Source organism: Coenobita brevimanus, chromosome 47 (genome assembly GCF_032717465.1).
Source record: "Coenobita brevimanus isolate Jiangsu-jjx chromosome 47, ASM3271746v2, whole genome shotgun sequence".
Classification (NCBI taxonomy): domain Eukaryota; kingdom Metazoa; phylum Arthropoda; class Malacostraca; order Decapoda; family Coenobitidae; genus Coenobita; species Coenobita brevimanus.
The window spans coordinates 25,441,949-25,572,416 of NC_137000.1; the positions used below are offsets into that span (position 1 = coordinate 25,441,949).

At 42.9% G+C, this 130,468-nt stretch overlaps 2 protein-coding genes across 2 annotated transcripts; both read right to left on the bottom strand.

Moving 5' to 3' along the window:
• Nucleotides 1-10,665: 10,665 nt before the first annotated feature.
• On the bottom strand, nt 10,666-14,943 carry LOC145399127 (uncharacterized). The gene is made up of 4 exons (XM_080271867.1): nt 14,795-14,943; nt 12,336-12,414; nt 11,323-11,446; nt 10,666-10,730 (listed from the first exon to the last, which is right to left on the bottom strand). Exons 1-4 carry the CDS (start codon nt 14,941-14,943, stop codon nt 10,666-10,668), a joined length of 417 nt encoding a protein of 138 aa, XP_080127993.1.
• A 15,525-nt stretch (nt 14,944-30,468) lies between these two features.
• Nucleotides 30,469-107,367, bottom strand: LOC145399064 (WD repeat-containing protein 46). Its single transcript, XM_080271811.1, has 10 exons — nt 107,185-107,367; nt 101,649-101,873; nt 84,957-85,065; nt 63,763-63,895; nt 59,122-59,401; nt 52,785-53,020; nt 51,956-52,112; nt 41,858-42,002; nt 33,028-33,167; nt 30,469-31,502 (listed from the first exon to the last, which is right to left on the bottom strand). Exons 2-10 carry the CDS (start codon nt 101,871-101,873, stop codon nt 31,209-31,211), a joined length of 1,719 nt encoding a protein of 572 aa, XP_080127937.1. The 5' UTR covers nt 107,185-107,367; the 3' UTR covers nt 30,469-31,208.
• Nucleotides 107,368-130,468: the final 23,101 nt, after the last annotated feature.

Here is a 130,468-nt window from a genome sequence, read left to right on the forward strand (position 1 = left end):
TAAATCACGTTAAGCTAGATTAGATTTAGCTATGCCAGGTTATGTAAGGTCAGGTTAGGTTAGGTTAGTAGGTTAAATTATATAAGGCTAAGATAAGTTCGGTTATATAAGGTTCGGTTATATTAGCGTATGTTAGGTTGGATTAGGTCAAGGTAGGTTAGGCTTCACACTCCAAGAGATCAATACGTTACACACCCACCAGACTATACACAAATTCCTCTCTTACTTGTTCCCTGACTCTTGCACATTCTCAGCGGAGTTGTCACGTGCTGGTTAAAATTACAGCCTTACGTTTCGCTCACTTTATTACCCAATTATAAGCCACGCAGCCTGTGGAATGCTTAGCCACAGTTTTTGCTACACATTCCACACTTTTTATCTAAGTAAGTTTGCACAAAGTAACAACAAAGACAGCAGAGATTGCCCAAGAGCAACATACAGCAAAAATTATGAGAAGAATACGCAGCTGATGACACATGAAATGTACTGTGGGTTGTTTTCGGGTTTCAAGGCCACTGCACACACACACACACACACACACACACACACACACACACACACATACACACACAAATAACAAAATCACTAACCAGTGCTGTAAGCAATGTATTAGAAAACCTTATAAGAAAAGCTTGGGTAAATCATCTAGAAGAACACAATATGATATCAGAAAGACAGTTTGGTTTCAGAAAAGGAAAATCATGTGTTACGAATCTGTTGAGCTACTATGACAGAGTAACAGACACATTACAAGAAAAAGAAGGATGGGTGGACAGTATCTATTTAGATTTCAAGAAAGCATTTGACAGTACCACACCAAAGACTTTTATGGAAACTGTACCATCAAGGAGGAATTCGAGGCAAACTGTATTGTTGGATGCAAGATTTTCTCATAAAAAGAGAAATGAGAACAGTACTAAGGGGAAATTACTCACCAATGGAAAGAAGTGACTAGTGGAGTACCACAGGGCTCAGTGCTGGCACCAATAATGTTTTTAGTGTATATAAATGATATAGACAGTAACACTGGAAATGAAAGCTATCTAAATATGTTTGCTGATGATGCAAAAATACAAAGGAGAATTATTAACACAGACTCTTGTAAAGAGCTACAAGAAGAATTAAATAAACTTCATGAATGGAGTAATACATGGCAAATCGAATTCAATGTGGACAAGTGTCATGTAATCAAGTTTGGTAAAAGTGGAAAAAGACCTGATTCGGATTATACGTTAGGAAATAAAACCCTACACACATCAGAAAGAGAGAAGGACCTAGGTGTGATTATCAATAACAGACTATCTCCGGCTGACCACATCAGTGAGAAGCTACGGAACATGTAGACACTGCTTCCAAATATGAGAATAGCGTTCACATACATAAATGAAGACATGCTAAGAAAGATAATAACATCATTCATCAGACCAACCCTGGAGTATGCATCAGTAGTCTGGAGTCCTCATCTCAAAAAACACATAGACAAGATTGAAAAAGTTCAAAGGGCCGCTACAAGATGGATACCAAGCTTAAGGGAACTAAGCTACGAAGAAAGACTAACTGAATCTACCAACACTACAGGACAGAAAGAAAAGAGGTGACATGATTATGCTATATAAATGCATATCAGGGAATGAGAAAATAGACATAAATGATTATTTAACCTATAGGGAAGCATCAGCAAGAGGACACTGCAAAAAACTGAATAAGAAGAGAGATGATAAAGACGTAAGGAAATTTAGTTTCCCAAATAGAGCAACTGATCAGTGGAATGCACTACCGAACGAAATAGTGTGTGCCAAAACAATTCACAAATTTAAGGATATGTACGATAAATACGGTTTAAGACAAGGGACAGTACAAGCTTGACTCATTCCTGTAAAGATACAATTAGGTACGGTAGGTAAGAACACACACACACACACACACACACACACACACACACACACACACACACACACACACACACACACACCAGTATCACTAACCAGTGTTGTAAGCAATGTATTAGAAAACCTTATAAGAAAAGCTTGGGTAAATCATCTAGAAGAACACAATATAACAGAAAGACAGTTTAGTTTCAGAAAAGGAAAATCATGTGTTACGAATCTGTTGAGCTACTATGACAGAGTAACAGACACACAGACACACGTTCTAGCTTGCCAACTGGTGGACGGGAGTTCGCGCCTCGCTCAGGTTGCGAAAAGTTTCACTGACGAAGTGGGCGGTTACTGTCCCCCTTGAGCAAGGGGACGGGTGTGTGTGTGTGTGAAGGTCACAGCCTTGCCCTTAGATCGGACTATATGAGCTCTCAGCTCCCTTCCGGGAGGGTAAAAAGCTGACGATCACGACCATCAAGTGATCCTGACCGACCCGGTGAATTACACACACACACACACGAACAGATAAAGATAGACAGATAGGTAGATAAGTAGGTAGGTAGGTAGACATATAGACAGATAGATATACTGTATATAAAACATAGGAAGGTGTTAAGGAGAGGCTTAGAGGACCCAGCAGTGGACCGGTATGTGGTGGTGGGCGACGGAAGGGTAATGTGGGCGTAGATGTGTGTTTGTGTTGGGTAGTCAATGTTACCTTCACAGAAGGGCTTCTCTTACGGTGTCAGGATAGTCGATGCAAGGTAGTCTGACTGCAGGTTAGTGATGCATGGCTGACTTCGGTCGCCGTTACGTGGACGATCGGCTGATGGCAACAGCGACGAGTAAAATGAGGGCTGATCCTTACACGATGTTGGACCCGTAGATGAGTCTGGACTTGTAAATGAATAAGGACAGAAGATTACTGTTGCTCCCTTCGTGCCTGATGGAAAACTTGTCAGGCCATCACCAAGCTGAGTCCGATTCCAAGGAATGTAGATTCAGGGAGATTGAGGAAGTCAGGACTGACGGTTATTGTTGGTACCTTAGTGCCAGGTGGGTCAACACCTGACAGTGAAATAGTGTTGCGGATTCCAAGATGCTGGGTGAGGCTCTCTGAAGAGCATACGTATTCTCATCCCAAAAGTCTCATACCCAACAATTTTTATTAGTTCAGCTTTCCCCTCAAACACGACTTACAATATAGCCTGTGTTACATCCGGTCCCCAGCTGGACTACTGGGTGAATAGGGACAAAAGTGAAACAAATTTTGTTCCAGTGTCTGATCTGCCCGGGCATCAAACTAGGGGTTTCTCCTGTACCAAGCTAGACGTGCTAACCTACACTCTACCGGCGCCTCGACACTTCCATGGTTTCCTCAGGACGTTCAAGGTTTGAGTGCGTACCCGAAGCGAGGTGACAGCTAGGAGTTTTTTTTTTTTTTTTTTATGCAAGGACGAAAGAACCAAAAACTAGAGGTCAGCAAATTTTTTACACCAAGAAAAAATAAAAAGATAATAGAGAGCCAATATTCAAGATCAGTTCATTTCGAGAAGCCTGGACACACTGCGTCTAAAAGACCGGAGGTCATACGTGTATATAGTACAGAATACAGACAAAGGATGACAGTTCCAGAGTCGATCTGTTGCATACATGAAGGACTTGGAGCAATGGTTAACTCTTGCGGAATCCTTGCCTTGGTGTCTGCCATTACGTACTCTGACTGCACCTTGGCGTTCTGCATCGTTACTTGGGTCGTCATTATCCGAAACCGATGCCGAGCCAGTGTACCTGTCACCTTCAGAGGCAGAGCAATCAAAACCATGTGGGACCACGACTTCTATTCTTGTCTTGCCTGTGGTCTCTCTCTCTCTCTCTCTCTCTCTCTCTCTCTCTCTCTCAACAAAAAAAAAAAGGACTTTGCTTAGTGGTGACAGAAAGGAGTTGTAGAATTTATTATTTTACGTCTATAAAAACTTTAGTAATTAAAACATACGACAAATCTGTGATATTCCATCCATCACCATTCATTACCAACGCCATCCCTCTCTCCATTACTCGTGATAAAAGAAGTAAAAACACGAGTAATGGAGATAGGGATGGCGTTGGTAATGAACAGTAATGGATAGAATATCTCAGATCTGTTGTATAATGATGATGTAGAGCTACCTGCCAATACTGGACAAAAGCTTGGCAGATTAGTGCAGTGTTTTGCTGATGTCTGTGAGCGTCGTGCCTTGAGAGTAAAAGTAGAAAAGAGTAAAGTGATGGTAATCGAGAGAGAAGGTGACTCCCAGTGTGATGTTACAGTGAATGGAGGGAGACTGGAATTGGTGAGAGAGGTCAAATACCTGGGTACAGTGACAGAAAAGAGAAGAAAATGTGCAAAAGAAGTGGAAAGTAGAGTGACACAAGGAAGGTAGCTGATGCTATGAAGGCCATGATAAGAAACAGAGGCTTGAGTGTTGCACCAGCACGAGGCTTACATGAAGGAGTGTTTGTGCCAACTTTAACATACTGACAAGTGCTCCTGAGCCCTTCGGGCCCCTCGCACTTGCTCCTGCGGAGGGCTCTCGCGCTGCTATAACATTTTAGTTATAGCTCTGGACAAACAAATCTACGGAGATCCTACGTCGGGCGCCTGGAGCGGAGTTTTTTTGGTCAAAATTTTATCGCAAATTAAATATGATAAAAGTTTTTCAATCGTGATGGGACCAAGTTTTTTCACATCAGCGAATTTTTTGCGATTTTTGTGCCAATTTTGGTGCGATTTGAATGTGTAGTTTCAGCTGCCCAAAATACACACACAACACACACACACACACACACACACACACACACACACACACACACACACACACACACGGCTAATGCTATAGTATATTAGATGTGAGACTATGATGTGGCATGAAAATGAAAAGTCAAGAATGAAAGCAGTGGAGATGGGACTGCTGAGGAATGTATGTGGAGTACAGAAAGTGGATAGGATACGAAATAGCGTGATTCGTGAAAGATGCGCAGTGACGAAGTCTGTGGACACCAGAATCGAAAAGAGTGTCCTGAGAGGGTATGGTCCTGTGGAGAGCATGGATAACAACAGAGTGGTGAAAAGGGAATATCTGAGCGAATTTGAAGAAGGGAGGAGGCAAGGTAGGCCAAGGAAAAGGTGGAGGGATATGGTGGATGCGTGTGTGAGGAAGAGAGGTATGGAAGTCGGTGAGGCTAGGGGACTGACAAGAGATCGAGCTGGCTGGATGAATTTTGTGAGAAGTGCATGATCAGGGATTTGGCACCCCTTCTTAACACTATCGGATTGACACTATCGCATACGTTTATGTGAAGCTACAGAATGTGGTGAAAGTTTTTGGCTTATCAGATACAGCCAGGATTCCGGGTGCTTGAATGATGAGTGAATGGAAATGTAGCCCATTAGAGTGGGCAAACTTGGGTTGTCTGGGCGTTGCTGTTCTTCATCCTGCCCTACGGTGGGAAAGGAGGTTCGGGTGATGATGATGATGATGATGATGATGATGATGATGATGATGATGAATTAAGACATACAAAAAATCATTCATACTTGCATTTTACCTTCAGTGGTACGGTACTGACATTTTATATGACTGTTTGAACAGCCAAATGATTTTACTTAGCCTAGACAAGAATTCTTGGTCTGAAAATGTTGGAAAATATTCATTAATCCCTGCAGTAAAATTATCTCTTACATTTTGTATTTGCTGATGCCACATGATTTTAATGAGAACGGATAAACTCCTTCACTACGATGACACCTTGTAATATTCTTCCAACTGTCGGATATTATTCAGCTTCGAAGAGACATCTCAAAGTGAAGAGCGCAGTGAAGGTACAACAGTTTCTAACCTATTCACAGCGACCTGTTTTCCATACGTTATCTAAAAATTGTACACAGAATGAAATGGACGTCCGCGCACTTAGGTTCGTTACTTCACTACCGTAGCACAGTTTATATTTTACTTTTGCAATCTACTAACGCTTGCACTGAACTCTAATTACCTTCTGACGACCTTTTGAGTTTCGTTGGGTGGTGGATAGCTGCAGTCTCCATTAGCTCCCAAGCATCTCATCTTTAGCTGCCAAATTTGGATACTACACCTCAACAATCTCCTGAATGTTATTTATATCGTTTTAATATCGAAATGGTTTATCAAGAACAGTCAGTAAACTATTAACGTACTCCATAAACATATATATATATGAAGGTAAGGGGACGTGCTAGGGACTCTTCTTAATCGGGCAGAATACGACCCTCAGCCTGCCATGCATGCAGGCGCACAAGGACGTTTCGGCACGCCAGCACGAATGTAGAAATAATCCGACACGCACACACGCACCAGACAACCCTGCCAATACACCAAAATAATTGTATTCCCTATTATTTTTCTCCGTTTACACTAAGTCCTCTTTGCAAGTCGAATTTTTATACAGCCATTTTTTTAATACCGTCCGAAATATAAACTGCAGAAATATTACCCATAAGAGTTCCATTCTTATAAGAATTGCCTGGTTTTTGCTGCAGTATATAAAAGAACCAAACTATTTAACCACACACGAAGTAATCCAACTAAACATGAGAGAGAGAGAGAGAGAGAGAGAGAGAGAGAGAGAGAGAGAGAGAGAGAGAGAGAGAGAGAGAGAGAGATTGTCTTACAGTTAAAAGCGATCAATATATTACCGACAAAATGAGCATGTTAACCCCTTCACTACGGTCGAAAACTTCGTATTTACTCAGACTACTAAAAGATGAGGCGCTTAGGGGAAGCCTACATGTGGTGGCGCTGCGAACCCTGGGTGGAGCATCTGCGGCGTCCATCCGGAAGACAATCCTTCCCATGTGTCCCTGCCCCTCGCCGTGGGAAGATCCTGGTCCGACCATGGTGAGGCATTGTCTACCATAAGGGGGTGTCGGTTCGCTACACAGTGTATGCACTGTAGTGTATCTGTAGAGCGGCCCCACAGAAGCAGTTGCTTGCTTGTGGTCGGCGGGTCTGCTCGGCCAGGCATATCGGGGTTAAACAACAATCAGAAGCCAATTTAACTAACTTAGAAAGGACGTCTAATTGTAATGGTATTAACTAAAGGTGCATCTAACCGCTCAAATCTGACAAGACTCTACTAAAGTGAATAAAGTCGCCTGGAGATAGCAATAACAAAATATACAGTAGAATACGTCGTCAAAGTGGAGTGGGTACGTGAACAGACACGCAGACAGACTGAATCACCCGATGGATTTATTGCCATTTCATAGATAGTCCAAAGCTTAAATTTTGAAAGTGGTGCAAAAATAGCGCTAGTTTTGCGGTGTTATCTGTTGCCGCTAAACCGAATATTGTAGGAAGAAACTGTATATTCATTCACAGATAATCCCTGAGCTGCAGATTTAGAAAGTGAGGCAAAAATATCCTCAGTTTTTCGGTGTGATATACAGGTGTGTGTCTGCTATGCCGATACAGTATATATATATATATATATATATATATATATATATATATATATATATATATAAATATATATATATATTACTTTTATTTTCTCCAAGTTCTTTTTTCTATTAAGTTTGCATTCAATTAAAGAAAAATTGTCTGCTGAATATCCCTTGCTAAGTATAAAACTGGTCTGTCATTGCTCACCAGTTTACAGAACCGGTTGTATGGGAAATGTATTTTGGAACACAACCCTGACCTACAACGGCGAGTGCCTGTATTAGAGGAGGAACGGAATTCGTAATGCCGGGTAAGACTCCCAGATGACCGTGATTATGTTAGTATTAATAGCAAGATCGCTCGGCCTTCAGACTTTAACCCAGCTCGGCCTCCCTGACCCAGCGAGTAGACTGGCAGGTATAAATATAAACGGGCATATTTTCCCGCTGGTTGCTCTATTCAAAGGCCAGCATTTCTATTTGGCCCAGGTGGCTGCCTGGCAAATATTTCTCACCATTTTTCCTTTCATTTTCTGCATACGGCACTATAATATCTTTTGCGAGCTATTTATGGAAACTAATACCTTAGCAGTTTTTCTTTTCTTTTTATATGGTATATCAACATTCTTTTGCAGGTTATTTATGGAAAACAAGTTGATATTTAAAAGTAATATATGCAATAAAACAATGGGGTGGCGCACGACAACAGATTTAGCAACCTCCATCACCAACATTCAGTCTCTCAAATTTATGTCGATCTATTTATCCAGTCCTTTATTACCCAATCAGGAGCGTAGAGGCCCGGGCTCAGAATGATTGATTAAATATATAAGGCACGAGTGACCAGCCGCATCATCCTAAGTGGCATTATGTGAGCAATAGAAAACCCCAACCATCCCTTAGATTAGATGGTTCTGGACCATATGCAGTTGGATCGCCTGAACCCACTAGACTAATAAACGTCCACTTGGTTACATGGCTGCCACCCAACGCAGTAAATGGTTTCCTGGACTACAAGAAACCATTTCGTTTGTCATATGGTGTGGAGTCACTTGGAGGGTAGCACTGTATCAAGCGAGTGGATGGTGAGCGCATCCTCCTACCACAAAGCAAATGTGGTGGCGATGAAAGAGAAAGAACAAGAAGCATGGAAAATTTCTACACACTCCTTTCTGTCCTTCTTGTATAGACAATCCTGGAGCAAAGAATTGATTTTAAGTCTGCTGGTGAATCTACGTTACTCATAATTAAAGCTCTGAGTCTTGGGCCCGTATTTTCGTCGTTCAAGGAGGCTCCCTAACATCTTTTCCTCAGAGATTTATTTTGACTATTGTATCTTACTGCTGCCCTGCGCATTGCTTATGTTTCTTTATTTCCCCAAAAGATTGCATGAGTATTCGTAATACAGATGGGATTATTAAGGATTTATATGCAGAAATAATAAGCTTGAGGAGGCTGGTTAATGATAAATCTGGTATAATTCCATGGATAAAGTGTATTATCATCCAATACAACAACGACTTTAAATTCAATTATATTCTTAGGCTACCATGCTACACGACAGATCACCGCAAACCTCTCATCAGCTTAACCCCTTCAGCCCCAGAACGCTCTAATTCTCTCCGACAAGGAGAGTATGTTTTCACCCCTGTTTGTTTGTGTGCTAGTTGGTCTGTTAGCAGGATTACCCGAACAATACAAGAGAAATTTGGATCAGATTTTGTGGGTAGATAGCCCATGTCCCAGGGAACAATCGATTAACTTTTAGGACCGATGTTTATCAGTTTGTTTGTCTGTTAGCAGGATTACTCAAAAGCTAAAAGAGATTTGTACCAAATTGGTGGATAGATAGCCCACGTACAAGGAAACAATCGATTAACTGTTGGGAATGATCCGAATCGTAATACAGATTCTGGATCCGGAAAACACTTTGCGAAACCCTAATCAGTGATGAGAAAATCTAACCCATTATGAAGAGTGGTTCGGAAATTACGTTGCCCTTGTCGGAGAGATGCGCTCCATTGAATGCCCCCATTGTTCTTGCTGCAACCACACGATTTCATTCAGATTATGAGCACACCCTAACGGTGATGGGGTTAATGAAGGCTGTATCTAACCCCTACAACTCCAAAAGTCTTAAGATGAACAGAATAGCCTGGAGAGAACAAGGATTAAAAAACACAAAACATCATTGAACTGAAAGAGTAAACCTACCATCATCCAGTCAAATCTCTCTCTCTCTCTCTCTCTCTCTCTCTCTCTCTCTCTCTCTCTCTCTCTCTCTCACACACACACACACACACACACACACACACACGCACACACACACACACACATCACGTTATGCAGCATGACTGGATATCATTTACCAAACATTAGACTGTCCGCTACCCCTCATTATGGTATTAGGACCGTGCATTATCCCTTTACCGCTCTTGTATTTGTCTCACGGATCCATCAGTACTTGAGTTGGAAGCATAAATGAGGCCAACGTAAATATTTAAATGAGGAAATACAAACGACGGCAAATGTAAACAGCTGAGTGCGGAAAAATAAGCCACTGCGAACGTAAATATCTGATTAAAAAAAATAAATTACTGAGAACGTAGCCTAAGTACTTGACCTGGAAAGCATGAACGACTGCAAACGTAAATACCTGGGTGAGGAAAAATAAACGACTGCGAACGTAAAAAATTGAGTGAGGAAAAATACAGGATCATGAACGAAAGAATTTGAGTGAGGAAAAATAAATGACAGAGAACGTAAAAATGTTAGTCAGGAGAAATAAACGACTGCGAACGTAAATGCGTGAGTTGGAAAGCATACAGTAAATGACTAAAAAAGTGAAAGGAAAAGGAATGGTACTGTAGAATGAAGAATGTGTGTGTGTGTGTGTGTGTGTGTGTGTGTGTGTGTGTGTGTGTGTGTGTGTGTGTGTGTGTGTGTGGTTTCACAGTGCTGTGAACTGTTCAACAAAATTAATGATACCCACAAACTGAGAACAGTGTTAATTATTTGGAAACAACAGCTTGAGTCTGACTTGAACCCAGACTAGTGTGTCCTGGCAATAATCACAGCTTTCATCATGTGCGTACCATATATCCTGTGACTGTATATGCTTGTGTATACTATTTAAGTGTGGGCGAGGGAGTTAGGGTGACTGAGGCAGGAATTGAGAGCGGGACAGGAAGTGAGGGTGAGGCAGGGATTGAGGGTTGTAGGAGGAAGTGAGAGCGGGACAGACAGTGAGGGTGAGACAGGGGGTGAGGGTGTGGTAGGGAGAGAGGGAGATGCTGATGTGAGTGGGGAGTCAGGGTATATAGGCAGATCTCAAGTGTAGGCGCCGTACCGTTCCAGCTGCAGGTAAGGCAGGGAGGACCGCCACCCGATGTAGCCTGGAGAAGGGCGAACAACAGAATCATGTTAACTGACGCGCACTCTTACCGTGCTATTAATCACGATATACTGACACGTACTTTAGTGTTTCCCTCTTCATATATTTTAATCCTTTTCACAATGTATTCATGAGAAATGGTATGATCCTGATCCTGATGATGCGGTTGATAATGGTTGACAGAAGTGACAGACCAACACAATATATTGCAGCTGCAATATCTAGAGTCAGTCTGAAAATGTGAAAGATCACAGCAAAATATTGCCGGAAGACTAACGGTAATAAAGTTACCTAAATATGAAGGCCTTAACACCCCATCAGGGGAGGTCAATTCCGTACCCTAGAACGCAGACCAGCCAGGTTTAAATAAGGTAAGGGTGGTACAGTATTCTAAGCAGCATGGGAGACTTCGTAGCATCTCTTCCTAGCCGGTGACTTCTGTTTATTGCACACCAAAAATTTCGTCTGTCATTTATATCGTTCTATCGATAACATACAAGAGGATAATGAGGTATAACATGCATACGAATTGCCAAGGAAGAGGTGTTACGAAATTTCCCGAGCCACTTGTGATACAAGCCTAAGCACTGTACCGTTGGAGGTGGTCGGAAGAGGCGGGCCAGGGGTGACGTGGAGAGGCAGGCGCTCCAGGCATTCCACGCCATCATCATCACCACCATCATCATTTTTAGAACCAGATGCTGATCCTGACGTCGACTGTACAGCAGAAATAACAGATAACACTTTAGGATTCATACAAATAACAGCTCTAGAGTTCTGTGCCATTTATTTATTTATTTATTATTATTATTATTATATTATTATTATTATTATTATTATTATTATTATTATTACCCGCCCCCGGCCAGGAGGAGCTCGGGGACGGGTATTCTTTTCACTCGGTTCGTCTGTATGTCTGTCTAGTGCGATTTTGACTGAAATTACAAGGATGATGGGCTATAACCTTCTGATCACCTGATTAAATTTTGGGGCCAAATTGGGCCAAGGCCCAGGCTGTAGGCTAAATAATGGAAAAAAAAAAAGGGGGGGGACCGGTTAAAAATCTTTTTTTTCCGCCGTAACTCCTTTCAAATTTGTCATATCGACATGAAACCAAAACCTAAAGGTGCATCTTTCAAATCTGCATCCTATAACATGCCTCATTACATCAGGGGGGTCCCCCCAGTTAGCAGCAGGGGGGTCAATGTCAGGTGGGTCGGGCCTAAAATTTCAAATGGGCATAAAATCGTCAATTATCACCCGATTTACTCCAAATTTGATATGTGACATCTCTGACTAAACATCCTGTTGTGTTTATCCGTCAGCACTAAAATGCCTGCCGGGGACGGGTTTGCTGTGCCTTGGCACCGTTTCTTGTCTTTTTTTTTTTTTTAAGGGTTGTCAACTGCCATTATTACAAGAATCAACCCCTGTTTGCGTGTGTGTGTGTGTGTGTGTGTGTGTGTGTGTGTGTGTGTGTGTGTGTGTGTGTATGCGTTTTCATATCAATTTAGACATGAGGAACACAGTAATTCTAGCAATGAGAGACATAAGTATAAGCAATATTACGCACGACTTAAACTGAGGAGTGATTGTACTATGTCACCTGGTAGAGGAGCTGAGCCGAAGCATAATCGTTTTTCCTTCGCTCTGCCGCCGTCGTCTCCCCACGCATTACCGACTTCCTGTAAGAGGGTTCGATATTTTCATTAAAGATTTATACGAAGGGTAGATAGATACTGCACCACTTCACTATAATGACACTTTTTTTCTTCTTTCTACCTATACTGATTTTAATAGATAGGAGAGACTTTTCGAATTCATGAGGTCAGACACAGTGTGCTTTAACTCCTTCCATAAGTGATGTCGTTCTTTAGTCTACTATAATAGTTTGGATATAGCAAAAAATAATTAGAAAAATTATGTAGTCAAAGAGTTTAAGTTAATAAGGTATGCCACTGTTACTCCTATGCACTGATTTTTTTTCTTTTTTTTCACTGTAAGCTGTTTATAAGCACGAGTATTTTGTTGACTATTTTCTATCATCTATGTGCATCTTTAACCCTTTCAGTCCGAGAAGTCTCCCCTAAACGGAATACAGTAATCAAAGGACGGCAATAGTAAAAAAAAAAAAAAAAAAAAAAAAAGTCCTGAAGTGATAAACAGAGGTAGTTTCGGACCCCTTCACCATCAATAATCTTTACAAAGCTGAGCAACAACGTCTGGGATTAGCAGATATGTGGCTTTCGATCGAGTCCGGCATAAATCTTTAATTTCCAAACTACCCTCTCACGGTTTCTATCCTTCTATCTGTGCCTTCATCTCTAGCTTCCTTTCTGGTCGTTCTATAGCCGCTGTTGTAGACGGCCATCGTTCTTTTCCTAGATCTTTCAACAGTGGTATTCCTCAGGGCTCTGTCCTATCACCAACTATCTTCCTTTTATTCATCAATGACCTTCTAAGCTGTACATCTAACCCTATCCACTCATACGCTGATGACTCCACCCTTCAACATTCCATTCCGTTCCCGCAACGCCCATCTCAACAGTTACTTCAACAAACAAGGGATGAGGCTATGGCACACCTAATGTCTGACTTGGCTCGTATTTCTGACTGGGGTAAAAATAATCTGGTTGGTTTTAATGCATCAAAGACTCAGTTTTTACACCTATCAACAAGACAAAATCTTCCACATGTAAACCAACTAATGTTTAATTTTCAGCTTAATCCTGCATCATCCTTGAACATGCTTGGGGTTTCATTTACTCGGGACTTATCTTGGAAAGATCATATTACATCTCTTGTAAAATCTGCTTCCAAGAGATTAGGTGTGCTAAGCCGACTCTGTTCCTTCTTTACCCCTGCACAATTGTTGACTCTATACACGGGTTTTATCCGCCCCTGTGTGGAGTACAGCTCTCACGTGAGGGGAGGCTCCCCACATACAGCTCTTCTCAATAGGGTGGAGTCAAAGGCTTTTCGTCTCTAACTCTCCTCCTCTTACTGACTCCCTTCAACCTCTGTCTCTTCGCCGCACTATTGTATCTTTATCTCTTTTCTATCGCTACTTCAATGGTCACTGCTCCTCTGAACTGTCTGCATGCATTCCTGCACCTCTACGACGGGCGCGTAGCATCCGTCTAGCAGCAAACTCTCATCCCTTTTTTGTCCAACTCTCTAATGCAAGAGTGAACCGTTACTCCCAGTCCTTCATTTATGCAACAGGTTAACTCTGGAACTGTCTCCCTCTGTTTGTATTTCCTGCTTCCTATAATCTCTAGTCTTTCAAACGCAGTGTGTCCAGGCATCTTGAAATGATCGGATCCTGAATTTGGCTATCTCTTGTATTGTATTTTGTTTTTCTCTTGGAAGGAACAATTATTGCGGGCTCACTGCCTTTGGTTCCTTCTTCCTCGCATTAAAAATATATATATATATATATATATATATATATATATATATATATATATATATATATATATATATATATATATATATAGATATATATATAGAATTCATACTATCATACTGAAGGCATTAATAAGAAAATTCAACTTGTCTCGCAAAGCAGGTGTGTGTGTGTGTGTGTGTGTGTGTGTGTAAAATTAACTAATAGGTGCCTGACAAATTGTGAGCAGTGTGTTAAGTAAATGCATCTTACATTTGGGATGGCTTATTTAAATCGAGATAGTCTCAGCCCTCGGACCTCGTTAAGTGTCCTAGTGATAAGCAAAACCGTCTGGCAGCGATATTAATACAGATAAATTTGAAATCGTCTCCTAAGGTTAAAGCTAAAACCCTTCAATGTGTGGCTGCCTTTTCCGTGTTATTTTTTGCCACCTCCACACAAGTATATTCGGCTTAAGGGAGACCTCTATCAGTACGATCATACTGCCCCCCCCCCTCTCTCTCTCTCTCTATCTATCTATCTATCTATCTATCTATATCTTTCTATCCCTCTTCAGTTCTTGCCACTACCTGACAATTTAAACAGATTGGAGGATATTTCTGGCGAAGAGGAGGTGAAGAAACGATTAAACGATTAAAACAAGTTAAGTGTGGTACCAGATAAGGTCGTCTTGGACTGGGTCGCGGGAGTAGCGGCAGTAGCGTGTCTTAGGCAGGGAAGGCGGCTTGGGCTTCTTCTTCCTCTCAGTCCGCGCCCACTGCAGCTGTAGCAGGTACTCCCCGATGTCAAACCTCCCACGCCTCATCCTGTATGCACATGAAAAGAAATTATGATGAAGATGATGATGATGATGATGGTTGTGATAGTAATGATGATGATGATGATGATAATGATGATATTCAAAAGCCGTTCGTTTCGAGGTGCCTTGACACATTGAGTTTCAATGACTGGAGTTCACACGCAGAAGAAATAAAGACTAAGGAAGATAGTTCCGAAGCTGACCTGTTACGTAAATAAATTACTGAGAGTATCGGTTTACTCTTACAGAGTTAGACAAAAATGGGATGAGAGTGCACTGCTAGACGAGTGCTACGCGTCCGCCACAATGGAGGGATGTAAGTAGACAGTTCAGAAAAACAGTGATCACTAAAGTAGCAACAGTAAAGAGATAAATATGCAACAGTGTGGCGAAGAGAAAGAAAGAGATTGAAAGGAGTCAGTATTGGGAGTTGATGAGACGAAAAGCCTTAGACTCAACCGTGTTGAGAAGAGCTGTGCGTGAGGAGCCGCCCCAGACATGCGAGAACAGATGACTTGATTCAGTTTATGGGAGAGTTACCCTTTAACTGCACTTAAGCAGTTTCTTACTACAGATCCTTCCTATAGGTCGAATAGTCACCTGGTGGAAAGGAGAAAAACGTCGTCGTCTGGAATGGGAAAATATCTTGTTACAGCTAAGCACACAAGATGGAAAAATGAGTTAAAGGAGACAAAGAACAACAGCCACCACGTGCAACCCAACACCGTAAAATGCGTGTAGTCATCAGCAGTATATCATGCAAATGGCGGGTGCAGGAGATGAAGTGCGTGTTGGGTGCTACCGTTCTGCCCACTCCACTGCCTGTCACGACACACACACACACACACACACACACACACACACAAACGGGGAGAGAGAGACAGAGAGAGTTTTCCCTATTGATACATATCGGAATCCCTCAGTACTTCTTTCTAAACCACTTCATGCCAGCTGACTAGCTAATGATAATGCAAAACAGACTCAGCATTTTCTCTGCACTCACACTGCACAGTAACTTCGACACAAGAGGCGCGTTGTCGGAGAAAACTTTGAAGTAAACTTTAGTCACATCCGCCTTCACAGGGGGACGCATTCTCTTTTGGCTAAGGATGTTTCGTTGCAGCCCTTTCCCAGCTATTTGTTTTTCATTCTATTCCTTAGTTCCTTCAATGAGATGACTTACTGTAGTGGTTTATTCTTGCTATCTCCAGACATTTTATTCATCTCGGGAGAGACCATTTGTGGTGCAGGGATCAGGGAAGGCTATAACTAGTCCGCCTAGTTCCTCCAGATACCAGGTTAAAACAAAAGCGCTGTTGGTATGGGATGCCCTCATAGATATAAATATACCTAGTTGCCGCATCGCCCATTCTTCAGCACAGCGCCGATGCGTCTGCATGGCCGCCATCTTGGATCGGTCCAGCGTGTAATAGTGGCGCTTGTTTTAGAGTGAATTCAGACTGTGAAAATGCATGTAACTTTGCCATTTGTTGTCCGATTTTATTAAACTTAGGCTTAAAGAAGAGAAAAATAAAATTTGTACATAATCTGATGTTCATAATAAAGAATACCGGTATGTTATAGCCGTATAGCTAGTGTTTAGAATACCAAATAGATCTAAGCCTCTGCAGGGCCATTATTTCTATCATGAAAGAACTGAAAAATTATGTTCTGCACTTGACCATGTGTATATTCTAAGTTTTCCTATCTTTAAAACTTAAAACCATTAGGACCTAGCTGGTAGCTGATAACAAATGATTTTCACACATGTTGAGCTTACCTGATATCACTTAGGTAAACTTTCACAAGTATACAAGAAACCACTGTCTTGTCATTCAGTGTAGAGCCATCTGTTCACAGAAGGAAGAGGAATGAAAGACAAGAGGAAGGAAGGAAAAATGGAAGGGCTTACAAGTCACAGGTTATAAAAAATATACATTTTAAGTTGTTGCAGTGTCACAATGCACAAGGGGAAAAAAAACATAATTCCATATGAATAGAAAATACAATACATAAAGGGAAAAAAATACACATTTAATTACACATCAATAGAAAATACAATGCATAAGGCAAAAAAAAAAAATGGATTACATATCAATAGAAAATACAATGCATAAGGTAAAATAATTACACATAGGATTACACATCAATGGAAAATACAATGCATAAGGCAAAATAATTACACACAGAATTACACATGCATATAAAATACAATGCATAAGGCAAAAAAATTACACACAGAACTACACATGCATAGAAAATACAATGCATAAGGCAAAATAATTACACAGAACTACACATGCATAGAAAATACAATGCATAAGGCAAAATAATTACACACAACTACACATGCATAGAAAATACAATGGTGTATCCCAAACTTTTATCAGCTCAGGATCTCTAGGAAACCTATTTAGATAAAAAGTAAGAAAAATTTGCATTAAGTTTAACTGCATACATTTTCTACAGTTGGTTTTTGTGGTAAAAGTATTACTCTGTTGGAATCTACTTCATGGGGGTAAATTTTTACAAATTGCCAATACACCCCCAAGGTTGTGCAATACCGGTATATTTTTCTGGACTTAATCTAATCTAACCTAACCTAACCTAACCTGCTGCAGCGGAATGCTTTCCTTAGAGTTAGGTATCATACTATGCGTTTATGGTATGGTGGTAATATCCCTGAACCACATATTGGCAACTTGTAAAATAATACCTTCATGGGGATAAATGAAACAGAATCATTGTGCTTGGCCTTGAATACATATTATAATATTAATACGGACACTGTGACAGCTGCACAACAATACATTTTGACAATATATCCGGCCATTTCTTGGAATGGACAGCCTCCAAACTCTTGACTTTCAAATGCTTATGCAGCTTTTTTCCCCCAGTCTTCCATGATACTTTATGCAGACGAAAATCAAGAAAGCAAATAATTTTGCATCAGGTTTAAGATTGTAAAGTAATAATTTCACCTGCCACTGGCCCTGGTACAGCGGACACATGGACATTACTGACATTGTCATCCAAGATTCACTACAAGCTGACGTCAAATTATCATACAAAAACTAGTCTTTAAATGAACTTAGCCTACTTGTGGAAAGTTATTCCCTGTTGTCTTGTTTCTATATTTTGACAGTTTTTACACCCAAAAGCAGCACAGTGTTGCGGCATTTCTAGGTAATCAGTGGTCAACTTTGCCCAATGTCTGGAACACATCGCCTGCCTCGACCGCTCCAAGATGGCGGCCGCGTAGACGTATCTTTGTATATTTATATCTATGGGATACCCTAACCTTACACTGACAGGGGAGGTGCCAATGTATGCACGCACCCTGGGATGCCTTTGTATCAGTGTGTCTCAGGTACTACCAACATACTCTGCACCAGGTCACTGCACTACCTTATTTATATCATTAGCATTAGCTTATCAAATTGCCTTACACACTTGAGCCATATTCCTTTACACATCTGAGTCAACTTCTCTTATTCATCTGAACTATTGATTCTCCCCACGCAGCAAAATCTATTAATCCTACCTACTAAAACTACTGAGCCTACCTACTAAACTACTACTCAGCTATTGAATCTACCTACTGGATTACATACCAACTGATCCTCTCCATTGACTTTACTGATTCTGCCTACTGAACTGCTGACCTACCCAACTGATCTACTGAATCTACTGTACCTTATGAACTATCTTTCAAACTACACAACCACCACAGTTTTGTATCAGAGAATAATAAGAAACTGATCTAAGGGCAGGCTGGACAAAAACCGACCACTTCGAATGTTGTTTTAGCGGTTGTGCCACTTCGACGCCAAAACGCGATCGACTTGTAACGCGTTTGTTCTGTGCTGGATACCTTACAATTTTCATGGTGTGTGTGTGTGTGTGTGTGTGTGTGTGTGTGTGTGTGTGTGTGTGTGTGTGTGTGTGTGTGTGTGTGTGTGTTCAAAAACTCACTGTTTGCAAATTCATGATTTTGCAAATATATGTGGACAGACAACTGCAGATATCAAGCTCCTCCCTTTTCTTCCGTTTCATATCTGTGGCATCGATTCTTTGTGCAAGTGTATGAAACATGATATTACCTCAGCCGGAGTTTTATCACTCACCTCATAACCTATCCTATCATTCTGACACCGATATATGGCATTCCACGGCGCTTTTCGGCTCTTCCATCTAGTCACACAAAAAAACAATAAATAAATAATAAAAGTAAGAAACCCCTGCAGCTTACATGGTTATTGTGTAATATTACAACTTGCCTACACACTAAAGGCTGCAATTGGACAAAATTATTCATTTTTATTAAGTAAAAAATTGTAAGCATTACTTAGAAGCTTCACCAGATATGTAATTCACCGGGTCGGTCAGGATCACTTCATGGTCGTGATCGTCAGCTTTTATCCTCCCCGAAGGGAGCTAAGAGTTCATGCAGTCCGATCTAAGGGCATGGCTGTGACCTTCATACACGCACACACCCATCCCCTTGCTCAAGGGGGGCCAGTAAATCATCCACTTCATCAGTGAAACTTTTCGCAACCTGAGCGAGGCGCGAACTCCCGTCTACCACATGGCAAGCAAGAACGTTATCAGTGAGCCAGCATATATATATATATATATATATATATATATATATATATATATATATATATATATATATATATATATATATATATATATATTATGTGTGTGTGTGTGTGTATTTTAGTAAATACGCACATATACAGATCATGAACACTGTTCTTGTGTAATAATAATAGTAATAATAATAATAATAATAATAATAATAATAATGATTATTTCCACACCAAAGGTGAACGGAACATGCTTAACGGAAATTCAATTATATATATATATATATATATATATATATATATATATATATATATATATATATATATAGATATATATATATATATATATATATAGATATATATATATATATATATATTTAGATATATATATATATATATATATATATATATATATATATATATATATATATATATATACCTAGGCTGCTTCCCCCAAGGTCAGGGAAGTAGCCGAGACAGGACGACACACTGCCAATTTACTCATCCACTCAAACACATTCATTCCCATCTTAGCCCCAAAGCGTAGAAGGGACAAATCCTCACCGCACCACACCGAGCGAGGGTCAACTGCGCAGTGCAGTCAGTGACATCCGCAGCAGGGCCCGACAGAAGAGCTGGTTTACCCCTGCTACATCATAATGGACACATTCCCTTACCCGCACCTGACCTGATCAGCTGATCAGACAAAATGCGGGCGAATATCCCCTCAGGGTTGCGTCATCATTTACTCATTCACAGTTTCTCTCCATTCATTTTTATCACGCACAGACACTCACCCTTGCTCAACAGACATCCCTTTCGCATCCAACTCTCTTTTCACACTGTCCATCCATCCTATTCGTGGTCTTCCTCTCAGCCTTACACCTCTCACATCAGATCTAGTTATCTTTTTCACCAATCGCTCATTATCCATTCTCTCCTTATGCCCAAACCATCGCAACATCCTCTGCTCAACTCGGTCAGCCATCTCCCGAACAATTCCAGTTCTCCTTCGCACTTCATCATTTTTCATCCGATCCATATGCGTCACTCCACACATACTCCCAAGACACCTCATCTCCATTACATTCAAACTTTTCCTCTCTGATACCCCCATATTCCATGTTCCAGCCCCATATAACGCGGTCGGTACCACAACACCCTTATACAGCCTTCTCTTTACATCCATTCTAAACGAACATCTAAACACTTTTTTCATTCCTCCCAGCACCTTTCCTAATATATATATATATATATATATATATATATATATATATATATATATATTGTATATAATCAATCACTAGAGCAGCTTAACTTAGAAGAAAAGTTTCATTAAAAAGATTGTCGAACGTAAAGAAGTGATCAGCGTGGCAAGTGCGGATGAGGGGGTAGGTGAGGACGGGAGCGCGGGCCTCACCTGTCACAAGCACGGCGCCTGGAGCCACACTGACTCTGGCACTGGCAGTGGCACAGTTCCACACCCACATACACCACCCTGCCGCAATGTTCCCTGCTTTCCCATTGCAATCACTCCAGTAACCGTCAAGGTCACATGTACACCTGTGATCGCGGTCTCCCATACTGCAGAGCAATATATTTCTTGTGCTTACAGTTCTGTCGAGTGAAATGCTTTGCTGACTGATTACTAACGTTCGGCAGTATATTCATAACAATTACTTGAATTACTTTTCGTGCTAACGGATTCCGGTCTAGACGCTCTTTATGTGGTACGAACCTGGAATGAAGGATGTTTTGATAGCAAACCAAAGCATGTCAGGATTCGTTTCGCTGCTGAGCTGCGAAGGTAGTTAGATAAAAGATTGGAAAGAGTAGTACTTAAGCTTTCCTTTTCACTTGCCTGTGTGTGTGTGTGTGTGTGTGTGTGTGTGTGTGTATGTGTGTTCTTACCTTACCTAATTGTTCTTACCTAATTGTATCTTTACAGGAATGAGTCAAGCTCGTACTGTCCCGTGTCTTAAACCATATTTATCGAACAAATCCTTAAATTTGTGAATTGTTTTGGCACACACTATTTCATTCGGTAGTGCATTCCATTGATCAATTGCTCTGTTTGGGAAACTGAATTTCCTTACGTCTTTTATCACCTCTCTTCTTATGCAGTTTTTTGCAGTGTCCTCTTGCTGACGCTTCTCCATATGTTAAGTAATCATTTATGTCTATTTTCTCCTTTCCTGATATGCATTTATATAGCATTATCATGTCACCTCTTTTCCTTCTCTCCTGTAGTGTTGGTAGATTCAGTTTATTTAGTCTTTCTTCGTAGCTTAGGTCCCTTAAGCTTGGTATCCATCTTGTAGCGGCCCCTTTGAACTTTTTCAATCTTGTCTATATGCTTTTTGAGATGAGGACTCCAAACTACTGATGCATATTCCATGGTTGGTCTAATGAATGCTGTTATTATCCTTCTTAGCATGTCTTCATTTATGTATGTGAATGCTATTCTCATATTTGCAAGCAGTGTATACATGTTCCGTACCTTCTCGCTGATGTGGTCAGCCGGAGATAGTCTGTTATTGATAATCACATCTAGGTCTTTCTCTCTTTCTGATGTGTACTGATAATCACACCTAGGTCTTTCTCTCTTTCTGATGTGTATAGGGTTTTATTTCCTAACTTACTGTATAATCCCAATCAGGTCTTTTTCCACTTTTACCAAACTTAATTACATGACACTTGTCCACATTGAATTCCATTTGCCATGTACTACTCCATTCATGAAGTTTATTTAATTCTTCTTGTAGCTCTTTACAAGAGTCTGTGTTAGTAATTCTCCTTTGTATTTTTGCATCATCTGCAAACATATTCAGATAGCTCTCATTTCCAGTGTTACTGTTTATATCATTTATATACACTAAAAACATGATTGGTGCCAGCACTGAACCCTGTGGTACTCCACTAGTCACTTCTTTCCATGATGAGTAGTTTCCTCTTAATACTGTCCTCATTTCTCTTTTAATGAGAAAGTCTTGCATCCAACAAAACAGTTTGCCTCGAATTCCTCCTTGATGGTATAGTTTCCATAAAAGTCTTTGGTGTGGTACTGTGTCAAAAGCTTTCTTGAAATCTAAATAGATACTGTCCACCCATCCTTCCCTTTCCTGTATTGTGTTTGTTACTCTGTCATAGTAGCTCAACAGATTAGTAACACATGATTTTCCTTTTCTGAAACCAAACTGTCTTTCTGTTATCATACTGTGTTCTTCTAGATGGTTTACCCAAGCTTTTCTTATAAGTTTTTCTAATACCTTGCTTACAACACTGGTCAGTGATACTGGTCGGTAGTTGAGTGGATTTTGTCTATTTCCTTTCTTGAATAAGGGGACAATATTTGCTTTTTTTCCAAATATCAGGTACTTTACCTTGACTCAAGGATTTCTTGAAAATTAAAAATAATGGTTTACTTAACTCCTTTGCACATTCTCGTAATACCCAACATGAAATTTCATCAGGACTACTTGCTTTTCCTCTCTCTAATCTACTTAACTCCTCCTGTATTACTTTTTCTGCTATTTGTATATCTGGTAGTATGTGTGGACATGCGTGTTCCACATAGTCCCTCTCAAAATTTTTTTCTTCTGTGTAAAAACTAATTGGAAATTCTTATTTAGTGCTTCACAAATATCTTTCTCTTGTGTATAAGTGATTCCCTCGTCCGTAATGGATTGTATTATATCTTTTACTTTAGTTTTGCTTCTGATATAGCTGTAAAACAGCTTTGGTTGATCACTACTTTTATTTATTATATCCTCCTCAAACTGTTTTTGGGCTTCCCTCCTTATTCTTGTATAGTCGTTTCTTGCCTGTTTGTAATCATTATACGCCCTTTCACTATTGTGTCTTCTGTATCTATTCCACAACAAATCTCTTCTTTCTTTTGATTTTTTACATTCTGTATTGAACCATTTCTGTATTTTCTTATCTGCTTCTTTGTACTGTGGGATGTACTTCTGGACTCCTATTTCATAAAATTCACAAAATTTTTTATATACAGCATTTAAATCTTGTCCTCTAAGCTCATTTTCCCAATCAACTTCAAAGAAATACTTCTTTAGGTCTTGATAATTTCCCTTTTTATAGTTTAGGCTCTTTTTGTAACTATCATTGCTGTTTACTATGTCATATGCTATCCTGAAGTTATAATTTAGTACTGCATGATCGCTTTTGCCGAGTGGAGGGTGATATATTAAACTGTCAATATCATTTTCTTGCCTTGTAAATATTAGATGTAGCACTGAAGGTACATCAAGTCCTCTTTTTCTGGTGGTTTCCCTCACATGTTGCGTTAAGAAAAACTCTTGTACAAGATCCAGGAGCTTTTGGTCCCAACAGCTTTCTTGGCTATTTATATCTAGAGTATTCCAATTTATATTTGTATTGAAGTCCCCACTTAGTATAATTCTTTCCGACTTCTCTTCCATTTTATGTAGCAATGATCTTACACTCTGAATTGTACGCTCTGCCAGGTCCTCATATTCGTCTCTTTCCCATGTGTTTGATCTGGGTGGCATGTACAAATTGGCTACAATTACTTTACCTTCAGATGTCTCGATCTCTACTGCAATCAGTTCTACTTGTGATGGTATATCTGGTTTTATTTCCTTGACTTTTAGATTTTTCTTAGTTAATATTATAATTCCTCCTCCTTTTTTTAAATATCTGTCTCTTCTCCATATATTGTATTCCTCTAAGTTTAGTATGTCATTTGATATCCTTGGTATTAATTTTGTTTCAGTTAGGCATATTATTTGTGGTTCATTTTCTCTGACATAATCATTCATCTCTAGTAATTTAGATATCATTCCATCCACATCTGAGTACATCAACTTTATCATCTTGTTTATATACTTGTCATGACATGGTTCTACTACCTTCCTCCTTTTTCTTCCATCCTGTTTGTGTACCACTTTCGTACCTGCAATCCTATTACTTTGTAAAAAAAATTTCTTCTCCTCTTCTGATCTTCCCTATTTTTTTTTTTTTTTTTTTTTCAGTAATTCCAGTTCCTCTTGTGTTAGGCATCTTTTTATCCATACATTTTTGAACTCCTCTTTTTCCTTAAGATTCTTTGCATTTTTTGGTATCTCTTCCACAGTGATTACACTCTGGAAAGTCACCTTTAGAGGTCTTGTCTTGCTTTTCTCGTATTTCCCTAACCTTTTGTGTTCCTCTATGTCTTTACTACAGATTTCCTCTGATACTTCTTTCAGTAAGCTCATTACATTTGCCATCTCCTTTTTGTCTCTTGTGATCTTGTTTTTAACTTCTTCCTCTTCTATACGAGTGATTACTATTGATTTGTTTATCTCTACTGAATCTCTGACTAACTTTGGATTGTTTTAGATTATTCTTTTCACCTTTTTAATGATTTTTTTTCCTCCACCCTTGTTTCTAAGTCTTTCTTTACTTTCACCATTTCAGCATACGTGGTTTCTACATCATTTTTGTAGCTTTGCACAGCTTCATTCACTTGTGTTATCTTCTCCTCAATATCACTGCTCAGGTCAATAAGACTGCTAACTTGCCTAATTGTCTCTGTGTCATTTTTGAACTTCCATAACACTCTCGTGATTGACTACTGTACTTGCCATTTCACTCATTTTCTTCCTAAGTGTACTCAATTCCACTGTTAGTTCACTGATGGTTGTGTCTTTCTTATTTGCCTCCCTTCCTAGTTTTTCTATTTCTTCCTTTTGCAAATGCATCTGCTTCTTTTTTTCATCAATTTCATTTTTGAAAGCCATTTCTAGTTTGTTTACACGTTCAACCAGTCTATTGTGAGTCTACTTCAACCAGTTCTTGGTAGAAATCATCATTTTGCTTTTTATCTTTATCCCTTTTCTTTTCCAAATTTGTTTTACTGTAGTATTTATCCATTTTGCAATACTTAAAGTGCAAAGCATGTACTTACAATCTCCGTGTTGTTATAGTCTAAACAAACCTCAGAGATGACTCAGCGTATTCTTTCGTCTTGGTTCTATTTCCAGTTTGAACAAGTCTTGTTTAAACTTTTTTTTTTTTTCCTTTTAATAATGAACAATCATTTAGTCTAACCTGGTACTGAGCTTGACTCATACAAAGATACTATTTAGGTAATGCCACTGGCCGTGATGATTTGGTACGGAGCGCCGGTGTCGCACGTCCGCCTAGATTGAATCCCTGTGTGTGTGTGTGTGTGTGTGCGCGCGCGCGCGCGCGTGTATGCAAGTGGGTGCGTGCGTGCATGCATGCACCCGCACAAACGCAACTATAAAACTATCCAAGTCTTTTACTTGAAGAGTGCACAGTTTCCCCAGGACAGGACCCCCTTGGGAAAAAAAAAAAAAAAAAAAAAAAGTCACATGGTGTCAGAGGCAGGAAAATGGAGTCTGTTTCTTCTGTGGTCTTCCAAAAGCTGCAGCATCAGCTGACATGTGAGCAGGTGCAATGTCATGGTGCAGCACCAAGTCACTGCTCTGTCATTTCTCAGGTTGCTTTTGTTGAATATTTTCAATTAAATGGCACAAAATTTAAATGGAGAATTTTTTTATCGTTTGTCCTGCCGGAACAAATTCAAAGCTCATTACAGTTCTGAAATGACACTGACTTGAGGCTGTCTCGGATATAAAACAGTTTGACTTGGACATTGTTGAATATCCCCTAAAATGACTTTGTGAACAATTTCCAACAGTAGTAACAACATTGAGTGGAGTTGTATCTGCAGGAGGGAACAACTCTGAAGGCAACTAGACTAAAATAAAAACTGTTAGTACGATGCGCTTCATGTACTAACATCAGTCCAGATACTGTATAGTACTTGTTGAACACACCTCGTACACTGCAGAGGACAAGAAGTTGTATGCTGCATTTACAGTCTTGGAGAAAGGCTTATGAAAAGGTGGACTGGTAAGGTTTGGGGAGTATGTTATGCATATCTGATGTCAGTGGGAAGATGCCAGGGAGAGAGAGGGAAAAAATGAGAAAGAAAAAAGCTTATGAGGGCAGTACCAAATTTGTCGATCCAGTGCCCTGTCAAATATGCATCTTGAAGTACCTGCCCTGACTATACTTTAGTTGACACTGACTTAAAATTATACATACCCATCATCATCACCTCATCTCTTTTCCCCCCAAAGATGGGGTGAGGTGGAGTCCAAAGAGCATGCATTTTAAAATACGCTCTTTCATCTCATCATGCTAAAAACTGTCTGTAGTGACAGTATCATGTCTATTTCAATCATCACACAAAAATAAGGGAATTTAATCGTATTATGATAAAATTATGAGGCTGACTCTATCGGATACATTTATATGAAGCTACAGAATGTGGTGAATGTTTTTGGCTATCAGATAGAGCCAGGATTCCAGGGGCTTAAATGATGAGTAAATGGAAGCATGGCCCACTGGACTGGGCAAACTTAGGCTGTCTGGACGTTGCTACTCCTCACCCTGCCCTAGGGTGGGAAAGGAGGTCTGGATGATGATGATATGTTAGCTTTATATTATTTGACATACCCATACTTCAATTTATAGTATTCACTTTCATATCAAGTGAGATGTACAAATAATAGTAATAGCAGACCCTCGCTGTAATGGATTAACTGGGGGAAAGCCAAGTCTGTTAAAGCTGACAGTCCATTATATCCAAGGGTCTCCTAACATGGTGGGATTTCAAGCACATTTGAAAATGAGTACAATGGAATATTCTTGTACTACAACTGTACACTATAAACATATTATAGTAACTTGGCCCATGATTTAGCACTTTTGCAGCTTAGTTCACATCCTTGTCATACAATGGAGTAAAAGAGCTAAGGAAACACATATTGCGACCCACTGCACCTCATTTAATGGACACTGTTCAATATGGTTGATGAAAGTCCAGTGGGCTTCGTGGCATCCAGTAAATCTGATATTCGTTATACTGGGGTCTGCTGTAGCGAAGGCCTACCTACAGCAGTTGCTGTAGTAGTAGTAGTAGTAGAAACCCTGGTCTGTCTGGCAAGCAGTTGCCCCTGCAGGGCCATCCCATGCAGTGAACTGATGTTCCCTTGCAGAAGAGACAGCACCTCACCACAGCAAGGTACAAGGAAAAGTGTGGAAGTTTGGTTCCTAGATGGACACTGCATTTGCATCTCTCCACCCAGTTAGCAGGGGCACCAATCAAGGCTCCACTTCACCACATTATTTGGTTAAATGGTTACCGCCTTGTATTATAAATGGTTTCCTATTTTACTGGAAATCATTAGGTTTGTCACACAGCGTAGTCACTTCAAGGCAGCACCACACTGAGAGTGAATGAAGGTCATCCTTAACTACCATTATCAAGAGAGTAAAATTTATAAAACTGATGTTTTCTGTGCACTTTCTTATAGGCAGGAAAATCCAGTGCCATAGTTTATGGATTAACATTAGGGGGCCTCCACTTCACACTAAATGAACTCTGTATGGTACATAATGTGAGAAGTGCAATGCTTTATGACAGCAAAATTTAGGAAGTACCTATAAAGACGGATGATCCCCATCGGTCTGAACAACTTAGATAAAGATGACTACATGATGGTGTAGTGCTTCCCTCAACAATGGAGATGCAAATGGCACCATTATGAATGAGCAGCTGAGAGGCTAGCTAGGAACAGAATTCACTGGTGATGTGATGAAAAGGAGGAAATCAAGGTGGTGTGAGTAAAGGGGCTAGCACACTAGCCCCTGGAATCAGACTTGCCTGGGAAAAGAGGATTGCTTCTCCAGTGCATGTTCTGCCAAGGTAAAGCCTGCCAGCATTGGGTGGGAACTGTTGGGATTCCTGCCTGATGAAACCAGGGATACTGTTTACACTGGAAAGCAATATGCTTTTACTTCTTTACAGAGTCTGATGAGATAAGCAAAAGCATATAGTTTATGCTGTTTTTTGGTATTTTAAAATACACTAATCCCATCCTGTAGTACTTTCCTGAGTTATCTATTTATGTAGTGGCATCTAAACCATGCAGTGCCTCACTGAGTAATATACAGTACTTGTTTGCTATATATATATATTTTTTTCCCCAGCTGTCTGATGTCCTTGATGGGAAAACCTATGCTTATATTACACGTTTAGATGGATTTGTACATCAGAATTTAGGAACAATGAATAACTGCTAGGCCAGTTTGTCCATGCTAGGCGACTACAAGGACAGAGGTAGTAAAGAATACCACACACACGCATGACATGGAGCATTATAGACAACCGTGGGACCAGGAAACTGGATCAAATTCAGCAGGAAGGAAGGAATAGACACACCTGCATCAAGCACTGGAGGTGCAAGGCACGGTTTCATTTTGTTTATAAAGGCTCCAACATGCTTGCATGCATCGAAAGGAGTAGGCTGTAGCATGGAGGGTGTAGGCTCTAGCACCAGCCGAACAGGATGGTACTCCCAAGGGGAATGGGAATGCAGGTAAATGGGGGAGCTAGAGCTCCTGTTTCACTAACTACAAGAATTGCTGACCTTTACAGTGACATTAACATGGAGAGCAGACCGGCATACTCTCACAAACACTTTCCTCTAACTGTCCCATGCACTTCCCTACATGTGCTCTACATATCACACAACGTACCCCACTACTATGTCACAGGAGCTGACGCCAGCAAGGGCATGCAACCAGAAAACTTTGCCCTCACCACCTAGTGGTAGACCTATTGAGGGGAGGTGTGACACGGGCTCTGCCAGCATAGTTTTGGGGGCAGGGATGGGATGGGGTCCATATCTGTGCTAGACGGTACAGGGTATTGGGGTTCCCAAGCTGCTGCTTTTGCCCAATAGCGAGAGGCCCAACCCCGGAAGCAGCGCCCCACAAAGCTGCCCTACCAGTGGGTGTATAATAGCTCAGTAGTTACAGTGCCAAGGCATGCTTGGAGGGAGTCTCTGTAGCTGTCTTGGCAGGGTGCCCCGAGGCCAGTGCCACAGCCACTGGTCATGGATCGTGGGCTATGGGTCCCAGGTCTCATGTCTGGGCTTAAGACTCTGTGGGTGGGTGGAGCCTGTGATCTGTCTCTCCCTCTATTTAATTTTAATGAATCTGTCACACTGTAGTGTGATGTCTGTTCCTGGTCCTAAGGAACTTAAACCTTGAATAATTCCAGCTGGAGAAACAAGGGACTTCTGTGATACCACCTTAAGTGGACAGAATGGAGGATGAAAACTGTGTGAAAAGACATACAGGTAGTAGATGGCACTACCATGAGAGTGAAATTTGGTTAGGAGCTCGATAATTTATCTGCCACACAACCACAGCTCTGAGTAGGAAACATTCAACCACAAGAACAGTCAGTTAAGCTTTCTTCCGAATGACTGCAAACAAAGTCAAAGTACAAGCTGAGACTTTTACAGTTACAAATCTTATCACCTAACTCAAATTTCTGTTTCCCTAACAGCTTCCAGCAATTGCTGGAAAGCACCGGTAACTGGTTCATTTTGGTACTTGGTTTGGCTTCTGTCCCACAGAAAATATCAGCTCTACAATGGCCAACTCCAACATGAAGATTCCTAAAGAGGATACATGACGTCATTTTTTCGTATGTATGTGTGCAAAGGGCAAAGGAGTTTCAACGTAGAGGGTAGAGAAACAAGAGATACACGTAAAAGGACATGGGTGGAGAACCAAGAGGTACACCTAAAAGGAAGTGAGATAATCTTGCAAATGACTTTGTTACAGGATGGAACACAGGTGCAGTCACGGATCGAGTACCTACACCGAGGAAAACCTCCATCAGGTGAACAAGGCTGACACATGCATGGATGTATAAAGCCTTTCAAAAGGAAATTAAACAAAATCAAGTTCCAAAACTTAATTTCAATGCAATAACTGGAGAGTGAGATTCTATGAAGAAACAAAAATTAATAAATGTATACTGTATGTCTGTGGGTGGTGAGACCAGAGGGGGGGAAAAAAAAAAAATGACTATGAATTGCATATGCCTACATGGCTGGTGAGAGTAGAGGGGATGGGGAACATAACACCTGATACAGTATGGGACCTAGAGGTGTTATGCTTTAGCACTATTGGAGAGGAGACCTGGAATGGAAAGGGTGGATGCAACTAAGCCAGAATACAATTGCATGGCTGCCTTTTATTCAACAGCCACCCCTTATTAAAGATGGCCAGTGGCACTACATGATGGATATGCCTGATAAATAAAGTATTGCTGCAAATATAAAATACTCTAACAATCTGCAAGAATGTATAATATAAAGCAAATACAAAGGCATGTAATATCAATTACAATATATTTACTGACAGTAACAATGATTTACCTACCAACTTTCACTTAAGCATACATCAACATCAAACACACCAACAACCAATTATTTTTTGTATAAGCCATACGTTGAATGATAATCAGTAAAATTCAATAACTGACATCGACCACCATATACCTCCATTCATCCACTCATCATCCAATTCTGTAATGTCTTATCAGGGATCCAGAGCTAACCTATTCAAGCTAGATATTTAATGAAAGAGTTACTCAGTCTTCCACCAATTCCTGTACTTCCATAAGATGACCAAGGCTGACGCATAGCCTACATGTTGGAACTTTCATAAATGTAGTGAAACAAAATGACCAAATACATCCCTGAGTGGAGTACAGTATGTAGGCACACACAACATACAAAAACTTTAGAGCCTCAAAGCTCACTTTTGCTTTGGCTTAAAGCGATCAAGGATAGCTGCTGGTTTCTGCACACCTTTTGCCTCCTTATTCTTGCGGTTGCTGTCACTGAGATCTAACTCCTCCTGCTGAGCAATTGCATCCCTCAAGTACTCCCGTTTTCGGTCCTCTTTCACCTTTTGCTTTCTCTTGAAACTTTGTGCTGACCCACTCTTGCCTTTCATCCGGTATCGTGGAGTGAAATCAACGTTTGGTGTACGGACGTAAAGAAGAGATTTCTTGGCATCTATTTTTTCCTGCAGTGTTGGAGTATCAACCTATAATGAAAGAGATAAAATGTATTAAGAGCATGATGTCAAAGATACACCTCAAGCCTATAATCATTTTCAAGAATCATTTAATTACTTTGAACTGTGTTGATAATTAACTCCCTTCCTTTTGTTCTTTTTCTTCCGTGTTTTGGTTCTCGCCCACCCCACTTTCAATGGGAACAGGTTAGGATGATTGTAGGGACTCTTCAGTCTCAGCTGAACATATACATGATACAAACCAGCACAGGCAGCACTGCCAATCATTCACCTCTCCAACTGCTGTGAACCCTGAATATATCAGCTCAATGCCTCCAATTCTTCATTAGTGGAGGATGAAGTTTATATTGTGTACAGATGTCACAAGTCTCGTAACTGTAAAAATGATGTATATGTGTGTCGTGCATTAGTGAATTCCCAATGGAAGAACTGGCGCTTTTGAGAAACAAAAGACCAGATTATTATTATTATTATTATGGTTGTTCAATATATATCTATGGATGGGGTGATGAGAAAAGTAAAAACATGAGTAATGGAAAGAAGGATGGTGCTGGTAACAAATGGTGATGGATGGAATAGCTATCTCAAATTGTTGTATGCTAATGACACAGTGTGGCTTGCAAATACCAGAGAAGAGCTTAGTAGACTTGTGCAGAGTTTTGCTGTTGTCTGTAAGCGTTGTGCCTTAAGAGTAAATGTAGGAAAGACTAAAGTGATGGTAATCGAGACAGAAGGCGATTCCCAGTGTGATGTTACAGTGAACGGAGAGAGACTGGCACTGGTGAGAGAGTTCAAGTACCTGGTTAGTGATAGAAAAGGGTGGAAAATGTCCAAAAGAAGTTGAAAGTAGAGTGACACAGGGAATGAAGTAGCTGGTGCCATGAAGGCCTTGATAAGAAACAGAGGTTTGAGTGTTGCAGCTGCACGAGGATTACATGAAGGTGTGTCAGTGCCAATGTTAACATGTGCATGTAAGCCTACGGTGTGGCACGAAAATGATAAGTCAAGAGTGACAGCAGTGGAGATGGGACTGCAGAGGAATGTATGTGGAGTACAAGGAGTGGATAGGATACAAAATAATGTGATTCGTGAAAGATGCGGAGTGAGGAAGTCAGTGGACACCAGAATTGAAGACAGTGTACTGAGACAGTATGGTCACTATGGAGGGAATGGACAACAACAAAGTGGTGAAAAAGATATATCTGGGTGAATTTGAAGGAGGAAGGAGGAAGGAGGCGAGGTAGGTCATGGAGAAGGTGGAGGGATATGGTGGATGAGCGTGTGAGGAAGAGAGACTTGGAAGTCGGTGGGGCTACAGGACTGACAAGAGATCAAGCTGGCTGGATGAGTGTTATGCATGATCAGGGATTTGGCACCCCATTTTAACATGACAGCGTCTGGACTGACTCTATCGGATACGTTTTAAAATCAAGTTTTAAAATAAAGTATCTAAACACATGAATGAAGATAATCTGCCTCCAGATAACCTTATCCAGCAATGAACCTCAAAGTGCCATATGAATATCCCACTTACCTGAGCAATGGTGAGAGGGTCAAGGGTAATGAGGTTAGATGGCACCTTGGCAAGTAATGCCTTAACCTCTGCCTCCCTTCGGCCCCGCTTACTGATGTATGGATTGCCCTCAAGTGCATCAAAGTTGGGTTCTCCAGAACCTATGGACAAGAGATGAAATATTGAATGGTGATATATTAATGGTGAACCCTAATTAACATACAAGTAAATATCACTGAATCATCATCATCATCATCATCATCCAGACCTCTTTTCCCACCCTAGGGCAGGGTGAGGAGTAGCTATATCCAAACAGCCCAAATCTGCCCAATCCAATGGGCCACGCTTCCATTCACTCACCATTCAAGCCCCTGGAATCCTGGCTCTATCTGATATGCCAAAAAAATTCACCAACATTATTATTAAAGTTTATTTAAGCAAATATGAGTGATGCATATTTGCACTAGCGTTAAATATGATTAAGTGGAGTTTTTCAGCATCAGCATAAAATGAGACAATTTTCAACAAAGTTGTTTACATCAACTAGAGTCTGCTAATTGAAATTGTGAATGGAAGCTTTTGAAGGGGAAAGACATCTAAAGCTATGTTGCCTTAATCCCTTTACTCTCAGGGATCTTGCCTAAGTTATATATCCGGCAGTAACTAAAAAAATATTTATTTGCACTAAACAAGTCAACAGATCCAGTTTGCAATACCTTTACTATGAGGGGTCTCTCCTGAACTGAAATCTGGACTAAATAATACTATGTAGCAGTAGCCCAAATACAAATAATAATAATCCATCCATCCATCCATCATCCAGTCCTACGTTGCCCCATAAGAAGCGTAGGAGCCCGGGGCTAGGAAAGTTGGTCCTCACATTTAAGATAAGAGTGAAATATAATAATAATAATCATCATCATCATCATCATCATCATCTAAACAGTGTTGCCCGATGAGAAGTGTACAAGCCCAGAGTCGGGCAAGTTGCTCCTAACATTTAAGATGAGAGTGACCAGTCTCACTCATCCATGATTGGCCTCCCTTGAGCAATAAACAACAACCAGCCCTTGGATATAAACCTGCACCTGCTCAATCCAACTGGAGCAAGCTAATTACCCACTAAACCACTAGGTGCCATAATTTGATTATATGGTTACCACCCAGCATAGTAACAGGTTTCCTGGTGTACAGGAAACCATTTGGCTTGTCACTAAGTGTAGAATCACCTGTAGACTGAAGGAAGAGGAAAGAATGAAGGAAAGAAAGACAGAAGAGAAAGGAAGGGAAAAAGGAAGACAAGAAAAGATAAGCACCCGAGAGCAGCACTACAACTGAGTAGATGGTGAGTGCCTCCACCTACCTATAATAATCATTCATTCATTCATTGCCAGACGCCATGTATCCCAGACAGGGTGGCCAAGGGCTTAGAGTTAATTGTTTTACAGGGAGGGGCACTAATCCTCCACCAACCCCACTTGACGTAGGGATGCCAACAGCATCTGGTGTTCCCAGGCGGTCACCCATCCAAGTACTAACCAGACCCAACGTTGCTAATAATAATAATAATAATAACAATAATAATGCCACACTGAAAGGTTTACTGCAGTATAAGGATTGATTGGATATGTGGACAAATTAATTTCCTAGTAATTTTTCACTCAAGTGGCCTCCTTCACACACATAAACATCATCTGTCATTAGTAAAAATAAATTCATCTGGTGCTGATGCTATACTTGGCCTCCTTCCCATGGATAAACATCATCTGTCATTAGTCAAAATAAAATCATCTGGTGCTGATGCTACATTTCAAAGATAAACTGACACAGGCTGACGTGGGTCCTACGAGTCTCCTCCAGCTGAACAAAAATATATACTGTACTGGTAATTAGTCAACATTTACTTGCATTATCAGTGTAAACAGATTATTAAACAATAATCCCTAGGAATTTTAATATAAAAAAGTAAATTTGCTAGGCTTACAAAACATCTTACTTAACTAATTTATACACAGGAAATATAAGCATTTACTAAGCTGGGTGGTAACCATATTACCAAATTACTTAAACTGGTGGTTTAGTTGGTAATTAAGGAGCTCCAACTGGATTAAGCCTGTGTTGGTTTATATCCAAGGGGCAGTCGGGGTTTACTGTTCACGTAATGCCACTCAGGGATGAGTTAGGCTGGTCACTCTCATCTTAAATGTCAAGACCAACTTCCCTAGCCCCGGGCTTCTACGCTCCTCGTGGGGCAATACAGGTTTAAATGATGGATGGATGGATGGATGAAATATAAAGCAGTAAATATGAGGTAGGTGGGGCGCCCATCATCCACCCATTTAGTGTAGTGTTGCTCTGTTTTTTGGGTAACTCTACACAGAGCGGCAAGCCAAATGTTTTCCTGTAAACCGGGAAAGCATATACAATGCTGGGTGGTAACCGTATAACCAACCAACACGTATTCCCTACATGACAACAAGTAGGTTGGTGGAGGGTTTGTGCCCCTCCCCGGAAAACAACTAACCAAAAATACGAACAAGAAGCCCTGGACCAGGACTGACCAAAAGGTGACAACTAAGGACCATACAAAGGACATGGTACAGATAGCTACATGGAATGTGAGAGGTGCGAATGATGAGGTGAAAGAGAGAAAGACTGTCCAGGTGCTTGAGGGTGAGAAAGTGGATGTATGTGGATTAACTGAAACTAAATGGCAAGGTGAGACTGTGAGAGAGTGGGAGTATGGATGGGGTATATGCACAGGACTAGGTGAGAATGAGACGGCAAACAAAACAGTGTGTATTGTTGTGAGTAACAGATGGAAGGAGAATATAAAAGAGTATGGATCAGTTGGCTCAAGGATTGTATGGGTAAGACTGAAAGTTGGACTACAAATGTGGGCGATAATGTGCGTGTATGCGCCAACGAAAGATCGTGCAAGCAGAATGAGAGAAGAGTTCTGGACAAATGTGGAAGTGTGCATGGAAAAGTTTGAAAGGAATGAGAGAATGTTTTTGATTAGTGATATGAATGGTAAAGTAGGGAATCTGAAGGTGGATGGAGTAGTTGGTGAGTGGGGTGTCCCTGCAGAGATGGATGAGAATGGCAGTGTTTTAGTGGACACTTGTGCTCAGTGGGGGTTGGTGATAGACAATACCCTCTTCAGGCACAAAATTATCCACAGGTATTAGTGGCGAGTGATGAGAAGGGTGGATGGTGAACTGAATGAATGGAAGGCAATGACTGATTATGTATGTGTGGATGACAGAATAAGAAAGTGTGTAATGGATGCAATAGTATATAGAGGTTGGGGGAGTGGACTCTCTGACCACCACATGGTGGTGGTCAGAATCAGTGTCCATACAAAATGGAGAAATAGAAGAAGGGAAGGACAGGAGGAAGTAGCACATACAAGAAGGGTACAAAGGTTACGAGAGGATGAAAAAAGGGCAGAATATAAGAGGGAAGTGGAGAAGCGACTGGGTAAACAGACTGGAGCAGATGGGGGATGTGGAAGGTATGTGCAAGATATTTACAGAAGAAACCTGTGCAGCATGTGAGGTGGTGTGTGGGGTGAAGAGAAGATGAAAGGGGGTGCAGGGAACTGCATGGTGGAAGGAAGAGGTGAGAGAGGCTGTGCCACATAAGAAGAAAGCACATAATGAGTGGATGAGAAACAGGGCGTAGAAGATGCTGAGAAACGGAAGAGTGAGTTGTATGTGGAGGGGAAGAGAGAGGTGAAAAGATTAGTAAAAGAGAGGAAGAGAGTGGATGAGGAATTTGGAAGGAATTTGAGTGTACAGTGGAGGGAATGTAAGAAAATGTTCTGGAAAATGGAAAAGAGAGTTAGACAGGGTGCCAAAGATGTTAGGTGAGGAGTGAAAGATAAAAATGGTAGATCACTAGTGGACACGGGAGAAGAAGTGAGCAGATGGAGAGAACACTTTAATGAATTGCTGAACATAGAGAATGAAAGTAATACGAGTATAAGTGGCCGGGGAATGGCTGGGAGACAGAGGGATGTGAGAAGAGAGGAAGAAATCAGTAGGATGGAAGTTGTGGAAGCAATGAAAAGAGTTAAAATGGGGAATGCCCCAGGAATTGATGGAGTGTGTGGTGAAATGCTGAAGCATGGGAGATAGCAGCAGAATGGATGTGGAAGATGTGCAGACTGGCCTGGGAAGAAGGTGAGTCCTGGATGATTGGAAGTCAGCTATAATTATTCCCCTGTACAGAGGAAAAGGGGAAAAAGTAGTATGTGGTAATCATAGGGGCATTTGTCTTCTTACTGTAATAGGAAAAGTATATGGCAGGATACTTATTGACAAAGTTAGGGAAATAACAGAGGAGTCAGTTGGAGAAGAACTGAGAGGTTTTAGGAAAGGAAGGGGTTGTGTAGATCAGATATTCATTCTTAGATCTTTGGTGGAAAAGTTTCTAGAGAAGGGAAAGAAGTTGTATGTGGCCTTCATGGATTTGGAGAAAGCATATGACAGGGTGGATAGACAAGGATTGTGGAGAGTATTAAGAATATATGGAGTAGATGGGAAGTTGTTGAATGCTGTGAAGAGTATGTATGAGGGTGCTAAGGGTGCAGTGCGTGTGGATAGTGAACTGAGTGAATTTTTCTATTTGAAGGATGGATTGAAACAGGGATGTGTCATGTTCGTTCGTTCGTTTTTAAAGGCTCCAACATGCTTGCATGTGTCGGCCTTGGTCACCTAATGGCGGCTCTCCATGCTGCACGATCCATTGCAGCCTCCCTGTTCAGTCCCTTAACCCTAAGGTCACACTTAATGACCTCGTCCCATGTCTTTCTCGGTCTACCCCTCATAACCCCACCCCCAATATTAACACTTCTCACCTTCCTCACCCAACTATCATCCCCCATCCTCTCCACATGTCCAAACCACCTCAATCTACCTCTCCTCATCACAACACCAATACACTCCAGTCCCATCCTACCTCTCAACTCTTCCATTGTAAACCCAGCCCCTCCAGGCCTTGGACGCAGGGACGCACTGCACATCCACCTAATCATTGTCATTTCTGTACGTCTGAGCCGGCGAATGTCTTCCTCCTTCACTGCCCAGGTCTCACTGCCATACAGCATTACACTCCTAACACACGCTGCATACAAAGACCCCTTAGCACGTAGGGAGAGCCCCCTCAATGTCAGGAGAGGCAAGAGCTCCCTGAACTTCTTCCAACCACTTCTCACCCTAGCCACAGAGCTAGCTCCAGCCCCACCTCCAGCACACAACATGTCTCCTAAATAACAAAACTCTTCCACACACTCAAGAGATTCACCAGCAAGTTCAATTCTTTCACGTCTGACGATCTCCACCTGCTCACCCCGGCACGCCGTACACATAAAATCAGCATTATCTCGCAGTCTACCTCTGATACCACTACATCTCTTATGCACCCATTTATCACACACACCGCACAAGATGGAATTACTTCCCACGCCCTTGTGGCAAACTGCACATGGCCACTCTCCCTCGTCTCTGACAGTACCGCCACCAACCATAGATATCATCACTTTTGTTTTATCTGCATTTACCCTTAAACCCTTTTGCCCCATACCATCTCTCCACTTCCTAAACCTTTCCTCCGCCTCCCTTTCATTCTCTGCAATCAACACCAAATCATCAGCATACAACAACTCCCACGGGAGTCCGTTTCTAAAGTCACGTGAAAGGGCTTCAAGTACCATGATAAACAACATGGGACTCAAGACTGACCCCTGATGCACACCAACATTCACGGAAAACTCATCACTCAAATCTCCATTCACTCTCACCTGGGTGTGAGCACCCACATACATGGCCATAACCACCCTAACCAGCCACTCCTCCAAGCCAAGCTTTCTCATTGCCCACTTCACCACCTCTCTAGGGACTCTGTCAAAGGCCTTTTCCAAATCAACAAAAACAAAATAAAGATCCCTTCTCCTACCAATATATTTTTCCTGAAGCTGTCGAACAATGAATATGGCATCAGTGGTCCCCCTACCTGGCATAAACCCAAACTGCATCTCATCAATATTCACTCTTTCTCTAATCATACCTTCTAAAACTCTCTCCATTACCTTCATTATCTGATCTAAAAGCTTTATACCTCTATAATTCCCTCTTTCCAGGGCATCACCCTTCCCTTTATACACATTTACAATTACACTCTTCAGCCAATCATCTGGGACAACACACTCATAAATAATCCTATTTATCAGGTCAGTGACTAAACTCACCCCTATATCGCCTGAGGCCTTCAACATTTCAGCAGTCAACCCAGACACACCTGCTGCCTTCCCCACCCTCATCCTGCCTATTGCCTCACTCACAGTAGCAGTATCAATCAAAGGCCAAGGGCCAGACACTGGATCTGCTGGCTCCAAACCTTCCCTGTCCCAGTCAAACTCCTCATTCAACAACCGGTTATAATGCTCTCTCCATGCATCTTTAATATCCTCACTGTTCACCACTACCCTTCCTTCATCATTCTTCACACACTGCTCACCTATGATATCCCGATTATCCCTCTTCACCTGACCTGCCACCCTAAATATATTTTTCCTTTCCCCATGATTTAGGTTATCAAGTAATTGTCTCTGTGACTCAGACTTTGCCCTGTATACCTCTCTCCTAGCCCTACGCTTGGCAGCCAAATATTCCTCTTTGCTACCACCCTTCTTCCATTCCCGGAAAAGCCTTCTTTTCTCCTTAATTGCAGCTTCTACACCCTCATCCCACCACCAAGTTACTTTATGTCTTGGTGGTCCTCTTGTCCAGCCGCATGTTACATCAGTAACTCTCAAGAAATTGTTCTTGAGGGCTCTGTACTGTTCATTAACGCCTCTGTCTACAGCTCCCTGTTCAGCCACCACTCTCCTCAACTCGCTATAGAAGGCATCCCTTACTACTTGGTTTTTCAGCTTCCATATTTTCCTCCTAGGTACATAAGTCCTCTTTTTCATCATTTGTTCTTTAAGCACCGTATCACAAATCAATAGTTTGTGCTGCTGCACACACTCCTCACTTCCTATAACTTTAACATCCCTCACTAACCTCCTATCGGCCCTCCTAACCAGAAAATAATCTATCTGACTGCTATTTCCCCCAGACTCATACGTAATTAACCTACTGTCTCTTTTCCTAAAATATGTGTTGCACACAATCATGTCCGTTGCCTCCCCAAACTCGAGTATCCTTTCCCCTTCTGCATGTCTCCATGGTTGTTCAATCTGTATATGGATGGGGTTATAAAAGAGATACATGGTAGGGCAGTGGATGTTGGAGCGGCCCTTATGAGAGAGGGCAGTGTTTGGAAACTCTCTGTACTGTTGTTTGCAGATGACACTGTGTTGTTAAGTGAAGAAGAAGGGGAGCTGCAAGGCTTGGTGGATGAGTCTGGGAAAGTATGTAAGAAACGGAATCTAAATGCATATGTAGGGAAGAGTAAAGTTATGGTCTTCGAGAGAGGTGAAGTCAGTGAATGTACAGTGAGGCTGGATGAGGAGGAAATGGAAAACATGAGTGCTTTTAAGTACTTGGGTAGTGTGATGAGTAAGGATGGAACTTTAGAAGGTGAAGTGCTTGAAAGGGTACAACAAGGAAGAAAGGTTGCTGGTTCCTTGAAAGCAGTGATAAGAAATAGGGAAGTGAGCATGGAAGTGAAAAAGTTACTACATGACAGTATTGTGATACCGACTCTAACATATGGAAGTGAAGCTTGGACCTTGTTGGAAGGACAGAAGTCAAGAGTGAGAGCAGTGGAAATGAGTTATTTGAGAGGAGCATGTGGAGTCACATGGAGACACAAACTGACAAATACGGAAGTGAAGGGGCATTGTGGTGTGGATGTGGATGTGACAGGAAGTGTCAGGAGAAACACACTGAGGTGGTTTGGCCATGTGGAGAGGATGGAGAGTGAGAGACTAATGAGGAGAGTGTATGTGTGTGAGGTGGAGGGGGGGGAGAGGGAGGGGAAGGCCAAGGATGAGATGGAGGGATGGAGTGGAGAGATATATGAGGGGGGTGTGTGAGCTGGGAGCAGGGCAGTGAAATTGCAGGGGACAGGATGACATGGAGGTGATTTGTTTGTGGCCACCCCTTATGGGATTAAGGTGTCTGGCAATAGATAGATAGATAGATAGAAATATGATCAGATAATCCTACACACAGTCTTCTCACTAACCTCCTTCCAACAATACTCTCAAGCATTTTTGTCTTCTCAAACACACAATCAACTCTTCAATATTCTCTCTATACCCTGCAAATTTATGTGCTACTTTAGTTTCGTTAATAAAGTCTCCAATATGCTTACAAGAGTTGGCCTTGGTCACCTAACGGAAACTCTCCATGTTGCTCAATCTCTGGCAGCCTCCCTATTCAGTCCCTTATCCCTGAGATCACACTATGACCTCATCCCATGTCTTCTTTGGTCTGCCTCTCACAGCCCTACCCTTGGCATTCACAGCCCTCTCCTTCTGCACCCAACTGTCATCCTCCATCATCTCAACATGCCCAAACTACATCAATTTACCACTTATCACAACATTAGTACATGATTATTATATTATGAGGAGGTTTGGTTCCCAGGTGGACACTGTTGTTGCTTAGCTCCAACCAGGGTGTAGAGTGCCACCACATGTCATGTAGGCTCTTCATCAACACCAACAGCAAATAGGTGTAATGTATCAGAGATTATCTCAGAACACTTAATACCTTATAACTAATATACTGTACGATGGCTATTAACTGCATATAGAATTCTGTCCAAAATGTGATACTCTACCTTTAATTTGGATGAACTTTAGAATACTGTGATGAATAAACAAATACTCTACCTGGAATGATCAGACTGGAGTAGCCTTTAAAGGTTGAAATACCCAAGACATCTTCATATGGACAAAACTGCATATCTGTTATTACATCAGATCTGTGACGCATGTAGGTTCTAGTTTCTTCACCTTTCGTTACACCTTGAAATACCTGAAAATAATAAGTTGTATTATGTAATGCATTTATGACAAATATGATACACTTTCATCATCTTTAAAAGATTAAGACTCGTGAAAAGATCCTCTGCTACAAGTATGATAAATCATATGGATTATCATATACCATAACCTGTTCCACTAAGGAATATAGTACTGCACTACTGTACATACCAGCGTTTCTCAAATGGGGTTCCCCGAAACCCTGCTAGGGGTTCCAAGAGAAATAGTGATAAATAGGCTAATCATATGTAAATGCATTTCTGAGTAATTGTTGTGTTTAATTTCATATTCGTAATATTACTATACACGTATGGCATATTCTTGGAAAATTCTTGGGTATTATCTTAAAGTCTTAACCTGTTATACCATTTAAAAGTATAATAATTATAGGGAATATACTTCTATCTATCTATCTATTGCCAGACGCCTCAATCCCGTTTGGGGTGGCCACAAACAAATCGCCTCCAAGTCGCCCTGTCCCCCGCCATTTCACTGCCCTGCTCCCAACTCACACCCCCCTCTCTCATATACCTCTCCACCCCATCCCTCCATCTCATCCTCGGCCTCCCCCTCCCTCTTCCCCCCTCCACCTCACTCACATACACTCTCTTCATCAGTCTTTCACCCTCCATCCTCACCACATGGCCAAACCACCTCAGTGTGTTCCTCATAACGCTTCCTATCACATCCACATCAACACCACAACGCTTCTTTATATCCTCATTCGTCAGCCTATCTCTCCATGTGACTCCACAGGCTCCTCTTAAATAACTAATTTTCCACTGCTCTCACTCTTGACTTGTGTCCTTCCAACAACGTCCAAGCTTCTCTTCCGTACGTTAGAGTTGGTATCACAATACTGTCATGTGGTAACTTTTTCACTTCCATGCTCATTTCCCTGTTTCTTATCACTGCTTTCAAAGAACCAGCAACCTTTCCCCCCTGCTGTACCTTTCAAGCACTTCAGCCTCCAAACCTCCATCCTTACTCATCACACTACCCAAGTACTTAAACGTACTCACATTTTCCAATTCCTCACCATCCAACCTCGCTGTACATTCACTGACTTCACCTCTCTCAAAGACCATCACTTTACTCTTCCCTACATTCACCTTTAGATTCCGTTTCTTACACACTCTCTCAAACTCATCCACCAAGCCTTGCAGCTCCCCTTCGTCTTCACTCAACAACACAGTATCATCTGCAAACAACAGTACAGGGAGTTTCCAAAAACTATCCTTTCTCACCAGGGCCACTCCAACATCCACTACCCGACCTTGTACCTCTTTTATTACCCCATCCATGTACAGATCGAACAACCATGGAGACATGACACATCCCTGTTTCAACCCAACTTTCAAAGAGAAAAATTCACTTATTTCACCATCCACACGCACTGCAGCCTTCGCACCATCGTACATACTCTTCACAGCATTCAACAACTTCCCATCTACTCCATATATTCTTAACACTTTCCACAATCCTTGTCTATCCACCCTGTCATATGCTTTCTCCAAATCCATGAAAGCCACATACAACTTCTTTCCCTTCTCTAGAAACTTTTCCACTAAAGATCTAAGAATGAATATCTGATCTACACAACCTCTTCCCTTCCTAAAGCCTCCCTGTTCTTCTCCAACTAATTTCTCTGTTCTTTCTCTAACTCTGTCAATAAGTATCCTACCATTCACTTTTCCTCTTATACTAAGAAGACAAATGCCCCTATGATTACCACACACTTCTTTTTCCCCTTTTCCTTTGTACAAGGGAATAATTATACCTGACTTCCAATCCTCCGGGACTCTACCTTCCTCCCAGGCCACTCTGCACATCTTCCACATCCATTCTACTACTATCTCTCCCCCATGCTTCAGCATTTCACCACACACTCCATCAATTCCTGGGGCTTTCCCCGATTTAACTTTCTTCATTGCTTCCACAACTTCAATCCTACTGATTTCTTCCTGTCTTCTCACCTCCCTCCTTCTCCCAGCCATTCCCCAGCCACTTATACTCGCATTACTTCCATCTTCTACGTTCAACGATGTCTTTATGGCGCCAGTGTGAAACCGCCTTTAGTGGTCAGTAGACAGGAGCTATACATGACTGATTCATGTATCATCAAGTGACTCACTCGAGTACAGGACACATGCATGGTCTCCATAAGTCCTGTCTGTACTTCCCGGCATGCAGGTACAGTCCCTCATTCACCCACGTTATTTAGTAAATTACCCATCACTTATGAATTTTATATGAATTTTAAAAGTTTAAGTATGTATGATTTTTTGTTAGTTTATGAGAAGTTTGTGGGCGTGTTTTCTCTCTCCTTGAAGGTTGGTTCTCCTGTTTACCTTAATTTGCTTCAGTTTTATTTGCTTAAGTTTTATTTATCAAGTTACTGTAGTAGTAGTTATTACCAGTTTTTATTCTGTTTATATGTATGATATATCTATTCTATCTATCTATAGCCCGACGCCCTAATCCCGCAAAGGGTGGCCGCAGACAAAACGCCTCCAAGTCACTCTGTCACCCACCATTTGACTCCCCTCCCCCCAACTCACCCCCCCCTCCCTCATATACCTCTCAACTCCATCCCTCCACCTCATCCTCGGTCTACCCCTCCCTCTCCCTCCCTCCACCTCACCCACATACACCCTCTTAGTCAGTCTTTCACTCTCCATCCTCTCCACATGTCCAAACCACCTCAGTGTATTTCTCCTAATCTTTTCAACCACATCCACATCTACCCCACAACGTTCCTTCACTTCTTCATTCGTCAACCTGTCCCTCCATGTCACTCCACATGCTCCTCTCAAGTAACTCATTTCCACTGCTCTCACTCTTGACTTGTTCCCCTCTTGCAAGGTCCACGCCTCGCTTCCATACGTCAGGGTAGGGATCACAATACCATCATGCAGAGACTTCTTAACTTCCATACTCACTTCCCTATTTCTCATCACTGCTTTCAGCATGCCTACAACCTTCCTTCCCTGCTGTACCCTTTCACGCACTTCATCCCCCAAAGTTCCATCCTTACTCATCACACTACCCAAGTACTTGAATGCACTCACATTCTCCATATCCTCACCATCCAACCTCACTGCACACTCTGTGACTTCATTCCTCTCAAACACCATAACTTTACTTTTGTTTACATTAACTTTCAGCTTCCTCCTCCTACACACTGTCCCAAATTCATTCACCAAACCTTGCAACTCCCATTCATCTTCACTCAACAATACTGTATCATCAGCAAACAGCAACACCGGAAGCTTCCAAATCTCACCCTCATTCGTTAGGGCCACCCCCACATCCACTGCCCTACCTTGTACCTCCTTTACGACCCCATCCATATATATATTAAACAGCCATGGAGACATTACACACCCCTGTTTCAGTCCCACATTGAGATCAAAGAACTCACTCAGCTCACCATCCACTCGCACCGTAGCCCTAGCTCCCTCGTACATACTCTTCACAGCACTCAACAATTTCCCCTCCACTCCATATATTCTTAATACCTTCCACATACCTTTCCTATCTATTCTGTCATAAGCTTTCTCCAAGTCCGTGAAGGCAGCATACACTTTCCTTCCCTTCTCTAGATACTTCTCCACTAAACATCTTAGAACAAATATCTGATCTACACACCCTTTTCCCTTCCTAAATCCCCCTTGTTCTTCTCCAACTAGCTCCTCTGTCATATGCCTAACCCTATCAATGAGTATTCTACCATATATTTTACCAGTCACACTAAGAAGGCAAATACCCCTATGGTTACCACATACTTCTCTCTCCCCTTTTCCTTTGTACAGAGGAACAATTATACCTGATTTCCAGTCCTCTGGAACCCTTCCCTCTTCCCAAGCCAATCTACACAACTTCCATATCCACTCCACAACAATCTCACCCCCATACCTAAGCATTTCACCACATACTCCATCAATTCCTGGGGCCTTTCCCAGCTTAATCTTCTTCATCGCTTCCACTACTTCCGACCTACTGATCTCTTCCTCCCTCCTCTCATCTCTTCTTCTCCCAGCCATTCCCCAACCACTTATACTCACACTGCTCTCACTCTCTACATTCAACAAATCCTCAAAGTGCTCCTTCCATCTCCTCAATTTCTCTCTCTTCTCTACCAACAATCTATTATTCCTATCTTTCACTCCCCTACTATTTCCCCTTTCACACATCCTTACTTTCTTTACCTCCTTCCAAAACAATTTCTTACTCTCCCTCCATTTCACACTCAGATTCCTCCCAAACTCTTCATCCACTTTCTTCTTACTCTCCTTCACCAGTCTCTTAACCTCCCTTCTCCTGCTCACATATACCTCTCTCTTCTCTCTCTCATCTTCTCCCCTACCTCTACTCGCCAACCATTCACCATATGCCTTATTCTTTTGTTCCACAGCTCGTTTCACCTCATCATTCCACCATGCTGTCCCTTGCACACCCTTGCATCTCCTCCTCACTCCACAAACCACCTCACACGCTGCGCTTATCTCTTCCGTGAATATCTTACATACGTCTTCCACCCCTTCCATCTGCTCTAGCTCATACCTTCCCAATCTTTCTTCCACTATGCTCTTATACTCTGTCCTCTTCTCACTATCTTGCAATTTCTCCACTCTTCTCACAGGAGCTGTTTCCTCCTGTCTTCCCCTTCGCCTCCTCAACCACTTTCTTTGCAGCTCTACCTTGGCCATCACTAAGTGATGGTCCGAGACTCCATTCCCCCACCCTCTCCACACCCTTGCATCCAACACTTGTCTTCTCATTCGCTCATCCACACACACGTAGTCTATCATTGCCTTTCGTTCAACAAGTTCACCATCCATCCTCCTCATTACTCTCCATGTATACCGGTGGATCATCTTATGACGAAAGTAGGTGTTGGCTATTGCCAACCCCTTACAAGCACAGATGTCCACCAAAGCACTACCATTCCCATCTACTTCTGCTGGCACACCCCACTGACCAACCACTCCATCCACTCGTACATTCCCGACTTTGCCATTCATGTCTCCAATCAACAGCACTCTCTCGCTCCTCTCAAACTTGTCCATACATGCTTCTACTCTCGCCCAAAACTCATCTTTCACTCTTGCCACTCGATCCTCTGTTGGAGCATACACACATACAATCGCCCATGCTTGTATACCTACTTTCATCCTCACCCATACAATCCTTGCACCCACTGTTCCATACTCTCTTATATTCTCCTTCCATTTCTTGCTTATCATCAGACATACTCCCTCTCTTGCCCTCTCATTCTCACTGACTCCCGCACATATACCTACACCGTATTCCCATTCTCTCATCCTTTCACCTTTCCATTTAGTTTCAGTCAATCCACATATATCCACTTTTGCATCCTCAAGCACCTGGACAATCTCTCTCTCTTTCACTTCATCATTCACTCCTCTCACATTCCACGTTCCTACTCTCAGAATGTCCTTTGTCCGTTCCTTAGTCGTCAACGTATGGTCCGTCCGGGTCCGAGGCGCTTTATTTGCTTTTTTAGTTAGTTCTTTTTACGGGGTGGGGCACTAACCCACCACCAACCCTTTTAGTCGCCTCGTACGACAAGCAGGGATACTGGGGGAGTATTCTTGAAACCCCCCTACCCCCAGGGGTAGTTATTTGTTTATTGTTTTGTGTGAATGAAATTATCCGTATGAAGTCTTTTGAAGAGTTTGATTTCAGTTATTTATTTTCATTTATTTATTATTATTTTTGCATTGTGAATAAACTTGAGAAAAACGTGTTATTTTTTTCTTAAACCATTACCAGAAAAAAATTTATTATGTTCTCCTAGTGGGCTTTAAGTCTCTACAAGAGAAAGATATTAATAATGATGTATAATAATTTTTTGTAAGGATTCCCTGAGACATGAAAATTATTTCAAGGGTTCCATAAGGGTAAAAAGGCTGAGAAACGCTGGTACATACTGTAAACAGAAACTGGTTACACAATATACATACATACCCCACATATATATATATATATATATATATATATATATATATATATCCTGTATATATATATATATATATATATATATATCCTGTATATATATATATATATATATATATATATATATATATATATACATATATATATACACCCACCGCAAATTGACTTTGCTTTGTGTTTCCACCTCTACCAAGTGAATTGTTTGGGCAAGAAGTAACTGGTAACTCCTCTGGTGTTGCCGGGAGGTGATGAAACACTCAGCACGTCAGTGCTAGCCCAGAAGCAAGAGTGGGAGTATATTTTCCCATAGCTGCGAGCTAGCACCTCCCCCTTTTTCCATATGCATTACTGTTTGTCCTGTTATTTTCCTAGAATCAAGTTGTCATGCCTGGAAAGTACTGCTCAAGGGATGAGAAGGTCCGTATCATTGCATGGAGGCAGGATAATGTCCCTAACAACACGATTTGTGAACGTACTAGACATGCAAAGTCCACTGTCATGAAGATTCTTGCTGCAGCGTGTGGCCTGCCACCTGATGTCGTAGCAGAGCACAAGCATGACGATAGAAAGAAGGGGGCGACTTTCAGAGGCACAGATACGGTTCTGAAGAGGGAAGTAATCAAGAATACTCAACTGACAGCAGCAGAATTGAAGAGAATGCATCCCCAGCTGTTACAAGACGTCTACATTCGAACTATCCAACACCGCTTGCAGAAGGAGCTGGGTTTGCCAAGTCACACCGCAGCCAAGAAACCGCTTCTCACTGACCGCATGAAGAAGCAGCGCATTCAGTTTGCCAAGAAGTATGCACACTGGACATCAGATGAGCGGAGAAAAGTTATGTTTTCCGAAGAAAACATATTTCAAGTGTTCCAGGTGCGTTCTGCCAAGGTTCGTCGCCCTGCCTCCCGTAGTCGATGTGACCCTGATCACACTGTGCCAACTGTTAAGCACCTGCAATCAGTAATGGTATGGGGGTGTTTCTCAGGTGAAATGGGAAGGGGAGGCCTCTACTTTCTTCCTAAGAACTTGATGATGAATGGTGGCCAGTACATTCAAGTTCTGAAACATCATTTGTTAAACTTTTTTGCTATTCATGGGTGCGACTTTTTCATGCACGATTCAGCTCCATGTAACAAGTCAAGAAAAATGACAAAATGGCTTCAGGATAATTGGACTAAGGTCCTCAACTGGCCTGGCAACGGTCCGGATCTAAATCCAATAGAAAACTGCTGGGCAAAGATGAAGAAAATCATGGAAGAGAAGAAGACACCCAGGCAGGACAACCTCAAGACTGAACTGACAAATGTTTGGGGCAAAGAAATGTTCTTAGACTACCTGTTTCCATCCCAAATTGCATCCAACTGGTCCTGAAAAACAAAGGAAACATGATTTCATATAAATGAATGGCATTTCATGAACAAACATTGTGATATACTATGATTTCTGTTTTTTTTAATACCTTGTGGGGGGAGGTCCCAAGTCAATATGCGGTAGCTGTGTGTGTGTGTGTGTGTGTGTGTGTGTGTGTATATATATATATATATATATATATACAGTATCTATATATACAGTATATATATATACAGTATATATATATATATATATACTGTATATATATACAGGTAACTCGCACAGAACACGTGGGTTTCGTTCCTACCGTGCCGTGTTAGGTGCGAAATCGCGTATATTTAAACTACTCCGTATTTTGCTCCCTAGACCCCCCAAATGTGTTGTTTTGCTGTTATCTGTCACTGGTAATCACTAGAAAGCACTTTAAGTGGTTAGAAGGTTTATTTAATGTTATAACTCACAAATACAGTACTCCACAGCAAAACTTCAACACACAAATACTGTACGTAAACACAAGGAAACATTCCGACGCCGATCATAGGTAATCATATAAATCAGGTTAACTGGTACCAGTGCTTTAACTTACAAGTACATACCAGAACAGTACATATTTAACTTAGAAATGCAGTACTGTGATATCGAATGATTTCAGTACATAATCTGTTAGGAATGGCTGAAAATAAAAAATGTTATGAATACATTTTCACCTTTTTGATATATGTTTATGGTAGTTTCGAGTTATTTTTTACGTTATCGTTGTGCCCATGCTTGGAAAAGGGAGCGAAAGAGTTGAATTTTCAGTCCTAAATGAGAAAACTGCACGTCCTCCAAGGCTAGACTCTGCCACGGGAGAATAAAGTGAAGGGTCAGTCCAATTAGCAATAAGGAAGTTGTATCACAACTTCCAGCTCCCACACCACGAGAATGGCTAAAAATAGAATCGTAATGCAGTTTCAGAACTAACAATAAGTCTAATTATTACGAATACAGATACAAAGCAGAAATAAATACGTTTACAGACGGGGAAAACGTACTTCTTCCGTCATAACATGTTCATCTTTCTCTATCATTTTACGTTCATCTTTATCATTTTACCTTGTTATTTTCGCAATATATATTGCTGTCTCGTAAACAGGGTGGTTGAGTATGTTTTGCAAGGGAGGAAAAAGGTTGTATTTTCTGTCTGGGTCGAGATAATGGGTGTAACTATGTGTGGTTAGGCATGGCCACGAGCGAAAAAATCGTACATCCACTCCTCACGATAGCAGGTGGTGAACTGACAGATGATACATGAGAGGGTGAAGTCAAGGTCAGTCTCATGTCCCAGATTTTCGTTCACTGCCCGTAAGTTTTCACAGTTTTCTACAAAGTTGCATTGCATCAAATGATCGAAACCATTACAGCAAACCTGAGCAAATAGGTAAAAATACCAAGACAAAAATGTATTTTTCTCTTATTATAAGTCTTTAACGAACAAACAAAAATGGCAATATTCCGATGCCGATCATGGGTAATCATATAAATCAGGTTAACTGGTTACAAGGCTTTATTTAATGCTTTAATTGCTTACTAGTACATACCAGAACAGTAAATATTTAACTTACAAATACAGTACTGTAGAAAAGCAGTACAGTAAGAGTTTAACGAACAAACAAAAAAGGCAATATTCCAACGCCGATCATGGGTAATCATGTAATTCGGGTTAACTGGTTACAAGGCTTTATTTAATTATTTAACTTTATTTAAGTGCTTACAAGTACAGTACATATGAGAACAGTAAATATTTAACTTACAAATACTGTACAGTACTGTGGAAAAAACGAACAAATAAAAAAGGCAATATTCTGACGCCTATCAGGTAAACTGGTTATAAGACTTTATTTCTTGCTTTAACGTTATTTAATAGTACTTTAAGTTGCACATAAACTTACCAGAACAGTACAGTACTATAAATATTTAACTTACAAATACTCTGCTACTGTACTCGGGAATGTCTCACTCACTGAATAATTTCCTGCCTAGATCGTCACGTAATCAAAACAAACCGCGCGCTGCGGTGACGTTCGAGGATTTGATCTTTCAAAGGCCTCTCCTGCGTTAATTTGTAGTTTTCATAATGGTTTTTTAATCTTACGTTGTCTTACATGTATCCCAGCCCTTACCGTGTATAATTGCGAGCGCGTTCCGTGAGATCGTGTTCCGTGCGAGTTACCTGTATATATATATATATATATATATATATATATATATATATATATATATATATATAGTATCCATATATATAGTATACTATATATATAAAATATAAAAAAAATAATTTGGTTTTACGCCAGGTATCCCCGAAGGGCTAAGGCGTTGCCTCTGGGTAGAGGACTTTTGGACTGGAGCATGTAGCATTTTATGACCGGATGCCCTTCCTGATGTCTACCAATGACCCTTGGGTGGATTCGATCCTCCGACCCTTCGGCCAGAGCGGAGCGCTCTAACCCACTGAGCCACGGCTGCTACTATATATACTGTATATATATATATATATATATATATATATACACACACAGTATATAGTCAAGTAGTTTGTCTAACTAGTACATTAATAGTTTGGTAATTTACCTCTACAACATTACCCATGGCTACTGCCAGTAGATTCTTCTGTGAAAAAGCCAAGTTTGAAGCACCAAATCCAATGTAATATGTTTGTACTGTTTCACCTAGGTTTCGTGCATCCCAAATCTTCAGTTGATTACCAATTCCAGCAGTGGCCATGTACCTGAAAATACAGATGCCATACAGCGTAATGGTACGATGACACGAACATAATATCATAATCATCAACATCATCTAATCCCGTATTGCCCCATGAGGAGCGTAGGAGCCCAGGTTAGGCAAGTTGGTCCTTACATTTAAGATGAAAGTGACCAGTCTCACTCATTCCTGAGTAGCATCCTGTGAGCAATAAACCCCAATCACCCCTTGGATATAAACCCGCGCAGGCTCAATCTGATTGGAGAGCCTCAATTGCCCACTAAACCACCAGACGCTATAATTTGGTTATATGGTTACCACCCAGCATAGTAAATGGTTTCCTGGTGTACAGGAAACCATTTGGCTTGTCATTCGGTGTAGAGTCACTCATAGACAGAAGGAAAACGAAAGCATGAAAGAAAGAAAGACAGAAGTGGAAGGACAGAAAAAAGGCAGGAAAAGAGGAAAGGGCAGTCACAAAAACAGCAGCATTCTAGGGGGAAAGGATGCATAACAGCACACCATATTCTTCCACACAACTGTTCCTTTGGTTCTGAGAGAGAGAGAGAGAGAGAGAGAGAGAGGAGAAAGCAGAGGTAAGGAGGACAGGACAGGAGAGGTGAGGAAAGGAGCGAGGAGAGGAAAGGAGAGGAGACGACAGAGGAGAGAGCTATATCGTCAACACTATTGTAATTACCTGCCTGTGGGATCCACATCTATAGCCTTGACAGGATACCCATGACAAAGAACAGATGCAACCGGTTCCCGGGCATTGGGTGTCCACATGGTAACAGTGCCCTTAGCATGCCCACAGCACAGCACAGCATTATATGGGTTCTGGCACATCACGCCTATTGGGCCCTGGCGAGCTGGAAACTGTGTCACTTCCTTCCCAAGAGTCACATCTAGCCAGCTCAAAAACCCAGTATCACTCTGCAGACAAAAAACTATGCAGTCAATTTATTTGCTGGGCATTATCATAAAACTGTCAGTATCATTATTAAGTTAGATGGGGAGTGAAAGATAAAAATGGTAGATTACTTGCAAAAGAAGGGAGAAAAAGTGAGCAGAGGGACAGAACACTCTAAGAAACTGTTGAACATAGAGAAAGTAATGTGGGTGTAAGTGACTGGGCAATGGCTGGGAGACAGAGGGATGTGAGAAGAGAGGAAGAAATCAGCAGAATGGAAGTTGTGGAAGCAACGAAGAAAGTTAAAATGGGGAAAGCCCTGGCAATTGATGGAGTGTGTGGTGAAATGCTGAAGCATGGGGGAGAGATAGTAGCAATAATGGACATGGAAGATGTTCAGATTGGCCTGGGAGGAAGGTAAAGTTGCGGAGGATTGGAAGTCGGGTATAATTATTCCCCTGTACAAATAAAAGGGGGAAAAAGAAGTATGTGGTAACCATAGGGGCATTTGTCTTCTTAGTGTAATAGGAAAAGTATATGGTAGGATACATATTGACAAAGTTAGGGAAATAACAGAGGAATTAGTTGGAGAAGAACATGGAGGTTTAAGCAAGGGAAGGGGTTGTGTAGATCAGATATTCATTCTTAGGTCTTTAGCGGAAAGTTTCTGGAGAAGGGAAAGTTGTATGCAGCCTTCATGGATTTGGAGAAAGCATATGACAGGGTGGACAGACAAGGATTGTGGAAAGTATTAAGAATATACGGAGTAGATGGGAAGTTGTTGAATACCGTGAAGTGTATGTGTGAGGGTGCTAAGGCTGTGGTATGTATGGATAGTGAACTGAGTGAATTTTTCTATTTGAAGGATGGATTGAAACAGGGATGTGTCATGTCTCCATGGCTGTTCAATCTGTATATGGATGGGGTAATAAAAGAGACACAAGGTAGGGCAGTGGATGTTGGAGCAGCCCTAGTATGAGAGGGCAGTGTTTGGAACCGTACAGTACTGTTGTTTGCAAATGATAGTGTGTTGTTAAGAGAAGATGATGGGGAGCTGCCAGGCTTGGTGAATGAGTCTGGGAGAGTATGTAAGAAACGGAATCTAAAGGCGAATGTAAGGAAAAGTAAAGTTATGGTCTTCGAGACAAGTAAAGTCAGTGAATGTACAGTGAGGTTGGATGAGGAGGAAATGGAAAATGTGAGTGCGTTTAAGTACATGGGTACTGTGATGAGTAAGGATGGAAAATTAGAGGGTGAAGTGCTTGAAAGGGTACAACATGGAAGAAAGGTTGCTGGTTCCTTGAAAGCAGTGATATGAAACAGGGGAGTGTGCATGGAGGTGAAAAAGTTACTACATGACAGTACTGTGATACCAACTCTAATGTATGGTAGTGAAGCTTGGACCTTGTTGGAGGGACAGAAGTCAAGAGTGAGAGCAGTGGAAATGAGTTATTTGCAAGGAGCATGTAGAGGCACATGGAGAGACAGACTGACAAATAAGGAAGTGAAGGAGCATTATGGTGTGGATGTGGATGTGATAGGAAGTGTTAGGAGAAACACACTGAGGTGGTTTGACCATGGGGAGAGGATGGAGAGTGAGAGACTGATGAGGAGAATGTATGTGAGTGAGGTGGAGGAGGGGAGAGGGAGAGAGAGGCAAAAGATGATATGCAGGGATGGAGTGGAGAGGTATATGAGAGAGGGGGGTGTGAGCTGGGAGCAGGGCACATGAAATGGCGAGGGACAGGGCGACATGGAGACTATTTGTTTGTGGCCACCCCTTACTGGATTAAGGTGTCTGGCAGTAGATAGACAGATAGATTATTTTTATTATCATCATATGACAGGGTGGATAGACAAGGACTGTGGAAAGTGTTAAGAATATATGGAATAGATGGGAAGTTGCTGAATGCTGTGAAGAGTATGTACGATGGTGCGAAGGCTGCAGTGCGTGTGGATGGTGAACTAAGTGAATTTTTCTCTTTGAAAGTTGGGTTGAAACAGGGATGTGTCATGTCTCCATGGTTGTTCAATCTGTACTTGGATGGGGTAATAAAAGAGGTACAAGGTAGGGTAGTGGATGTTGGAGTGGCCCTGGTGAGAGAGGATAGTGTTTGGAAACTCCCTGTACTGTTGTTTGCAGATGATACTGTGTTGTTGAGTGAAGACGAAGGGGAGCTGCAAGGCTTGGTGGATGAGTTTGAGAGAGTGTGTAAGAAACGGAACCTAAAGGTGAATGTAGGGAAGAGTAAAGTGATGGTCTTTGAGAGAGGTGAAGTTAGTGAATGTACAGCGAGGTTAGATGGTGAGGAATTGGAAAATGTGAGTACGTTTAAGTATTTGGGTAGTGTGATGAGTAAGGATGGAGGTTTGGAGGACGAAGTGCTTGAAAGGGTACAGCAGGGAAGAAAGGTTGCTGGTTCTTTGAAAGCAGTGATAAGAAACAGGGAAGTGAGCATGGAAGTGAAAAAGTTACTAATGACAGTATTGTGATACCAACTCTAATGTACGGAAGTGAAGCTTGGATATTGTTGGAAGGACACAAGTCAAGATTGACAGCAGTGGAAATGAGTTATTTAAGAGGAGCCTGTGGAGTCACATGGAGAGACAGGCTGACGAATGAGGATGTCAAGGAGCGTTGTGGTGTGGATGTGGATGTGATAGGAAGCGTTATGAGGAACACACTGAGTTGGTTTGGCCATGTGGAGAGGATGGAGGGTGGAAGACTAACGAAGAGAGTGTATGTGAGTGAGGTGGAGGGGGGAAGAGGGAGGGGGAGGCCGAGGATGAGATGGAGGGATGGGGTGGAGAGGTATATGAGAGAGGGGGGTGTGAGTTGGGAGCAGGGCAGTGAAATGGCGGGGGACAGGGTGACTTGGAGGCGATTTGTTTGTGGCCACCCCAAACGGGATTGAGGCGTCTGGCAATTGATAGATAGATAGATTATTATTACCCGTCCCTGCTCCAGAGGGACTCGGGGACGGGTATTGTTTTCACTCGGTTTGTCTGTTTGTTAGTTTCTTTACAGTATTTTTGCTTGTTTATCTGTCTGTCTGTTAACAACTTTATGCAAAAACTACTGGTGCAATTTTGACTAAAATTACAGGGATGATGGGCTATGACCTTATGATCACCTGATTAAATTTTGGGCCAAATTGAGCCAAAGCCCAGGCAGTAGGCCCCCCCCCCAAAAAAAAAAGATGGGTAAAAATCGTTTTTTTTGTCTTAACTCCTTTAAAAATTCATAACACTGACATGAAAGCAAAACCTCAAGGTGAATCATTCAAATCTGCATCCTATAACATGCCTCATTACATCAGGGTGGTCACCCCCCAGTTAGCAGCAGGGGGATCAATGTCAGGTGGGTCAGGCTTAAAATTTCTAATGGGTATAAAAGCGCCAATTTTCACCCGATTTATTCCAATTTGATACGTGACATCTCTCACTATATATCTTGTTGTGTTTATATGTCAGCATGAAAATGACTGCTGGAGATGGGTTTGCTCTGCCTTGGTACCACTTATTATTATTATTATCAATATGAAGTGCATAGGTATGAATGTGTATGCCTGTAAGGTGAAGTGATGATTCCTGGGGTCTGAATGATGAACGGATGAGAAATGGGCAGTCTTCAGTCAGTTTCTCCTATCACTTTATTTATTTTTAATTTTTCTGGCTATCTGGACCCTAAGTCACCCCATCCTAGGACAGGAACTGAGGTATGGATGATGATGATGATAAACCTTCCATTCAGCACCTGATGCGAGTTCAGTTGTCCCTCATTTATCCAGACGTGCAGTATCCAGACATGTTCATTTTCCAGACGTTGGACCATGGCTCTATTAAGCCACCATCTGTATTTACTTGCTATTATCCAGACGTAAAAGTCACCGAGAACTTCAGCCAGCCAGTTGACATGTTCAAACATTCGGTATTGTGGCTGCTGGGCTAGAGCCGTAAGTGGGAAGTAGGCTATAACCCACAACCAGAGCTAAAATATCCATCCACTCCTGTACTGAATGTTCTAAGTCACGCGCTCATCTGATCACTCCCAACGAACCTCCAGCACCCGAGTATAAAACTGTAACCCACAAGCGCTGTCAAGGCGCCTGTATGCATCCCCACCCAATGTCCAAATTTGCACAGCCACCAGGCTAAGTCTTTCCTAACTGCCACTGAGATGTAACACAGACTGCAAGCAACGAGTACGTGTTCAGCGACAGCGGCTGTCCGCCTCTCTACCGAACGTCCAAAGTCGCCCGTTCACCGTGAGTTGTGTTTCCACATGGACACTCGGTGTCTAACGAACCGCAAGCCACAAGTAAATATACGGTAAAAGCACCCATCCGCCTCATGACAGAAGAGTGAAAATCCTGCCCACAGCCTCGCTTCTCCCCCCTCCCATCCCTCCTCCATACCCTCCCGGCTTTCCCCTCATTCACTCAGTCCCTACCCTCCTCCGTGGTGATAACACTGACTAGTGAGTTTTTAAAGTTTTGGGGGATTCATTCGACTACTATCAGTCGTATCGAAATTCCACAAAGTCCAAGAGAAAGCTCATGAGATTCTGCATCTAGACATAATTTATGCTTAACTCTTGGAAGCTCCTGGCAAAATTTGGCACTAGGATGGTGGGAAGTTATATGAAGGTAAGTTTTACTCCTGAACACTTTATTCTCACTGTATTTCTATACTTTACTTATCAGTTTTATGTGTTTTTATTAGCTTATCTTTTAGTACAAACACCAGTGAAGATGATGTTACAGTATACCATATATACTAATACTGTATAACAAATTTCCTGTGGCATATTTGGCCATAAATTTTTTTTTAACCCCAGGAGCAATCACTCGTCACAGATAACTGATTTTCACCGTCTTCAGTTTTTTTGTGGATTTTTGTTGTTTATGCATTGTTTTCCTGATGTTTAGCATAAATATGCAAAATCCTAGGTGTGTTTTGATGTCTCATTATGGCAGAATGACCGGAAAACAGTGCCAAACTTAAGAGGGGTACTGTACGTACAGTAGTGTATAGGTAGGGTGTTTTTTGGTATTTAGTGTTTGTTTTTTTCATGGCTTTCTTGGTGTTTAGCATTATTCTGGATATTCCTATGTGTGTTTGGATGTCTAAATATCGCAGAATGACCTGAAAACAGTGCCAAAATTGGGAAGGGTACTCTATAAACAGTAGTGTATAGGTAGGGTGTTTTCCGGTTTTCAGTTTTTTTTTTTGCATGGTTTTCTTGGTGTTGAATATCGTTTTGGATACTCCTACGTACGTATCGATGTCAAAATATGGCAGAATGAATGGAAAGCATTGCCAAAATAAGGAGGGGTATTGTACATACAGTAGTGTGTAGGTACGGTGTTTTTTGGTTTTCAGTGGTTTTTCTGCATGGCTTTCTTGGTGCTTAGCATTACTTTGGATGTTCCTGAGTGTTTTGATGTCTAAATATGCCTGAATGACCAGAAAACACTGCCAAATTAAGCATAGGTACTGTACAAATGGGTTAGGTATAGGTTGGGTATAGGAAGGGTCTGGGTATACAGTAGTACGGGAATAGCGTTCATAATCCGAATGTCACCACTACCCGGAGCATTTGGTTCTATATGTCCGGATAAATGAGCGACAACTGTACTGTAATACAGTTGTCACAATAACCAGCCCAATGCAATATCTGGTGCTGCTGGCTCAGCTCTGTTAAAGCAGTATCTGGTGAAATTTTGCAATATCGGCACTGAAATAGGATGTAACCAGCAGTTCTATGTAATAAACGGCATCTCAAAAATGGTAGCCAACTGGCTCTGTACTACTGTATTGTACCGTTACTTTATTGTACTTTATGCTTAACTTTGATCTTTTATTCACAGGAAAGTTTTTAGGATAGAGGGTCAAGACGGATGGTAATGCAATATATGGCTCGATGCCAAATATTGCTCAGATGGGGGGTACTATGCAATATTAGGCATTTCACGTTCTTTGGCGTAGAGCTTGGCTAAATTATACCGAATAATTGAGAGTTTACCGTACACAGCAAAGTAGTACAGAGCCAAGCCAAACAGTACTGATAGTGTAATACAGTGTACTTTTGATGAAAGAACAAAGCAACGAAAACACTTACTCCTGAACATAAAAGGAAATGATAAGGAAGAAACTCCAACTGCAGCACTCTATCCATATGCTTGATACAGTGGAGTTCAATGCCCTGGTTGTCATATATATATACCCACTTCTGCTGTGCTGCTGCCAGCATTTGTTCTGTATGCAGCCAGCAGACATCATGAATAGATTCCATGACATTAATCTCACAGTGGAGTTTTTTTGTGACCCAATCAATTGCAGCCAGATGACCCTTGTATCCTCCCAGCAGAAGGTGGCGGCCATTACGGGTAAACTGCATCCTGTTACGAAGAAAATATAAAAATAAATTTATATTTATTATGATTCATTCACTCATCATCCAATCCTGTGTTGCCCCATGAGGAACGTAGGAGCCCAGGGCTAGGCAAGTCGGTCCTGACATTTAAGACGCGAATGACCAGCATCACTCATCACTGAGTGGCATCACATAAAAAATAAACCCCAACCACCCCCTCAGATATAAACCTGCCTAGGATCAAACTGGTTGGAGCGCCTTAATTACCCATTGAACCACCAGGATCAATAATATGGTTATATGCTTACCACCCAGCAGCACAGTAAATGGTTTCCTGGTGTACAGGAAACCACTTGGTATGTCATTCAGTCCAGAGTCACCCATAGACAGAAGGAAGAAGAAAGAATGAAGGAAGAAAGGAAAGGGCAGTCACCCAAGAGAAGCACTACACCAGGTGTGTGGATGGTGTGTGTCCCCACCACTAAATTTATATTTAAAGCCTCATTATTTTGGACTTTAAATCTATCCATTTCCCTATGGTACTGCACTTGGCTACCTTCCCGTAAGGAACAGTCCTCTAACACACACAGGATGATAAAGGGTGGATCTTCATGGTGCGTCTTGATGTACAGTAGTGCTTTAGCTCTGTTCCCCTTTTACAGTTTTTTAGATGCCTGGTGATCTTGTGTGTTACAGCGATCCAACTGGATGCAACCCATAATGATCTACTCCTAAGAGGTCACTAAGGTTTACTGGTAATGTAATGCTACTCAGGGGAAATGCAATTGGCCACTAGCCTTCAGTGTCTATTTGGGCAACCTACCCACAACCTACTATGCTCTTGATGGCACAATAAAGGACTGGACAATACAGAGAGATATACTGGATCTATTTGTCTATCAACTAACCATCCAATCATGTATAATCCTATCAAGGGTACAGTTAACTCATAAACTGGAGCATTATGATTTCTCACTCTTCCTGTGGTACACAAAAAAAAAAAAGTTTGCAAACTTGAGGGGAAAAAAAAAAAAAAAGGATTCTTTTGACATGAAAGTGAACAAGTTGAAGTATGGGTACATAATGTCTAATATAAAGTTAATACAGTATGTTCAACAGTTTGTTTATAAAGAATAAGTTTGTATGTGTCGGACCTGGTCACCTAATGGCAGCTTTCCACACTTCTCAGTCTCTGGCTCGGTATTCAGCCCCTTATTCCAGAGGTCACACTCTATAACATTGTCCCAAGTCTCTTTCAGTTTGCCTCTTGCAACTCCACCCTCAACATTCACATCTCTCACTCTTCTGCACCCAGTTGTCATCCTCCATCTCCCAGTTTAGACATAATGCATGATTTTTGTCTGATATAAAAGAAATATATATCTTTTTTTGACAGTTTTTGGCAAGATAAGATGAAATAGCAAATACTAAAGTATAAGAAATATCATTACCAATTTTTAGGTCAATATCCACAGTATTATTTTATTGTCTGGGCAAGTCTTTCAAGATGTGAATGTTGGACAAGGACTACATAAAAAATATGAGTAGAGAGAGGGGCTGAAGTAGATTCAGATTCCTGCACATGGTCAGTTTTAAGTCAGTAGCAACCTATTCGCATCAAAACAAATAACAGTAAACTTAAAAAACTCACCTTCTTGAACATTTGTTTGCCATTTCCACCCACCTAATTTCTTGCCCTACCATGCTTCCCAACACCAAGTTAACTAAGCAAGCTGAGAGTGGCCCTGTGCAATTTGCATAATGGGTGTGGGCAAATAAAACCTTGATATAACGGACTTAAACAGACCAGAATTCGTTTTTATCGGAATCGAGGAGCTACCGGATTAAATTTCTATACAGTATATCGGAAAAAGTCCAATACAGCCAGAAGCAGTCCGGGCATTCCTGACCACTTCAGCTATGTTCACCACAATACGGTAAATAAATGATATGTTTATCAGTGTACAGTACAGTATTATTATATATATTATACCATTTGATTAATGTCTATCTAGCTATCTATAGCCCAAAACCCTAATCCCGCAAAGCGTAGCCGCAGACAAAACGCCTCCAAGTCGCTCTGTCACCCACCATTTGATTGTCCTCCCCCCAACTCTTTCCCTCCTCCCTCATATGCCTCTCAACTCCATCCCTCCACCTCATCCTCGGTCTTCCCCTCCCTCTCCCTCCCTCCACTTCACGTACATACAGCCTCTTAGTCAGTCTTTCATTCTCCATTCTCTCCACATGTCCAAACCACCTCAGTGTATTTCTCCTAATTTTCTCAACCACATCCACATCCATCCCACGACATTCCTTCACTTCTTCATTCGTCAACCTGTCCCTCCATGTCACTCCACATGCTCCTCTCAAGTAACTCATTTCCACTGCTCTCACTCTTGACTTGTTCCCCTCTAGCAAGGGCCATGCCTCGCTTCCATACTTCAGGGTAGGAATCACAATACTATCATGCAGTGACTTCTTATTTTCCATACTCACCTCCCTATTTCTCATCACTGCTTTCAGTGAACCAACAATCTTCCTTCCCTGCTGTACCCTTTCAAGCACTTCATCCCCCAAAGTTCGATCCTTACTCATCACACTACCCAAGTACTTCCATCCTTACTCATCACACTACCCAAGTACTTCCATCCTTACTCATCACACTACCCAAGTACTTGAATGCATTCACATTCTCCATATCCTCACTATCCAACCTCACTGTGCATTCTGTGACTTCATTCCTCTCAAACACCATAACTTTACTCTTTGTTTACATTACTTTCAGATACCTCTTCCTACACACTGTTCCAAATTCATTCACCAATCCTTGCAAGTCCCATTCATCTTCACTCAACAATACTGTATCATCACCAAACAGCAACACTGAAATCTTCCACATCTCACCCTCATTCGTTAGAGCCACCCCCCCATACACTGCCCTACCTTGCACCTCCTTTACAACCCCATCCATGTACTGTATATATTAAACAGACATGGAGACATCACACATCCCTGTTTCAGTCCCACATTTAGATTAAAGAACTCATTCAGCTCACCATCCACTCGCACCATAGCCCTAGCTCCTTCATACATACTCTTCACAGCACTCAACAGTTTCCCCTCCACTCCATATATTCTTAATACCTTCCACATACCTTGACTATCTGTTCTGTCATAAGCTTTCTCCAAGTCCATGAAGGCAGCATACATTTTCTTTCCCTTCTCTAGATACTTCTCCACTAAACATCTTAGAACGAATATCTGATCTACACACCCTTTACCTTTCCTAAATCCCCCTTGTTCTTCTCCAACTAGCTCCTCTTTTATAAGACTATCCCTACCAGTAAGTATTCTACCATAAATTTTTCTACTCACATTAAGAAGGCAAATACCCCTATGGTTACAACATACTTCTCTCTCTCGCCTTTTCCTTTGTATAAAGGAACAATTATACCTGACTTCCAGTCCTCTAGAACCCTTCCCTCTTCCCAAGCCAATCTACACAACTTCCATATCCACTCCACAACAATCTCACCCCCATACTTCAGCATTTCACCACACATTAATTAATTAATTAATTATGTAATATAATGAAGTTATAACACAGTACAGTACTGCAATGGTAATCAAAACAATTTGAAAACCGTTCATGCGATCCGGACTAATGTCTGATATATCGGAAAACGTGGGGGAAGTCCGATGTCACTTTTATCGGAATTTTGAATTTTTCGGAATGGCTTGGGCCCCAATTAGTCCGTTATAGTGAGGTCTTACTGTAATTCAAAAAGTTCATGTACTGGCTTTAATGTATGGGTGCACAAGAGGTGAAGTGGTGTGCAGGGCTGCACAATATTGCAAAATGTTGTGAGCCCTGAATGTGGCATATATCCAGGCCACCCTGTGAATGCTGTTAGGATAGACAATGTGGACTCTAATGGTGATTCCCTGCAGTGCAAGAAAGAATCTTGTAATTTGGATAATATAATTACTATAAGTGGCAAAATTAGTATACTGGGTATTTAGTCCTGATGATATAATACATGCTACATACAAACCTCACCTGCCCCCCACACATAAACAATAAGAGTCACACCTAGTTTGAGCATCTTACATACTAAACCACTAGGCATCTATTTGGTTTACTTGACTAGCACTCATCATAGTAAATGGTTTCCTGGACTATAAGAAATCACTCAACCTGTCACTCAGTGCAGTTACCTAAAAGTAGCTGCAGTACCGCTACATCAAGTGAGTAAATGGTGAGTGCCCCCACCTACCACACAATGTGGTGAAATCACTTCGGTGCAGTTTTGTACTATACAGGAGCATCAGGATGCCAAACAGATGCACATAAGGACAAAGGACACAAGAAAGGACACTTACTTGTATGACCCAAACTCAAGTTTCAGGTCAAAACTTTTGGTTGCTGATGTTATATCAACAGCTCCCCTGATATCTTTCTGTGTGATTTGTGTCGTGGAAGAATCTCCTTCTGCCTCCAACATACCACTGGATTCTGTTGAAAAAATTACCTTAACTAACATGATGCATCATGACAATTTCCACTTTATATTTCACTTAATCATGGCAGTCGTTTCAGAGAGCCTCGGAGGGCCCAATACCTGCCCAGGGCCCCAACCAAATGGGCAGATTCGCATGGCCATGTGGAATGTGAGAGGCATGAATGACGAAAGCAAGAGGGTGGAAGTGGTGAATGTGTTCAAGAGTACGAGATATGCCGTGATGGCATTGTGTGAAATGAAGATGAAAGGACGTGAAGTGGAGGGGTGGTGGGGTGGAAGGGTGTGAATTGTGTAAGATCAGGAATGAATGGACGAGGAAGATGCAAGGAAGGAGTTGCTTTGTTCCTGAATGAGATGTGGCAGAGTGCAATGAGAATGTGTCAGCTTGAGGTGTATGTGTGTCAAGTTCAAGCCTGAGATGGTGAAAGTGGCAGTTATTGTAGTGTATGCACCGTAGGAGGGCAGGAGTGAGAGACAGAAAGACAAGTTTTGGGATGAGCTGGGTGAAGTAGTGGGAGAAATGCCCAGGAGCTATAAAATGATCGTGATGGGGGATACGAATGGAAGAGTAGGCACTGGTTCTGAGGATGACATAATGGGTTGTTATGGAGTACCAGGAGAAAATGATAATGGGAAGCGACTAAAGGATATGTGTCAGAAGAGAAGGTTGTGCATTTGTAACTCATTTTTCAAACACAAAGATGCACATAAATATACATGGTATAAAGGGAACGGGGATCGTGTTGAAAGAAGCCTGATTGATTACATGCTCGTAGAGAAATGATGGGAATGGTTGCTGATACAAGGGCTGTGAGAGGGCACTGTGGAGGTCTGTCAGACCATATGATTGTGGTATGCAAGATCAAGCTGAGAAGTGAGGTGGATCAGGAGTGAGGGGAGCAGTCAGGGAGAAAGACTGAAAGTTGAGAAGCTGAGGATCAAAGAAATGGCAGATGATTACAAGACTAAAGTAGAGGAGGATATAGAATCAGTGAATTGGAATGAAATGGATCTGGACAGCCTGTGGAATGCATATTACAGAATCTCTCTGCAGACAAAGCTACTAGTCCAGATGAAATTCCTTCAATAATTCTTAAAAATTGCTCCTAAGTGTTGGCTCCTGTATTGGCAAAATTTTTCCGCTTATGCATCCGTACCTCAAGTTTTCCATCCTCTTGGAAAGAGGCAAATATCCATCCTGTTCCTAAAAAGGGGGCAACTTCTGATCCATCAAACTACAGACCAATTGCAATAACTTCCATTCTCAGTAAAGTTTTTGAGACACTAATAAACAAACACATACCGTAATCATGCATCTAGAAATCAATAAATTAATCAATGATCGGCAGTATGGATTTAGACAAGAACGTTCAACTGTAGACATTCTTTGCCTTCTTACCCATCAGATTAACAAAAAAAAGACCAACATGGTGATTTCTTCTTATCTTAGTGACAGGAAAATAAGAGTAAAAGTAGATGATGTATATTCGAATTTCCACTCAATTAACACCGGCGTGCCGCAGGGATCAGTTCTGGCGCCAACCCTATTTCTGGTTCATATTAATGATCTCTTATCTGTCACTCACAATCCCATTCACTCATATGCAGATGACTCAACACTACATAGTTCATTCACACTCAGACATCCATTTACAAAGTCTAATATCTCTACCTCTCAACTCAATACAGCCATCTCCATAAATGAAGATCTATCTACAATCAGTGAATGGGGACAAAACAACCTTGTCTCTTTTAATGCTAGTAAAACTAAATATATACAGTTTACCAATAGACAGATATTGCCAGACTCGTACATTACCTTCAGTGCTACTAATATTCCCATCTCCAAAAGTATTGAAATTCTTGGTGTCTCACTTAACAGTGCCCTCAGCTGGACCTCTCATGTCAGATCACTTGCTAAAACCGCCTCAAAGAAACTTGGATTATTGTACAGAGTCCGTAACTTCTTCGCCGATGAGCAGTTAGCTATAATTTATAAGAGTCATGTGCGCTCTCAGCTTGAATATTGCTCACCCTTGTGGAATGGTTGTGGAGAGGTTGCATTAAGGCAACTAGACAAAATTCAGAATAAAGCTGTTAGAATCATTAACAACCCTGCCATTACATATAAACTACCTCCCCTGCAAGTAAGAAGGAATGTTGCCTCCCTTGCATTATTTTACAGATATTTTTTTGGCAAATGCTCAGACGAAGTTGCGTCCATGGTGCCACCTCTCCATGCCTTCCCTCGTGCTACACGGGCATCTGGTAGCGCTCATGACTGGAATGTCACTCAACCATATTGCAGAACTTCTGCCTATCAGAATTCTTTCATTCCCCGAACTGCATCTCTCTGGAACTCGCTTCCCCAGAGTTGTTTTCCTCCAAATTTCAACCTACAACTCTTCAAGTCTAACTGTTACAGATATTTTATGAACAGAGGACACCAGTAATCTGGTGTATGGATTATTTTTTTTTCTCCATTTGTTTTTCCTTCCTCCGTTCTGTTATTAAAAAAAAAAAAAAAAAAAAAAAAAATAGCACTTGATATATCAAAAGCATTTGACAGAGTATGGCACCGGCCTTATTGTCTATGATGTCACACTATGGCCTTGCATCACTGGTTCCTCTAATTTCTTCTTACCTTCGTAACAGAAAAATACGTGTCGTGGTAGACGGTATTTATTCTCAGATTCATTCCATAAATGCTGGCATACCTCAGGGATCAGTTTTGGCGCCAACCCTTTCTCATTCATATAAATGACCTCCTACCTGTCACTCACAACCCAATACACTCTTATGCTGATGACTCGACCCTTCATAGTTCTTTTACATTTAGTACCTCCTTTACACAATTTGAGTGAAAGCAGTGGAAACGAGTTATTTAAGAGGAGCCTGTGGAGTCACATGGAGAGACAGGCTGACGAATGAGGATATAAAGAAGCATTGTGGTGTGGATGTGGATGTGATAGGAAGCGTTATGAGGAACACACTGAGGTGGTTTGGCCATGTGGAGAGGATGGAGGGTGAAAGATTGATGAAGAGAGTGTATGTGAGTGAGGTGGAGGGGGGAAGAGGGAGGGGGAGGCCGAGGATGAGATGGAGGGATGGGGTGGAGAGGTATATGAGAGAGGGGGGTGTGAGTTGGGAGCAGGGCAGTGAAATGGGCGATTTGTTTGTGGCCACCCCAAACGGGATTGTGGCGTCTGGCAATAGATAGATAGATATTATAAATTCCCAAATAAACACAGCAATTTCTCTGAACCAGGACCTTTCTAAAATTAATCAATGGGGACAAACAAATCTGGTCTCATTTAATGTTCAGAAAACTAAATACATTAATTTCTGCAACAGAAAGAATCCCTCAAACTCTCACATAATTTTAAATGATGTCAATATTCCTGTGTATCCACTACAATTGATATCCTAGGTGTTACTCTAAACCCCAACCTAAGCTGGACAGCTTATGTTAAATCCCTGGCTAAAAATGCTTCCAAAAAATTGGGACTTATGTGCAGAGTTCGTGAGTTCTTCACTAACCAGCAGATGGCCACAATACACAAAAGTCATGTGCGTTCTCAGATCGAATACTGTTCACCACTGTGGAGTGGATCTGGAGCGGTTACATTGAGGCAGCTGGACAAAATTCAAAACAAAGCCATTAGATTAATCAATCTGTGGTAGGTGGGGGTGCTCACCATCCACTCACTCAATGTAGTGCTGCTCTCGGGTGTCTGCCCTGTCCTCTACTCCATCCTTCTTTCTTTCGATCTTCTTCTATCTATCTTTCCTTCATTCTTTCCTCGTCCATCTGCCTACGGGTGACTTTACACTCCCTCTTCTGTTTTTCATTCCTCCATTCTTTCCTCTTCCTTCTGCCTATGGATGACTCTACACTGAGTGACAAGCCAAACTGCTTCCTGTACACCAGGAAACTATTTACTACGCTGGGTGGTAACCATATAACCAAATTTTGGTGCCTGGTGGTTTAGTGGGTAATTACTGTGCTCCAATCGGATTGAGCCGGTGAAGGTTTATATCCAAGGGGTGGTTGGGGTTTATTGCTCACATAATGCCACTCAGGGATGAGTGAGGTTGGTCATTCTCATCATAAATGTCAGGACCAACTGCCTAGCCCCAGGCTCCTACGCTCCTCATGGGGCAACGTAGGATTGGATGATGGATGGATGGATGGATGGATAGATTAATCAATAATCCTGCTATCACACAAGACCTTCCTCCAATATCAGTATGTAGAGATGTTGCTTCTTTAGGATTATTTTATAGATATTTTTACCATAAATGTTCTGACGAACTGGCTTCAATCATTCCTCCCCTTCACGTTTTCTCCCCAAATACTCGGGCAGCTGGGAGCGCCCATGAATTCACACTCTCTCCCCCGCAATGCAGAACCTCTGCTTATCAAAATTCATTTATCCCCAGAACTACTACTCTCGGTAATTCACTTCCTGAGAGTTGTTTCCCACAATCATTTAATCCACTTCAACTCAAATCCAGTTGTTAGATATATTTTATGAATGGAGGATGCCTTTAGGCACATGGACTTACTTTTTTTTTCTCCTTTGTTTTTCCTTCCTCCATTCATTATCTATTCATTCATTCATTCATTGCCAGACGCCATGTATCCCAAACGGGGTGGCCAAGGGCTTAGAGTTAATTGTTTTACAGGGAGGGGCACTAATCCTCCACCAACCCCACTTGACACGTAGGGAGAACGTTATGCCAACAGCATCTGGTGTTCCCAGGTGGTCACCCATCCAAGTACTAACCAGACCCAACATTGCTTAAACCGCTTCCCGTCCGATCAGTGAAGTTAAGCAACGTTGGGTCATTATCTATTTAAAAAAAAATATATATATATATATATGGATTGCTTAGTTAGGAAAGCTAAAGCGGTGTGTGGTGTGGCAAGAGTAACAACAAAGGAAAAAGGTACGGCATGGTGGGATAAGGAGGTTAACCCCTAAAACGCGGCTGTGTACGCGCGATCCCCCCGCTGTGGCGGGGTTGTAGCGGGGTCTGAGTACCTGTGGAAAAATATTTGCCAAAAATCATAGATTAACCCTAGAGCATTAAAATTTTTATGGCATATATTACTTACATTCAGCTATCTCCTGAGCCACATGTTGAGCCTTCGTTGACTACCAAAGGACTTGTGAAGACTTGCAAAGTTGGGTAACAAAGTCTTCACTCTCACACCTCCAGAAACCCGGTTTTCTTTCTACCACAGCCTCAATCTGTCACAGTACACTTTATACAACAACGTACAGGTTGTTTGGAATCCGTATTTGTAAATAAGAACTGAAAATAAGGCTAAAATGGACGGAGCGCACGGCCGACATGCAGCGCGGTGGCGATCTTCCCGTCAATATTGTCACATTTGCCTTTCTCGGCAAAAAACACGTATACTCCTTTTTTTTCCATCATAGGACTTCGCAAACGTTTGCCTGTCACTATTATGGCCATAAAAATCAATGTCACTGCTCGTATTGTGGATTGGGACTGAGGAAGACCACCGCAGCGCGAGTTTATTCAGCCTTACGGCAGGCACTTTATTCTCGCTCCTGTCGGCCACTCGCACTTCATTTCTATTGCTCACTTTCACTGTATCTGTTTTTTTTTTTGCCTTATTCATCAGTGTCACTGTCCAGTGTTATAAAAATAATATTTTATACACAAAAAACTTTCACTTTCAGAACATAGATTAGGAAAATATGCTTTCATCTTTTTACACTGGAGTGACTGTCACTCGCAATACTTATATGATTACTATGTACAATTATGTACAACAAAAAACACTGTAACTGTCAGTGCTTTTACAAGTACATACACTAATTTACACTCATCAGGCTGTCACTGTCAGCACGTAAAAGAAAACTAAACAATATTATCACTGTCACTCTCAGTATTTTTCCCAATATTTTTACCCTTATTTTCAAAATCTACTTAGGCTGTGGTAGTCAAAAAAACACGGGTAAGCACAGAGGGGAACTTTGCACTCTTTGCACTGCAAGGAGGTGCGCCTAAAAGTTCTTTCCTGCCTGGTAGTGTGGCTGCACACATGACACCTCCTCAGTGCTTTCCCCCTCTTTGCAGTGGCTGGCAGTGGCTCCAGGCGGTGTCGCTGAAGGTAGGCCATACACTGTAGGCGGTCTGGAGGTGTGTGAGGGTGGCGTTTGGGACCTGTAGAAAGCACCTGGCCGTAACGCTGAAGCAGCTGGTAGACACAAGTCTTGGAGAATCGTCTGAGAGAGTAGTTGGCTGGCTTCCTGTTCTTGATTTTATACAGGATGAAGGCGTTCAACATGCACATGTCAATCAAGTGCAAGAACACCTTCCTGTACCAACGACGATTTTTCCTCAGACAGTCAATATCTCCAATCATCATATCCGACTTGTCCACCAGCCGCATATTGACGTTATAGTCAATGACAGCATCAGGCTTCATCACAGGCTCGCCAGTCCTTCTGTCGACCTTCCCTGTTGCCAGCATTTCACCCTTGTGTACTGTGGTGAGCATGTTCACGACTCTCTTATCATGCCACCTGATCGCGAGCATCTTGTCAGATTTCTTCAGGTGCACGTCTCCCCGCTTTGACTTTTCAGCCTCTGGGAAGACAGGGTAATGTGCCCTTTTACTTCTGACAGTGCCACAGGAGCCGACGCCGTGTTCAGAAAGGTACTTGGCGAGTTTTGGAGCTGTATAGTAATTGTCTGTATACAGGACATGATTCTCGCCAAAGTACTTTTCCAAAAGCACTTTCACCACAGAACCAGAGAATCCAAGGGGGTTAGTCTTATCCAAATCAACATTGCTGGCGGTGTAGATGACGAAGTTAAGGATGAACCCCGTCTTGCAGTCGCACAGCACGAAAAACTTGATTCCAAAGCGGTGGCGTTTGCTTGGAATGTACTGGACGAACCGAAGACGGCCCCTGAACAATACCAAAGACTTGTCAATCACGACTTTCTTGAACGGGCGCAAGAACCTCGTAAACTTATCTTTGATCATATTCAGGATTCCCCTCACTTTCCATAATGGGTCAGTTTGGGAAGGCTCATCATTATTCGCGAAGTGAAGATAAGTCATCAGCTGCCTAAAACGATCGCGGCTCATGTATTTATTGAATATGGGTGTTGGGCACAGCTCGTCGGAAACCCAGTACTCTTCCAACTTATGCTTCCAGTTGTGCGGCATAAGCAACATCAATCCAATAAATACAAAAAGCTTGCGGATCATCAGAGGCACCCATGATGCCATCCGCGACGTGGATGGCGTCGCAGCCTCACCTTCTCCTTCGCGAACTGGCGCACATTGCCCCTCGTACCTGTTTGTCTCGGTACAGATGTGCTCCATAACCTCGTCGTCAAGGAAGGCCAACAGGTAGTCAACGCATTCACCATCGTCGTCCACAGGGAAGTCAGCCTGAAGTCCACACTCACTTTCGTCAAAGGGCAGATCTTCAGGCACAAAATCTGATCCCTCTGACCACACGAAAGCATCTAAAGTTCCCTGCCTAGGCTGGGAGGTGCTTGGGGCGGCGCGGGGTGAGGCAGGTCGTGTGGGAGTGGGTGAGGCAGGCTGGGCAATAGTAGGTAAGGGAGAGGCTATCCCAGGCCGTGTTGGTGTTGTGGTGGTGGTGGTGGTGGTGGGAGGGACATTATCGCTTGGGTCAAGGTCACCCGCGGTGGCGTGACTCCTGAGTTGCCTAGTGGGAGTTAGCCTAGGGGACTTAACTTTACTTACACGAACACTAGGCCTACGATAACCTCTCATACGTAAAATTGCTCGTCTACTTCCCTTTCTCGGTGGTGATGGAGACTCCGATGACTCAGGAGACAGGACAGCAGACGAGGAGGACGAGAGAACAGGGCTGGGAGAACGTGGCGGGCTTGCGGTGGTGTGACGTGGCGTAGGGGACAATGGCGGTGCACTGGGGTCTCCGCTCCTCTTCCTTTTTTCCCCCTTTCCATATTCGAGGCCCCTTTTCACCGGGGCCTTCCCTGTTGAGGTGCTGGGCACAGTCACAGTCTCCTCCGGCACAGAAATAATCACTTCAGGGCCTGAATCAGCACTCGATTGTGTCTCGGATTCAGCCAGGCTAGACAAAACACCCACGTCACTGCCATAGTCCATAGAGGCTTTCAACAGTTCTGAGGCTATGGCCGAGTCACTTAGCCCCTTGGTAGTCACTGGTAAAGTTTTGAAGGGCGTTGAGGTAACAAAACCCTTTTTCGGAGGGCTAGAAGGCACGGAACTAGAAGAGCTAGAGCTTGACATGGTGTCACCGTGGCAGATTTGCGTGGACTGACGCTATTCTGGGGCAAACCGCGCGAAAAAATGACAGTGTGACAACTGGGGAAACAAGCGTTTCCCAATAGCAAAAAGTGTTTGCAAGATGACGGCGCAGATTGACACGTATCAGCCGTCCGCGCGTTGCCATATCGCACGACGAGGGAGGGCCGCGCATCGGTGCGTCCGTGGGTAAAAAAAATGAGACTTGGCAACAACCGAGGTCAGTAGTACAAAGGTCAAGTGTGCTAAAAGTAGCTCACGGGTGGCGGGACTGATAGACAATACCAGCTTGAGCCTGCTTGCCCGCGGTTATTCAAAATTAACTCAAATCGCAAACGCGACGACCCGCCGTTCTGCCCTTTGGGCCGACCGTCGCAAATGCGACGATCCGCATTTTAGGGGTTAAGAGAGAGGTGAAGGAAAAGTGGCTAAAGTGGTTACAGAAGAAGGGTTCAGTTGAAATAAGAACTGAATATGCTGAGAGTAAGCACGTAAAAAAAAAAAGAGACTAGTGAAGAGGAAAAAGGAGGTGAATGATGATCTGGGAAGAAAAATGAATGCGAACTACTCTAAAAATAGGAAGTTATTCTGGAAAGAGGTGCGGAAATGTAGAAGTGAAAGCGGAAAGAAATGTGATGGTGTGAAGGATGTAGGTGGTAAATTATTAACCCATGAGGATGAAGTAAGGACCGGATGGAAAGAATATTTTGAAGGCCTGATGAATGGAAATAGAGAGAGCAGAGCAGCTGTAAACTAGACTGGTTTTGGGGGTGTGCAGAGAAGGAATGCAGCGCCAGGAGATGTGACATTCACACTGGTGAAGAGTGCTGTGATGTGGCTGAAAAATGGGAAAGAAGCTGGGGTTGATGAGGTGTATGAAGAGATGCTTAAGTGTAATGGAAAGAGTGGAATGAAGTGCTTGTTGGAGATAAGTAAGAAGGCATGAATCAGTGAAACTGTGCCAGAAGAGTGGAAAAAAGCTGTGATTGTACCCCTGTACAAAAATAAAAGTGGGCGAAGTGAGTGCAAGAATTATCATGACATAAGTTTACTGAGTGTGGTAGGGAAGGTATTTGGATGAATAATTATAAAGTAAGAGAGAGGGGGGTGTGAGTTGGGAGCAGGGCAGTGAAATGGCGGGGGACAGGGCGACTTGGAGGCGATTTGTTGTGGCCACCCCAAACGGGATTGAGGCATCTGGCAATAGATAGATAGATAGAAGACAGATATCAGAAGTCCTAGTGAGTGATGAACTGGGTGGCTTCAGGAGTGGCAGAGGATGTGTGGATCAAATATTTGCAGTGAGACAGATAGCAGAGAAGGCTTACAAGAAGGACCATAAGGTGTTTATGGCATTCATGGATCTGGAAAAAAGCATATGATAAAGTGGGCTGAAATGGATTGTGGAAAGTTTTGTGCATGTTGGGTGTAGATGGTAAGCTGCTAGGTGCAGTCAAGAGTTTTTATGATGGTAGTGAAGCATGCGTAAGGGTTGATGGGCATCTAAGTGAATGGTTCACGATCAGTGTGGCAGGCGACAAGGTTGTGTGATGTACCCATGGTTGTTCAATATATATATGGATAGGGTGATGAGAGAAGTAAGAACATGAGTAATGGAGAGAGGGATGGCATTGGTAATGAATGGTGATGGATGGAATATCTCAAATTTGTTGTATGCAGATGACGCAGTACTGCTTGCAAGTACTAGACAAGAACTTGGTAGCCTAGTGATGAGTTTTGCTGATGATCTGTGAGCATCGTGCCTTGAGAGTAAATGTAGAAAAGAGTAAAGTGATGGTTACTGAGAGAGCAGGTGACGCCCAGTGCAATGTTACAGTGAATGGAGAGAGACTGGAATTGGTGAGAGAGTTCAAATACCGGGGTACAGTGATAGAAAATAGAGGAAAATGTGCAAAAGAAGTTGAAAGCAGAGTGACACAAGGAAGAAAAGTACCTGGTGCAATGAAGGCCTTGATAAGAATCAGTGGTTTGAGTGTTGCTGCTGCACAAGGCTTACATGAAGGAGTGTTAGTGCCAACTTTAACATATGGATGTGAGACTATGATGTGGCATGAAAACGAAAAGTCAAGAATAAGAGCAGTGGAGATGGGACTGCTGAGGAATGTATGTGGAGTACAGAGGGTGGATAGGATACAAAATAATGTGATTCGTGGAAGATGTGGAGTGAGATAGTCGGTGGACACCAGATTCGAAGAGAGTGTACTGAGATGGTATGGTCATGTGGTGAGAATGGATAACAACAGAGTGATGAAAAAGGTATATCTGAGTGAATCTGAAGGAGGGAGGAGGTGAGATAGGCCAAGGAGAAGGTGGAGAGATATGGTGGATGAGCGTGTGAGGAAGATAGGCTTGGAAGTCGGTGAGGATACGGAACTGACAAGAGATCGAGCTGGCTGGATGAATGATTGTGAGGAGAAGTGCATGAACAGGGATTTGGCACCCCTTTTAACATGGCAGCATCCGGATTGACTCAATCAGATACATTTATGTGAAGCTACAGAACATATTGAATGTTTTTTGCGTGCCAGGATTCCGGGGAATTGAATGATGAGTAAATGGAAGCATGACCCATTGGATTGGGCAAATTTGGGCTGTCTGGACACTGCTACTCCTCACCCTGCCCTAGCGGGGGAGAGGAGGTCTGGGTGATGATGATGATAATGATATACCGTACAGTAATCTCTCCACTATCCAATGTAATAGAGCCAAAGGCATGTCCGGTAAGTTGTCCCGTCCGAAAAGTGGGTCCCTGACTGCCGGACTGGTACTTATGGACCCTAACACAGCCTAACTTTGAAAGCCACCTAAATAACTCCCTACCAGACATGCATAGCGCCTATTTAAACTTATTTAAGACCTTATTCACACCAATAATGGACATAAAGCATGAAATAAATGAAAAGGAACAAGAGAATGAGGAATTAGAAGTGAGTATGGAAAATATTTAGCAGTGTACAGGATACTTACAGCACGTCTGTGGCCGCCTCCTCTAAGGCTCTGGTAGTGGTGAAAATGTTCTTGAAGCACATACAGCAATCCAGTGTTGTGCTACACTTAATTCTTTACAATGTGAGTTATAATTGTTTAACACCGCACATTCTGTTCTTAATTGCACCATGCCAGTTTCAACTGCCACTTTGCACTCCACACTTAATCCTTTTCACTCTAAATTCTAATTTCTTAACACTGCATAGCACTGTAATTTCCCATGTGGTCTAGTGGTGAGTTTATTCACTGTTTATTAAAAAAAACGAGAACGTGCGGCATCCATTCCGATGCACATCTACTCTCGACGGTGGTTAGGCGGTAACTGGGGAGGGGGAAGGAAGGAAGGAAGGGGTGAAGGGGCTGTGCATAAACAACAGCTGTTTGGCGCCACACGGCACCGCGCACCAATTTGAATTTACTGGTGGGAAAAAATTAGGATTTGGGGGGGATTTTTTTCTTTTTTTTGGCCATTTTTGGGTTCCGAAGGTCCAGGCCCACAACGTCCAGTAACTGGGGAGACCAGAAAGTGGGCGTCCAGATAGTACAGGGATTACAGTACTTCACACACAAGTACTACTTCAAATATAATATGAAGACATTATACTCCATAGACACAGATGATACTGGCATTATAAAATATTTTCCAGTACTGCATACTAATTATTATTTTATTACTAAAATGAAGAGTAAAACCATGGTTAATTTATTCTATCTATCTATCTATCTATTGCCAGACGCCTCAATCCCGTTTGGGGTGGCCACAAACAAAACGCCTTCACGTCGCCCTGTCCCCCGTCATTTCACTGCCCTGCTTTCAACTCACACCCCCCTCTCTCATATACCTCTCCTCCCCATCCCTCCATCTCATCCTCGGCCTCCCCCTCCCTCTCCCCCCCTCCACCTCACTCACATACACTCTCTTCGTCAGTCTTTCACCCTCCTTCCTCTCCACATGGCCAAACCACCTCAGTGTGTTCCTCATAACGCTTCCTATCACATCCACATCCACACCACAATGCTCCTTTATATCCTCATTCATCAGCCTGTCTCTCCATGTGACTCCACAGGCTCCTCTAAAATAACTCAATTCCACTGCTCTCACTCTTGACTTGTGTCTTTCCAACAACGTCCAAGCTTCACTTCCATATGTTAGAGTTCAATCAATCAATCATTTCCTGTGGCACCCTCGGGGATGCATAGGGCCTCGATGAACTCACACCACCACATCCTATCTTGTGCTAACTCCTCAAGATCTCCCCAACACTCATCTCCAGCTTCCCGTCTCATTGTCCTCACCCACGTCTCTTTTGGCCTTCCTCTACCTCTCATACCAAGTGCCACCCACCCTGGTGTACCTCGTACTATTCCCTGTCTCCTATACACATGTCCTAGCCACTTCCATCGTGAGAATCTAACATATTCATCGATCGGCTGCACTCCCGTTATTTCTCTAATTCTACTATTTGGTATCCTTTCCCACCACTTAACTCCTAATATTCTTCTAAGTGCTTTATTTTCAAACACCAAGAATTTATTTTCCATAGTCACTGTGCTGTACCAAGACTCGTGTCCATAAATTAAGATACTCTAACCATTACCTTATAAAGTTTGATTTTTGTATGAACAGAAAAATTGTTATTATTCCAAATATTTTTAAGCATTCCCATTGCCTGATTAGCCTTCTTTAACCTTTCCTCGAATTCAAAGTTCAAAGAACCATCCTTGGCTAAATAAGTACCTAAATATTTAAACCTATCAATTTGCTTTACAACCATACCTCCAATTACACATTCCTGCGCATTTTCCATATTCATATTGATTATTTCAGTTTTTCCACAATTAATAACCAAACCCACCTTGCGACCTTCACTCACCAAACAGTCCAACACTCTCTGCATCTCTTCTGGCCCATCACAAATCAAAACTATATCATCTGCATAATCTAAATCCAAAAGTTTCCTGTTCTCTCCCCAAAGTATACCTGCACCGGTTTCTGTTCCAACACGTTTCATAATGTAATCAATGACCAATATAAATAATAAAGGCGATAGAACACCACCTTGAATTACTCCGGACTTGACTTCAAACGAATCACTCAGACAACCATCAACCATCACTTTACAAAATGTGTCCCCATGCATGTTCATAATGACCCTCACAAACTCCTCTGGTATTCCATAATGTCTCATGATCTTCCCCATAGTCTCTCTCGAAACACTATCAAAAGCCTTTTCAAAATCAACAAAACAAAGACTTAACGGTACTCTCATTTCATTAACTTGCTGCATCAAATGCCTAACTATAAAGATATGATCATTGTTAGAGTTGGTATCACAATAGTGTCATGTAGTAACTTTTTCACTTCCATGCTCACTTCCCTGTTTCTTATCACTCCTTTCAAAGAACCAGCAACCTTTCTTCCTTCCTGCTGTACCCTTTCAAGCACTTCACCTTCCAAACCTCCATCCTTACTCATCACACTACCCAAGTACTTAAACGTACTCACATTTTCCAATTCCTCACCATCCAACCTCACTGTACATTCACTGACTTCACCTTTCTCAAAGACCATCACTTTACTCTTCCCTACATTCACCTTTAGATTCCGTTTCCCACACACTCTGCCAAACCCATCCACCAAGCCTTGCAGCTCCCCTTCGTCTACACTCAACAACACAGTATCATCTGCAAACAACAGTACAGGGAGTTTCCAAACACTATCCTCTCTCACCAGGGCCACTCCAACATCCACTACCCTACCTTGTACCTCTTTTCTTACCCCATCTATGTACAGATTGAACAACCATGGAGACATGACACATCCCTGTTTCAACCCAACCTTCAAAGAGAAAAATTCACTTAGTTCACCATCCACACGCACTGCAGCCTTAGCACCATCATACATACTCTTCACAGCATTCAACAACTTCCCATCTACTCCATATATTCTTAATATTTTCCACAATCCTTGTCTATCTACCCTGTCATATGCTTTCTTCAAATCCATGAAAGCCGCATACAACTTCTTTCCCTTCTTTAGAAACTTTTCCACTAGAGATCTAAGAATGAATATCTGATCTACACAACCTCTTCCCTTCCTAAAGCCTCCCTGTTCTTCTCCAACTAATTCCTCTGTTCTTTCCCTAACTCTGTCAATAAGTATCCTATCTATCTATCTATATACCTAGGCTGCTTCCCCCATGGAAAGGGAGGTAGCTGAGACAGGACGACACACTCCCCATTTACTCATCCATTCAAACACAGTCATTCGCATCTTAGCTCCAAAGGGGAGAAGGGACAGATCCTCACTGCACCACACCACCCATGGGTCAACTGCTCAGTGCAATCAGTGACATCCGCAGCAGGGCCCGACAGCAGAGCTGGTTTACCCCTGCCACATCATAATAGACCCATCCCCTTACCCGCACCTGACCTGACTAGCTAATCAGACCAAATGAGGGAGAATATCCCCTCAGGGCTGCGTCATCATTTATTCATTCACAATTTCTCTCCATTTATTTCTGTCACGCACAGCCACTCTTCCTTGCTCAACAGACATCCCTCTCGCATCCAGCGCTCTCTTCACACTGTCCATCCATCCTATTCGTGGTCTCCCTCTCAGCCTTACACCTCTCACATCAGATCTAGTTATCTTTTTCGCCAATCGCTCATTATCCATTCTCTCCATATGCCCAAACCATCGCAACACCCTCTGCTCAACTCTACCAGCCATCTCCCGAACAACTCCAGTTCTCCTTCGCACTTCATCATTTCACACTTGATCCATACGCATCACCCCACACATGCTCCTCAGACACCTCATCTCCATTACATTCAAACTTTTCCTTTCAGTTACACCCATATTCCATGTTTCAGCCCCATATAACGCAGTTGGTACCACAACACCCTCATACAGCTTCTCTTTACATCCATTCTAAGTGAACGACATCTAAACACTTTTTTCATTCCTCCCAGCACCTTTCCTACTTCATTTATTCTAAACTTCACTTCTGCATCTATTCTTCCATCCATAGCAACATGCGACCCTAAATATTTAAAACACTCCACCTCCCCAAGCAACTCACCATTCAAAACTATATTCATCCCCCTACCATCTACCAACCTCGTACACTTCATCACTTTACTCTTATTTTCATTTACTTTCAATTTCCTCCTTTCACACACCCTTCCAAACTCCTCTACCAACTGTCTCAATCTCTCCTCTGAATCAGCCACCAGTGCAGTATCATCTGCAAACAGCAGCTGCTTAAGATTCCACTCTCGACCATCGACATTAAACAGACTCAGACCTCCACCTAAAACACTTGCATTCACCTCTCTTACAACACCATCCATATAAATATTAAACAACCAAGGCGACATCACACATCCCTGTCGCAGCCCCACTCTCACAGGAAACCAATCATTCACAGCACTTCCCACTCTTACACATGCTCTGCTATTTAGATAAAAACTTTTCACCCCTTTTAGTAACCTACCATCAAGTCCATACAATCTTAAAACAGTCCACAAAGCCTCCCTATCAATTCTGTCATACGCTTTCTCTAAATCCATGAATGCCCAAAACACATCCTTGCCTTTCGCTAAATACTTTTCACACACTTGTCTCACAGCAAACACCTGATCCATGCATCCCCTCCCTTTCCTAAAGCCAAACTGCTCATCACCAATTACTCCCTCTGTACCCTCTCTAACTCTCATAATTAACACTCTACCATACACCTTACCTACAACTCAACAGACTTATACCCCTAAAGCTAGTACATTCATACTTATCACCCTTGCCTTTATACAACGGGACCACACAAGCACTTGCCCAGTCAACTGGCACCATACCTTTCACAAAGCACACATTCAACAATCTTACTAACCAGTCAACAATAGTCACTCCACCACCCTTCAGGCATTCAACAGCACACCCATCCATACCTGCAGCTTTCCCTGTTTTCATCTCCTTTACTGCCTTCTCCACTTCCTCCTTCGTGATCAAAGAATCATTCAACTCTCCCAACATATTTATTCCTTGCACCCTTCCATCTGCCACAATCTCAGCCACCCTTTCTTCCTCTACATTTAACAATCTTTCAAAATACTCTGCCCATCTCTTTCTTACTGCATCAATCTCAATTAACATCCTTCCATCCTCTGCTTTTATTCGCTCTTCCTTCCCCGACTCTCCCTTTCGCACCCTTTTCACCTCCTTCCAAAACATTTTCTTATTCTGTTGAAAATTCTCAGTCAGCCGCCTACCCCACCTCTCATCTGCTGCCACTTTAGCATAACGCACAGCTCTTCTCGCCCTATTCCTCCTTTTCTTATACCCCTCATATGAAACCTCATCCTTCCTCTGCAGCCACACTTCATATGCATGTCTCTTCTCTGCCACAGCCATACTTACTTCCTCGCACCACCATTCACTTCCTTTTCTTACACCACCACCCACACGTCTCACACCACACACCTCTTCTGCATGCTCCACCACAGCACTCTTAAACAACTGCCATTCCTCCTCCACACTGCCATTTTCCTGATCTTTCACTGTGTTCCACTCATCTTTCAATTTCTCCTGATACTCTATCATTTTCTCTCTTTTATCCAACTCACTCACTTTCAAAACCTCCCTGCCACACCTAACCCTCCTAGCTCTCACGCATCTCATACCTACTCTTAACTTTCCCTCCACCAGGTAGTGGTCAGACATACCTCCACCCTCCCCTCTCAGAACTCTCACATCCAACAATCTTCCTATTACATTCCTAGACAAAACCACATAGTCCATCAAAGCTCTATCAACAATCCTTCCACCCTCCTGTCTCACTCATGTATACTTATAAATATCTTTCTTCTCAAACAGCGTATTTCCAATCACCATCTCTCACTCAACAAACATCCCTATCATTCGTCCCCCATTTTCATTTCTTCCAGGCACACCATGCATACCAACTACGCCTTCAACTGCTACATTTCCCACTCTAGCATTCAGATCTCCCATCATTACCACATTCACATTCGCTCCAAAACTCTGCAGACACTCATCAACATCATTCCAGAAAGACTCACTCTCTTCTTCATCCCTTTCACTACCAGGCCCATATGCACTCACAAACACCCACAACTCCCATTCAAATTTCGCTTTCACCCACATCAGTCTCAATGACACCTCCTTCCATTCAATCACACACTGCTGTACTTCCGGACTCACTAACAAGGCCACACCTTCTCTTACCCTTCTTCTATCAACACCAGACAATCTTCCAGTCACACTTCCAAACATAGACTCACCCTTCCCTTTCATTTTCGTTTCACTCAAAGCTAACACATACAACTTTCTTCTCACAAACATTCTCCCAATCTCCTCCCTTTAAGCCTCAATCGTACTACATCCACACACATTCATAGACCCAGTCTTCAGGGTACGGGGATAAGTATCCTACCATACACTTTTCCTATTACACTAAGAAGACAAATGCCCCTATGATTACCACACACTTCTTTTTCCCCTTTCCCTTTGTACAAGGGAATAATTATACCTGAATTCCAATCCTCCGGGACTCTACCTTCCTCCCAGGCCAATCTGCACATCTCCACATCCATTCTACTACAATCTCTCCCCCATGCTTCAGCATTTCACCACACACTCCATCAATTCCTGGGGCTTTCCCCAATTTAACTTTCTTCAATGCTTCCACAACTTCTATCCTACTGATTTCTTCCTGTCTTCTTACCTCCCTTATTTACTATTCTTACTAATATGACTTTTAAACAATAAAAAATGAAGAACTGGTAAGAAAAAAATCTGATGCTACATCACTATTGTGCCTCAGGCTTCAAGATATAGCACGTCCTTGTACTGCACTAAATGATGTGGAGCTCACTCTGGTGATCCTGTTAACTAGGTGGAGAGGTGCAAATGTAGTGCCCACCCAGGAACCAAATTTCCACACTTGCCTCTGTGCCTCAATGTGGTGAAGTGCTGTCTGCCACAAGGAAACATCAGTTCACTATGTGAAATGGCTCTGCAGGGGCATCTACTCGTCTGTGGTTGGTGAGTCTGCTTGACCAGACTCAACAACAACACAGATCTGCAGTTAATAATACATCCGGGACACAGTGGGGGGTCAACAGTTTGTACAACCTTGAGTACATAGTATTTATGAATAAATCACAGTCTGACATTAAAAAATGGGCCAATAACATGGTGTTTACACCAAGAAACTCATGTATATGATACTGCTGTTATGGTGGGCATCTCTTCCGATTCCCCCTCCCCCTTCTGATAACATTTCTGACATTAGTGAAGGAGTTAATGAAGCTTAAGCATCCAGAAAGTGCACCACCCTGCAAAAGAAAGTACTTGGAAAACAAGAAAAATTCTAGTTTACTCACTGGAATGGAATTTTCTATACCTATATTTTTTATTCTGTCTTAAGAGAAAGTGTTCTTGTTTTTATGCACTTTCAATGCAAGGTGGAGGAACTGCTAAGTGCCTAGACATCATAGAGCCCTTCACTAATGTCGGCAATGTTGTCAAGTGGGCTTAAAAAAAAAAAGAAAAAAAAAATGGGATGTGCATTCCATAAGAGCAATAACACATTTAAAATTTGTCGTCCAGTGTGATGTTACAGTGAATGGAGAAAGACTAGAACTGGTCAGAGAGTTCAAATACCTGGGTACAGTGGTAGAAAATGGAGGAAAATGTGCAAAAGAAGTGGAAAGTAGAGTGACACAAGGAAAGAAAGTAGCTGGTGCAATGAAGGCCTTGATAAAAAACAGAGGCTTGAGTGTTGCAGCTGTGTGAGACTTACATGAAGGAATGTTAGTGCCAACTTTAGTACAGTAATCTCTGTAATATCCGGATGCCCAATTTCCAGACATCCCCACTTACCGGACATTTTCGCCCCAGGATCCAATATTCCCAAAATGGGCCAAAAATCGCAATTTTTTTTTTTTTAATCCGACTTTTTTCCTTCCCATAATTTGAAATTGCCACACGGTGCCGAACAGCTGTTACACCATGGACCCTTCACCCCTTCCTTCCTCCCCCCTCCTCCTCCTCCCCTGTCAGGGTTGCCATTTGATATTTTTCATTACCAAATGTGGGCCAATTTGGTAATGACAAATTCGTTTGGTAATGAATCAGAATAATACAATACCAAATGGATTTTTCACATGTATGAGGATACACAGGATGGAGATGGTGGATTGTTTGCTCTCTGATTAATTTGGTAGCCTATATAGCGTGATAATAATCAACATGCTGTTAATTATAAGAAAAGTGATTACATGTATTTCCACTTGTGTACAGTATATAATTAGTGAAGAATAGATGCTAGCTTTACGAATTTGGTAATGAAAAGTTAAATTTGGTAATGAAAATTGAGGAGTTTGGTTATGTGGCTGTTGCGATCTGGCAACTCTGTTACCCCATCATCAACAGTCACAGCCTAACTCCGATCAAGAGCAGATGTTTATTGCAATGCAAGCTACATGTGCTCATTTTTTGTGAATAAACAGTGAATAAACTGCAATACCTCGCCACTAGAACACACAGGAATTTACAGTGTTGTGCAGTGTTAAGAAATTAGAATTTAGAGTGCAAAGGATTAACTGTGGAGTGCAAACTGGTGGTTGAAACCAGTCCAGGAGCCAGGAACTTGTTGTAAGTACCCAGAATGTTTAATATTGTATAAACTCACCTCTAAAACCTCATTCTCTGGTTCTTTTGCATTTATTTCAGTCTTTTATGTCCCTTATTGGTGTGATTTGGGTCTTAAATAGGTGCTATGCATGTCCAGAGGGAGTTGTATGGGTGTTTTTCTGAGTTAGGGTCCATAAGTACAAGTCCAGGAGGCTGGGGCCCACTATCCGGACAGGACCACTTTCCGGACGTGCCTTTGGCTCTATTACATTGGATATTGGGGGGATTACTGTATATGGATGTGAGACTATGGTGTGGCACAAAAATGAAAAGTCAAGAGTAAGAGAAGTGGAGATGGGACTGCTGAGGAAAGCATGTGGAGTACAGAGTGGACAGGATACGGAATAATGTGATTCGTGAAAGATGCGGAGTGAGGAAGTCTGTGGACACCAGAATTGAAGAGAGTGTACTGAGATGGTTTGGTCGTATGGAGAGAATGGATGACTTTAGGGTGGTGAAAAAGGTGCACCTAAGTGAATCTGAAGGAGGGAGGAGGCCAGGTAGGCCATGAAGAAGGTGGGGGGATATGGTGGATGAGTGTGTTGGAAAAAGAGGTATGGAAGTTGGTGAAGCTATGGGACTGAAAAGAGATCAAGCTGGCCAGATGAATTTTGTACGAGGAAGTGCATGACCAGGGATTTGGCACCCCTTTTTAACATGACAGCGTTCAGACTGACTCTATCAGTTAGGTATATGTGAAGCTACAGAACGTGGTGAATTTTTTTTTTGGCCAATCTGATGAAGCCAGAATTCCATGGGCTTGAATGATGAGTGAATGGAAGCATGGCCCATTGAACAGAGCAAACTTAGACAGTTTGGACACTGCCACTCCTCACCCTGCCCTAGGGTGGGCAAGGAGGTACGGATGATGATGATGACGATGACGACAAATTTCAAGGTACATGGTGCCTCTTGCCACTCAGTTTACTGTGCACAATGTGGATGTACTGAATTTTACATGTACATACATACAAGTCTCAAGCTGTATCTCAAGGTGCTTACAGCTCACCTGGCAACAAAATCTCAGCTCTAGCCGCATCTTCCTCTGCCTGTTTAATTTTCTTCTCTTTCTTCTTCATCTTATGTCTGATGTATGAGCGTTTTCCCATGTCATTTAACTGTAGAAAAAAAAAGTAAATAAATCAATCAATCAATAATAATAATAATAAAAATAATAAAAACAATAATAATAAGTACAGGTACCTTAAAAACCCACTCATTACATTCTCACACCTCACAACACACCTACATTCCACACCAAGCATACTGTTACCTCTCTTCCTGACATCATATGTTGTTTGCCCACACTTTCATTCACCACTACCTGGCAGTTGCAACTCAGGTGTCCTTCAGATAACTTCCCTATCATTATCTATCTATCTACAGCCAGTCACCACAATCCCGTAAACGGTGGCCATTTGCCTTTGAGTTAGTTGTTTACAGGGAGGGGCACTAACCCTTCGCCAACTCCCTTACTGACCTGTATGGAACACATATGGGTGGGTTATATGGTTACCACCCAGAGTCATAAATGGTTTCCTGGGATACAGGAAACCATTAAGCTTATCACTCTATATAAAGCCACCTGAAAAGGAAAGAAGAGTAATAAAAAGTGACAGGAAAGATAGGAGACATAGGAATAGGGGAGGGCACACACAGAAAAAGAATGATGTAAATGAAGGAAGAAGCAGGCAGCACTACATCAAGTGAGTGGATCCCCACCACTTACCACATGGAAAACCTTTGTAACAACACTCAGCCACTACACAGAGTGCTCTGACCCCTAAAACATTTAATATTATGGCACCTGGTGGTTTAGGGGGTAATTAGGGTGCTCCAATTGGATTGTGCTGGTGTAGGTTTATATCCATAGGGTGGTTGGGGTTTATTGCTCATGTAATACCACTCAGGGACGAATAAGGCTGGTCACTTTCACTGTAAATGTCAGGACCAACTTGCCTAGCCCCAGGCTCCTGTGCTCCTCATGGGGCAACACTGGATTAGATGATGATTAAATTACAATAAATTATATGAGAGAGGGGGCGTGTGAGCTGGGAAGACAGCAGTGAAATGGCAGGCGACAGGGCGACATGGAGGCAATTTGTTTATGGCTACCCCTTACAGGATTAAGACGTCTGGCAATAAACAGATAGATAGACTAAATTACAAAGAAGCACCTCCAATACTCTCACTGCCATCACCTCCAACACCAAACACATCCATTCTTACAAAGACCAAGTAGACATACAGTACTTGTGGATCACTACGTAAACAAGCCACTTTACATCAATGCAAACTAAGTCCAAAAAACAATCTCTGCACAGACAGTCCTTCCCACTCAATGATAACATAACCCCTTTCACTTCAGAAACGAAATAAAACATTAGCCAGAAAACAAAAACTTCTACATGCACAGGGCCAGATGGTATCAGCAACGTACACCTGACACATTTAGTGCAACACGGCATCCATGTTCTCACACATCTATCTATCTATATACCGTATTTCGCGGCATGTAAGACGCAGCATTGTGAAAGACGCACCCTAATTCTGGCAGGGCAGTTCTGTGAAAAAAAAGTTTGCCCCAACCAAGACTGCAGTAAGGTTTCTTGATAAGAGCCATTACCACACAGATACACACTCACCTTTCAGAATCTATTCATTACTGATCATCAGCCTTTGGTTTCTTTTTTTATATACAAAGAATGGTACAGGAAAAGAAAACAATGCCCCTTCTTGACAAAACGTGACTGATATGAGCCACTATCACTTAGATACAACACTCACCTTTCAGAATCTATTCAGTACTGCTCATCATCCTTTAGTTTCTTCTTTTATGTACAAAGAATGATACAGGAAAAGAGAAAACAAAACCCCATCTTAACAAAATGTGACTTCAAACCACGAGGCCATCTCAATTTTGTTGATAAATATGTATCAGTAAACTGATATAAACACTGTTTTTAATATTTTATGAATTTACAACCACAAATGAAGTCAATAAACTCTATTCTTTCATTCACTGACGAAAACATAAAATACAATGAATGTTCACATCAGTTCATTTATCCTAAAAGAACCCCGTCATATTCCACACCTGTTACGGAATTTCCTCACATTGCCTTGACTCAAGCACAATATCAGACGACTACCATCATTACTCATGCACTCTAACCTGTAATTACCTCCACAAATAATATAAAAAGGTAGCACTTGTAAATACACAAATTACAATGTTTTACAACCAAAGTTCGATATAGCAAGGCTGCTTGGGAACAGGATAGACAGCTGTTTTTACTCTCTTCTCTCAGTATCACTCCTTCACTGTCAGCTATGTTTGCCTTGCAGCATCAACAATTAAAAATGTATGCTTCACTGATCATAATTTACTATAAACATTCATTTCAAAACATACTATGGTGAAAACATCCATTGTTACACCTTAGTAACACTGCTGCCTCCCAGTCGCTTCCTCACTGTCAGCGATGTTTCCCTTGCAGCATCAACAGTTAAAAATACGTTCTTCACTGATCACAATTTACTAAAAACAGACATTCATCTCAAAACATGTCGAGAATGGTGAAACTATCTCTTAGCAACACTGCTGCATCCCAAGCGCTACACAACTGTCTCAACCCTCTTCTCCCAGTATCACTCCCTTACTGTCAGCTGTTTTCCTTGCAGCATCAACAATTAAAAATGCATATTTCTCTTACCAGAATTTGCTAAAAACAGATATCCATCTCAAAACATTCGAGTACTGTGAAAACATCCATTTTTGGTCTTAACACTGCTGCCTCCTAGTCGCTATGGTACACACACACACACATGTACACACCACATGCAACATTCGCTCACCTCTGAAACATTTACATCAGTCCGTTTTGGAGTACCCAGTGGCTTTATTATATGCCAAAAACATCAAAATGTATTTGGTTGTTCAATATAAATATCATCACTTAAGGATATGAAACATCTCAAACAATTTATTCATCCAAACATCGTCAGTGCAAGACTAAAGGTGTACAGCACCATTGATCCTAAATTTTCCATGGTTGCATCTGTCATGATCACCTAAAACCTATATTTACTTCATATTACTGACATGGTGAAAATTTCACTTGTCTTCAAATCCTGAGAATTCATCACTACTTCCCCCGAGTCCTGAAGCATCACTGGAAGTCATCACCACAGTCATCATCACTGTTTCACTGTCACTTTCATACAGTAAATGGTCCTCAGTACCATCCATTGAATTGCTTATACCACACCATACGATTTTAACTTGGCAATCGTTTTAACTGAGCACAGGCGATATTCAGACTTGGGGCATTTGATACAGCCCACATTAACCTCCTCAGTACATGTTTCCTGAACTGAATAAAATCATATGGCGAGCATGAATAAACTACCCTATAAAATACATTGCTGGGCTGAAGGGATTATAATAAGCGGATTATCAGTTCCCTAGCCTGACTCTTCCCACTCCTACTTCCTTAACTACACCTACACCAAACTCTCACCTACACCTTCGGATTCTGGTCGTTTCGGCCGTAACGTCCAAAATGGCAAAAGATTTTACAACCTAACCTAACCTAACCTAACAAATTTGGACGTTACGGCCTAAATGATCCCCATTGCCGATCATGAGAGCTTTGCTTAGGCAGCAGAGATGCAGAGAGTGAACGTTGTCGATCATTCTGATCGCTTCGTCTGCTAAGAATACAACAGAAATGGCGGACGCTGATATGAATGCCCGTCAGGCACTGCTATTTCAGATATTGCATCAGTTATGCTACTCAGTGAATTTTATCCTATTTTCATAACAAAATACTGTAATTGGGTGTGCCCTGAGTTGCATAGACATTGCTAAAGTACTTCACTTGGCTGAAAAAGTGAAGCTGTAACTTCGTTAGCTTGCTAGAGTAGGGTGTACGCTAGACACTAAACTGCTAAGTTGCTAAACCGCTAAACCCCTTGACGGTATTGGCCAGTTGAGCTGAAAACAATCCCGTGAATGCTTAGTGTTCTTGAACTTGCATGTTTTAATATCTGCTGCATATATACACTCACAAAATGTCTCAAAAGTAACTGACCTAATTAGGGTTACTGAATTTCCATATGTGACGAAAGTCTGTTTTGATGACTTGGCAGTTTCACTAGCCAGCATCTCTCCAGTATGATTGCTTTGCTAGTTAGTGAATGGATGGCAAGCAAAGTGGTCATGATTGCCTTTCAGAAGGTTAGCAGACAGTTCACCAGTGAGCACGTTAGCTTGTTAGAGTAGGGTTTACGCTAGACACTAAACTGCTAAGTTGCTAAACCGCTAAACCTCTTGACGGTATTGGCCAGTTGAGCTGAAAACAAACCGTGGATGCTTTGTGTTTTTGATCTTCCGTGTTTTAATATCTGCTGCATATATACACTCACAAAATGTCACAAAAGTAACTGACCTAATTAGGGTTACTGTATTTCCATACGTGACGAAAGTCTGTTTTGATGACTTGGCAGTTTCACTAGCCAGCATCTCTCCAGTATGATTGCTTTGCTAGTTAGTGAATGGATGGCAAGCAAAGTGGTCATGATTGCCTTTCAGAAGGTTAGCAGACGGTTCACCAGTGATCATGTACGTTAGCTTGCTGGAATAGTGCGGATGCTAAACTGTTAAATTGCTAAACCGCTAAATATCTTCACGATGTTAGCCAGTTGAGCTGTAAACAAACCCGCAAAAGTTTTGTGTTTCTGATCTCGCGTGTTTCTTAAAATCTGCTGCATATACACACTAGTGTATATTATTTTTAAAAATAAAATCAAGTCTGCATACTGTAGAAAACACCTGTGGTTGCTAAGCATTGAGATGATCATCTTTATAAGAGTTTCTTCTCAGTGAAGCCTAACTAACCTGCCTTAGTCTAACGTGCAGGACGCATGGGGATATTTTAAGGTAACTTTGAGACAAAAAAGTGCGTCTTATATGCCGCGAAATACGGTACCTAGGCTGCTTCCCCAAAGGAAAGGGAGGTAGCCGAGACAGGACAACACACTCCCCATTTACTCATCCATTCAAACACATTCATTCGCATCTTAGCCCCAAAGGGGAGAACGGACAGATCCTCACCGCACCACACTGCACAAGGGTCAACTGTGCAATGCAATCAGTGACATCCGCAGCAGGGCCCGACAGCAGAGCTGGTTTACCCCTGCCACATCATAACAAACTCATCCCCTTACCCGCACCTGACCTGAAATAGCTGATCAGACCAAATGCGGGAGAATATCCCCTCAGGGCTGCGTCATCACTTATTCATTCACAATTTCTCTCCACCCATTTCTGTCACGCACAGCCACTCTTCCTTGCTCAACAGACATCCCTCTCGCATCCAGCGCCCTCTTCACACTGTCCATCCATCCTATTCGTGGTCTTCCTCTCAGCCTTACACCTCTCACATCAGATCTAGTTATCTTTTTCACCAATCGCTCATTATCCATTCTCTCCATATGCCCAAACCATCGCAACACCCTCTGCTCAACTCTACCAGCCATCTCCCGAACAACTCCAATTCTCCTTCGCACTTCATCATTTCGCACTCGATCCATACACGTCACTCCACACATACTCCTCAGACACCTCATCTCCATTACATTCAAACTTTTCCTTTCAGTTACACCCATATTCCATGTTGCAGCCCCATATAACGCAGTCGGTACCACAACACCCTCATACAGCCTTCTCTTTACATCCATTCTAAGCAAACGACATCTAAACACTTTTTTCATTCCTCCCAGCACCCTTCCTACTTCATTTATTCAAAACTTCACTTCTGCATCCATTCCTCCATCCACAGCAACATGTGATCCTAGATATTTAAAACACTCTACCTCCTCAAGCAACTAGCCATTCAAAACTATATTCATCCCCCTACCATCTACCAACCTCGTACACTTCATCACTTTACTCTTATTCTCATTTACTTTCAATTTCCTCCTTTCACACACCCTTCCAAACTCCTCTACCAACTGTCTCAATCAACCACCAGTGCAGTATCATCTGCAAACAGCAGCTGCTTCAGATTCCACTCTCCACCATCAACATTCACCAGACTCAGACCTCCACCTAAAACTCTTGCATTCACCTCCCTTACAACACCATCCATGTAAATATTAAACAACCAAGGCGACATCACACATCCCTGTCGCAGCCCCACTCTCAAGGGAAACCAATCACTTACAGCATTTCCCACTCTTTCACATGCTCTACTATTTACATAAAAACTTTTCACCCCTTTTAGTAACCTACCATCAAGTCCATACAATCTTAAAACAGTCCACAAAGCCTCCCTATCAATTCTATCATACGCTTTCTCTAAATCCATAAATGCCCAAAACACATCCCTGCCTTTCTCTAAATACTTTTCACACACTTGTCTCACAACAAACACCTGATCCACGCATCCCCTCCCTCTCCTAAAGCCACACTGCTCCTCACCAATCACTCCCTCTGTACCCTCTCTAACTCTCATAATTAACACTCTTACCATACACCTTACCTACAACACTCAACAGACTTATACCCCTAAAGCTAGTACATTCATACTTATCACCCTTCCCTTTATACACCGGGACCACACAAGCACTTGCCCAGTCAATTGGCACTATACCTTTCACAAAGAACACATTCAACAATCTTACTAACTAGTCAACAACAGTCACTCCACCACCCTTCAGGCATTCCACAGCACACCCCTCCATACCTGCAGCTTTCCCTGTTTTCATCTCCTTTACTGCCTTCTCCACTTCCTCCTTCGTGATCGAAGAATCATTCAACTCTCCCAACACATTTATTCCTTGCACCCTTCCATCCGCCACAATCTCAGCCACCCTTTCCTCCTCTATGTTTAACAATCTTTCAAAATACTCTGCCCATCTCTTCCTTACTGCATCCATCTCAATTAACATCCTTCCATCCTCTGCTTTTACTTGTTCTTCCTTCCCAGACTCTCCCTTTCGCACCCTTTTCACCTCCTTCTAAAACATTTTCTTATACTGTTGAAAATTCTCTGTCAGCCGCCTACCCCACCTCTCATCTGCTGCCACTTTAGCATCACGCACAGCCCTTCTCGCCCTATTCCTCTTTTTCTTATACCTTTCATATGACATCTCATCCTTCCTCTGCAGCCACACTTCATATGCACGTCTCTTCTCAGTCACAGCCATACTTACTTCCTCGCACCACCATTCACTTCCTTTTCTTACACCACCACCCACACGTCCCACACCACACACCTCTTCTGCATGCCCCACCACAGCACTCTTAAACAACTGCCATTCCTCCTCCACACTGCCATTTTCCCAATCTTTCATTGTGTTCCACTCATCTTTTAATTTCTCCTGATACTCTATTTTTTTCTATCTTTTATCCAACTAACTCACTTTCAAAACCTCCCTGCCACATCTAACCCTCCTAGCTCTCACCCATCTCTTACCTACTCTTAACTTTCCCTCCACCAGGTAGTGGTCAGACATACCTCCACCCTCCCCTCTCAGAACTATTACATCCAACAATCTTCCTATTACATTCCTAGGCACAACCACATAGTCCATCAATGCTCTATCAACAACCCTTCCACCCTCCTGTCTCACCCATGTATACTTATAAATATCTTTCTTCTCAAACAGCATATTTCCAATCACCATCTCTCGCTCAACACACATCGCTATCATTCGCTCCCCATCAGCAATAACTCATACATACATTTTAGCATTCCCAAAACTTTGAAATATGGAATAGCCATCACTATTCTTAAACCAAACAAGGACCAACACACCTTTCTTCGAGCAGACACAAAAATCTATTAAGCACACCATCCAAGATAAGTGAATGCTTAATTTTAAATAAAGCCACACTTCATTCCTCCTTTCTCCCTCACAAGATGGTTTTACTCTACACTCCAATACAACCTTAGTAACCAACCTCATTCAACATGCATGTGATGGTTTCAACTCCACAAGACCTGTACAACATCAGACACAAGTATTAAAGCCTTTCATGTCACTCTCCAATGCAAACTAATCGCTAAAATCTACAAGCACATGTTATATTCCAGGGCAAGACATTATGAACACAAATCTTCCCTAGCAAGGTTCTTACACCCCAACCTTCCAATAATATCATCTCATATGCAGATGATATTACCTTAACAACTACACACTACATCCCACACACAGCATGCACACAGCAACAAGACAACCTTGACACACTTCAGGTATGGACCAAAGACAACAGAATGATGACTGCTCCAGCCAAATACACCACCACATCACCAGCAGCAATCACGTGGGTGAGCACAAGTATGTAAACACACACACACACACACACACACACGCGGCATCAGAGAGACAACACATCATATCACCTAGCTCTGAGCTGGCTTCTCTTGGCTATAATTGGCTATACCTAAACAGTCTCTTTATATGAGTCAGGCTCTGTACAGGGTTAACTAAATGATGTTCTAAAATAACTGAGCATGTTTAAGCAAAAGTGTTGCCAAAATAACAGAACACAGCCAAATAGTGCAGGAATGTGTTATTCAAGTCCCAGCTGTTTCGACAACGGTACCACAGGCGATTAAGATACATAATTGTAAAAACTTTTTACTTTTTCTCACTATTAACACAAGAGGACCATCACATTAAGTGAAGCAAATATGGAAGGAGCTGGGAAGAGGGAAAAGGGTAGAAAACATGATGATTTCCACCAAGAATTGGTTGAAATGTAAATATTCAGCAAATTAGTTGAAAGGGTAAACAGATTGGAAAGGGCATTTCAGAGCGAAATGGATGAAATTAAGATGCAACTGCATATGCAGGAAGAAAATGAAAAATTAGTAATTAAACAACACACAACAATAGATGGGCTGTCAGTTGAGGTGGGTTCACTTAAAAGGAAGATTGGTGAATTGGCAAGTACAGTTGTTAACCATATGAGTATTATGGAGGAGTTCAGAAATGATACAGAGAAAATTAGGCAAGCATGTAGTCTGACAGACCAAAATAGTGATACTGAAGAGAAGATAACCCAGGTGAATGAAGAGATGCAAAGTTATAAAGATGATGTAGAAACTACATTTGCTAAAATGGTGAAAGTAAGGAAAGACTTAAAACAAGAGTCGAAGAAGAAAGCATCAGAAAGGAAGTGAAAAAAATAATCTAAAATAACCCAAAATTGGTCAAAGATTCAGAAGTTATCAATAACTCTATTGTAATCACTGGTATAGAGGAGGAAGAAATAAAAACCAAAATTTCGAGACAAAAAAGAGATAGCAAATATAATGAGCATACTGAAGGAAGTATCACAGGAAATCTGTAATAAAGACATAACAGAACACAAAAGGTTAGGAAAATATGAGAGAAATACGTCAAGGCCCCTAAAAGTAACCTTCCAGAGTGTGAACACTGTGGAGGCAATACTAAAAAATGCAAACAAACTCATGGAAAAAGAGGAATTTAAATAAGCATGGATAAAAAGATGCCTAACTCAAGTCGAACTGGGAATACTAAAAGAGAAAAGGAAGGAGGCAAAAACAAAGAATGAAGAAAGATCATAGGAAGAGAAGAGTAATTTATTTTACAAAGTGACCGGACTGCAGGTATGAAAGTGGTACATAACCAACATGGAACAAAAATGAGGAAGGTAGGAGACTTAAGTTAGGGCAAGTATGTAAACAAGATGGTTAGGTTGATGTACTCAAATGTAGATGGAATGGTGTTTAAATTATTAGAGATAAAAGTCTACATCAAAGAATAGGAACCATACATTATTTGCCTGACTGAAACAAAATTAACCCCAAAGATATCCAATGATATCCTAAACGTAGAGGAATACAATACAAGGAGAAGAGACAGAAATTTAAGAAAGGGAGGAGAAGCGATAATCTTAACAAAGAAAAATCTACAAGTCAACAAAATAAAACTAGATATACCCTCACAAGTAGAACAGACTGCATTGGAAATAAACACATCTGACAATTTATGGCAAATTTATACATGCCACCCAAAACAAACACTTGGGAAAGAGGCGAATATGAAGACCTGGCAGAAAGTACAATTTAAAGTTTAAGAACATTATTACATAGAATGGAAGAGAAATTTGAAAGAATCATATTAAGAACATTATTACATAGAATGGAAGAGAAATTTGAAAGAATTATATTAACTGGAGACTTCAAATATAGACTGGAACACTTTAGATGTAAAAAGCCATGAAAGCTGTTGGGATCAAAAGCTCCTAGATCTAGTGCAGGAGTTTTTCCTAACACAGCTTGTAAAGGAAAACACCAAAAAAGGAGGACTTGATGATCCATCAGTACTAGATCTTATATTTACAAGGTAAGAAAATGAAACTGACAATACAATATATCACCCCCCATTCGACAAAAGCGACCATGCAGTATTAAATTGTAACTTCAGGATTGCGTATGACATTACCAGCACCGAGAATTACAAAGAGAGTCTAAATTACAAAAAGGGCAACTATCGTGACCTGAAGAAGTACATTTTAGAAACAAATTGAGAAAAAGAGCTTAGAGGACAAGATTTAAAAATTATTTATAGAAAATTCTGTGATCTTTATGAAATAGGAGTCCAACATTACATCCCATAGCACAAAGCAACAAAAATGAAAATAAAGAAATGGTTTAATACAGAATGTAAAAAATCAAAAGAAAAATGAGACTTGCTGTGGCATAGATACAGAAGACACAATAGTGAGAAGGCATATAACAACTATAAACAGGCAAGAAATTATTATACAAAGATAAGGAGGGAGCCATAGAAACAGTTTGAGGAGGACATTATAAATAAAAGTAGTGATCAACCTAAGCTTTTTTACAGCTACATCCAGTGTTGTAGGTCTCAAGACCGGTCTCGAGACCAGTTTGATGTGGTCTTGGTCTTGATCTTAGTCTTGAAACTTCTGGTCTCGGAGTTTTGGCTCAAGACCAGCATTACAAAGTGCATCACGGCATGGGGAAGGTCGGAATTTATGATCATACACGGAGAAAAATCATAGCTGATTCAATTCATGGCACGCCATACAGCGTTGTTCTGTCTATAGATACTGCCTGGCTAGCGCTACGGTGATGATGCACGAGCTGAGCCCTGCGAGCACCGCTAGAGTGTGTGTGAGTCGAAAGAGCATGCATGACATGGCCATTCTCGCAGTGATAATCTCCGTTTGCATATGCGCGTGTTTGCAGCTCTGTTCACATCCATCCATTCTCTGTCCTGCTTTCTAATGCAAGAATTAACCATTACTCCCAGTCCTTCATTTATGCAACAGGTCAACTCTGGAACTGTCTCCCTCTGTCTATATTTCCTACTTCCTATGATCTCCAGTCTTTCAAATGCAGTGTGTCCAAGCATCTCAAAATGAACGAATTTTGAATTTAGCGCTCTTTTGTATTATTTTTGTTTTTTTCTTGGAAGGAACGGTTTGTGGGCTCCTGGCATTTGGTTCCTTCTTTCTTGCATAAAAAAAAAAAAAGTCCATCGTACACGTACACCACAGGTTTAGCTAGTTCGCTCGAAAAACGAAACCACAAAAATGTCTGTTTTCCTATGATTGTTTCTTCATCCCAATGAAGCAATGACAGCAGAAATATTTTACCTAGATGTTCACTTGTTCACATATGTTAAATTTTGTAAATATATTTCCGCCCTTACAGGGGCGTAGCCAGGATTTTGGAGCGATGGGGGCCAAGTTAGACATCAGTGGCTTCCAACCTTTCTAGTTATGACCCTTCAGAGTTTCCAAATGGCTATCACAGAGGCCTGCAGTGACTTCTGTGATCTTTTTACAAGAAATCAGAATATCTTCTAGTGTTTCACACCCACCCTCGTATTTCATACAACGTATTCACCTATGAGCGGAGGGCCATAGCCATGTGCCCCAGTGGCGTTTGTAACCCCACTAAAAGGTGGGGCCATCTGGGGGCCGATAAATCATTTGTAGCAGCAAGAAGGGCAGTGAGCAGACTCGAATGAGGGACCTTTTCAAGGGAGAAAGTTAGTGAAAACTGTTCTCTTAAACAAATAGTGGGTACGACTGTAAGAAGTATTTGGAGCACTTATGGAAGTAAAATACTGTATATATTTTATATTTATGAAAATTTTTTGCTTCCCACCTCTGCATCCCAACACCCCTTTGGTCTCCTGTGTAATTATCCTGAAAAATAAGTAGTCCCCCTTGACTGTTCACGAGAAACGAAAGATGAATATGTTGTGTATGGAACGTTTGGACACGGGTAAAGCTCAGAGAGAAGTGCGAAAATTAGTCTTCCAAAAACCAGCTTTCGCATGAGGAAGATGCAGCTATCCATGAGTACGATGGCACTGACAAAGTATGCAACACCATACATTATAACTTCAAAACCGTACTTTCTAAAGTTTAAAAACTTAAAAACTTTCAAAAGCCATAACATTGGTGCGCAGGGCCGTAGAGAGCTATGACCGCGCCCCAGGGTGCCTGGAAAACGTTTGACACGGGCCAGAAAAAGAAGCACAATTATCACAGTCCTGGTGTGGGCCCTGAACCCTCCATACTCTTGAGTTTTGGCCCTGGGAATAGTCCCCATTGCCCTCTTCTCTCTTTCATTCTTCTTAGTAATTGTCTTCCCAGAAACTCCTCGACCTCATTCAACTGATGTGCGATAATCAACTTAAATTCGTTTAAAAGGTATTAAGTATCACATCGATACATAATCTGCAATTGGGTGATTGGGGTACTAGTGCACTCACTCGAGGGGCCGAGACGCCCAAGAACAATGACCAGCAGTGCAGCACCTACAGGCTGCAGCTACTTTTCATTCATTCAGCAGACACATAAATTCTTGGTCTTGGTCTCAGAGGGTCTGGTCTTGGTCTTGGAGGGTCTGGTCTTGGTCTTGGAGGGTCTGGTCTTGGTCCTGGTCTTGGTCTTGGAGGGTCTGGTCTTGGTCTCAAGGTGCCTGGTCTTGACTACAACACTGGCTACATCCGAAGCAAAACCAAAGTTAAAGAAAAAATACGGTCCATTACGGATGAAGGGATCATCTATACACAAGAGAAAGATATTTGTGATGCACTAAATAAAAACTTCCAATCAGTTTTCACAAAAGAAAGAAATTTTGAGAGAGATGATATGGAACATGCATACCCACATATATTACCAGATATACAAATATCTGAAAAAGAAGTACAGGAAGAGTTACATAAAGTAGACAAAGGAAAAGCAAATGGCCCTGATGGAATTTCAGGTTGGGTGCTAATTGAATGTGCAGAAGAGTTAAGCAGACCATTGTATTTAATATTCAAGGAATCCTTAGGTCAAGGTAAACTACCTGATATTTGGAAGAAACCAAACAATGTTCCCCTATTCAAAAAAGGGAATAGACAAAATCCACTCAATTACCAACCAGTATCCCTGACCAGTGCTGTAAGTAAGATACTAGAAAAGCTGATAAGGAAAGTTTGGGTAAAACATCCAGAAGAACACAGTATGATAACAGAGAGGCAGTTCAGTTTTAAAAAGGGAAAATCATGTGTTACTAATCGTTGGGTCTGGTTAGTACTTGGATGGGTGACCGCCTGGGAACACCAGATGCTGTTGGCATCCCTACGTGTCAAGTGGGGTTGGTGGAGGATTAGTGCCCCTCCCTGTAAAACAATTAACTCTAAGCGCTTGACCACCCCATTTGGGATACATGGCGTCTGGCAATGGATGGATGGACTATGACAGTTACGGACACATTGCAGAAAAGAGAAGGATGGGTGGACAGTACTTATTTAGATTTGAAGAAAGCATTTGACAGAGTACCGCACCAAAGACTTTTAAGGAAACTGTACCATCAAGGAGGTATCCAAGGCAATCTGTACTGTTCGATGCAGGATTTTCTTAGAAAAAGGGAAATGAGAACAACATTACGGGGGAATTACTCATCATGGAGGGAAGTGACCAACAGAGTGCCACAGGGTTCAGTGTTGGCACCAATTATGTTATTAGGATATATAAATGACACAGACAGTAACACTGGAAATGGAAGCTATCTAAATATCTTTGTGGATGATGCAAAAATTCAAAGGAAAATTACCAACACAGATTCTTGCAAAGAGCTGCAAGAGGAATTAAACAAGCTTCATGAATGGAGCAATAAATGGCAAAAGGAATTCAATGTGGACAATTGTCACGTAATTAAATTTGGTAAAAGTGAGAAGGACCTAGCAATAATTATCAATAACAGACTATCTCCAGATGACCATATCAGTGAGAAGGTACATAACATGTATATATTGCTTGCTAATGTGAGAATAGCATTCACATATATAAATGTAGACATATTGAGAAAGATAATAACATCATTCATCACACAAACCCTGGAATAAGCATCAGTAGTATGGAATCCTCATCTCAAAAAACACCTTCTTCATTGCTTAGATCCCTTAAGCTTCGTATCCATCTTGTAGCTGCCCTTTGTACTTTTTCAATCTTCCATCCATCCATCATCCAATCCTACATTGCCCCATAACGAGCATAGGAGCCCGGGGCTAGGCAAGTTGGTCCTGACATTTAAGATGAGAGTGACCAGCCTCACTCATCCCTGAGTGGCATTACGTGAGCAATAAACCCCAACCACCCCTTCACCAGCTCAATCCGATTGGAGCACCATAATTACCCATTAAACCACCAGGTGCCAAAATCTGGTTATACAGTTACCAACCAGCCTAGTAAATGGTTTCCTGGTGCACAGGAAACCATTTGGCTTGTCATCCCATGTAGAGTCACCCACAGGCAGAAGGGAGAGGGAAGAATGAAGGAAAGAGAGACAGAAGAGGGAGTGTAAAGTCACCCGTAGGCAGAAGGACAAGAAAAGAATGAAGGAAAGAAAGACAGAAGAGAATGGAAGGAAAGAAGGATGGAGAGGAAAGGGCAGACACCCGAGAGCAGCACTACATCGACAGAGTGGATGGTGAGTGCCCCCACCTACCACAAACATGCAACATCAATACCTGCACCAACAGCACCCTCAAAGGTCATCTATACTTTAAAACTGAAGTTCTCCTTGTTAAAGAATACCTTGACTAAAGAATCACACAGTTCTGTGTGGCAGCCAGTGGTAACACACAACATCCCTTTTATTACCGTATATCAAATAGCCACACAACAGACAACACAACTACACACATAAAACAATCACAACATAAATATTACCACACCCTCTTCAACATCCCACCTCCACACATTCCAACACTAGCTATGAAGAAACACCTGCACACTCATTTCACATGTGAGGCTAATCAATGTCCAGATCAAAGCACTATACTACTGTTCATGCCCCCCCACCCCCTCCCAACATTCACCTAAGGTATCAGAAATCTCATTAGACAGAGCTGATCAAGTTCATCTATAGTCTCACCAATCTAAAACCAAGGTTTGGGTGGGGTCTGGCGCTGGGTGCAGCCATGCCATACTTCCTAAACGAGCGATGAGTAGATTCTGTTATATATGTAATAGGCATCACAGATAGGTACACACATACTAATACAATATAAACGTAAGTATTCTAGCATATCAAAGGAAGGTAAACTTGTAATGCATATGGCTCTTGTACATCAATAAAGAAACGTGGCATACATATTTTACAGTGGTGCTGAAAAAAATGTAGTTACTTTTACCGACTTTCACGGTAGTTCTAAGTTGGGTAAGTAATGTAACAATTACGTTTATAGTATAATTTGAAGGAATCAGTAGAACATACGCTATTTTCTGAATAGAAATAAGTTAAAACACTCACGAGCGGCAACATCCAGGCCCATACTGGGAGTTAATCCATTGGAGGGAGATTAAGCTTCTGTCACGTGCTTCCACTGTTCACTTTGTTATATATATACCGGTAACTTAAATTATATTTATAACTTAAATTAGTTTGTCTTTACACACAAAAAAAAAAAAAAAAACACACACACACAAAAACACACACATACACACACAGAAGTGGGTGAAGTCATGTCAGGCCAGGTGGCGAGGTGTGAGCGGACGAACTCTAACAGTGTCAGGTCAGCCACTAGCCAATCAGAGTATAGGAAACAAGGCAACGCTGTACGCCGGGAAATCCCCGGCTGGACTCCACCCAAACCTTGGTTTTAGATTGGTGAGACTATAGCAAGGTTTAGATAGAATACAACCCAGCCCTCCTCAGTTATTGGCTCATATTTGGGTTGGGTGGAATTACAGATGACATGTGCCTCACTTTCTAAATCAGCCCGCACAATATACCACATAATGGAGCACTGCACAAAATATGCCACACTAAAGATGCAGACACATTACCAATGGTGTAGGGAATTTATGGGACAACCCTAAAGGGGCAGTTATTTATCTGCAGTTGATGGGTCTGATGCACCAAGCATATCAAGGATAAGCACTATTACAATAACAACAAAAATACTCTAACTGTGGTAAAACCAAGTGAATACTGTATATCCAATGGAATACTGTATATCCACCTCTTCATCCCATTACATTTAAGCAAAATGAATTTTTTGTTTAAAGTGGATGGTTTAAAGTGGGGTTGGGTGATCACTGCACCCTATATAATTTATGATTATATGAGCTTAGGTGTAAACATGAAACTAATTAAAGAGAAAAAAAAGTCATCCAAGAACCTACCGCAACACCTTCTCCTTTACTGTACTTTTTCAACAGATTGGGATCAACAACTTTTCTTCCTGGAAATCTCTGTGTTGTATGTTTCTTCATGGTACGTAAGCTGCTACTCCGGTACTCTGTGATCTGCACCCCATCAATATTTTCAGATTTGAAATTTCCGTACTTCTTTACAGGATGCCTGCTTCTCCCAGGTTTCCGAGGATGATCATTTTTTAACTTGCCCATCTGAAAGATTTTGATAAAAAAATTACTGGTAAACATTTATGAAAAGAATGGTGATACAGAACCACTACTAAGAAAAGATAAGTGCCCTATCATGTAATTTGGTTTGAAAAGCCTTTTGTAAATGCTGTACCAAAAAGAAGAATGGAAAAGAACCAAGCATGTGTTAGCTTAATTCACCTGATGACTGCTCACCATGCAATAAGATTTCTGGCAGTTCATCACCCAATCTCCTAAAGCTTGAAGTAATTTTGAAGGCCCTCATACCATACTGGTACCGTACCGGCTTTTTACAGATCTACTTCATGATGCTCTACTGGACCCTTTGTATTGACCAAATGAAGGAGAAAAGACCAAATAAACCTAAATAAATATCCAAATAAAAACAAATAAATGAGAAAAAGATCAAATAAACCTAGACAAATATCCAATGAACCCAAATGAAAGAGATATTACCGAAATGAACCCAAAATAAATAAAAAAATAAACCTCAATGGGGGAGAAATTATCCAAATAAATCCAAATAAAATACAACTGAACCAGAATGAAGGAAAAACTTCCCACATAAACCTAAGTAATTATCCAACTAAGCCTAAATCAACATATAAATGAATCCAAATGAAGAAATAATGGCATTAAGTTAGTCCCATTTTACTGCAGGTATAAATCAACCCTGGCATCACTTGTCCTACCCTAGATGTGTATTTCAAGCCTAACAAAGACTAATTTGCAACTATCCCTAAGACACCAGCATTCATTTATCTCACTGTGGCATCAGACCTAACTTACCATTGTGTTCATTTGGGTAGCTTTTCCTTTAATAAGGTCTATCTCTCTATCTATTGCCAGATGCCTTAATCCCATAAGAGGTGGGTACAAATAAAATGCCTCCATGTCGCCCTGTTCCCTGCCATTTTACTGCCCTGCTCCCAGCTCACACCCCCCTCATATACCTCTCACTCCATCCCTCCATCTCATCCTTGGCCTCCCCCTCTCTCATATACCTCTCACTCCATCGCTTGATCTCATCCTTGGCCTCCCCCTCCCTCTCCCCCCTTCCACCTCACTCACATACTCTCCACATCAGTCTCTCACTCTCCATCCTCTCCACATGGCCAAACCACCTCAGTATGTTTCTCCTAAGGCTTTCCATCACATCCACACCACAATGCTCTTTCACTTCCTCATTTGTCAGTCTGTCTCTCCATGTGATTCCACATGCTCCTGCACTGGGCTCACTCTTGACTTCTGTCCCTCCAAAAAAGTCCAAGCTTCACTTCCATATGTTAAAGTTGCTATCACAATACTGCCATGCAGTAACTTTTTTATTTCCATGTTTCCTATCACTGATTTCAAGGAACCAGCAACCCTTCTTCCTTATTGTACCTTTTCAAGCACTTCACCCTCTAAACTTCCATCTTTACACATCACACAAAGTACTTAAATGCACTCACATTTTCCATATCCTCCTCATTCAGCCTCACTGTATATTCACTGACATCATTTCTCTCAAAGACCATAACTTTACTCTTCCCTAATTTCACCTTTAGATTCCATTTCTTACACACACTCCCAAACTCACCCACCAAGCCTTGCAGCTCCCCTTCACCTTGACTTAACAACACAATATCATCTGCAAACAACAGTACAGGTGGAATCAAACACTGCCCTCTCTCATTAGGGCCACTCCAACATCCACTGCTCTACCTTGTACCTCTTTTATTACCCCATCCATATACAGACTGAACAACCATGGAGACATGACACATCCCCGTTTCAATCCAACTTTCAAACAGAAAAATTCACTCAGTTCATTATCCATACCCACGGCAGCCTTAGCACCCTTGTTCATAATTTTCACGGTACTCAACAACTTCCTGTTTACTCCTTATATTCTTAATATGGCACCATACTTTCCACAATCCTTGTCTATCCACCCTGTCATATGCTTCTCCAAATCCATGAAGGTTGCATACAACTTCTTTCCCTTCCCTAGCAACTTTTCCACTAAAGACCTAAGAATGAATATCTGATCTACAAAACCTCTTCCCTTCCTAACATCTCCCTGTCCTTCCTGGTCTACCTGGTCCCATGGTGAGGTGTCTTCTCCACGGCCAACTTGGAAGTCCGCCGCCTTCACAGTTCACGTCCCTCTTCTTGTACCTGATTTGATCCAGTATGGAGTTGGATGCAGCTCCCCGAGATCTGGGACTATGTGAAATGGGGGGTTCATCTGAGACCCCCCGTAGAAAGTTGTCAAGTCTCCTCTTGAACACCTCCACACTGCAGCCGGTTGTGTCAATGATGTTCCTTGGGAGGCAGTTGAAGTCTTGGGCCCTCTATGAGTAAGGATGTTGCCTGCACCGTTTTGAGCCACTGGCTTTGCGCAGTGAGGGTGTGTCTGTAGCAAGTACAGCCAAACCTGGGGTGTGTCTGGCTCATGATTCCACCTTCCGTTGCTTTTGCAGGGTTTGGTACTTGTTCCTCCAGAATCTTCCAGGTAGCCTATATATAATGGTATACCTCTCTCTTCTTCTCTGCAGGGAGTAAAGCTTGAGTTCCCTGAGCCTGTTCCAGTAATCCAGCTTCTTGTGGAGTCTCAATTATCTGGTGAAGACCCTCTGTATTTGTTCCACTTGCTGAATTTCACCAATTCTGTGTGAAGACCACAGCTGAGACACATACTCCAGTTTAGGGAGGACCAGGGACTTCCAAATTGGTAACAGATATTCAGGGTCTCTGGCATGGAATGTTCGCAGAATCTACCCTGTCATTCTGCTTGCATCTTTGGATATTTTTTCGATATGTTCAGTGAAGGTGAAATCATTAGTTATTTGTATCCCCAAGTCTCGTAGGGATGTCTTTTCCTTGATGGCTTGTGGTCCGGTGTAGTATGTCCTGGTGTGTGGCTGGTCCATACTGTATCTCATAACTTCAAAATTTTCAGGGTTGAACATCATGTTGTTAGTTGTGGCCCACTCACATATATTGTTCAGATCCCTCTGGAGCTTTTCAATGTCCCTCTCAGACTTAATCTTTCCACAGATCCTAGTGTCATCAGCGAATGAGGTGGCTTTTACATGCTCCAAGTTGTTGTCAATATCCCCACATGATGAGGAACAGGATCGGGCCAAGCACAGACCCTTAAGGGACACCACTATTGACTGTGGAGTTGCTGGATCTCTTGCGACTCACACATATACTTTGACTTCTGTCTTTTAAAATGTTACAAAGCCAGATCCCCAACTTGCCATCAATGTCAGCACTTTTCCATTTATGAGGGAGTACCGGTATGCCGTGATCAACTTTATCGAAGGATTTTGAGATATCTGGATATATTACATCCACATTGCAATCACTGTTTACATCATGTAATAGCTTTCCAATGTGTTCCAGCAGTTCAGAGAGGCAAGATCACCATTTTCTGAAACTATGCCGTCCAACTAATTCCTCTGTTATTTCCCCAACTCTGTCAATATGTATCCTACTATATACCTCTCCTATTACATTAAGAAAACAAAGGCCCCTATGATTACCACACACTTCATTTTCCCCTTTTCCTTTTTTGGTCATATGGGTAACTTGTAGACCCGGCTTCATCTCCCTACTGGTATACTTTTCCACCCAATTTTCATCCTCCACTCCATTTACAAGTCAAAACCACCCCAGTCCCCACATATGTATCATATTTCATTCACTCAATTTCCACAATTCTCTCATTTACAGCAGTCATTTAAGGAAGCAAAACATCCATCTATAGTGTTCCTCCTCGTAACATAGGGTTTGGGTGGAGTCACCCCCTCCCTACACTATTGCCATGTTTCCTAACCCTACGATGTATAACGCCTGTGGTTTGTGTAGTAGGAATGATACATAAACATAACTCATACTAATATAACTGTAATGAAAGTGCTGACATGTATCAAGGAAGAATAAAACTATTCTGCATACTATATTATACGATAATAGAGAAACGTGGCATAAAAATTTGGCAGTGTTGCTCTAAAAATATTCTAATTATTATTTACTTCCCCAACACTTCTAACATTGCTAATTAATTTAGCAAGTATAATTGCAAGAAAATTTGAAGGGATAAAAGTGGGAAGAGGCGATCCTTTCATAATTAAAATAAATATATCAAACAGCTCTGGGGTGGCAGCACTCACGCGACACGTGTTTGTGTGTACGCTGTGGGAGGTCACCAACCCCCTACAGGATTTAGGCCTATTGGGGGAAACCTCTATAAAAAACGCGCCGTGACTTTTACCTCAAGGGTGGTGCGGAAATAAAGTCAAAATTATAATCCATACATAAAAATGGAAGTAAAAAACCATGGATGACACATAACAAAATCTAGCGAGAGAGAGAGAGAGAGAGAGAGAGAGAGAGAAATAATAATAATAATAATAATAATAATAAAACTTTATTTCCACTAAACAGTGGGTATTCTTATACATTATACAGTAGTACAGCATACAGTATGAAAGTTCTATACACAATATAATACAAGTTGATACATATGGTGGAGAATAGTGACAGAGAGGTAAATGGTTTAAAAGGTGTGGGGACACTTAGGTTAAAAATAGATCAATTAAGGGATTTAGGAACGAAGGCAGTGGGAAGGATTAAGACAGATGGGATTGTAAGATTAGGGAGTTTGAGCAATAGGGTAGAATGTATGCTCTCAATAAAAGTATAACAATTATCAACGGCTAATTATTATACAGGTGTTGATGGTGGGGGTCTATATTTATAGGAGGTGTTGGTGGTGGAGGTATAGCGGGTGTTGTTGATGGGGGTGTTGTTGGGGGTAGGGATATAGGGGGTGTTGGTGGCAGGGGTATAGGGGGTATTAGAAAAACGGAGATCACAAGAGGGAAACAGTGTCAAGGTCATCGCTGATGGAGAGGTCAGCTCGGAAACGTGGCAACAGTGCAGGGAGGGGGTGACTCCACCAAAACCCTACGTTTCGATCTGTCAGACTATACCAGTAATCCTAATCTGTGTACAATGAAACATGCAGATACTGTTGTCCTCACATCTCACCACTACAATGCCTTACACTGCTTCCATGGGTGTCCAAACAAAATGCATCCAACTAAAACCCGGAGAAAACAATTTAAATCAAAAGGAGTTTGGCAAGACAAAAATTTTTCAAAAACACTTCAATACTCAACTAAGTAATTATGTGTGGCGAATGCTCAATATTTACCTCAGCTTTGTGGCATACAGTATAGGGAACCTAGGGTTCATATCTAAAACGAACTGGGGTTAAGAAAGTACCCCAAAACGAACTGACGTCATTATCCAATACCTTCTCCAACAGTTTCGTGCAGCCTACTCTTCTTACTGTGTAGATGCCAGGAGCCTTGCGTCCTCAGATAACTGCGCAGGCGTTCTTGATATTATTAGTAGTGCGGCTGAGAATAAAATTCGTGAATTTCGTGATATTCCACTTTAAAGTTCCAACCAAGATCAACTTGCACTGTAGTCCGTACACGAGTTTACGTGTTTCTAAACACAGCCCGGCCCCCGACTCCGGAGACAAAACGAGAATGTTATTGTATTAACAAATAATGGAAAGCTACTTAGCCTAAATAAATACCTGGCATTAAAGATGAGCTAGATACCGGTAATAGCTAAATTTTGCAAATTTCAACAGAACTTGGAACGATTACTCCGACAAAGCAAGCTACTACCATACATGCATATACGCCCGGCACCTAAAAATATCTAACCTTTTATACCACTGGTATAATACCAGCAAGTATGAAAAGTGCAAAACGGGATAACATTGAGCTGTCTCCGCAGCTAGCGTGTGACTTTGGCCGCCACATTGAAACACCCGCACACGTCGCCTCCACCATAGTTCTTAATAAAATACACGCCGCCGCCGGACCACTCACCCCGCCACCCCCCACCCCACCACCGAGCCACCACCACACCACCACCCCAGGAGGAAACCACGGCGGGGTTAGTGACCCAGGACAAGAGGGTCACCAGGACACCTATCCCAAGAGCCCCTCTTCCCCGCAACTGTCACAACACCAGGTGAGCGACAAGAGGCAACGACCCTGCAGGCGGGGCAACCCTCGGCAAGTTCGGGGTGGGGCTGATCCAGAGTCAATCCCAGGCAACACCGCGGTACGGCCACCGTACGTACCGGGGAAGGAGAGGTCACTGTACGCCCTTCGGTTGTTTCCCCCTGTGACACCGCCATCACGGCCACCGTACGTGAAGGGGGAGGGAGTGGCCACCGTACGCCCTCAAAGGCCAATTCCACAGTTGTTTGTAGTGGTTTGCAAGCACCCAAACGAAAGAAACTGAACTGTGAAAATGACTTATGACTGAATTATATGATGATTTTGGTGACTAAACTATGTAACAATCTTAATTACCTAACCATTTGACAGGGGTAGTGAAAGTGGATACTGAACTTTTTGGAAAAAATGTAGTTATAAGTGTGGTTGGGGAGGAAGCAAACAAATGAAAACTACTGTGGAATCGCCCCTCACCACCTCTGGGGACGGCCTCGGGGCGTTAGTTATTGAACGCGCCCCGACTGGCAGAGAGAGGAATAGTGGAACCGCGATCACGGCCACCGTACGTGACGGGGGGAGAGTGTCCACCGTACGCCCCTCATCCACTATTACCTCCTACTACGAGAGCAACGCCTCAGTTACTTCCCAAAGGGCAGGCAGGCCCACGGCTACGGCCTTAGTGCGTGCAAGGGTAAGTAGACCCTCGGCTACGGCCTCAGCACGTACCAGGGAGGGCGCTGCCCCTGTGCACCCCTCCCTTGCCTTTTCCTCCTGTGGCAATAACACCGCGTTCACGGCCACCGTACGTGACGGGGAAGGAGCGGCCACCGTATGCCCTTCAGCTGCGAGCCCTAGGAGTCACGAAACCGCGTTCACGGTCACCGTATATGGGAGAGAGTGGCCACCGTACGCCCCTCATTCATGACTCCGAAGGTTCTCCCAGAGCAGGAGGTCCCTTGCACGGCCGATCCCTTTCCTCTCGGCTGTGTGGGACGCCCTTTGTCTCCCCACAGTAGCAATTCCCCAGAGGTGCTGGCAGAGTGGTGGCGTGGCCCAGTCCAAACCCTACCACTTACCCCTGGGAGGTCCCTGTCCCTGACGGACACCCAACGGAGGCGACGCCGCAGTTCACCCCTGACGGTGCTTCTTCCTGTAGGCGGCCGCAGCCCCCGGACTCCCAGGTCTGGCCAGCAGTCCCCAGGCCCAGACAACCCAGGCTCTCTCTCTCCTCGGAACCAGAGGCGCCAGGCCCGCCTCCTGCAGCTGTTCAGCCCCAGTCCCGAGGGCCACCCCACAGGTCGAGGCCCCCAGACCGGAGGGCCTCCCTGCACCCCATCGGCGCGGCCCCAGTGCAAGGGCCGCCTCTCAGGTAGAGGCCCCCAGATCGTAGGGCCTCCCTGCACCCCAGCGACGACTACCACCCGGGCAGTGACGCCACTATGGGCAGTGCGCTGCCCCCTTCAGGAGGGCTCCCCATAGGGCCCCTCTCTCACGCCCAGGACGCGCAGCAGGCGATACTCAAAGAAAATACGGGTACGTAGTGACATTAATAAGGTTAACATAGTGAACAATCTACACAGTAGTGTACAGTGAGAAAGAACATAGTAAGGCCCGAATGATATATAAATGACTATCCACATATTCTGTGCACAGTGACCCGATACCTGGCAGAACAGAAAAGACCATACAGGAGGGCGTAAAGAAAACGTGGGTTAGAGCAGGTGGTGCGGGGTTCATCAGAAACTTGTGACCCAGTGCTACTGTGCCTAAGTAACTCCCGCGAGTGACGCGACCCGCATTCTACCCACTTATGGTACTATTCATTCCCCCCACTCCTGGTCACGTCCTCGTCTAGTGAAACGAACTCAGTAAATTAAACGCCATCTCTGCCAAAGTATATTATTCGGGTACTTTAATATTAGTACTAAATATTCCTGTACAAGTGAAGAGTGATTTACTGTGTGTAATCTTATCCATTGTATTAAAGGCTAATTCTGTGTTTCCTGTCTTTACATATAGTCAATATCTCTTTGTGTATATTGTCACGGTGTCAGAGTTAAGGTAATAGATGTGTTAAGGTGTACTGCCTGGTTTTTATGTCCTGTTCCTTTGTGGGTGCTTTCATTCCGGTCTGGAAAGAGGACCCCACTCAGTAGCTGGTGTTCTTAGGACGAGAGGTCGGACTAAAAACACCCAGCATAACACTGGTGGCCAGCGGTGGTTCTGGATCAGAATAAAGCACGGAGGAACGATAAAAGGAAACTTGCACAATGGCAGCCAAACCTCACATCCAATTGCCGAAATTCAACCCGGAGCAATATGACATAGATGTTTATTTGGATATGGTCAAACCCCTTTTAGATATCGGGTTCGACTCTGACAGAGAAAAGATAGCCTTCACTCTACCTAACCTGGGAAAAATCTGTCGCAACAAAAGTCGTCCCAGAACTAACATGGGAGCAATTCGCCCAAATTGTAAAGGAGGCTGTTATGCCTTCTATGGGCAGAGTCGTCGCTCTCTCTCAGCTCGGCGCTCTTGCCTACGATGGTAACTTGGATGATACTTTGGTCCAGGCATGGCGCCTCGTCAGCGCCGCTTATCCCGACGCAACCACAAATACTCGGGATTTGCACACCTTCAACGCCCTGCTGAGAATTCTCCCTAGCACAGTCAGGGAGCATTTCACCATTTACGATCCATCGGGGAATATGGATCAAGATCTACAACTTGTCCGATGCCTCCTCGCCGCCCGTCCCACACAGCAACCCATACACGCGGTGAGCAAATTCCCCACCACCAAAACTCCACCACCAAAAATCACACCACCGCCCCACCCACCCACCACAGACCCGTCTCCAACAATTCCCAGGGCGCACCCACAGAGAAGGCGCCCCAATCCCAGGGACCAGGGCAACCTCATCTCTATTAATCTCTGGGAATTCATGGCCTGCAGTCGCACCTGCCCCATGCACGACATTAGGGAACAACTTAAAGCAAATAGACGCAGAGCCCTTACTCAGGGGCGCAGGAAGGTATCCTCTCTGGAGGAAGACGCCCAGGAAGACGATGCCCCGCCCCCCAGTCTACCCAGGACCAGACGACGAGGAGCACGATGACCACATCACCACTCAGCAGATAGATTTTTAGGCCCGCCCCTGCACCTCCCCACGGTGGCAGAGGCCACGTCACATCACTACCGACCCCCAGTGTACGACCAAATTCGCCTGAACGGGGTCAAGGCTAGACTACTGGTGGACACGGGAGCTGCCAGGTCATGCCTGTACTCTCATTTCTACTCCCGTCACACTTCCGCTTTTGGCCCCCTTCTCCCCACCTCAGCCAACCTCGTAGACGCGGGGGATGGCCCCCTGCCTATCCGTGGGGAAACCTGGGCCCTTCGGACCAACACCCATCAACAAGTCTCCACCACTCAGCCCTTCATCATTTTTGACTCCACATGCCGTCAGTATGACGGATACCTAGAGCTGGACCTCCTTCAGAAACTCCGCACCAAGATCGACTGTTATCAACACCACCTTTACTTCAGTCCAGCCCCCCCCCCTCACAAAAAAAAAAAGGAAACAAAAACAAACGTACAACAAAACAACCCCAACACCAACACCACCACCCACAAACCCCACACACATACACCCCCTCCCCTAACACTCACGTCCCCCAACACCTCTGCACATGCGACACCACCCCAACCTCACCCAACACACCACTCCCCCACTCCCCCCCATCCACTCCACCACCTATACCAACCACCTCCCCATCTTTTCCCACCTCGATCACCTCCACCATCATCATCCCGCCCCATCACGAAGCTTGGGTGGAACTAAACAGACCCTCCGATACCTCCGTCCTTTTTTCCCCATCCCTACCTACCGGACCACTCTCCTCCTGTCTAGTATCCCCCATCTTCCTCCCCGCCCAGGCCCAAGCGATCCGTATCGCTAACCTCGCCACAACACCACTAACACTACCTAGAGGACTCATCATTGGCGACACGGAGGAAGCCGAGCCATGCCACGCACCACCTTCTCACCACCCAACCCTGCCGGACCTACCCGCGCACCTATCCCTTTCCCAAACCAACAGCCTCCAACAATTACTCCTGAACTTCCAGGACCTATTCTCGTCTGGCCCAACAGACCTCGGCCACACCACTTACCTCAGTCATGAGATACACACGACCAGACCACCCATTCGCCAAACATCTCGCCGCAAAAACCCTAAGCAGCGAACAGAGGAAGACCTGCAGGTCCAGGACATGCTTGATGCCGGCGTTATTTCCAACTCCACCAGCCCGTGGTCCTCCCCCATCGTACTCGTGAGAAAAAAAGACGGAACCATGCGATTCTGCGTTGATTACCGCAGAGTAAATGATGTCACCATCAAGGACCCCACACCCCTACCCCGAATCGACGACTCCCTCGACTCCCTGCACGGCTCCACTTGGTTCTCCACCCTCGACCTGCAATCGGGATACTGGCAGGTTCCCGTCCACCCAGATGACAAGCAAAAGACCGCCTTCTCGACCTCAAACGGGAAACACTACGAATTCAATGTCCTCCCATTCGGACTCTGTAACGCCCCCAGCCACGTTCTCCCGTCTGATGGAATCCGTACTAAGTGGCTTAACCTGGGAAATCTGCCTGGCCTACCTAGACGACGTCATCGTCTTTAGCCACACCTGGGCCGACCACCTCCACTGCCTTAAACAGGTGTTTCTACGTATCCACCAGACAGGCCTCAAACTCAAGCCAACAAAATGCGTCCTAGCTGAACGATCCGTCTCCTTCCTAGGACACATGATTGGAGCCGAGGGCATCTCACCTGACCCCGACAAACTGCATGCCATCGCCAAAATCCCCCTACCACGAGACGTCCACGAAACCCGGGCCTTCCTAGGCCTTACGTCGTACTACTGGTTCGTAAAAGGGTTTGCCAACATAGCCAAACCACTACATGAACTGACAAAAAAGGGTTAACCATTTGTCTGGACTGAAACCAGAAAGACCGCATTTAACGACCTCAAATCCAAACTGATTTCAGCACCCATTGTTGCTTTCCCAGACTACAATCTCCCTTTCCGTCTGTATACTGACGTTTCCCTCATAGCCATAGGGGCTGTCCTCGTGCAAGTACAAAACGGGCGCACCCTGAATCAAGCCAAGCGAAATTACGCGGCCATCAAACGCGAGTGCCTCGGTATAATCTGGGCTCTAGAGTACTTCCGTTCCTACATATCCGGCACCCACGTAGTCATCATCACAGACCACCAATCACTACAATGGCCACGCCAGTCCAATACTAACAAAGCCCAACTCATTCGATGGTGGGACGCTCTTGAGGAATTCGATTTTGAAATCTTATACCGCCCAGGCAAGCTCCACACTAACGCCGACGCCCTCTCCCGTCTACCCATCAACACCGTCTGCCCAAAACCAGACCTGATTCAAATGCGGAAAGACAAGCAGCGCCCTACCTGGATCCCGCCACGCACATTCGCCAGGTTACACCTCCACGGCGACCACCTGTATGACGCAGACGGCCACATCATCCCCAACCCCACCTCGGCTCATGACGCTATGATACACCTCCACGCCAACAACGGCATCCACCTCGGCACCAAAAAGCTTTTACAGGCATTCTCTGACATGTATTGGACAGCCATCCCATCCACCATTGCTAAAAACATCATCCAAACATGCTGCGCCTGTGTTTTAGGGAAAGACATCATGCGCACCCCCAGCCCATCAGGCAAATTAACTGCACAAAAACCGTGGCAGCTGCTTTCCCTCAACGTCGTCGGCCCGCTCACACCAAAAGCAGGATACAGATATATCATCACGTTCGTTGACGTCTACTCAAAATTCATCATCGCTTGCCCTGCCAAAGACCACAATGCCGTAGCAGTTGCCAACGCCCTGGTGCGCCACGTCTTCCCTTATTTCGGCATCCCACAAGCCCTACACTCGGATAATGCCCCTGAATTCACAGGAAAAGTCTGGGAAAGACTGGCCAAAATATTCGGCTACCGAATCTCCCACTCATCCCCCTACTGGCCCCAAGGCAACAGCGTATGCGAGAGGAGTCATCAGTCCCTCCTAAATCAAGTCAGGACCAGAATCCTGCAGACAGGCAATGACGATTGGCCCGCCCACGTCAAGATTGTTCAATGGGGGCTTAATACCTTCCCACGAGACGATGACGTAACCCCCCACGAGCGAGTATTCGGGGAATCCCCACTCCTCCTACCCCTCCGCCACCACCTACACCCTCCAACCCCCCCTCCTCTACCGACCCCCTCCACCACCTTAAACGACGCCTCCACCATCTCCAATCCCAACAAGACCTTGCACCGGACACCAACCCCTCCAACCCCTACAAGCCGGGTGACTCAGTGGTGGTTGCCACCTGCCCATCCCCACCAAGACTACCCCCAGGTTTGATGGCCCCTTCAAAATCATCAGGATCCCTATCCCTTACCAGGTTGTCATAGACCACCACAGGCAACTGCGCACCTACCGAAATCGTCACGTGCGCCCCTTCCACCCCTCCAACAATGACCATCCCCACACCCGCGTGCCCCGCACCTCTCCACGCACACCTGGCCCATCGGCGTCTTCTCAGAATTATCCCCCCGGCTCCTACTCCTACTCCTTCTCACCCCCACCCTTCACATCCCCCATGAGCACGCCGCCTCTCACCTCAGCCACCCCCACCTCCCCAACCCCCCACGACGACACCAACCCCCAACCCCACAACCCCACCCCTGACTGACCCACACCTAACCCCGTCTCTCTACCACCAGATCCTGTACCACTGCCATCACCGCCCACAACGCAACCTCCGCTACACCAACTTAGCCGACCAACGCCCGACACCACCACACCACCCTCATCCATCACAGACCACCCTCACAGCCGCCAAAGCACCACCCCACTCACTGCACCACCCTCCAGCCCACCCCGTGCAATCACCCCACCTCACAACCACCAACGCACCACCCCACCCACTACACCACCGCCCAACCCACCACATGCAACCACTCCACCACGTGAACCTGCAGCCCGCCCACCTACACCCCCCTTACCCCACGACCATTCTCACTACACACGACATACCGCACCCCCTCCCGCTACCCCACCCGCCTCCGGCCATACCCCCTCACCACCATGTGCTCGCCCACCTTCACCACCAACACCCACCCTCACCACCACCACCACCAGATCGGGACACCTTTCACGCCCACCCTCCAGGTACACCCCAACCCCACCACCCACCACCCACAGGACCCCCCACTCACCACCTCAACCCACCCCCACCAGGCAAAATGGAATCTCCCCAAATCCCAATTCCCCAAAGCACAACTCTCCTCCCACCCACCCAGACCTCATAAAAACCCGACACTCCCCTCACTCACCAGCATTTGACTCCTACCTCCGCACCAAGCACAACCACCCGAGATGAGCATTGACCGAATCCACTGGCAGCCCCACGACTGCCCACACGTCAGGCTCAGGGCAAAACACCAGCTTCTCCGGATCCTCCACCGGACAGACCGCCCATCCTCCCTACGCTTACTCTCAACTCACACTGAGAGCCGAACCCCACCACCCTCCACTGGACCAACTTCCTCCGACACCTCACCCTGGCCCACCAAACATCCACCACCACAACACACCACTTCCAGTCACGGGGCCGTGACTTTTTCGAGATGGAGGGTGATAAAATACCCGCCACCGCCGGACCACTCACTCCGCCACCCCCCCCCCCACCACCGAGCCACCACCACACCACCACCCCAAGAGGACACCACGGCGGGGTTAGTGACCCAGGACAAGAGGGTCACCAGGACATCTCTCCCCAGAGCCCCTCTTCCCCGCAACTGTCACAACGCCAGGTGAGCGACAAGAGGCAACAACCCTGCAGGCGGGGCAACCCTCGGCAGGTTCGGGGTGGGGCTGATCCAGAGTCAGTCCCAGGCAACACCACGATACGGCCACAGTACATACCGGGGAAGGAGCGGTCACTGTACGCCCTTCATTTGTTTCCCCCTGTGACACCATCATCACGGCCACCGTACGTGAAGGGGGAGGGAGTGACCACCGTACGCCCCTCAGTCACAGCCACCTCTGGGGACGGCCTCGGGTTGTTAGTTATTGAACGTGCCCCGACTGGCAGAGAGAGGAATAGTGGAACCGCAATCACGGCCACTGTACATGACGGGGAGGGAGTGTCCACCGTACGCCCCTCATCCACTATTACCTCCTACTATGAGAGCAACGCCTCAGTTACTTCCCGAAGGGCAGGCAGGCTCACGGCTACAGCCTTAGTTCGTGCAAGGGTGAGTAGAACTTCGACTACGGCCTCAGCACATACCGGAGAGGGCGCTGCCCCTGTGCACCCCTCTCCTGCCTTTTCCTCCTGTGGGAGTAACACCGCGTTCACGGCCACCGTATGTGACGGGGAAGGAGCGTCCACCGTACGCCCTTCAGTTACTTCCCAGCAGGTGGGCAGGCACATGGCTACGGCCTTAGTGCGTGAAAGGGTAAGTAGGCCCTCGGCTATGGCCTTAGTGCATGAAAAGGTAAGTAGACCCTCGGCTACGGCCTCAGCACGCACCGGAGAGGGCGTTGCCCCTGTGCACCACTCTCCTGCCGTTTCCTCCTTCGGGAGCAGCACCGCGTTCATGGCCACCGTACGTGACGGGGAAGGAGCGGCCACAGTACGCCCTTCACTTGCAAGCCCTATGAGTCACGAAACCGCGTTCACGGCCACCGTACGTGACGGGGAGGGAGTGGTCACCGTATGCCCCTCATTCGTGACTCCGAAGGGTCTCCCAGAGCAGGAGGTCCCTTGCGTGGCCGACCCCTTTCCTCTCGGCTGCGTGGGACACCCTTTGTCTCCCCACAGGAGCAATTCCCCAGAGGTGCTGGCTGAGTGGTGGAGTGGCCCAGTCCACCCCCTACCACTTACCCCTGGGAGGTCCCTGTCCCTGACGGACACCCGATGGAGGCGACACCGCAGTTCACCCCTGACAGCCTTCTTCCTGTAGGCGGCCACAGCCCCCGGACTCCCAGGTCTGGCCAGCAGTCCCTAGGCCCAGACAACCCAGGCTCTCTCTCTCCTCGGAGCCAGAGGCGCCAGGCCCGCCTCCTGCAGCTGTTCGGCCCCAGTCCCGAGGGCCACCCCACAGGTCGAGGCCCCCAGACCGGAGGGCCTCCCTGCACCCCAGCGACAACTACCACCCGGGCAGTGACGCCCCTACGGGCAGTGCGCTGCCCCCTTCAGGAGGGCTTCCCGTAGGGCCCCTCTTTCACGCCCAGGACGCGCAGCAGGCGATACCCAAAGAAAATACGGGTACGTAGTGACATTAATAAGGTTAACATAGTGAACAATCTACACAGTAGTGTACAGTGAGAAAGAACATAGTAAGGCCCGAATGATATATAAATGACTATCCACATATTCAGTGCACAGTGACCCGATACCTGGCAGAACAGAAAAGACCATATACAGGAGGGCGTAAAGAAAACGTGGGTTAGAGCAGGTGCGTGCGGGGTTCATCAGAAACTTGTGACCCAGTGCTACTGTGCCTAAGTAACTCCCGCGAGTGACGCGACCGGCATTCTACCCACGTATGGTGCTATTCATTCCCCCCACTCCTGGTCACGTCCTCGCCTAGTGAAACGAACTCAGTAAATTAAACGCCATCTCTGCCAATGCATATTATTCGGGTACTATAATATTAGTACTAAATATTCCTGTACAAGTGAAGAGTGATTTACTGTGTGTGTAATCTTATCCATTGTATTGAAGGCTCATTCTGTGTTTCCTGTCTTTACATATAGTCAATATCTCTTTGTGTATATTGTCACGGTGTCAGAGTTAAGGTAATAGATGTGTTAAGGTGTACTGCCTGGTTTTTATGTCCTGTTCCTTTGTGGGTGCTTTCATTCTGGTCCGGAAAGAGGACCCCACTCAGTAGCTGGTGTTCTTAGGACGAGAGGTCGGACTAAAAACACCCAGCATAACACTTAGCATGTTGTTTCTGTTTCGCTGTTGCTTACATATGCTGAGTATTGGGCCATGGCACTATATTTTAGCTGCACAGTGGACCATGGCACTATATTTTCCGAATTCATCGGCTGATTTCAAAATGCTGTAGAGCTCAGTGATCCTTAACCAAATCCCTTAATCGCGCAAGGGGTGGCCACAAACAATGTTCGGCTTGTCCTCTCCCACTGGGCTGCCCTCCACCCAACCCACACCTCTCTCTTATTATATCTCCATTCCAATTTCCATCCCTCCATCTCATCCTTGGTCTCGCCCTCCCCCTTACCTACATCTGCTCTTCTACTCAGTCTCTCATGGTCCATCCTCTCCACATGCCCAAATCATCAGAGTACTTCTGTCAACGCTTTCAGTCATATCCACGCTCTTTTACTTCATGTGTCTGTCTGTAGGTGTAACTCCACATGCTCCTTTCTTACATGCTCCTCTCTTATAAAGGGCAATGGCATTTTTTTTTTTTTACCCTGACCTATGACCAGGGGCGTACCTAGAGATCTGGGGGCCCGGGGGGCTAGGTTCTTTGCGGGGGCCCCCCCTCCAGGAGGGGGGCCCAGCAAAGAAGGGGGCCCAGCAAAGAACCTATCCCCCCCTTTAATTCTCAAAACTTATCTAATATTTATAAAAAGGCTTATAAATTTTTAAGGCTTTTGGGGCCCCTCTTAATTGGGGGCCCTGGGGGCAGTGTCAAACAGCCCCCCTCTCCCCCCCCCAGGTACGCCACTGCCTATGACCATGAACTATGACCTGTTGTTCTGGAAGAGAGAGAGAGGCGGGGGGGCTTCCTCATTCGATGGCCCTCAACACTTCCACCAAGTTTAGTTAAAATCTAATAAAAGCTGTACGAGTTATCTCACGGCCGCAACTATTTTCACACGAGGAACCCGTGAGAATAGTTCCGACCGTAAGATAATTGGAGCATTTTTCATCCAGTTATAACAAAACTTGGTGGAAGAGTTGTGGGTCATCCAATGAGGAAACATCATTTTTTAGAACAACAGATCAAAGGTTATGGTCGCAGGGCAAGGTTAAAGCTGACGCTGCCCTGTGACCTTAACCATTAACCCTCTGTCTTTAAAAACAGTAGGTGTCACCATGTGCTGTCTCTCAACCCTTCCACTAAATTTGTTTAAAACAGGATAAAAATTGCCTATCCCATTCCGGAAACGATTCTCAAGGGCGTTCCTCCCGTAAGCTAAATCGAACAGTTTTTATCCCATTTGAGCCAAATCTGGCGGAAGAAATGAGGGACAACCCATGATAAAACTAACTAGTTTTTTTTTTTTTAGAACAAAAAGTTGAACGTCAAGGACGCTGGGCATGAAGTACGACCTTGACCAGTGACCTTGACCTTTGGCCTGTTGCTCTAGAAAACGATATAGGTTTCCTCATTCGATGAACTTTAACCCCTCCACAAACTTTGGGTAAAATCGTTATTTTTTTATTTTGCAAGTTATTTCACGAGGGGGACTAATCCAACAGTGTGAATCCGACGACTGTTAAAAAAAAAATAAAAAAAAGCAAAACGTTAGTTATACACTTCTCCGCACAAACAACATTCAGCCAGCTCAATCCCTTGTCACTTCTCTTCCCTCATCAGCTTCATACCTTTCTCTCACATATTCATTTAGGTAGTTTTATGTAAAACTTAGCACAGGCGCGAACTTCCACCACAGTTACTGAATTAAGCTCATTAAAAGTTAGCCCTAGTAAAAACACAGCTACTGTACAAGTTACTCACCATAATATTAAAAGTGAAATCATGACACCACAGACTGGCAGTGACGTTCCAGCCCGACTCCCAACACCTGAAAGGAGAAGAGTGTTAGGCCGCCTCCACACCAAATGTCTGCTGGAGTGGGTGGGTGCAGAGCTTAGCATCAATGTAACCCATACAAGGGGTCCCACTGGACCCAGGCGGATGCGGGCGAGAACTACGGTACGTTACAGTGATGCCGAACTCCCGTCCGCACCAGCAAGTATTCTGTGTGGATGCGGTCTTAAGCAGTGTTCCACGAAGGCGTACAGCAATCCAACCCAAACGACCCTAGCCAGACAAGAGATTCCAACATTCACAACATCGTCACTCCCTGTGGTGCTCCAGCGGTGACACGAAGCGCGGTGTTCCTCTTCAAATTTATCGACCTACCCGGAAGTATAAAATTTTTCCAATAGTATCAAGCAATATTCAGAAGTATTTACATTAACCAGTTTCTTTAAAGCACAATAAGGAAATAGCAACCGTTCAGTTTTATTTACCTTGAATTACCTTGAAGCGATGCCTCAAAGGGGATAGTTTGTAATGAAATGACATCCTAAATGAAACGCATACTTAAATGTAACCAAAAAAAATTTCCTTAAAGTTTCAAGATATACAAACAGTTTTTTTTTTATAAAGATCCTCATCCTGTCTGAAGTGATGGGGATGGTGTCCCATGACATAGGCAGCCCAGGAGATACCCAGAAACAGAGGTACGGCATGTAGGGCACTCCAAGCCACTGAAAATAAAATATAATGGTTAATCAAAAATAAATTTGACCAACAGCTCTCTAATGTGGAAAAAAGAACATTTAATCTGAATATTGTAGCGTACGTGTTTAACATTACTTAAGTTTTACACGCCGAAATCACAGACACTGATATACAGCTCTCACACGCCAGTTCGGTTGGATTCGGTTAATGATCGGGGAGAATGCCTTATTTCAGCGGCTCCACCTTTGGAGTTTGTGTCTTGTTCTTATGTCGTTGGGATTTTTTTCTTCAAGTAGCATAAATGTTATTGTCCAGTTATATGCATGTTCTCCAAATGTTGTTCTCCAACCCAGTTTTCACGATCGGTTTTCATCTGACGAAACAGGGCTACTCTCACAGCATGAATACTGAATACTGGTTGCATGAAATTTAATTAACCTTAGTTATGTGGCAGGAATGAGTCTCCTTGGTCACTAGTCAGATCCATCCTACAATCTAATTACATTTGGCCATTATCAGAGGTGGAAGAGGTAAAAAACTGTGACAGTAGCCTTTACGGCTGTACAGTATAGGTAACTGACTTGTACTTCTTAAAGTTCAATATAAAGAGCGATATTGGATGCAATGTTCCAAATATTGTTTCTTCTTTACATCCAGAACGCTTTTTCTTCACCTGTAAAGCTATTTCCGTCATTTAACTTTATCGCGTTACTTCAACATCTCAAAAAAAATATTGGTGATGGTTTGATGTCACAATTGGCCTTTTTTTTTTTTTTAATTATTACAGGCAAATATGGTAGACGGAGCTTTCTGTCTTTTTGTGATTTTTTTTTTTTTATCAGCACAGTGTGTGTGTGTGTGTGTGTGTGTGTGTGTGTGTGTGTGTGTGTGTGTGTGTGTGTGTGTGTGTGTGTGTGTGAGGGGAAGGTGCGATGTCAGCTCAGAGGACGACTGTTACCACCACAACCTTGATTCATGATGCTGAGTTCAGCCCGACCTCTCCCACTCTCGCCAGGTAAAATTTGGCATTAACCAACTCACGTTTTCTGACAATTAACATAGGCTTCTTTGAAGTAAGACTGAGGGATCATACTGATAGCCTATCAAAGCTCTTGGAATTATGATCTATCTATCTATCTATTGCCAGACGCCTCAATCCGTTTGGGGTGGCCACAAACAAATCGCCTCCAAGTCGCCCTGTTCCCCGCCATTTCACTGCCCTGCTCCCAACTCACACCCCCCTCTCTCATATACCTCTCCACCCCATCCCTCCATCTCATCCTCGGCCTCCCCCTTCCTCTTCCGCCCTCCACCTCACTCACATACACTCTCTTCGTCAGTCTTTCATCCTCCATCCTCTCCACATGGCCAAACCACCTCAGTGTGTTATTGTGACAAATATATTCGTAATGTACTGATCTGTTACGTTCGACGAATTACCATATATACAATAATGCAGCTACCTCCTACTGCCAATGGGTTTGTATACCACAGTATATAGTATTAGTTTCCAAATACTTAAATCCACTCTTCCACAGTGCATGCACCAAACACAATAGCCAGTGTCACTGTTATTGCATGAATGAAGATGATGAAGCAGTTATTAAGTCTTTTTAGGCAATGATAATTTTTGTTATATAACCAAGGTCGTGAGCGACCTTCTACTGCTGGGGGTGGAGGAACATTGTTGGTCGGCATCAGGTCGCAACTGGCAATGTAGAGTGCAGGTCAGCACCACCACGACCTGACTCAGACATCTGTCAGCAGGGCTTCCGTTCCCACGATCACCCCTGCTGAGAATCTGCTGATACAGTTATATCTGGAGCCACCACCCCTCCTGTCCCATGCCTGCCTCTCTTTCCCTATCCTCCAGGTACTGTACGTCCTTACTACCACACATCTGACATCAATTCAGCACCATCTCTAGTAATTTCGATAAATAAACTTTTCCTTTGAGTATGACGAAATTCCTTAAAGAATTGCATTCATTCTAGAGAATTAACCGTTTGAAGTTTATGAGGCGTAGGGACAAGGAAATGGGGGGCGAGGATAAACCCTCTGCCATAAAAGGGAGACTTGTCCAGCTGACGCAACTTTCCACGTGTAGGAGTAAGCCTCTGACAGGACTTGCTGATGTAATATTCCGAGTGGAGGTGTTAACTGACGGGACGATAGGCCAGGTAACCAAAGTTAATTGTCCGCCATCTCACCACACCGTAATACGCTGTGGCCTGAATTTCCCGTGTCTCGCCTGTCCCTGTCTGAACCCCTCCATTTTCTCAGCGGTCTCATTAATTTCGACGAACCTGTCAGAACTCCTCCATTTTCTTAGCCGTCTCATTCATTTCGATCAACCATAAACAAAGACTGGCAATAATTACCGTACCGTAGGTAAAACCTGACAGGCAAAAATAAACGAAAAATAGAGAAAAATAGGGTAATGTTAAGGGTAATTGAGTCTCGACTTAAGTACACATTCTCTCTCTCTCTCTCTCTCTCTCTCTCCATGAGTACTTTTTTTTTTTTTTCATACGATGAGTTTCTCCCTCCACTTTCACTCTCCTGCCCTGCCTCTCACAGCACCCCTCCATCCCCTGCCTCCATCCCTCCCCTCTGAACCAGCCCATCATCGCCAGCCACTGGACTCCATTTTTTTTTTTTTTTTTCCGACTCCTGACAGATGCTAAAAACCCTACTTCCCATTGCCCGTATCTTGTCCTATGACTTACAGTGGCTAGATGACACACACACACACACACACACACACACACACACACACACACTTTCCTGCGTTACTTTATAGGTAGTGGACAGGAAGTATCGTAATTCTTAAGAAATTTTCATCACCTTTGCTTTCTGCGACTACTGAAGAGGCAGAAACTAAACCTGACACCTGTTTTACGTGTTGTGGGTGTATGTATTATTTACCTCCCAACACTGGTGATGCATTTTTTTTTTTTTTTTTTTTTTTTTTTTTTTTTGCTCATTCTTACCATTTCTATGCAATTTCATGAAACCTGGAGTAGACATTTTGTAGTAACGAGTTTAAGATAGACAAAATCTAACACCTTCAACTCGAAATACTTCTTCTGAATTGAATAACTTATACTCTATCCACCATAACCTGGCCCAGATTTTTCTCCTTTTTGCAGATTACTTCACGTAGTTCGGTAGGAGATTATAACTCTACATTCTTTCCATGGCACTTCTTCATGACTAGCAACATATTCTAGCGTTACAACTCGGTGTTCACGATGGAGATTTGGCAATTTTAGGCCGAGTTAGAGTAAAATAGTTATAATCTGGAGAAAGCACAAATAAAACTGATAATACATTTTCGGGCTGATGTAATGTCAAAACACCTGTAAGGATAAGGTAATGGTTGAACTGCAGTCTACTTTACTTAACACATTTAGCAAAGACGCAGGAATGCTATTTTTTTCCCCCATCATGTGTTTCAGTAACGTTGCAAAAATACTGGGTGCTTACCTTCCCTTTTGCAATCCTGAGTTGGGCAACACCAGCAGTACCACCAGCACCAGCAGCAACAACAATAACATTAACATTAACAACAATAACAACAACGATGATGATGATGATGATGATAATAATAATAATAATAATAATAATAATAATAATAATAATCCATCCATCATCCAATCCTACGTTGCCCCATGAGGAGCGTAGGAGCCCTGGGCTAGGCAAGTTGGTCCCGACATTTAGGATGAGAGTGACCAGACTCACTCATCTCTGAGTGGCATTATGTGAGCAATAAACCCCAACCACCCCATGGATATAAACCTTCACCGGCTGAATCCGATTGGAGCTCCGCAATTACCCACTAAACCACCAGGCGCCATAATTTGGTTATATGGTTACCACCCAGCATAGTAAATGGTTTCCTGGTGTACAGGAAACCATTTGGCTTGCCACTCAGTGTAGAGTCACCAATAGGCAGAAGGAACAGAAAAGAATGAAGGAAAGACAAAAGAGGGAGTGTAAAGTCACCCGTTGGCAGAAGGAAGAGGAAAGAATGAAGAAAGACAGAAGAGGAAGGAAGGAAAGGAGGGAGGAGAGGAAAGGGCAGACACCCGAGAGCAGCACTACATCGAGTGAGTGGATGGTGAGCGCCCCCACCTATCACAAAATAATAATAATAATAATAATAATAATAATAATAATAATAATATGTCCTTTACAATCCTGCCACAGTGAATGCAGTTACTACAATCAAATAACTAGTTCACAGTGTAAGTGTAAAAAATTTATTCAATTTCGGGGGAATAACAGACAAATGTAAGTGGGTATTAGTTAGTTTTCATATTCAGAGGCACTTGAACAAATGGGAGCTAATGACATTAACTCTCATATGATCGAGATAACTCAGGTAGAACAAAGGCTATAATTAACTTTTGCAGCTCGAAGTCTCTCCTAAACTAAATACATTCGTCTGATGGCAGCAAGAATGAAATAAAAGACATAATCGTGGTGTATTGGGTAAATGTATTGACATACTGTGTGGCCTATAAACAATGGGCTGAGGATTGGTTTCGTCTGGAAAATTGTTGTCATTTAAAACTGCAACTCTGTAGAATGTAGATACCCCGTGTAACTTATACAGAAAACGATGGAATTCCTGGTACGGTACTACTTTCAGACTCTTACTTCGAAATCTTACGAATTGTATAACCTAAACTAATTTATAAACAGTAGACTGAGAACTGGTTTTGTCTGGTTCATCCAAAGATACCGGCCGTACTCTAAAAAAAAAAAAAAAAAAAAAAAAAAAAATGGAAGTATGGTTGGTACTATTTTCAAGGTCTGACAATGGAAACCTGTGCTCCTGTTTACCTTGTTAAGTTTACTGAGGGTCTCTGTGGCCTATAAACAGTGGGGTGAAGACTTAATGTTATTGTTACCTGGGGCTGCTGTATGCCTTCAGTGGGTTGGCGAACGGTCAGAGTACAAGGGTATGGTACAAAGGCCATCAATTGTAATCAATGGGGCTTATACTAGTAGCCTGAGTAGACTCCCTAGACTTAAATTTTTATTGAGCATTTTGTACCTCAGTCCCTCACAAAGAGGACGTCTTTTTCCTTATATTCTTACCACCGTGGAATGATTTTTTTTTTTCCTAGCTGGGGAATACCATAGTGAAGGAATTACTATTTAACCCTTCTAATCCGAAATCTCTCCAAAGCTTAGTAAAATCGTTCGGTAGTTAGAAGAGTAAACTAATATGTCGTCGTAGTGAGAGTTAATATTTAGTTGTATTCTAAGTATGCGTAAATAACATACGGGAGAATATTAACACACACACACACACACACACACACACACACACACACACACACACACACACGCACAGAGAGAGAGAGAGAGAGAGAGAGAGAGAGAGAGAGAGAGAGAAAAAAAAAATGTGAGGGAGCACGAACAGGGCAGTGATGACCGTAGTACTTTGACCTGGACTCAGCCTTCTCTTACCCGGTTGGTCATTCATTACATTCACTCTCATCCTCATACACTAACCCTTCCCCCGTCATCCTTCTTGTTCATCCTCACACTCACGTATCTCTGACGTTCCATTTTTACCTCTTAGTTTCTCTCACATTCTTTCTTTTCCTTAGTATGGATGAAACAGTCTAATAACAATAAATAAAAAAAATTAATTGACAGTAAAAGCGTCACCGTTATTTCCTATTATAGGCTCTTTCCAAACTGAATGAAGAGTCTGGAGGTAACAAGTACAGAATAAAAAAAAAAGGCTTCATCATGCCTAACCACATCAGTCTTTTATTTCTCTCATTATCCCCTTTCTTTCCCTCTTTGCCCATTGCTCCCTTTCCTCCTCTGTCATTAGCCTCACTCCTTTCACTCTTCCTCACGTACCGTACACTATTTTTCCACATCTGTCTGCCAGTTATTGCACTAATTCACTTTGTCCACTCTCACATAAATTCAATCCATTTAATCCCATATCATTCCACTCTGCAGATTCACACAAGTCTTCTGTTAGCTCTCAAACCAATCCTCTCTGTCAGCTTTAACATCGGTCCTCTCTGTCAACTCTCATACAAGTTCACTTTGTCATTTCTCATACCAGTCCACTTTGTCGCTTCTAACACCAATCCACTTTGTCACTTTTCATACCAGTCCACTTGTCACTTCCCACACCAGCCCACTTTGTCACTTCTCACACCAGTCTATTTTGTCGATTCTCACACCAGTCCACTTCATGATTTCTCACACCAGTCTACTTTGTCACTTCTCACATCAGTCCACTTTGTCACTTCTCACACCAGTCCACATTATCACTTTCTCACACCAGTCCACATTATCACTTTCTCACATCAATCCTTCTTTCCTACGATCTTAGTGGGCATGTTTCTGTCATCCAAGACTTGCATCTATATTGATCTGTTAAATTTTGTATGGGGAATTAAAACGTTCCTATGAAGCTGGGTTTAATATAGGCATAATTCTATTATCCTAGACCTCTATTCTGCGTCATTGAGTTTGGCTTTCGGATATTACTGTGTTTGTTGCATTATATATCCTACAGTACAAAGTTTAATGTGGATTTGGTTGTCATCCTAGATTTATATATTTTGCTTCGTCGAATTCAGTATGGGGATGTGCCTTTGATCCTAGCTATATGAATCCTGACACGCTGAGTTTAGAGTGGGCATGTTGCTATCATCGTGGACTAACATATCCTGCAACGATGAGTTTAATGTGGACATGTTCCTAAAATCGTAGCTTACGTTATCTTGTTATGAGAGCTAAGTTTGGGTTTGGTCCTATAACCTTAGCTTTATATCATCATGCCATGGAAATTTATTGTGGATATATACCTATGCTCGTAGCTGTACACTGAGGTCTGTATCGGCATGTTTCTCTCACTCCTGATTTACTATCCAACAAGGCTGTGTGCCTGTGTCTAGTGTAGGTTACTAACAATCCCACCAGGTGTCAGATGAGGCTAGTGCTCTGTGAGGGTAGCTGGTGGTTAGTCGAGGTGAGGCTGAGGTATTGCCTGACGAGGTGTGGTGAGATGCTGTCCAACCACCATCGTCAGCACCTTATCAACATCTCTACTTGCATACACTTCACTCTCATTCTCTCGTGTTTTCATCGGCCCTTTCATATTTGTACCAAAGTACATAAATTTTCTTACTTGTCCATTGCATATTTCATGGTAATAAAAAACAATAATCAATGAACAAAAATAATCCTGTCTTCATTAACTGAATAATGATAATGATAATAATAATAATAATAATAATAATAATAATAATAATAATAATAATAATAGTAAAATAGTACCGTCTATAATTACTAATATTATTACAATGATACTGTGGTGAAAGTAACCAGGAATCGTCTTGATGGAAACAGTCATTTTGATATCGTCTTAGTGGAAAGTAACATGTATATTTAGGAATCATCTTAGCGGGGGAGATGGACGGAAATGGGGCAAATGGCCTTCGCAGATTCGTCAATAAATGGAGAAAATAGAACCTAACAGTTTTTACGAAGTTTCAGTAATTTTTGAAACTCCTTAATTTTTTACATATTAGGACCACTAACCGATCTGCACATAATAAACATCTAAAAGAAGCATACAATAAATAAAATGTGTTCCGGTAGGTTATTCATTACGAATATTAATTATTTTCATTATCTCCTATTTATGTGAAATATCCACCTTCACCGATGAATGCGTTCATCACTATAAAACAACACAGTATATATCGTACTCTCAAACTTATATTAGGTGGTCAAAACTAGTTAGTCTGCTAATGATTCTTGTCTGTCATCAAGCTAGCGGTATAAACAGACTAAATGATTTACTGTCCTTCCCATTATAAACAAGAAGAACAAGGTGCTGTCACAGGAGTGGTTGGTCAATTCCCTTTTCCTCTGCTGAGCCATTAGGTGTTCATATACTCACATCCCGTAGAGTTAGCCACTGACATCAGCCTTTCTCTGTGTCTGTCTGTCTGTCTGTGCCTTAACTTTTCCTCGGCTATTTGATGGATCTGAATGAAACTTCCCAGGTGAGTTCATCTCGTTATTGAGAGGGTCTTCCACTATATAGGCTACAGTTTTCCAACCATAATGTTTAAAGGGGTCAGCCTGTCTCACCAATTTAAAAATTCTCAGAAATAGTGAAAGGAGGGCAGATGTGGCTTTGATATCTCAGTACATGTTGAGCAAAGGACTGTCATCCGTAATGTGATATTTGGGGAGCGTGTCCCTCCCCCCCATGATGCTTAGGGTGTTATCCTCCGGGGAAAAAAAAAAAAAGTCAGATACAGAGGAAAGTGGGTACATGAATTTCAACAAAATCGGCATGCTTATCGTGGGATTTGGTATGCAGTTTCCATGTTTTCTCTGAATGCACAGGAAGAAACTGCACAATCACTTTATTTTGAAGTTCTTTAGTCGCAATGGGGTATACGAGTACATTAACCGTACTAAGATAAATACAATCGCCTGCCAGCAGTCAGAACAAAAAATCTGACTGATGTAGTTCAAGGAACACACGCATCTGTTAACTGAATCCACTCTAATGCAAAAACTAACTACTATACTTTCATGCTGCATACACAGGCAGTCAAACTGTCTCTCAGTGAATCATTTACCGTGTTTACGATCCTTACATTTTCCTCATGCTGTCTGTGCAGACAATCAAAACGAACTAGGCTAATCTTTTTGACTCTTATGTCGGAACTTCTTTGGAAGAAACAATTCTTTCCAGGCTTTTAGTTTTTGTTTTCTTTTCTCTAAAAGTATCATCAACAGCAACAACAACAGCAACGACACTTATACTGTACTTACGGTAATGGCGAGGGTGGTGATGGTGTGAGGAGATAATTTTCAAGTACAGGTATCTCTGTAACCATCAGTCGTAAGGACACTTTTTTTTTTTTTTTTTTAATACAATACTGTTTATATAGTTAAAGACTACTCACTGTCAGGGTCGGATCAATCACTATAGGAAAAGGGGGGGGGGAACCTGAATTCTAAGTGTAACTGAAATATACCGGTATTTATAACCAAAAAGCACTCATTTGTATTAATCACAGTAGTGCAATAACTAGGACAAGTGCAATAAACAGCATATAATTCATATCACTGATGCAAGGAAAATATTGTTCTTTTATTATAGATTATCACAGATTTGCAGAAAATGGAAGGTGCGCCCCCTTCCCCCACGTCCTCACCGCCTGATTGTGTTATGTAGCTACATATAATGAATCAGAATCGACTAAGCGAAAAATAGTTTACCTACGAATTCCTCTCTATAGAAGATTCAGAAGCAAAGAAAACGAGAATAATGAGTCATTCATAGGAATCTTTTCTAAAACTGGGAGCTAAAATCTAAGGAAAATATTAACGATAGGAAGAGTCTCGTTTCCCAAGAACAAAAGACTTCGAAAGAGTACAGTTATGAAAGTACTAAACAAAACGATTATCTCATCACGGCTTGCTATTACTGGTGCCTCCTGTGGTCGGGTGGTAGCGTGTGATTTTACAAGTCCGGCACCGAAGGACGGACATTTAAGAAGGCGCAGTAACGCTAACATGCTCCTTCATGTGATTCCACGTGTCCAAACCCTGTCGATGTTCCCTCGATGAAATAAAGACAGACAGTCACCCACAAACACAGCCACTACAACGCAAGGTCCACGTACACTTTTTCATCTTACACTCCACAAGTCTTCCACACCTGTAGTCCTACTTATGCGTGAATCACTGGGTGGGGTATGGTCAGTCTCTGGCGACAGAGAATAGTGTTCCCAGCCCTACGCATCAGTGGCCCTTCAGATCCATAAAACACAGCTTGAACGTGTATAAAAGGGTTGATCATCAATATCAAGCGTGTGCAACCTGGCTGTTACAATACATACTTACAGTCATACTCTCTCTCTATATAGCATGTATCACAATAATACTAGGGGTACCCGGCGCTGCCCAGGTAAAACCCCATGAT

Coding starts and splice junctions, on each gene's coding strand:
- LOC145399127 (XM_080271867.1), bottom strand. CDS start 14,943: ATGAGGCGTGGGAGGTTTGACATCGGGGAGTACCTGCTACAGCTGCAG. Junction 12,415..14,794: donor GTCCAAGACGACCTTATCTG/GTACCACACTTA, acceptor ACCCTCTTACAG/GAAGTCGGTAATGCGTGGGG. Junction 11,447..12,335: donor CGGCTCAGCTCCTCTACCAG/GTGACATAGTAC, acceptor TCTGCTGTACAG/TCGACGTCAGGATCAGCATC.
- LOC145399064 (XM_080271811.1), bottom strand. CDS start 101,873: ATGGGCAAGTTAAAAAATGATCATCCTCGGAAACCTGGGAGAAGCAGG. Junction 85,066..101,648: donor GTAAAGGAGAAGGTGTTGCG/GTAGGTTCTTGG, acceptor TTTTTTCTACAG/TTAAATGACATGGGAAAACG. Junction 59,402..63,762: donor CTTGAGTTTGGGTCATACAA/GTAAGTGTCCTT, acceptor TCTTCGTAACAG/GATGCAGTTTACCCGTAATG.